This window comes from Lissotriton vulgaris, chromosome 8 (assembly GCF_964263255.1).
Source record: "Lissotriton vulgaris chromosome 8, aLisVul1.2, whole genome shotgun sequence".
Taxonomy (NCBI): domain Eukaryota; kingdom Metazoa; phylum Chordata; class Amphibia; order Caudata; family Salamandridae; genus Lissotriton; species Lissotriton vulgaris.
The window spans coordinates 55,189,006-55,316,805 of record NC_141696.1 but is presented as its reverse complement, the minus strand read 5'-3'; the positions used below and the strand labels follow the sequence as shown (position 1 = coordinate 55,316,805).

The window sequence follows — 127,800 nt, the reverse complement described above, 5'->3', positions numbered from 1 at the left end:
GAGGTGTGAAGTGTTGTCGGAGGTGTGAATTTGTGAGACATCGGACGGTTGATTGAGGACCCTCGATCACCTTCCATGGCGGCGAGGTCGGAGATCGAGAAACCTCCCCCCAAAGGTGGGAGAGGACAGAGAGCGGTCCAGTCCAATAAACTGGACAGATATACGCTTCCTAAGGGATCTCCGAGCGACCAGAGGCAACACCCCGCAATCAGACCGGCCTCCCCAAGTGGCGGCTCCGAGCCTTCTCTGAAAGACATAATGGATGTCGTCACTAGGATTGAGGTGTCTATGGGGACTAGGATGGATGCGCTTAATACCAAACTGGACTCGGTTAAAATCGATGTTAACCTTCTGCACACGGATCACGCTGACTAGTGAAAAAGTGAAGTACCTGGACATCAAAACGACTAGCCTGGTGGACGACGTCGCTGAAGTGCAGAGGTCCAGGCCTTGCAAGCGGCACGGGAGGAGACCCGACGCTGCTTGATGACTAGGAGGGCCAAAATCGTCGCAACAACGTTCGCATCCTAGGTGTACCGCAAAAGGCAGAAGATCGTGCCCCTGATCTTTTTGTGGAAGACCTGATCCTTAAACATCTGAAGCCTAAGGGACTCCGCAAGCTTTTTACAGTGGAGAGGGCGCATAGGGTTCCGGGCAGGCCGCCGAAAGTGGGGGCGCCAGCTAGACCCATGATTGCGAGGGTCCTGACTTTTCGGAACCGTGATGTCATACTTCAGGCCTCACGGACGGATGGCCCGCTACGGTACGAAAATACTACTGTGTCCTTCTTTACGGACTTTACGCAAGCTGTACAGAGGATGCGTCCGAGTTTCCTCCAAGTCAAGCGGAGGATAAGAGACAAAGGGATGAAATACTCAATGCTATATCCTGCCAAGCTACGAGTCGAAGCGAATGGGAAGACTTGGTTTTTTGACAATGCGGAGGTGGCATCGGATTGGTTGGACACTGTGATGGCTGATGGTGCTGAAGACCAGCGACCTGAGGATGAGCGACAGGGACCGGAATGAGAGACTTTTGTACTGAACGATTCAATTGATATTTGAACACGGGGGGGTGGATATAACATTTTCTTATTGTGCAACAGTACTGCTTTGGGCTAATACGTTTGTTCCTTAGGTATGATTCTTGTGGGGAATGGGTTTGGGGCCATGCGACAGGCGCCTCCTCTTCCTACTTTTAGTTACCATTGTTGGGCGGGGCGACAGGCACACTGCGAGTTGGGGATGGGGCTTTGTCCTAATGCAGGGGTGCAGGGAGGGGGGTGGAGCTTTGAGTGAGGGGGGGAGGTGTTTGTTTCTTTTTGGTTTTGGTTTCGTTTTGAATTGCATTAGGTGTTGGCAGATGTGAATGTGCGCATGTGGAGTGGGGTGAATGTCTTGCTCCAATCATGGATCGGGGATCCGGGTGCTGAGTTGGAACGTAAATGGTTTTGGGGACAAAATTAAGAGAGGTATGGTTGGCCAGCTTATCAGGCGTCATTCACCAGATGTGGTACTTCTGCAGGAGACGCATCTTGTGCGTAACCGTTGTATGGCCCTTCTTAGAGGGGGATATAAACTGATCGCGCATGCGGGGTTCTCGACAGGCTCCAGGGGAGTTGGAATCTTGGTGAAGAAGGCCTTTCCATTTGAGGTTCAGGCTACGTGGTCTGATCAGCGGGGCAGATATGTGGGTGTCACTGGGAGGATCGGGGGTAAAGGTGTCACCTTTCTCTCTATCTATGTTCCCCCGGGCCTCCAATCTGACACCTTCAAGAATCTTGCCAAGGTTTTTCTCTCGCTCCCACTTGGTCTTCTAGTTCTTGGTGGTAACTTTAATACCGTCGTTGATGGTAGTTTAGACCGTGCCCCGCCGAGATCGCTCCCTCCATCGCGTCAATGGCTCCCCAAATTTTTGGATTCTTTGAGTCTGATTGATGTGTGGCGTCTCTTGAATCCTGTACTGCGGAGCTATACACATCTCTCGGCGGCGCATGGCTCTATGTCGCGACTTGACTATATTCTGTTGCCTGCGGCTATGACAGACACTATCAGGGAGGCGCGTCATTTGGGTAGGGGTGTCTCCGATCACTCCCCAGTTTGGGTCCGAGTTGAGATTGGACTGCCTACAGTGGGTAGAGTCGAGCCTATTAACGCCTGGCACCTTCGAGACCCCGTCATTAGGAAAGAGATATGTAGGGCCTCGGAACAGTATTTTCAACATAATCAGGGTACGGTGGATTCGGCACAGACACTGTGGGAGGCCTATAAAGTTGTTCTATATCTGGGAACCCACAGATCTAAATCAATACTTAAAGCAATGGGTTACACTGGCCTGTATGATTGCAATGCGCAATATAGCACAGCTCTGGGGAGCAACTCAATCGCCGCAGCACACCAAATGGGCCCAGGATCTGGACTGGTGTATGTTCAGAGAGCGTGCCGTGTATGTTGCGAGGGGCTGCCCTGCAAAGTGGATAAAGGTTTGGGGGGCGTGGAATGCTTACCGGGGCGACATTTGTGCTCCCCCAGCCGGGCGGTCTGATTTGGGCACTCAGGACTCCCCTTGATTCCAAGTTCTATACCATTCTGTGTATCATATTCTGTTTGCGAGACTTCCTCTGCTCCGAGCACTGCAGAAATAATGTCGATGTACCCCCAATGCATTTGTTAATTTTGTTTCATTGTTTATTATATATTAATAAAAAGAAATATAAAAAAAAAGAAAAAATCAAACTTCGCTATTGATTTGGATTTTTAACCATATGGGTGCTCATGACGAGCTCAGCTCGTCATGAGGACGGTGGCCGTGTGCTCATGACGAGCTGCGCTCGTGACAACGGCCACAACACTCGCACGCGGTGCATATTCCCCCACTGTGGTGAGCGTTCTCAGAAACGGGTGTGGCCGTGACAAGCTGAGCTCGTCATGAGAACAGCGCCACCGTGCGGCGTGACGAGCTGAGCTCGTCACGAGCACCGGGGCGCTGTGCGCACCCCCGCCCCCTAGCACAGCGAGGGAATTACCCTCGCTGCGAAGGGCTTAATAACCTAAAACAGTGGCTTAAATATTCTTCTAGCTGGTCCCATTCCTGAAACACAGTATCAGTATTTTAATCTGTTCTCCGATTTTCTACATAGGTCAGCTCAACCTGCCCCAGTGAAAAAGCTTTTAGGGCTATGTCACAGCAGGGGCATGTTAACATTAATTTGCTAAATGTTCCCCTTCTAAATAGCATATACACCCTATCTTGGGGATTACAAGGCCTACATATGGGCCACTTACTAACATTAAGGGAGGTGAAAATTGTCAACATGGGTTATTTTATCAGGTCGCACTGCAGGTTTAAACTGTAGCAGCCAGGCTACAACGGGAGGCCCAAAGCCATGCTTTAATTTTTCCGGATGGCACAATAAATGCTGCAGTCCACAGGTGGCATGTAACTTTCCATGCCATGGGCACAATTACTAGACCATATACTATGAATTTATAGGAGATTCAAATACACCAACCAAGGATTACCCAGTTTATGCACTTGGATTACAACATGGTAAAATTGGTATGCTCCTAATTGGTACATTTAACTTACATAAACGTTAATAGTGTATGGTAGAAAATGAATCCAGGGATCTCTATGGTAAATGTCACTAATGGACTCAGGCACCTATTTTGCCATGCAAAATGACCGTGACCGTGTATAAAACGACAATGGAGCAGATGGGTGCTCTAGACTACAAGGAATATCAGGCCAGAAGGCACACGGAGGTAGATAAATCAGTAGGTTGTTGAGGTAGCTCTTAAGATCGGACTCGCCCAGGTATCCGATCACAGCCATCAGAGACGGGGTGGGTCACACCGTCAACACGCAGGACGAAATTAATAATGCCTTCTACTTGTAACACACCTCCTTTTACAGAGCCCCTCAAGAGCGTGACCCAGTCGAGATACATTCCTTCCTGGATGGCACCACTCTCCCCATGTCCTGCCTACGCGTAAGTGGAATCCCCTATTACTGAAACTGAGATAGCAGTCACCATACAACAGATGGAAAGAGGTAGGTCTCCTTGGGTCGATGATTGGCCCTTAGAGTTTTATACAACCTTTCTCACGCAACTAGTCCCTCGCCTATGTCGGGTATACGCCTATGCGTATGAAAAAGGTGCATTACCCTCCTCCCTCCATGAGGCCGTATTAGTGGTCCTACCCAAACCAGTCAGGGGCCCATTTCTTGGGTGGTACAGCCCACTGTCCCTTCTAAATTCTTATTATAAGATCCATGGCAGAGTTCTGGCTCATAGACTGATAGCGGTTACTCAACTTTTTGTGCGCAGCAACAAGAATGGCTTCATATCTGGCAGGAACACATTCCTTAATCGTAACCGCTTTCTGCTGATAGACTGGGCGCGTACATCACAACTTCAACCCTGGGTCTCCTCACGACATTGAGAAAGCGTCCGACATCTTGGGCTGGTTACTTACATGCAGTACTTTCAGGCTTTGGGATGGGTGCCCGATTCCTAAAATGAACTTTCTTATTATATAATTCACCAACGGCATGAGTGAAGACCGGCTCTGTTATTTCTGACCCCTTTGTCATTGAACAGTGCACCCTACAGGGATGCTCTTTATCACCAATAATTTTTACGTTGGGAATAGAGCCACTCGCCTGCTCGCTCATATTGTGGACGGAGACTGGGGCGTACGGGAGTATAGTCATTGGCACATTGTTTCGCAGTAAGTGGATACGCTTTGATATATATGCGGAGAAAAGCAACGGCCCTACCGGAACTGGGTTGCTGGGCGACTGGACTTTGCCCGAATGCCATACTGGAATGGTTGTGGTGCTCAGAAACTAGAATCTCAAAGAGGCCAGGGAATATCCTAATGTCTACGGCCTGTTCTTGTTGTTTTTTTTACTTATATAAGATACGCCCCCTCCTTTAGTACGCCCCTGAATTACCACTCTAGGTGACACCTGGTTGCATCGCACTGGGCTCTCGACCAGAGGCGACAGAATGGACCAGGGTGGGTGTCACCTCATGGGGTGACTTGTTCTCAGACCCGGTTCTAAGTACATTCGAGAACTTGACAAATAATTTTGAGATCATCCCTGGGTCCTTTTTTCTGTATGCATCCCTCACACACCACCTCCACAAGATATAGGGCAGGACACACAAAGAACTAGCAACATCTAGGCTCCTTAACCGCATGCGCGCTAGCGGAATTCCGCTCGCACGCTGGGTTTTTTAAAAACACACTTTGCGTGACGAGCTGGGCTCGTCATCAGCGTGCGAGGAGGCTACGCGATGACGAGCCCAGCTCGTCATCAGCGTCAAAGGGGTTAAGACACTACTCATACACTGCACTAGCCAACGTGACATAACCATGCTGTACAATTTGTTACGACAGGACAATGTCATGCCTCTCGCGGCGCTTAGAGCTTACTGGGAGGAAGCACTCTCAATTACATTAACCAACAGCCCATGGGTGCAATGTCTGGGTATTCCAAAAGTTATCTCAGTGAATTCCAGACTTAAGTATACCTAATTTAGTTATCTCCATCACACTTGCCTCACCCCCATATACTTGCATGGATGAACCCCTGGTCCCCAGTGAGTTGCCCTCACTGTTTGGACAGTGAGGCTTGCTTCGTGCACATGGCGTGGTCGTGCCCAGAACTGGAGACTTACTGGACAGCAATGGTCGACATCCTAACAGAAGCTACTGGCAGCAATGTTGATCTGGACAGCTCGCACTTCTTGTTAGGGTATCACTACACGTGCGGCAAAACGTAAAACCCACAATAAATTCTTGAATTTGGCCCTGGGGATAGCAAAATGGAAGATTGCAATGTGCTGGAAATTCTATTTAGCTTCTCCTATTCAGTTGTGGCTTGCTGACATACGTAGAGCACTCACAGTAGAACTTAAGATCTCCCATGGCCACATGCTTGGCCATTCGATCATACCCATTCCTGCAGATTGGAAAACATACCTCACGGCAATTGAGGCTAGGTTGGCAGACACTCTCACTGGAATCAGCCGGGGAATGGGCAGATATCACCTGACCAGGAACCGTCTTGTCACCCTGTAATACCACTCATTTTCCCTTTTCCACCCAACATCGCCACCCCCCAACATCGCCCCCACCCAAGACACAACCACAATTAGCCTGCGCCCCTGTGCTGGTCTTCCACATCGGCACGCCGTGCATGCACAACATTGGTCCATATTAACCCACTTGGAACATAACGGACGTACTCTAAGGTCCCCATCCTTCCCTGGTTTTTGTTTGTAGTATTTCTTGATATGCATCGCTGTGATGATATTTTGCACCAGTTGCTCAGATAATCCAAGGTGTGACGCAACACTGCATTATGTAGAATTATTGTATTCACGCTCTTATTACTGTTGTCACAGCCATGTACACTGCACTGTAGCTGTAAGATGTTGCACACTCCCACGGAGCATGGAGTTCCAAATGTTTATCAGAAAATCAATAAAGAAATATTCTCACACAAAAAAAATCTAGGTAATATTACATTTCAATGTATCTGCTCCACCCAAACTCTTTGAGCAACAGTCCTGTGACTGCAATGATCAGGTCAATACAAGGGACCTTTCAGACACTTTGAGGAACACTCCGCTGCCTTTATGCTCTTCTGGTAGCTGGAAGGACCATTAACCTGTCTATAGTTCCAGAAGCCCTAGCTCACTGCAGAAAGTTCATATTGTGCAGTAATGTCTCCATGCGTGCTTTTCTTCTTTAATAATTATCAGCCAACAGACATATTGCCTATTCTGGGCTTTTCCCCAATTCCTGCTAACAACACCTTCCATATGTAGCTGAAATGTACGCTTAATACAAGCTAAATAGCTTTGCTTTCATCATTTCTGTAACTACTTTGTCTTTCTGAGGGGGTTATAAGCATCGCACATCCCTATGCAAGCAGCACAGGGGCTGTCCTGATCTAAACTTTTTCATTAGATTACTAAAAGTCTCTCACTATTCTCTTGAGACTCAATATCTTGGTGCAGTGGTTGTAAGAACACAACACTGATCATTAACTATGTCGGTGTTCTATGCCCTTGACAGTTTTATCAGCTCACACTTGATACTAGTACATCTTACCTTTACAGATATATGTAGATAGGTCATGCATTGTCCTAAACATGCCAGATGTGTATTGCTTTTAGGCCAATGTCAAATAGAAAAGAAGAGGTCTATGAAAAAGCATGTGTAAAACAATTATCAAAATATTTTACTGAATTTTGTGGTTTACATCAAAAAGTAACCAATCCTGATAGTCAAAACCTTTGCAACATAGTATTAACACCTACATGCAGAGAAGGATTAACAAAATCCAGTTGCACATCTGGAGTTTTATGTGAACACATCCCAAAGTGGTGCCTTTCAGGGGAAGAAAGGAAATGATAGAAGATGAGGAAATGTCGCAGCCTGGGGAGACCTCGAGGGTGGGAAGAAACTGAGTTCCCAATCCGTTATCCCTCCTCTTAAGACAATTGTGGAGGAGGCGGTGACGACTGGGAGCTCCTACAGGACTTGAGCACCAACTAAATTGTTGTCATACCTAAACCTGATCGGACACAGGACCAGTGCTCCTCATATCATCCAACATCCCTTACCGACACTGAAGTTAAAAATACTGCCAAAGTGCTAGCTACCAACGCATTCGAGCTGACTGGATCTACAGTACACCCAGACTAATGTGGCTTTATAATCCACATAATATACGACGTCTTCACCATGCCCTAGCCCTCTTCCTAGATGGCCGTCAGCTTCACTAATGGTCAATTTTAAGAAGGCATTCAACTCCATTGTCTATCTTTTGCATTGCCATAAATTCAGTGGCACTATACAATTCCTTTATACCAAATTACTGGTCAAGGTACAAATCAGCGGAGCACATCCTGACACTTGATTAGTGGCACCAGACAGGGAAAGTCATGATGGGCACTGCTAAGTGTTTAGTCAAAGACCTATAGAAGAATTTTGACACGTAAAAGCAACAATTCGTCAAATATCTACAATTAAGGCACAATCTTCAACCACATATTGAAGATCTTGCAGTCCTCCCTGAATTTAATTCTCTTGAAGCAAAAAGGCTCATGTGGGCGGATACAGATTGTAGGAAAGTATACACTGTATACCAATTAATAGTCATACACCTTCATCTTAGACACCCGTCCGTGAGCATAGGAGGGAGATACAGGGCATCTTGCACATAAAGGCTGACAATCTTCTCGAAAGGCCCTTAAGAGAAATTGCCATCGCCAGCCAATTTCACATACTATAGTTCAAATACCTACATAGCATATACCTTACATGATAACTTATTCAACATTTCAAACGAATCAGATCTACAAATGCTTAAAATATGGAGAGCAACAAGATTACGTCTTACAGCCAGGAGCTGTCTATGGATTCAACTTTTTGGTCATGGGTGTGACATATACTTCAAAGCGTGATTAGATGGGAACTGGATGACGACCCCAGATTACGATTGTTACGTATATGTCTTGATTTAGAAAACAACTGATATCAAAATTGCATTGATACATTTAGGACTAGTGGTGGTGAAACTTGATATATCTTGTAAGTGGTGAGACAGCCACCCACCCAGTTGAGCAGGGTGGGTACTGGTGATGGACCAATATCACTGGAGATTCCCCATCTTGGAAGACTGGATGGACTAGGATGGAACTGCAAGGGATTTGAGTACCGAGTAGGAAGGAGAATGCTCCAGTCAAGGGCTGCTTTTAATTCTTTTCACCTCACATAATACCAATAAAATGTTTTAGTTAAAAAAGAAAAACAACATTTATGTAGGATGCATCAGGATGTGAACTGCTAGAGCCGCACCTAGCGATATGGAGTTTCTGAAAAACGATGGACAAGACACCAGGGCCATTAAAAAAGATGCAGAGAGGCCAGACACTGGAGACATCAGAAGGGTTGCAGATGGAAAGCAACATAGCAATTGCATTGGATGTCATGGTGCAATTTTCCACACCACAGCCTTTGGAAAAGATGCTGTCTTACAATCATACAGTCAAACAAACCATTCATTTCCAGAAGTCCAAACGTAGTTCACAGATGGCAACCTCCTTCCATCTCAGAGTACGTAATACTCAATGCCGCGGCCTGGCTTTCAGAACCAGGCTCAGACTCCTATGCCTGGCATGTTGTACCTGCAACATGGGATAGAAAAGTAACTTTTCTATAATCTGGGATTCATTTTATCACACAGAATTAAGCCTTCAGTTGACAGGAGTTGGCCTTTTTACACAATCCTCTTTGATAACCGTAGTCCAGTCGTGTATCCAGTATGCAGGTACCACTTCCCGAAGACTGATTCCATTACCAGGAATGTTGCTTCAGCGCTTCTTGTAGAGACAGGCTTGGAGCTCCAGGCCAGGCAGATTTCCCTTGGATTTAGGTGGGCCGGTCTTGGTGAATTCAAACATATAGAAGTACTTATTCTCGGTGTCCTGCAAGAAGACAGGGCAGTTTCAGCAACAACCTTAATACAAAATAAAATGCACACGGTAACATAACAAAGAACATGTGTTGAATGAAGACAGGAATAGTGACTTTTCTTAATACACCAAACACTCAACCCTATAAAGAGAGGAAGACTTGTGGCTCATACGCACACAGCCAAAAAGCATCACCAAAGGAGGGGTTTTCAGAGCAACAGGTAGTTGATAAGAATAGTGAGTGGGTTGCATTAGGATCCCAGTGGCGTCCCACGATTGACAAAGGGGTTCAGTCATATCCTGGTGAGGTTATCATGAACTGGGAGTGAGTACGGTAAGATCCTTGTGGGGTCCCCTCACTGACACTGAAGTGCAGTTATGTCTCTATGCAGTTTACACGAACTGAGTGGGTGCAGTATGAACCCTATGGTATCCCATCACTGGCACTGGAGTTGTAACCTTTGTGGCTCACCAGACATGAGAGTGCTGTGAAATATGATCCCTATGGGGTCTTCACTTTCAGACTGGAGTGATCGTATCCTTGTGCAGTTCACATGAACCGAGAGTGGGTGCCGTAAGATCCCTAGGACTGTGGTGCGGTTACAGCTCCATGCAGCATAGATGCAGTAGGAGTCCTAGAATGTCCCACTTGGCGCTAGAGCCACGTGGCACCTTTCAAAGCAATCCGGGTGCTGGTACACCTTTCATAGTCACTGAGAGCAGCAGGGTCTTCAGGTGTCTAGTTTCACTAAGCTGATTGTTGCATGCAGTTATTTGGGTAACCTAAGCAGTACTCTTTCAAGAATTTAGGTGAAGTCCTGCCTTGGTGTACTAGCAGAGGCAGGGTGCCGTGCTCCCCTGTATTGTTACTGGGCATAGGGTGTATTTAGCACTGTTTTAAAGTGGTCTTTTCAGATAGTAGCATGCACTTGTGTCTTCTTCCAGTACCTTGGTTGTGTTCTTAAAGCCCATGATAGCCAACGCACTAAGAAACGTTCGAACATCTCCAAAGCGGCTGGCCACTTCTGCAACCTTGAGAACGCCCCTGTGGATAAAGACAGACACCAAAGTTCACTAGAAGGCCAACAACGATAGTTTCTCATCTGTGACACAGACTGGCAGAGAACAGCAGTGGAGGAACAGTCTGGAAGAGAGCAGCATCAGAGGAATACAGTGGAGGCAAAAATCACAGCAGGAAGAGATTGGCAGAGGACACACTGAGGATCTTTTAAGAGAGCGGCACTAGAGTACACTGAGGGAGAAGACCGTATAAGTGCAGTTCACTCACTCACTGAAGCAGTCGAATCTAAATTAGAACACTGGAGTGTAGAGAGCTCCACTGAAGACAGCGGAGCAGCCCCGGGCTTGTAATGGCTGGTATAGACCCGAGCGCCAACATTCCAATGTTTCTTCCTTTTTAATTTAAAACATTCTACCTTTAGTGGGTGGAATGTTCTAATGGACTTATAGCCCATCTGCCTCGAGCTTTACCAGTTGTAAAGTCCCTCTACCTTGTTAAAACTTGGGTTCAGGGCCTTCAACAACCGGTATAGCCCTTGGCAGCGGGTTATAAGGCTACATTAAAGCCTAAGCACATGCCTACATATCCACCTGTCCTCCCTCTCCTGCTCAGTCTAACTTGATGACTTGCACAAGAAGATATGACATGAGGGTAGGGTAGGGTGGGTCAGTCACCGAAGGGAAGTGACAACATCCCAAATACTTACCAGTAAATTTCAGTACTCAGAGTTCTGCTCTTCCTCCGCAAGAGACTCATAATAAAACACAGAAGTTGCCTGCCTCTGACTAACATAAGTCAGGAAACTGGGGCACATGCCACAGCAGTCATGCCTGCGGGATGCGCCTCAGTGGAGCCCTGGCTGACGCGTCCCATAGAAGCATTAGGAGATGTGCATCACACGAGCCCTGGCTGATGGGCCTCATGGGAGACTATGCTAAAGTGCCTCTGGTTAGCACCGAGTGATGCGCCAGAGGAGAGTATTGAGAGATGTACAGTTCAGGAGTGCAGGGCAGCTCTGGTACGGAAGCAGTGCTTTGGGAGCACATTGCGCTGCGTGCTGCACAGGGCAATCCTAGATGAGTCAGAGTGGCAAGAAGGAGGCAGCACAGGGTCTTGTGTAGGGGGATGCACAGGGTCATATGCAGAAGAGGACTAGGGGTGATAGGAGGTGCAGAGTAATGTACAGGAAGAGGCATACTGTGATGTGCAGAAGGAGGTGCAGGGGAAGTGCAGAAGGAGACAGAGTAATGTGCAGGAGATACAAGAGACACAATGGCGGCACATCATGTGCTCCATGACTTGATTGACATCTTCAGTAAATCTAGGACAGCATTCTGCAAACTGAGATTGAACTGCGAGGCCATTTTAAAGTATAAAATGCAAAGTTCTAAGCCTAAAAATCCAGAACTGGCTCAAAATATCACACCTTCTGTAGCAGTACTCACATATCTGTTTGTAGCATTTTAAAATCTTGCTTTTTGCATTCCTGGTGTTTTGCTGGTGTTGTAGGAAGTTTCTGTACAAAGTTGCTGCCACTGGATAGGCTGACAGAACTGACTCACTGCAGTTTGCCTCTTGGCCTACACTTTCCTTGACCTTCCTGTTAGATGAGATTACATTTTAAAGGAAGGACCTGTATATCCCCCATATCCTTGGCAGTCTTGTTTGCTTTCTTCTTTGGTTCAAGGGTTTGGTCTGCCCTATGGCCAAACAAATGGTATCCTTTAATGACCATACCCACAATATTTGCCTGGAACGCTGGTATGAGCCGCGAGATGCACACCCATGCATGCCTTCTCTGGGCTATACCAGTGGTAAGTTGTCTGCTTTCTGTATCTGCCGCCTTCAAGACAGATTTAGGGCAAGATTTGGCTATGTTATTGCTTTAACAATTGCTTTGGACCTCTTTTGGTATTCCTCTGGTAGGTGTGAGATTAAATTCTCTGAGTCCTTTCAGTGAAAGTGTGCCTGTCTATGGAGGAGAGCACTGGAGTGGTCTATCGGCCATTGGGTGGCAACTGCTCTGTCCATCTTCCTACCCACTGCCTTCAACCTCTTACTGTCTTGCCCAGTGGGGACCCCACGGATGCAGGTGACACGACTCATGTTCTCGTTGTGGAAACTGGAAGAGAGTCTGCCTCAAGATGTCCTTTGTGTCCTGAGAAGATGCTCAATTCTTTTTGTCTATGCATGGGGTCACTACCTTAGAAGTTGCTAGCTTTGCAGGATGACACTTGGTAGCAGGGGCAGAAACTGATTGATCTTGTAGACGGGGCTCTGTGTTTCCAGTAGGAAACATGTGTCCTACCTTTCTACCTCCAGCTGGACCCCCAAATGTGCCTACAGCCTTTTCACTTAGCATGTGGTATATAGGAAAGTCAGAGGGCTCGGTCTCTATGGATACATCTCCATCTTTTTTAGTGAAGAATCTGCCTTTACATGTTCCCAGTGTCTCTTCATCGAATGTGTGGAAACCAATTTTTCAGAATCAGATTGCATAAAAAGGTATTCCCCCCACAATCCCGGTCTCGACTTCTTGACTCTCAAAGGCTTAGGGTCTTCTGGGGGAGACATAGGGCCTGATGTATCACACACAGGCGTTCCTCATAAGGTCCATTGGGTCTTTGCAGGCTTTTACTTCAAGTTTTTTATTTCTACATCCACTGTCCTCTTCTTCCTCTCAATGTTGACAATATCAGGGGTTTTTCCTGTCCCCATGGGACTTTTCCTTCGAGTGCATCTGTCCCTCTAACCCTCTTTCCGCTCAATCGCTCTCAGAAATAAACAAAATGCCCTTTTGCAAATCCTTACCAATGGCCTTATCTTGCCCAATAGAATGGGAAGACTAACGCCTGTGACTGCAGGATTGTTCGGCATCGAGGGTTTACTCTTGTGTGACTCAGTGTATTCGCTCAAAGACTAATGCTTTGGCGTCTTAGGTAGTGGCCTGCATGTCTTCTCCTTCTATGGCTCAAAGTGCTTTGATATAGAGCAGTGTAGACTTAGGATCTTGTCTATTTCTAATCATCTCTGACCTGCAGTGACATTTTCTTGAGGTCTGAGCCTCTGTATCCCCTGTGCCTCCTGTCACAACTGCGGAGCACCCATTCTCTGCTTTTCAAACTGCGAGAGCCAAGCCATACATGGCAGCTACCCAGTGTGCTCAAAAACTCTTGTCCCTGTCGACTAAATTATGGGGCTTAAACAATGGACATGCAAAACAATCCTCTGGCATATGGTTTTCTGGGAGGCCGAACGTGCATACTGGATGATTGTTGTTTAGGGCGAACTTTCTAGGGTAGTTCGGAGCAACATTTATAGAACTTGCTTATCATCCAAAATGGTGTTGATAAAAGTCATGGATCCCATATTGACTACCATTCTCTGGCTACACTGAGTCCGCCCTACCCCTAACAAAAAGCCAGAAACCACGATCCAGTACTGAACAAGTATCTCTGCAAAACTCATGACTGTTTTGTATTTCTCTAGACTTGAACGAGTTCTTCAGGAGCTCCATCAATGCACCTCCACAATCGAGGCAGAAAAAAAAAAATCTAAGAAGGTGGGCACGCACAGAGGTACCATCATACTTGAACTCCAAATGATGACGCCCACTCACAATACAACGTTTTTGAACAAAAGAAATGTCTGGGCATAGCCACTAGAAGCTAGGATTGTGCAAAGCATGTGAATCTAGAAGAGATTTCAAGCTGCAAAAATAAAAATACATTTTGTCTTCACCCTGAACAAAAAGTGTCATGTGTAACATTTGTATGCTTTCATTTACCATGCTCCGCTGAATGATTTCCTAGCCAGCATTTACTTTATAATCAAGAAACCAAGGGCTCCATGAAATAATATTTACATCGTTATACAGCAAGACAGAGAGGTATCAGTGCTTTTTACATCTATGAACGATTCAAAAAGTCTCTCTTACAATGAAGAGGATGCTAAATAAGGATAGAGAAGTAGTCCAAGTCTGGGGGACATCTAGATATTATACATCATAAAGAACAAACAGAACATCATTTGGTCAGTGAAAGAGCAGTGAGGATAGAGCTAAAATTGAAGTAATAGATAGACAATTAGCAGAGTGGAGAACATGTTAAAAATGGGTGGTGTTGCAGATGCGGTAAGTAGATTGGGCTACAAGTCACACACTAGATGAGCAGGAATAGGAAAAGTTAGGAGAAAGAGAAGAGTTACAAGTGAGGTGTAAAGTTGGGTTGTATTTGTTTTATTTAGGGAAACAAAGTCACTATATTGTGCTATATTGTTGTAATTTAAGATACTAAGAAGATTGCTAAACCATGTGACTTGAGGATATGCGGTCCCCGACTATAGAAAAGAAAAACAATCCACTCTTTAGTGTGATGCTGGCAGCTCAATCAATCACAAGGTCAGCAATTCCACTAAACATATCACAGCTCATATTAGCTGAACTAGATTTCAGAACATGATTGCTTGTTCTGTCCTCTTTTTGTTCCCGTGGAACAAGGGTATTGTTTGCTCAGACCCTCGTTTTCCCAAATCACAATGAGAAGGACATCAGAGTAGAACCTAGCTACTACTACTTTGGAAAGTTGAAGTTCCGGCCATTTAGACATTAAAGGTCACGTGCCTCAAAATGACCTAGGTTAGCCCTCGTTTAAATGAGACAAATGATACTTGAGAAGATTTCGGAAGGTTTTTCCGATTCACCATCTGGGAGGGGACTTAAACAGAGGGGTTGGTTCAGTCGGATCACCATTGACGGTTCCTCCAAATCTGAAGGGAAACAAGAATTAGCACAGATTGTATTTCATTTTCATGACCAGTTTCTCAAGTGGACTCGCAACTCTCACTGTAGTCCTTAGGGACCATTTGCACACAGGATGTCATGCAACCTATTGTATCTGAAACCACCATGTGATGACTGACTGACATCAAGAGTGACTAGCCTCCTATAGGGTAAACAAACACTTTGGAGCACAAAGGATATCCCGACTGAGGTATCAATCATAGCCTGATGAACGGAGTGAATTGAAAAGGTATGAGGGCGGTCTTGGCCTGGTTTATGGAGGTGCCCAGATTTAACTGTAGTACTGTTTCAAATCGCATATCAACTCAGCTCCCCAGGAAGAGGCAATTCCAAAATCAGTCAGGCATCTTAGTAAAGGAGATGTGGATGAGGGCCGATCCCAAATGGGCGGTCTCCACTTAAGTACAGACACGTTCTAGAGCCCTTTGTAATGAGAAAGTCCCTCAAGACCCAAGCCGGATATTTTACTGTCGCAATGGCAGATCAGGATGAGAAACAATTCCTGTACATCTATGATTGAAAGAAATGCTTGACCATAGTGCAACCATGTTGAAACTCTCTGTTGGAAAATGGCATTCTAGGATTGAAGGGTGGGTTCTCATCCCTGTGAATAATCAGCAGAAAAACTAGAGACGGAACACATTCTGAGCCCGGGAAACATGAGCATGTCATCAAGGTACTACTTAGAGATAGGTGAATGCTGAAGAGAGCCGCAGGTGAGTGATGCGGGCATAGCACAAAGTGTCACTGAATGAGTAAGAGGGTAACTGGTGATTGTTCTCAGTACAGGAGATGAGACAGTAGTTTAGGGCCCATACAGTAGGTTGCATCTATTGATGCCCTGAATTTGGTGTTTGGGTATCCGCCCACCATCACAATACCCTTTTCTCAGCTAGGCTTAATAATACACATCCCATTTCTGCCATCTTCCAGGAGAACACAAACTAAAATCCCATTCTCTTCAAGTGACTTCATCTCTTTGGTATTGAAGCAATCAGGGTGTTGTTCATCAGAGCATAAAAGTGATGGGCATTGCATGACCTTCTTATCCATGCCATTAGCAAATCTGTGGAACCGAGCTAGGTATAAAAAGGGATGATGATGACCCGTGCAACTGAATTAGTCTTGTTCGGGGGATGGAGAATCTGGTCCTACACTCGTGTGGCACCGCTGTCACCAAGATGAGGTAAATGTAGTGGAGTTGATAAAGCCACAATTCTAACAGAAGTAGTGTATAAAGAACGGTTGTGGCTGCACAGCTGAAGGCCAGTGGTTGTCACAGTGGAGTTGGTGGCAATGCAGGAGGTTGTATAGTGGCCAAGCCCTAAGTTCTGTTAACGTGAATGCAACCACAATTTCATCTGAGGTACAGCTCTGATACGTCTGCTTAACACACCTTAAAATATTTATACATTAATAAAACTGTCCCAAACTATCCAGCTGGATAGGCTTCAGGCCTCTTCCATGGTCTCTAGTGAGCAAGGGAAGGGTAGATCTTGGCAGCCATGGTGCTGCAAAACTTCCCATCATCAGCGAACTCAAGATTTTCACCAGCATCCTTACTAGCAGGCCATAGCACCAAGGCCAGGCCAGTGGAGGCCTCACAGGCACCTGAAATTTTACATCAATCATTTCTGTTTATGGAGCACCAAAAGCAGCATGCCCAAAGCTACAGGATCCTGTAATGAAACCCTTTTCTAAAAGAAAACCTTCCGAAGCATGTAAAATAATAATCTTATTACCAAATGTGTCTATTTTGATAACATTGCTATTTATAGTTAGTATATTTTACTGTAATTTCATTTTAGTTAATGTTTCGTAAGCTATGCACCGTAAAAACCTAACGAGTTTCACAACTATGTATACTCACAAACATGAATCAGCAGTTTCTTACTAAATCAAACCTTTTCTATTTGCAAATAAATACATGTATTTCCAAATTGTAAAGGAGAAATTGTATGTAGAGAGGAGGGAGTATTGTGGTGTAGCTAGACTCCCCTCGTCCAACGTCAATTGAAATATGGAAACTTTCATTTGATGAAGGAGCAACAGCTTGCTCTTAGAAGGTACTACACCAGATTTATAAAGAAAGACAACATATAGTTTTATCATCATTCGATTGAAGGTTAACCATGTATAATTAACTAGGTAGAAGTTACATCCTGTCAATGTTACATGGTTATGGTCTGCAGTAAAAATCCAAGGGATGTGCCATTTTTACTGCATTGATCTTGACATTCCATATTGCATGCACTTGATTTCAGTTTCATTAACAACTTACTGAATAATTTTCTAAAGTAGAAAGTCAAATGTTCAAATATACACAGCATTGTAACTTTTTCAGTTTAAGAGTGGTTTTGGCACAAAGCTTTGGTTCTACACGTTTGATGACTGTACCTAGTCACCTGTAGGGAGCAAAGTGAACTATAGAATCCTCACCCTTGTTTTAGGATCCGGTTGGCTTCGCCAAAGAAATCTTGCAAGTTGGTGCCCATAAGTGCCAGGCAGAAGACAGCAATATCCACAGACTCGTCTGCAAGAGGGACCTGGAATAGAGACATCAGAAGCTACTGTGAGGGATGGAGCAGATCAGAGGCAATGGAATCAGAGGAGTAAGAGGGGCGGAGAAAAAGAGACAGAAGAGGAGCGAGGTACTAAGATCAGAGACAATAGAAAAAGGAGTGAGGGAAGAGGGAACTGGGACAGATACAATGGAAACATGCGAGTGAGGGGTGTGGCTCAGATCAGAGACCGTGGAAAAAGAGAGGCGAGGAAGGAGGTGGCAGGAACAGAGAAAATGGAAGTAGTTATAAGTAGTGGTGGGCGGTAAACTCTACTACGCAGCTATTGGTGAGTTTATTTTAACCAAACTTCGCGTTCCAAGCGGAGAGCGCAATAGGAAATCTCTGCAAGCTCTGCCGGTGGAGCGGAGTTTGCCGCCCACCCCTAGTTATAAGGGCTGGGCCAGACCAGAGGCAACGGGAGCAGAATAGCAGGACATGAAAGAGGAACCAGTAATAAGAGTAAACAAGATTCAATACAATGGAATAGTATAAGGACGGGGCACGTATGGGACATATCTGAAGAGAGCCAGGGGGCCAGCAGGTGGGGAGGTTGTACGGCACTGATCTAGGAAACGGCATTAAAAATAATAATGAATTATCTAGGAGCTGCTGCTCAGTTCCTAATGAAACTCTGGATATTGTGCTGAGGCAACTTCTAATATTGGGGAGTGGAGCCAAAATCGGACTGGCTATTTCACAATGGCGCCAACTTGAGAAACATGCAATTTCACTCAAATTGGATGTTGTATTACACACCAGCACTGTTACATAAATTGAATAATATAATCTTTAATAAGTGCCCAAGTGCTGTCATTATATCACAGAAACATTGGTTACATATGGTGTGGGTATGCCCAAAGTTATAAACGTATAGAAGGCTATCTTTACATTTACTTCTGAGGTTGTGTCGGTTTTGGTTAACCCTATCGAGAGACCAGTATGTTGCAGAGTAAAAATATGTGAGCAGTTGTGAAAAAAGTATTTCTAAATTATTTGTTATGGTCATGGTAAAAGTCCGCTTCATAAGAATACAAAGGTGGAAAGAGCTATTGTGCCCGTTTTCATGCATTCTAAGCAAAGTTTGATTTGAATATGTAAACTCAAGTACTGTTATGCCTTGAGAATAATAACTAGACTGATACACACCAACCAGTACACTCCCACCAAACCATGTAAAGACAGTGCATACCTTGGCCATGTCACACACCGTCACATGTTCGTTGAGAGCCACCAGATCAAAGGAGTGCACTGTGTTTCTAACACTGCGAGCGATCTTGCAATCTCCGCACCCAAAATCTGCCACCACCAATGATGCCGGTCTGGAAAAAGAAAATCATTTTAGAAAGGGTATCCAGAAAGACACAATAAGTCACATGCTCAGCTCTGACCAGAAATAACAACACAGGTGTCCCTGTTTTGGAAAACACTAGTAAAGTCCTCGGAAGCAACAAAAATAAGAGTAGAAGACTCCTTGCAGTCATACTGCAACCCAACCAAATAAAGCCCTCTGCCTCTAGAGCACTGCAAAGTGAATACAAAAGTACCGAAGACTAAGAAATGCTGATACCTCCGATATTGGCTGCACTCAAACATTATCTCCGCAAACCCCAAGGTAGGAGCACAGCACAGATGCCATCAGCCTGCAACATTGTGTTGTGAAGTCACCTGTAAGGCAGGATTCAGGGGGGAGTTCTACGCACTCAATATACATACGTGACAAGAGTACAAAACACTGGGAGCTTCACTTCCTTTAGATTCTCTCTGCCAGGGCCAAATGACATGTGTGAGCCCCAACAGAGTTACAAGGAACTTACTAATCGAACCTGGTACAGCCATATAGCACCTTTACATTTACAGCAGCCAACGCCTTCTGGCCAGCTCGGCTTCTAAAGATGGCAACTCAAAATCTTAATATGCGCTCTTCCTCACAACCCTATGCCTCTGACGTCTCCTATCCTTTTACATCAGACGAGGCATATTTTTGCTCAGCCACAATAGTTGTATTGGTCTGAGTAAAATGTTATTTAATTTTTTTACTTACTGCACTGCTTCCCTAATGTTGGTCATTTGGACTTCCAGCCTCAATACCACTACCTCTGACATTTTCTTTGTCATCAAAAGGTGGATTGGCATCTGTAATGGATCTGCTTTTCACAAAAAGGACAGATAATAACTGCAACATCCCCCTTAGGCTGAGGCAAGACCCAGCACTCACCCAAGGCGGGGTACTTTTCATCACTGCACCCTTAAATAATATACACTTTTGACCATGTCTTGCCACCCCCGGCACAGAAAGACTTCAACAAACAGTACCTTTTGAAAAGACTAACACTTTTAGAATAAGGCTTGGGGGTTTATTACATAATAATCTCTAAATAAAGGCTGTCTAAGATACCAAATGCATAAGATTAAAAGATATGTAGCAAACTTATAATCTGAAGGCATGAATCAATAACTGAGCAAACTATAATCTAAATGGCATGAATCAATAATTATACTGACGAATAAACAAGCAATATATGATATAAGATAAGATACACTGGACGTCCTGCAAGAGATCAGAAAGATATATATATATATATATATATATATATATATATATATATATATATATACATACATACATACATACATACATACACACACACACACACAGTAGAGGATTGCTCTGGATGTGCACTTCCCACACCACAAAGAAAACACCTCACAATGGCAATAGCCAAAAAAAAACTCAATACATCCCCTGGCATCTTAGCCCAATTCTGGCCGGGGGAGTCACGTCTGGGGATCAGAGCTAATCAACCAGGGTTCATACTCAGAGACAGACAACTGCCCTCGCTCGGATTCCAAACTCCCAGCTTCCAACCCTAAGCTTTAAACACACTAGAAGATTCGCAAAAGACCTCCTCCCACCGCCAGAAGAATTTTACCAGAACTGGACTAGTTCTAAGGCAAGCATCCCCTAGCAGTAAGGAGCTCTCACGTCTCTTCCTCCATTCTTCCAGCCTCTATCTTAACAAAGCTCTCATAAGGCCTTCCAGAGTACATGAAACCAAAACAATCGCTAGAAAAACAGAAAGAGATTGAATGCAAATAACCCAAGCAACTTGCAAGCACCTCTGTACACGCAGCACCAAAGCAGTCAAACATCAAAAAGACATAAGGCCATGTCAAAGCCAATAGTAAGCACTTATAATTCTGTGCACGCAGAAGCAAGGCAAAGTCAGAAAGCAAGATGGCATGAGACCATGCCAAAGTCAATAGTAAGCACTTATAATATAAGTGTACTGTTCTAATCTATGACAATTCCCACTAAAAGACAATAAGATTAAAGAACAGTAGGGAAGCAGGCATATGCAGGACCATCCTACATTAAGGCTAGGGTAAAATAACACACTAAAGTCAGGGAAAATGGTGGTAGTTGAGGGTCATTATAGGGTGCCAAACCACAAGAGCGGCACTTTCACTACAGCATCTGCAACTTTAGCTACATGCCATCTGTGTTCAGAGCACAAAATATTTTAATATTACCTTCCGCTAATTGACTGGTTACCCCAGCTCAACAACAAGCACATCTTCTAGAGACATTATATTAGAACAGAACATGAACTACTTTTTGCCTTCATTCCTTTCATATTTCACATGTTTTCTAGTTACCCTTTAGTACTGCTCATTGTACAGAATCTGGATTTCTCATATCAAAGAATATAATCTAGCGACAAGGACAATTGTGCAGCTGGTAGGATGCACTTCCCAGCACAAACATGTGCTTTCTCTGGATATGAATATGAACAGAAGGCACTGACTTGAAACTAAAGACAGGAAAAATAGAAACAAAACAGGAATAGAAGCCTTTCGCACTGCTTTTAAAAGAGGAAGTACAACTAGGTACCCTAAGATTCTGGAAGAAGCTAAAAATAAAATTTACGAAGGAATTCCTTAACCTCCAGTAGGTCGCCTAACTTTGGGATTATTTTGGGGTACAGAGTAGCATATTCAGGGTTACTTCATTGCTCACTAACACCACAGATTAAACCCTGCCCTGGCACCTACCGATTCCGGAGATATTTGATTATAACATCAACTGGATTCTCAGGCCACCGCTCCACTTGGGTGCGGAACCCATGGTGGTAAACCTCAAAGGCTGCCGGGTCCTGCTGGAACAGGGCCAGGGCATCGCTGCTGCTGGATGTGTAGAGCTGCTGGTTAATGTAACGGAAGCGTGCTGACTTGAGGCGCTCTTCCATCTTTAATCGCAGTGCTGCTGACCGATCTGCAGCAGCGGGCAGGTTTGGCCCCAATGGATCTACTTCTTCTGCATGTTCTCCTTCTGCGCTCTCTGGAGCATTGCCTGCATCATCTTTGACTGCTGAAAGGGTCTTTTTGGATTGCTTCTGCAGGATCACCTTTAACTTTTCCAGCTTCTTCTTGCTCACCGTTGTTGTGCTTGCATCTGCATCATTCGAGGACGCCTGTGGCTGCCGTCCTGTTGGAGCCTTCACTGCAGTGTTCCTGCTGGGGACAGCCTCTGCCACTTTCTGGTCTGAAGACTCTTGGGATGAGCTGTAAATTTCCTTCACACTAGAGCAGGCATTTTTCAATCTTCCTACTGTCTTTTTGTTAAGTGCTGTAGGTGCCACTTGTTTTTTTATTGGTTTGGGGACTGGGTTCTCTCCTGCCACGAGCTCGATCTGTTTCAATGCTTCCCTGGTCTGCTCCCCTTCTTTAAACTTGTTCTTAGTCCGTCTCTTATTCTTCTGTTTGTTTTTCCACTGTTTTCTGCTGAGCTGAGCTGTAGCTGGGGTCTTGCTCTCAGTGTCTCTAGTGGAATGTTCAGCATCCTCACTCCTTTTGTCCGGCTGGACGTTCTGGGTAGCATCTAGGGAGGAGAGAGAGAGAGGGCGAGAGTTCGCAGAATAAGATTTAGAGTAGTGATCTCTGCAGTGTTGGGTGTACCCCACCCACCCACCCCCCAGGTCAAGAAGGCGCAAGTCTGCAGCATGGATGACCAAAACCATCAGAGAAGATAGTAGTTTACCAATGTACTTCCCAGAAATTTCAGCTCACTCACTCAATATATTTTGTATTTCATATATTGTTTTTATTGTAAGAAAGAAACAACAAAGAACTTTTTTCTTCTTGAGATAACCTCAGCTGTTCTCACTCAGCTGTTCTCACTTAGGTTTTACATGGCATACATCAATTGTTATAATTTAAATCTAAATAAAACGTTTTTATTACATTTCTTAGAGCACTTAATGTCAACCCCCCTAAAATGCTTGAACAGTAAAAGAATGTTTTCAGATTATGGGATCCATACAAAAAGATTTAAAGCTTTGGGGGACTCAGCATAAAAACATTTGAAATCAGACTTTCAAAGGTGAAGAGGAAGGTATAGCCACTACACACAGATAAATCAGTTTTGAACAAAAAATAATGGGTGCAAATTAAAGGCCATGGTTTTAATCATTTACCTACTGCATCCCAGCACACATGTACACATAAAGCTGACCCTACCTTTTTAAAGAAACATCAGAAACATATAAGTCTGACTAATGGGTGAGTTGTAACTATGATCATTCGCTCAGGGTCAAGGAGGTTCAAGTGGAGAAGTCAGCTCTTCTCAGCATGTGGTCGCCTGTTGTGGTCTGTGGGTTTGCCCCTGCTGTCCTGTGAAGGCTTACCAGTTGCCACCATACATGTGGAAGTCTTGTCATTATATGGTTTTCTGCTCCAGGCCTAATGCTTCCCGTGATGAGGAAAGAGAGGCGAACGGTTCATTATAAAAGTCAATCGTCTCTCTAAATGGGGTTGACTCCATAAGAAAGAAAATCCCGATCCTTCGTCTCTCCCACTATGTCCAAAATCAGGGAGCTGATATTGAAAGAGTGACAAGGCCAGCAACCTTGCATAACTGAAATAATCCTGTAAGAACTGGATCATCGCACATGTATTGTTAGACACATTGTCAGTTCTGCCAGAGGGACATGTTTTGTCAATTCCTAAGACAAGAAGGGTCAGCTTCAGGAAAAAAATCCTGAGGAGCCCTTCCCCACCCGCCCCACCCAGACCCACATTCTGGAGAAAGACAAGGGTTCAGAATTCAACTGTTCTCCTTCTCCATCTCTCTCCATCGACCACTCAACTTCTGCCTCTATCTCTTAACCCATCACAACCTCGGTCTCGCTCTCTTACTCACTCTTGACCAGCCTCTTTCTCGCTCTCGACCTCTGTCTGTGTCACTCTCTCCTGATGTGTCTTTTGCCCTCTCCTCTCGTGCTTGGTCTTTCTTCCAATTCATCTCCCTCACTGCCTCTCAATCTCTTTCGCTCTATTGTTACCTGTCCCTGTCGCCATCCCTCTCAAACCCTACCCCGACTGTTTCAATTTCCTCCCCAATCTATTGCAGAGAGGGAGCTAGGGACAGGGAGGTGGCTGCTTCTTCTTTAAGAATGCCCCCCAGTTATAGATGGCCCAAGTATAGATGGCCTGGCCTCTCCATTGGCCTTCAGTTTGATAAGTCAGGACCTAGTGAGTCTCATCTCCTAAAAATTAAAGTATCTTTTCTGTCTTCGTTCTGAAGCGCCCCTCTCCTACATGTAACTGTGCACGATCTTTGCTTATCGCTTTCGGGAACTATATTTTTTCCAAGACTGATGCAGAAAAATGGAACCTGTGATCTTATCTAGAAATTTCTGCAGAGATTGTTGTGATGAAAGGCACAGCACTGAACAGCTTCAAACAAAGTGCTGCACCCCCAGTTTTATGGAGCAGTTCTGGTTGTACTGTATCCTCATTTGAAGGCATGGTCTCACAGTACACTTGAGGGGTGCCTAAGATTGTTGGAGAGACACACGTAATCCCAATTACCACAGTGAACCTAGAGCGAAAGCTGAAGGAATGACGCACCGTGTCTTAGTGGAAAGGTACACAGGTGAATGTGACTGTGTATTTTAGGCTGCTGCGGGTAACCAGGTATTTCTGCAAGGAGTTAGCAGGTCAATGGAATGTTTTTACGCTGTTTGTTCACTTTCATTACAATATGGAGCTGGTCGTCTTATGTCACTCGACAGAAGTGTCTGCCGATGGACTGAAAATAACACAGGGAGTACCAGACAGCTCTAAGCAGCTGATGAGCTGGTCAGTCAAGGGAGCAGTCTTAAATGACCCAGGAAGGGTATGCACAAGAGGAGCCATAGTTAGGCTTACTCACCCTGGAGATCTGAATGTGTGCTTACTCAGTGGCTTCAAAGCGCTCCAATGAAGATATTATTCTCCTTTCCGAGCGGTCATTGGGATCAGGGTGTATTGTTGCCCTTAGACTAAATGGTAAGACCATCACCACTCACCCCCTGCAGGTTTTCTTTTCCATGTCAGGTTGGAAGATTCTAGCTCATCGATTTTCCTCTTCTGTGCATGTTTCTGTGGTTCAGACTCCGAGATGGCGGAGCTTGGAGTCTGCCTCTTTCTTTTGCTCCTCTTCTTCTTACGTTTCGTTTTCACAAGAGTCGTCCCAGTGGAGTCGTCCTCAGACTCTGACGTGTCTTTCAGTGCTGGTGAGGAGTCATCTTTCCTACTCCTGGAGGTGCTCTCCAGCACACGCAGTGTCTCCAGGAGATGTTTGGTTGTCTTCTTACGCCCAGCACCTGGAGAGACCTGCCGGGACACAAAAACCAGAAGCAGTCAGATCAAATCTCTTCGCTATATATTGACATGCCAGAACATCAACGTTCAATGGATTTAAAGACAGGGTCACACATTCATCCAGAATATGGCCTTCCTTAAGGATATACTGGAACTTAGGGCTGGATCTACGAAACAAACCTGTGGTTTGCAAAATCATAGTGTTTGTAAACACAAATTGTATTTACAATGTACTAACCCCAATGTACAGGTCAGTAATGCAATTCTGACTCGAATGACTAGGTCAGCGGCCTACACCAAATTAGTTACGAAGGAGTGTCCCTTCCTAATTGTGAATCAGTATGAGTCAATGGTGTGCGAACATCACTCACCAGTTACAGACACCTGTAAAGCAGGGTACAGATTTGCAAATGGGAAGGTGTATCCTAGGGACTACTTTCGCTTTAAAAATTGTGTTGACCAACCCTGGGGGTCAGGTATGGGGGAGGCAGGTACTGGCTTTATGGAACCACTGCCTGCTCCCACCAAGGTCGTCCCATTTTTTTAAAATTCATTTGAGGAATACGGTCTGCCTCAAAAAAAAAAGTTTTTTAAAGGGGTTCCTTTTTGGTAATACAAACACACGGATGGCGGACTGCTGTTCCCTGCAGAACACCATCCTTTTTTGTAGTCATGTACAGTGGGTCACAAATAGCAACCCGCATAATGAATATTCACTAGCCAGGTTGTTATGTGATCCCCGCCGAGTAGAGATTTTTTGATACAACTTACTAGTACATCGGCCATTTTGCAAAATCAGAGATGGGTCACAAAAAGACTACAATTAGCAATCACTTTCTGCGACCTGCCTAATCGTACATCTTATCCCTGCAGCTGAACACTTCTAAGCCAAATCAGATTTTTTTCTCCCCAGTCGTCTACAGACCCTTACTTAGGAAAACCCAACCCCGAGGTATACTTCAGTTCCTTCCATTGGCCTCAATGATATATGAAACAACCAAGCTGGAACACAGCCTGCCATAACTCTTACTCCACAACCTTTGCTTCTGAAGTCACCTACAATGCAGATATAGGGTAAACAAGCCTTGTCCTACTAAGTTAAAACACCTGTTACAGTTTGATGACAACTTAAGGAATATTTTATCTGGATAAAAGGTTTGCATGAACTTTAAACACTTTTGTGAAGGGAAAGAAAATAGATAAACTACAATAAATATATTTCACTTTATAAAGCTGAGAAATTCCTATATCGATTTGCCAACACTTCATTAATGTGATTAAGGAAAATTATGTAGATCATTCAAATAGGATTCATATCTTTTGCATACATAGCCCATCTCAGTTTTCTTATGTTAGGAAAGTAGAGTGGAAGGCACAGGTGACTCGAACATACAACAAGAGAAGCATTAGAATTGGAACAAAAACATTGATTTGTCTCACACCTTAGCGAGACAAAGCACAATGTTAATCAGCTTCAATTTCAAATTGTGCAACTAGTAACACCAAGGGTGGTGACGCTGAAAACAAACTACTGCAAAGAGAAAATTACTGAATGAATCTTATTTAGATGGTAGTTTAAGTGCTGCAGTTACAGTCAAAGGAGGGTGAACTGCCTAAAATCAATAGAAGCAAAAAGAAATGATTAATAGAAATAACTTCACTTGTTTGTAATTGAAAACTTCTGCAAGAGAAGAATGAAAACAGAATTTTTTGTAGAAATACAAGATTGCATTTTGAAAAAACAAAAGAGTAGACGTACTACCACAGAGAACTAGTCAAAACGCGCCTACACCTCATCACACACACACAAAAGGGGTGAAACTGAAAACCTTGAGGCAAGGTATCTCTCCACCTCAAAGAGCAAATCAGACTCTATTTTCAATTCTGTGGTGCTCTTAGGTGTCAGGAGCTGGCACGGAGAATGACTGCTATGTTTCCTTATTCATTGCTCAAAGAACAAGCATTGGCAGAGCGAACAGATCTCGTCTATGTGAGATCTATTGCATCGGTCTAGGTTTTTTTAGCTATACGGCAGCGATAGTTGAACTCATTCCAATAGGTCCACGAGGGCTTCCACAGGCAAGCACAAATGTGGCGCATGCTTGGAAACATCTTTGGAGTCTTCATCCTTTTTCACTTGAGTGGATTCTCAAGATGTCCACTTGCTAAGATTTATTAATTAAACTGACAAATATGTTATCCATACGTTTCTGTGGGGGAAATTGTCTCAGTTATCATCGGAGTTATCGAGTGATGCAGCCTGTGCACGCAATCGATCGAGAGGCACTAAACATATTACTAGTACATAACATTCATGTTGAAAGCGTAAATATTTAATTTCCAGGCTTTGAAGCGCTTCCTGCACAAATAAGAACACACATGTGAAACGCCAAAAACAAAGATTTCAATGTCAGATGACACAGCCACCTTTTTTATGTGACAATCATGACAATAAGCAATGCCTCCTATAAAAAACAAAAAACAATGTATGTGCATCTTAAAGGTGAATTTGACTGAACATTACCGCATGTAAAACACACACCATCGCTTAAACCAGACTTGTTGAGAAATCATGGGAATCATTGCTCAGAGCCCTGTCGCAAAAATTACGACACACTGTCAACATCCTTACGAATCATGAAGTCTTGGTTAGCCCAGCCTAAACGTCAAGAAATCAGGCAAGGCGCCTCAGCAAAGAGTGTTCTTGCCTTCTAACTGACAATGCCTGAACAATACACGACAAACAAATTAAAGCTTCACCGACACACCAGAGAACGAAAAGGGAATGTTCATGTAATAAGAACAGAACCCACACAAAAAAGTACACACAAACAAACACAAATACAGAAAAGAGAAAGGATACAAGTAATACAGCCATGCTCCGTGGGCGGTAGCAACACACGCTAAAAGGAGGGACATATAAAAAAAAATAACCACTTAGAAGCAAGGATTTACAATGGACACTCGAAGTTACTAACCAAAAGCGATGGGCAGGTTGGAATCCCACAGAGTAGACACAGCATGTCTAGAAGAGAGAGTGCATGTGCTGCATAGGCGCAACCTAAAAAGGGTCTCACCCTGACATTACGGCCAGAGACCACAGCTCTATATCACTGCGGAAACAATGCAACAGTCTAGGCCACACAGATGCATAGCCGTGCACTTAGCACTTCTCCTTACAACACACTGCATGACTGTGATAAACATAACATCTTGCACTGAAGGTGTTCCTCCTCTGGTAAACTTTCATCATAAACATAAAGTGAATAAAAAGGGAACCATGGTCATCAAAAAAAGTCTAAAATAAATAGATTAACAGATAATTGGCATAAGAAGCATTCAGCGTATCGGCTACACGCATATGAAGAAATGAGGCATTCTAATACAGAACAAACTGAGAACTATTGACTTTCAGGTTTGTCTAATGTTGGCATAACTAATTAATTTGACATTATTTGTACCCTGGATTCCAATTCTAGACTCGCTCACTGGAAAAACAATAAGCTGATCACCAGAAAAAGTTAATTTGTGCCCAAAATGCATTAAGACTTATAAGAAATGTGTAGTGTATGATGAATAGATTTCTGTGAATACGTATGGATACTTTTATCAGTGTCAATTTTGAAGAGACTTAAGACACTATATTTTTTTCAAATAACATCAATTCTAAGGGGCCTATTATGAGTCTGGCGGTCCGAGGACTGCCAGACTTGGGGTAGCTAGGCAGTGGCAGTCTTGAGACTGCCCCAAGATGATCCTAGTGGTTGTGCCGCCCTGAGACCGCCGACTCCTCCAGGGAACCACTGTTTCCTGGTGGTGATGCAGCTGTCGACAGGCACCTATATGATTGCCCTGGAACGTGGGAGCCCCAGAGAAATTGGCTGCCCCAGTATTTGCCTGGAGGAAGCTGCACACCGGCCGCAAGGATTCATCTGGAGTGCTGGTCGGGGCACGCCCGGGGCACACTCAGCCCGATTGGTGCGGGCAGGAGCACGGGGACAGCCTTGGGGAGGCCCGAGGAGCGGGCATTGATCATCGCGAGGGCCTGCCCGGGAGATCCTAAGAGTGGTGTTGCCCCAGAGTGAAGAACCGACTGCATTGCCTGGAAGAGGCATACAGGTGACGGAGGCAGTACTTGGACCTCACGGGGGGAACCCTGACATTGCTGCATAGGGGAAGGACCCTGCGATTGGCCCCGTCTGGACAGGAGCCGGTAGTGGTTGCCAGGGTTCTTCTCGGAGTGCGAACTGTGGGACAGACCCTCGGGATACTGAGGTTGCGGCCATATGGAGAAGTGAAGTACTGCTGGTCCTCTTGTCGGGGGTGGCAAGGAGACGCCATCGGAGCGTCTTTAACGCTATTAAAGCCGGCGAGACACTTGCTAAGTAGTGCGGAAGACTCAGCAAAAAGGGAGAACTCACTGCCTCGGCGTTGGTTGTGTGTCGGGACTGGAGGGCACCTTTGGAAGCGATACAGGGCCCTTGGGAGGCCCAACACCTCCCCGGGAGCTGGGCAGTGTGCGAGGAGCGGCTCGGACCGAGTGACTGAGGGCGACCCGGAGGAGGAGAGTTGGACGAGGTTAAAGAAGGCCTGTAATTGACCATCGGAGAGGGGTGAAGGAGCGGAGATCTTGCCTACAGGCGTGGAGAGCAGAAGTCGGGGCTCAGGAGGCGGGATGGCGACTAAAACAGACCTGGATAAGACCCTGCCCGGTCCTCCAAAGGGGCTTGAAATGTCCAATCCAATAAACTGGATCGCTACACCCTGCTCAAGGAGTCTCCGGGGGAAGCGAAAAGGGTCATCACTGGGGGGGGGAGAAATGGCTCTCGCCAGGGACGAGCCAACACTGAAGGATCTCATGGCGGCTATCACTGGAGTTCAGTCATCCCTGGACCAAAAGATGGAGGCCCTAGACAATAAACTCGACACTGTCACAACATGAGATGGGGCTGATAAGAGCGGACCTCGCAAAGGCAAATGAAAAGGACAAGACACTGGAACTCAAAACAGCTAGCCTAATAGACGACGTGAACTCATTGCAGCAGGAGATGGTTGATCTTAAGGCCTCAAGAGTTCTTGCGGATCGCAAGTTGGATGATTATGAAGGTCGGGCAATGCGAAACAACGTTCGAATACTGGGGGTGCCAGAAAAGTCAGAAGGCCAAACACCTGACCTGTTTGTGGAAAATCTCATCCTTAACCACCTGAAACTTAAAGGGCTTAGCAACTTCTTCATGATTGAGCGTGCTCACAGAGTTCCGGGGGGTAGACCCAGACCTGGGGCGCCCCCCCGTCCGATGATCGTGAGGGTTGTAAACTATCGGGACCGAGATGCGATCCTCCAGGCGGCTCGAGCTGGGGCTCCGTTGAGGTTTGAAAACGAGACGCTCTCTCTCTTTCTTCCCGGATTTTACCCAGATGGTTCAAAAACAACGCCAGGGCTTCTTGTCGGTGAAAAAGAAACTGAGAGACAAAGGGATAAAATATGCCATGATATTTCCGGCCCGCCTACGTGTGGAACTCAACGGCAAAGCCAGTTTTTTTTTACAATCCCGAGGTGGCGACAGATTGGTTGGAAGGTATCCACATGCCTGATCCGGAGAGCCAAGACCGAGAAGAGGCGGATGAAAAATGACTTTGGTGAAAATAGTGGCTGCACGGGCCTCAATTATACTCTATTTGTTGCGGGAGTGGGGGCGGGCAAACAATGGATCCCCTGACCTGTAGAGTTCAGCAGATATTTTGGTGGATTTATATGTTTAGGGGCTACGATGGGGTGGCAGTGGGGGAAGGGGGGGGAGGAGCCTGTACGAGGGCCCTCCTCCATTTTCTACTTTTAGTTAGCTGTAGATTAGATTGGGGGCGACAGGCACACTGCTAGTTGGGGATGAGCGTAAGCTACATGCAGGGGTGCAGGGTGGGGGGGTTGCGTGTTTTGGGGTGTTTTGTGTTTTTGTTTTCAGTATGCGCACAAGTATTTGCGACTTATAATGGTTTTATTCTAGTATCAGGTGACCTCGACATGCTTTACCATCATTATGTCTTTAGGTAGACAGGGTCTGGGGATTACAGCGCTTAGTTGGAACATGAATGGTCTAGGTGACAAGATCAAAAGGGGGATGTTTAGTCAGATGATCAGGAGGCATTCCCCGGATGTGGTGCTGTTGCAGGAAACGCACTTGATTGGCAACCGTTGTATGGCCCTACACAGTTGAGGTTATAAGTTGGTGGTGCATGCCAGATTCACGACAGGGTCTCGGGGGGTGGGTATCCTGGTTAGGAACTCCTTCCCGCTGATTGTTCGGGCCACATGGGCAGACAAGGGAGGCAGATACATTGGCATTTCAGGATTGTGGGAAGGTAAAACTGACTTTTCTGTCGGTATATGTTCCGCCGGGTCTGCAGTCCGACACATTTCGGGACTTGTGCAAAAAAAAATGTATCCTTGCCTGTGGGGCTGCTGGTAGTGGGTGGGGACTTTAATGCGGTGATGAATGGCGAAATGGACAGATATCCGGCCCGAACGCTGACCCAGGGGTGGTTGTCGTATTTTGTGGAAACCACCGGTCTCGTTGACGGGTGGAGACTTAGGAACCCATGTGGAGTGCATTATACACACGCCTCTGCTGCACATCACTCCTTCTCCAGAATAGATTGTTTTGGTGCCGGCACTACATGCGGCATGGCTCCGAGAGATACAACACTTGGGTAGAGGGATTTCAAATCACTTCTCGGTCTGGCTCAGTCTGGTAGTGGGACAGAGAGACGTGGGCAGGATCGCTCCTATCAACGCTTGGCATTTAAAAGACCCTGATACTAAGAAGGAAGTGGAACAAATTACGGACCGGTACTTCCAGGAAAATGTAGGAACGGTGGAGTCGGTGCGGTCCCTGTGGGAGGCATACAAGACGGTCATCAGAGGGGAGGTATTGTTGTTGGTCATGGTGAAGAGGAGGAAGGCTCGAGCTGAAGTGGATAGTATGGAGGCTGAACTGATAGCACTGGAGGGGGAGGTCTCGAGGGAGGCCACGCTGGAGGGGGGGGGGGGAGGGGGGGGGAGTTGCATCGACTGAAGCTACTCCGGGATGAATATAGGAGTCTAGCTAGGGACAGGGCCAAAGTTCAGATCGCCGACACACAAATTAGGGTCTGTGAACATGGCGATAAGGCAGGAAATATTAGAGTCTGTGAACATGGCGATAAGGCAGGAAATAATAGCGTGGTTGGAGAAGTGGGAATGGGCATCACGGTTAGTGCCGGAATTGCAGACGGTGGAATCAGGATTGGTGACAGACCCGCAGCAGATTGCAGTTGAGTTCTCAGCGTACTATAAACTAGCGTATCAGTCGGCGGGCACCTATACAGTGGCTGAAAATGCGGCTATGATACACGATATCCCAATGCCCAGCCTCTCGGAGGAGGACATGAAATATCTGGATTCCGCCCTCACGGATGACGAGGTGGCGCAGGCAATCAGGGGTTTCCACTCTGGGAACGCCTCTGGCCTGAACGGAATCCCCATAGAGCTGTATAAACTTAATGCGAACAAACTTGCACCATTTCTCCGTGCCATGTTCCTTGAAAGTAGAGAAACGAGCCAGCTCCCCTACGACCAACGTGTAGCAAACATCGTTGTTATTCAAAAAGAAGGCAAGCCTAAAACGGAGTGCTCTTCCTATCGGCCGATCTCACTACTCAATGCTGAACCTAAAGTGTTGGCTAAATTGTTGGCGACTAGGCTGGTTATGGTCATATCGACTCTGGTCCACCCGGACCAGTCTGGCTTTATGCCACGCCGAAATACAGCCCTCAATCTCAGGAGACTGCATGGGATTCTGGGTGGCGCGTCGAGCATACATGAGCCATTTGATAGGGTCGAATGGCCCTACTTGTTTGCAGTTCTAGCGAAGTTGGGTATAGGCAAGGAGTTTATCGACTGGGTCCTTCTTTTATACACTAGTCCCCTATCCAGGGTTGTGGTGAACACCCACAAATCCGTAGACTTTTCCCCTGGGAAAGGGCACAAGACAGGGATGACCCTTATCCCCACTGCTATCTGCCTTGGCACTTGAGCCACTCGCGGCATGGGCCCGGTGGGACCCGTCGATTCGTGGGCTGCGCTGGACACCCAAGTGGGAGGACGAGATCTCGCTCTACGCAGATGACATCCTGCTCAACCTTACCAACCCCCGGGCTTCTTTGATCACTTTTAAGAACGTCCTGGCCATATTTGGAAGATATTCTGGTTTTGCCATTCACTAGGCGAAATCGGTGCTTTTTGTCATTAGCGGTGACCCTCCGGCCGTCCAGAGTTCCTGTCCATTACGGATTGAAAATGTGGGTTTTCGGTATCTGGGTATATTTGTGACCAAAGATCCGAAACTGAGATACGAAAAGAACCTCGAGCCCCCACTGGCCAAGTTCCGAAGAGATGTGGCGAGGTGGAAATCACTACCGCTCTCCTTGTTGGGCCGTGTGGTGTTATTTAAAATGATGTCTCTCCCCTGCTTTTTGTATGCGCTCCAAAACACAATGGATCCAGTGCCCCCTCGTATTTCAAGGATATAGAGTCCCTCCAGAGACAGCTTCTCTGGGAGGGCAGACCCTGTATTGCTTTCTCCAAGCTTATTCTTCCCTGGTACGACGGAGGGATCGGTTTACCGGACCTCCGTAAGTATTATTGGGCTTCCCAGTTGGCAGCAATAAATCACGCTATTTATGGGTCCCCCTTGGACCCTGGATATGCGATGGACTGTGGGCAGATGCCTGGGGGAGATTTCACTGGGGCACTGTATGCTAGGAATGGGCGGTTTCCCCTCGTCGGGCCAGCGGCCCATGCGATTCACGTATGGCACGCCGCTAATAGATGCCTGAAATGGGAAGGGAGACTACTATGGCGACCCCACTGTGGAGCTCGGAGAGGCTAGGTAGCTTGTGGAAGACGAAGGGGTTTGATAGATGGGACCTCATTGGGATCTCGCAAAAAAAGGACATGTGGGGGAAGGATGGGGTACTTACGTTTACCGCCTACAGGAAAGACATCAGATGCAGGATTGCGAGCGTTTCCGATATCTCCAGGTCAGACACACCCTGCTCGCAAATGTTCCCCGGGACACTGAACTCCCGGAGGCCTCCCCACTAGAGGACCGAGTACTGGATGGTATTCTACTGATCAAAACCATATCATTGATATATAAAAAACTGATCAACCACATGAGTGACCCCCTGGTAACTGTTAGGGAGAAGTGGGGCGCAGATGGCCTAGTTTTGGATGATGAAGACTGGAGAGAGGCGGTTTCCTCCCCGAAAGTAGTAGCCATCCAAATGCGACTCAGACAGGTGCAGTTGAAGATTCTACACAGAACATACATTACAGGTCCACGATTGGTAGATATGGGTTTGGCGGAAAGCGGGGAATGTAGGAGGGGATGTGGGGAGACTGGAATGTTCATGCATGTTTTGTGGCACTGTGCGGCAATACAGGAATACTGGGTCAAGATCCAGAGAGGTAGTATGGGTGGAACTGGCGGTAGAGACCCGACGTTGTATATTGAATGTCTGGGAGCCAACTGATCTGAAGCAATGGGTGACCCTGGCAGCATGATAGCTAAGCGTATTATAGCTCAGTTGTGGGGGGCTAGTCAGGTGCCTCAGATTGGGAAATGGATGGAAGATCTCGATTGGTGCATGTTCAGGGAACGATCGGTATACATTGCTAGGGGCCGGCCCCAGAAATGAGGGAAGATCTGGGGAGCTTGGAACGGCTACAGGGGGTATATATGTACTCCACCAAGTGTTGGCGAGGAAATCAATAGCGTTGGTGCCCCAGTGACCCTTACTGTCATCTTAAATGCATTCCGATATATGGAAATATATAATTAATCACTGTGAAAGAGATGTAGGTCACCTGATGTTTTTCTTTTGTTTACATTAATAAAAAGATTTTTTTTTTTTAAAACAAACTAAATTTATGATTTTCAACCCTCCTAGGCAGACACGCCTGAATCCCCTTCTGGGCGGAATCCCACTGGAGCGAGTAAAGACCTTTGATTACTTGGGCATTACTTTGGGAGAACATCTGGAATGGGATACTCAGTTAGCAAAGGCTGCATTTAAGTTAACCAAAGTGGTGGGGGGGTTCCAGAAAATGTACAGAGTGTCTGAGTTCAAGCCTGCTGCTCCTGCCATCGAAATCTACAAACTACAGGCCAGAGCGACCACTTAGTACGGGGCAGAACTTTGGGGACATCAAACTCCTACCAACCTCATGAAGGTAGAACACGCATTTATGAGAAATTTATTGGGTCTTCCAGTGAGCACTCCATTAGTGCCCCTTCGTATGGACCTAGGGCTACTACCTATTGAGGAGGTAATGGCACTACGCCCTTTAACGTACTGGAGAAGACTATTGTCAGTGCCTGAACTTGTTTGTTACAAAAACGAATTTTGGGAGATCTGGGCTGTATTGAAAAGCAAGAAAATCCCGTGGTTAACCCACATTAAGGCAACTAGCATTAGGATTGGCCTACCTGAGCTCTGGGAAACACCTGATGTAGCTTGCCAAGCGCTAACTAGGGATGATCTGGTTCGCCATTTCAAGTACCACAATTTTTCGTACCTCCATGCAAGTTCCACAGTGGGAAGACTGACTATTGAGTTTCTTCAAGTTAAAGAAGACTACAAAAAGGAAGAATTTTTAGATCTGATTTACCCATCATTAGCTAGGAAACTTTATATGCAATTCAGGATGGGTAGTCTTCCGCTCAATGTGTTTACTTGCAAATGGGACAGTAATAAGAACACTGAGTGCCCAGCTTGTAAACATAACCTTGAAAATGAAATTCATGTCCTTTTTTTCTGCCCAGCTTATCAGGCTGTACGGAAACGTTGGGCGATACCAATTTGCAGAAATCTAGGCTTCGGTCAGTGTGTTCAAGTTTTTAGAGTCCTAAAGTATGACATGCACCCCCCCATTATTTTTGCCGTCTCACGTTTTCTAAAAGGTATGTGGCACAGACGTAGGAAATCCATTAATAATGTAATTGGACAGTAGGAATTATTTTTTACAATGTAATTACCTCCTTCGATAACCAATTCAATGTTTAATCTGATTTTAAGCTTGATGGATTAAGCCATAGTTTTAATTTTGTAAATATGTGTATTTCTACGATTGAGCTCGAATCTGTATTGTTCTATGTTGTAGTGTAGTTCCTATATTCCCAATAGGTTCTGCACATTGGAATAATATAAACAGCAGTGTAGACGTAGGACTGAGGTCGACTAGGTCTCTACTGACTATATTAGACTTAATTAGTTTTGCCAGCTAGCTCAGAGGTCACTAGAAACTTTCTCGAATGTTCAGGAAAGAGTTAACTCTCCGGATTTAGACAAGAAGGGATTAGCTTCTGACAACCATACAAACATGACAACTTTGGCTCCCTCAGAATAGAGTGTATATCTAGAGTCGTGTGAAAACAATAGGCAGCTATTTCACTCAGTCAATCGTGCATACTTAGTTTCACCAGAGTGCAGAGAAATAGAGAGACGGGCGTTTTCAATAAAAATGTGTTATTTTATTGAGTAGTCTTCTTTCTCATGCAAGAGAAATGAATTGCTACAATTGCAATACTTATTATGAAGTAAAAAACGTACAGTAAAAGTAGTATTATGAAATAATACTGTAAAAGCATAGATATGGTTTCAGAGCCATATGATACTTTAAAATAGATAAAATATATACATACATAAAACCATTGACTAACAAACTCAACTGGTGCTTTTAACTACGCCTACCCCGATGTACCTGACCTAAGCCTAATACTTGGGAAGGAGTAAGTAAGTAGCAGTTTAAGTTAAGTTGGTTAAGATTGTTTTTTGCCAAGGATCTGAATCAAGAATTCTCTTAAGGGTTTAGTCAGCTCCGTACCTTGGTAATAGAATGTGGGAGGTCTGGTATCTCTTTCTTCAGGACTCGATCTCCCAGCAACCCGCAAGGGTGACTCGGGAACACAAGAGCTGTATTTTCTCGGCGTGAGAAAAAGTAGCTTCTCCAGCGCGTCAAAGGGGAGGGGCGGCTTCCGTGGGCTCTCGCATCAGCTGGGCTCTCGGGCAAGTAGATAGCCGCTCTGCTCCAAACCACTGTGTGTTTGCTTAAGGCAACTGTTGGTATTTTATACCTGAAAGGTGCCAGGTTTGACGTAAGGTTGGACATAAGACGTCACTAAGAACTAACAGTTATTTCTGGACTCCAGGAGTTCTTGTTCAAATCAAAACAAAAGCAGGGGGGAGTTTCCCGGGCTGCTGGAGGCTTGGTTTGTTTAAAGAACGCGTTGTGCTTTCTAAGAGTCGATGGGAGTAGCCGTGCTGTGCTCTGGACTGCATGGGCTATTACTGAATATGGATATGATTCTTATGCCTTTATAAGGATATTATTAATTATAACCGCATAAGGGCATGAATCAGGAATATCGAATTAGGGTCCTAGATAGAAATACAAGAATGTTATTTATTCTTTTTATCCCTTGCTATGTATGTATTTTATCATGTACTTTTATGGTCCGTTGTGACCGAAATAAAGTTATTGAATGAACTAATCAATATTATTTGGGTTTATATTGGCGATAGGACAACTTAAACACTTATTTCAGACGTGCTTGATTAAAGCCATATTTTTCAAAGTGATTAATTATGGTAGAAAGTCGTTTTCTCCAGAACAGACACCAAGTACTAAACAGGCACAATAATTACATTGAAATTGTAAAACTAGCGTAATATTCTTTGAGGGGGCTAGCTGGTTGTGGATTTTTAGAAGCAAGGTTGCATGATTATGTGAAAAATTGACTTGCATATGCACCTCACTGACAAATAGCGTTCAATGTTTTTTGTGTGCAGATGTATATATTGGGCTAACTTGACATAAAGGTATTGGAGCACTTTACATGAGCACAAGTTACGTTACCCAAAGGCACTTGATTTTTTTTTATTTGGTAGACAAGGGGAGATTAAGGGATTAGCCCAGAATCAAATGATGCTGAGCTGACGCCGAGGCTCGAACCTGGTTCCTCAGCTCCAAAGTTGGCTCTGGTCGTAAGGCCACATCTCTCACCTGTTGTGGAGAGACCATCCAGATTGTCAATCACCACCTTTCTTAAGTAGACTAATTACGTGATTATGTTCTGTTGCCATCTCAAAGTAGCAAATTTACACTCTGCAGATAATATTGCAGGAGAGGTTGTGGTCTAGAGATCATTGTGCCTATCACTTGGGGTGTACATCTGAAGCTAAACATTAAATGCAAAGATACTTCGAGGAAACTGCTAAATGAATCAGACATCATTGGAACTGGTGCCAGTGTAATGACAGAACTTAGCGTCTGCCAAATGCAAGCAGCCCAAAAAAGGGAGCCACTGGAATACACGAGCACTTCCACTTCAATGCATGTCAAAGAATAGTGTGGGATCTGAAATTAAGGATAACATATAGGACAAGCCCTTCAAGATATGGAGGGCTCTTTCTCCGACCCTTGCTGAAACATGTAATATATGTAAAGAGATTGTGAGGCAGTTACATTGCTACCTAGACTGAGAATGCTGGGGCCATCTGTGTGAATCAATGACACTTTGGTAGGGTGGATGCCGAGATGGAGATACATAGCAGATCGTGGTTGGGCCGGGGGTGCAGAGGAAGCAAATGTCCACACGAACTTCAGCCAATGTTAAGAAAATTCAACACTTGTTAGGAATAAGAAGATAATCTGAATAATCAAAGGTGGCAGTGACCTAGAAGGTAAAACCTGAAGAAGTGTGCAACATGTGTCATTCTCTGTCTCACCCAGATGTAGAAGTAAATACATAAATAAAACTCAACCTACCAAGTGGTGAAGAACCTTGTTTTATCGCCCATTATTATGGCAATGCTGCTGTGGATTCTCTCCAATCAAGTCAAGAGGATTTGGTGAAAAGATTACCTAAGGAAGACTGGAAGACACATCCTTGGAAATACTTTAAGAACTTCAGTTGCTACCTATAAATGAACTGACCCATGTTGACCAAGCAACTGAGTAACATACACCGGACTTGTTAGTATTGATATTATAAATGATGAAGAAAAGGTATAACTGTGTTCCAATAACCCCGGATGCAAGTAATTTAAAAAGTTAACTAAAAACTACAACAGACAGAGGTTTCTCTTGATAATGAAAATGTGAAGAACACCCAGTAGCCTGACAGTAAGAATGCGCTTTCCTTCTCTTGAGGCAATTTATGTTAAAAGGACTAGTTAAAAAAACATTAAATTAAAATCTTTCTGACGTCTTTTAATTTCAAGAGCGCACTCCAACTTCTTGTATTGTTTTAACAAGAAAACGATGGAGGTAAAGTCCCCTCTACCTGGCTGCCTCCCTCTCTACCTTCTGCTCTGAGAGCTATTCTTGAGCTCTGAAACAGCGGCAGAGCAGACTACTGGGCATCTTGGCTAATGAAAGATAGTTGGCCTTTGCTCTTTCCAAATGAAACAGAACTTCTAACATCCCAAATTCAGACCAACAGTAGATACATGCGAGTAGTATCATTTAGTATTAACACCTTGAGCCCTTCCACAGTTCAGCTAAGAATCACGAATGCTCGGACAGAGGTTATAGAGTTCAGTGCATTTATGCATAAACCACAAGCGTGAACAAGGGAATAATTCGGCTAGAGAAGAGAAAAACTGTAAAAGAGATATCTACAGTAAGTATGAAATGTTTATGTGAATGTACGGCTCAGCTTTAACTCAACCTTCATATTGGAGTGTTGTACCCTCAAAACAGGTAGAGATCTAAAATGTGTTAGTATGTATCTTCATTAGTGATAATCCTGTGGGATATTAGACGTACCCTCAAGTAACACTCATAATCATGATCAGTTTTACCCCTGCACGTTGAGACACAGACGTTGAGTTCTTAGCGAGACGCAAGGACTTTGTAAGCTCCTGAGCATCTTTGCTGTCGTTCCAGTCCCCCTCTTGAAACATCATGGTGGGCATCGGAGTCTCTTCGTCCCACTGTCTCTCTTCTACAAGCACTGTAACAAAAAGAAAATCATGAATGTGATGCATCAGCCATTTATGAATTAAATCACGGCTGCTTCATGTCTGAAATTACTCTCAACTTAAACAAGAAGGTACACACTAAGTACTCACCTTTGTACCATAAGTATTCACATAATCAAAACAATCAATTCCTTCTCACCCGTCCTATCACTTGAATGTAATTTATCTAATCAAGAAGTAGTAAAGAATGACCTAAAAGCTGAAGAACCTTTTAAGCATTTTTCAGCATAACAAACAAACATAAGAGTCTTGGTTGGTCATTTGTTATTGACCTCAAGTTGTAGTAAACTGCTCCACAGGAAGGGTAGATATAGAGTAGTTTATTTGATAACAGACTACACAGCTCATCATCTGCCGGTCACATCTACCTCCAAGTCAGTTGACTCCCAGCATTGAAACATAACATTTCACAGATGACCAGATGCAGTGACATCATAAATACAGTGACAGCTGTAAGCAAGTGTCTAGGTAAGATGTAGCTGAGAAATATATATGATAACATGGAGCATAGAATATAACATACCTCCCTTTCTTCAAAATAATAAAATTAAAACTTAATTCACAAAACTAGTATCAAACAGATTGCATAACATAGTATGGAATATAGAAAGACATATCATGACATATAGAATGACATAACATAACGCATTGCATAACAAAGAGCAACATATCTTTTCCTTCAACTAAACCAAACTATAAATACATAAGAATTCACAAAAAACAATTTAAATCACAAAGTCTTCTGGGAATGATGAAAATTCTAGAGCTCTTCCTCCTCTGTCCAAGAGAGGAAAACTGGTTACTATCTTGCCCACTCGAACTATGACCATTAGAGGAAGGACAAAATCTAGTTTTAAATACTTTAGAAAGATTCCACCAACAACCGCCCTCTACTTGAACAGCATTATTACCAATTCTGATAACCTTGATAGGTTCACCAGATTTACACTTTCCTTTCTTTGTGTGCACAGGACTCTTGATTCAAACAAAATCACCCACACACAAAGAAACCATTTTGACACCTTTTTTTCCTATAAAACCATTTTTTTGCTTTCCGCTGTTTAACATCAAGATTGGTCTTAACAGTTTCCATAAGTGAATCAACATCAACCAGAGAATCAAACCATTTGCACATCCATCCAGGTAGAAAACTGGTATTAGCCTTTCTTCCCATTAAAACTTCGAACGGAGAAACCTTAGTGGATGAAAGAGGTGTGGTTCTGTAGAACCACAAAATACTTTCAAGAGATGCTTAGACATTATGTCTGCCTTTGACAGCCCACTTGACACACTCACCTAAGATCCTGTTCATTCTTTCCACAAGAGCAGTATGTGGGTAATATAAGAAGTTTTTAAGATGCTTGTCACCCCTGGATTTAAGAAAAAGTTGAAATTCATCACTCAAAAATTGAGTCCCATTATCAGAGAAAAGAAACTGAGGAAACCCTTCTCTTAAAAACACCTCCTTGAGAAATTTGATAACACTAGAAGAAATGGCCTCTCTGACAACCTTAACTTCAGGCCACTTGGATGTGTAAAGCATCAAGACCAAGATAAATCTCATCCCCAACGGTAAGACCTCATATGGACCCATGATATCAACACCAACTTTGACCCATGGTCCAGATGGTCACTCAATAGGAGTCAAGGGCGGGGTAGCAACTTTAAGTGTTTTCTCTGATGAACAACACACCGGACAATTTTCTATAATTGTCCTAATCTCATTGTGAATACTGGGCCACCAAAAATCTTGACGGACCCGCCGTATGGTAAGAGAAATCCCTAAATGTCCTTCATGAGATTCCTTGATAATGGTAGATCTAAGGGAATTAACTTATCACATCTGATAAGTAAACCATCCTCTAATGATATCTCAGATTCGATTTTCCAGTACGGCTGAAGTTGAAAAGACAAAGATTTCTATTTCGGACACTTGCTTACAGCTGTGACTGTATTTATGATGTCACTGCATCTGGTCATCTGTGGAATGTTATTTTTCAATGCTGGGAGTCAACTGACTTGGAGGTAGATGTGACCGGCAGATCACCTGTCATGGCATTGTCTAGCCTGTCATGGTATGGCATGGTGAGGTATGGCCGGTCATTGTATAGTATGATGTGGTGTGGTCTGTGATGGAATGGCATGGCCTGATGTTATATGGCATGGCATGACCTGTCATTGTTTAGTATAGTATGGCCTGCCAGTTTATGGTATGGCCTGGCCTGCCAGTTTATGGTACAGTATTGCTTGTCATTGCATAGTATGGTATGGCCTGCCATAGTATAGTATGGCCTGTCTTTGTATGGCATGGTATGGTCAGTCATTGTATGGTCTGTCATTGAATAGTATAGTATGGCCTGACAATGTATAGTATGGCTTGTCATTGCATGGTATGATATGGTCCGTCATTTTATGGTATGGCATGTCACTGTATGGCACAGCTTTCCAAACTGTGTGGCGCGACACGTTACTGTGTCGCGCCCCATGCGTAGGTGTGTCGCGCTTGTTAGGGCTGCAGGGAAGGGGGGTGGTCTTAGAGCATGAATGCGCTGTTTATCTGCCCATTGACATGCTGATGTTTCCTTTAGCCCGTGTTTGGAGCTCACGCTGCGGTTGTAATTACTGTAATCTCAAGCATTTCACTTGGCCGAGAGGGTGGCGGGGCGATGTCTGCGGCAACACTGGCGATCACCAGCCGAGGTTCACTGTGCCTCTGAAACTGGTAAGTCACAAATTCGTAATCGACTGTCGATATTAAAAAAAATTTTTATAGAAGGGGCCGAGTTGGGAGGGTTGGCTTACAGCTGGGCATAGTGCCATGCAGATGAGGGTGCACTTTTACTCTGTGCACACTGGAAAAAGCTAGGTCCCAGAGAGAAATGCCTGTCAGACACCACCTAGCGGTGAAGCTGAGTTTTGCTCCTTTCCCTACTGAAGGCGTGTGTCCTTTGAAATGCCAGCAGAGGGTCCCAGGGACGCAAGTCCACAACATTGTAAGAAAGCATTTCCCCTCGAAAGGAAGGTCAGGCTCAGTCGCAAATCCGAATCGGGGGACATAATGTGACTTATGCACGCTCTCAAGCGCGTGCTGTAGCTCAGAGTTTGCCATTTATTGAATAGCACGTTTATACAATCCGTTGCATGGTCCTGATCTGTGCTGAGTGCGCTTGGAACAAACCGAGACTATGTGCCTGGTTGCTTCATTACTATCGTGACTCCACTGTGAAAGTTAAGATGCATCTAATGCATTTGAGAATCTCACAAATGAAGGTTGTTTTCATCATGGCAACAAAAAGTCCTTAACTGTGTTTCTGCATCCTGTAGCAGAGTAAAACGTTGTCTGTGCTGGAAACGCAGGGCCTTTTAAGGGTCGGGGTTTTCTCTGATAGCTGTTCTCCCTATGATTTATAAGGGCAAAAGGTTAATATTCTTGCTGCAAATATTGTTTCCTATGCAATGCATATTTTCAAAACTTTGTTTTTCTCACAAGGATTGTTACAGAATCTTCTGCCACACACCACCTGGCGCCGAGGGGTGGGGTACTTTAAATAACATAGGTTTGAAATCACCTGACAGGGGTGGGCTGCATTTCTTGTGACTTAGAGTTTCCAGACTATAATAAAAATGTAAAGATAACTCAGGATATTTGAATTCAATGAACTACAACTTACCAGAGAGTCTAGTAGTTCTTGCAACATTTAGCGACGAGCTTCTGGAGCCTACACCGGCCTAATTTTACCCATCACTGAACCTTCAAAGGATCCAGCTCATGGTGGGTGTGTTTACTGCTGATATCCTGCCGTTGGTGATCAAGGCTTTTTGGCTTATTCCTAAATGAGTGAGTGGCGGCAACTCATTGCTCTGTAGTTTTGTACAAGTATTTTAACCTTCCATTTCAGGGTTTCGAAGCAGTTGAAAGATATTTTAGAAGGCTTCTCAGTGACAAAAGGGTGTAATTTGTAATATTTAATTATTTACATGAACTTCATTGCTTCGTTTTACTCGCAGGACAATGCCACACATTTGGCAGTTGAGTGCCACTCACAAGTGCACTGAAACCATGGTAATGTCACACAATCTTCAAACTTGGCAGCTATGTGTGTGAGGCTCTCTCACACCCTTATACTTCTCTCAAATCCCCTGAAACTGAGGCCTGGCTGCAGTGACACAGTCTCCAGGTATATAATATGTAATATCACAAATGTGCAAATCTCCTGTTCATGCTCTGTTGCGAACCATGTGGGTTTTCTTCAGATCCATACAAAACATACATACATTATCTGGGGGGGGGGTGTGGGGGGGGGGAGGTGTGTGTGTGTGTGTGCGTGTGTGTGTGGGGGAGATGTGTGGAGATGTGTGGGTGTGTGTGCGGGGGGTGGGGTTGTGTGTGCGGGGGGTGGGGTTGTGTGTGTGGGGTTGTGGGTGGTTCGGGCTAGCTCGCTTCGCTCGCTCGCGTTACCGTGTCCCTGAAAAACTTTTCACAAAAAGGTGTGTCACCAACATGAAAAGTTTTGAAAGCTGTGCTGTATGGTATAGCCCAGTGGTTCCCAAACTGGGCGCCGCGGCACCCTGGTGCGCCGTCATGAGTAGCCAGGGGCACCGCATTCACGTTAGGAATATCAAGCTTAGTGTAAAACAAGCAGGCTCCACGGAGCTCGTTAAAGCTGCCAGAGAGTCGGGGAGCCGCTTGGTGTGATTCTGCCTCTAATTTAGCGACATTACCACAGCGTGCCATTCCAGAGAACAAAAGGTTTTAGACTGTTCCTCGCTGGTAAAATAGCAGTTTAAGCACCTGCAAATCTGCTTCCCATTTAATGTAAGCCCTTACCCGGCGCTGAGTGAATGGAGTTGCAATGACAGCGGCGCGGGTTCACACCGACTGAGTTGTGCCATAGTTATTTTATTACTTTAGTCAGTCTGTCAGACACATAGCTGGTCGGGTCAGCTGAATCTCGCAAGGACCGCTGCGGCCGCTGGAACTGTTTCTTAGCAGCAGACAAGCCCCTCTTATGCAGCTGCTGCTGAGCCATGCTCACAATCCTGGCCCGACCGTTGTGCTGTGGTGAGAGTTGTTGCAGCAGCGGCGAGGTGCGACCAGTAAAATTACCGCTCCTTGAGTCGCCTTAGAAAGTACGTTTGGGCCTCAGTGAGTTATCTTTTCTTGAAAATGTGCTTTAAATAATATTAATTGTGCTAGCGCGCCACCAGTGCTGCCGGTCCATTACAATTACTTTCAGCGACAGCAAGGTTAATTCACACAGCTCACGTGGTCAATGCCTGCCCAAAAAAATACCTTTTTTGAAAAGCAGCATGAAAACGGAAAAGAGAGAAATGGCCCTTAAAAATCACACTTCGACTACTTACAGTTCACATATTTCTTAATTACCATGATCGATCGATTATCTGTGTGCAATATGGAATTTTAAAAGACAAGCCTGTTGCTAGCCTGAACTATAAAATGGTCCCTCTTGGATCCCCTTCCTGTAACTGATGGAGCAAGGTGGAGAAACAAAATTGTGTGTACCCTTGCAAAGTCATACTTCCATAATCATAATCTGAATTAACTGAGTTACGCATGAAACTAATCAACTTAGAATAAAAGTTGCACCTACACAAAGGCACGTGGGAAATTAACATTGCTTATGTTGCCATCATAATTAACTAATCTTGTGATTTTGTCATGTCCTAAACTAATGAGCAGCTTTAAGATAACGGAATGCAGCATAAATGTGCTTTTGTTTATGTATTATTGTGGCAAAACGCGAGGATAAGTGAGTATATTACGCTTAAATGTGGCTATTTGCTAGGTAATTACTAATAGGGAAAACCTTAGAAAGGGGGGCGGTAAACAGAAGGGTTAAATTACTTAAAAGTAATGTTCATTTGTGTTTGTTTCTATGATAGTTCCCATTTTTGACTCGTGAGGCCTAAAAGAAAATAGAGTCACTATTATTGTGGTTACAAAAGAAGTACGCATGCGCGAGCAAAGTCCGAGTCTGAATGCGAGCTGCTTGTGCCTGGAGTGACTACGGTTCAAGGACGGAGTGGCCTGGAAGAATAGATGGCTGCCGAAATGATGAGCATAATGGTTCAGAACGTAGGAATACATGGCAAAGTTGCGAGTAGAGAACAGGACTAGGCCGGACTTGGGCCAAAACAAAGGACCCATTAGAAATTTGCAAACGGAAGAAAATGTAATATTATGATGACGAGATGAAGCTCATCCACCCCAAAATTGTCCAATCAGAACTCTAATTTAGGCTGAAAGTTACACTTTTAGATAGAGCTAGAGAAAAGGGTATAAAAAGTGCTGATTTTATTGAAGAAAAAACTTCTCTTCGATTTCCTCCAGAGATGCTGCTGGAATGCTGACTTTTCCTGAGATGTAAGACTCAGACTAATTTTTTATTTCCTTTCACAGGGAGATGTACTTTAGCCGAGGGTTTAGTTAGGGAAGTTAGGAGAATAAATGATTATTTGGGAACTATCTGTCTTTAGCTAATACTTGACTGATAAAATAAATGAAAATGTCTATTTCAGAGTTTTCTTAAATAAATGAATCTAACTGTCTTGAATTTAGAAATTCTTATTCTTTTGAAATGTCATTAAAAAAAATGTATAACATTTTAGACATGCTGAATTTGCTCTTAATAAAAATGAGAAATGGAGAATTAAGCTGGTCTTGAGTTTTCCTACGCCTAATTTTTTACTAGCAGATCAGTCAACCTTAGGGGTGACCTGTCTAATTAAATGTTTTATTAAATGAAAACCATGGTAAGCTCATTTAAACTGCAGGTGTAAATAGTATAAATATCCAGTTTTAGTTTAGACACGCCACCATGATACAACAGCTCTCCTTTGAATGTCACCGATCCATGAAGTAGGATGGAAGTATTATGTGAGTGACTCGCAGTGTCATGGGCCCCACTGTCGAGTACATGTATGATTTTGTACTCCAGAGAAAGGTGTTATGGAACTAGAAATTATTTCAGGAGTAGCGCTGCAAGATAACCGTCTTTTTGGAAAGGGGCAGTAGGTTTGTGACTTTACATTTCAGAAGTTTTGCAGTAGCTGGAAAGTCTTTCAAAGCGAGGTATTATTGTTTTAAGGGCATAATTCCTGATATTTCGCTTTTTCCATGGACTTAAGAGCTAGGTTTTATTCGGGGAGGGTGGGGAGTGGATGTCTGTGATTAAGAGCCGTCATGCAGTTTGTCTTTGGTTAGTGTCCTTCCGTTTCTGGTGCTTTGATGCAATTTTAAGATCCTAGACTTTCTTGTTGCTGAAATGGGTGTAATTTATGATATTAATTTGTTTCCCTCGTCTTCAATGCTTGATTTTACTTGCGTGAAAGAGTCACTCAGTCATTGAAATGTCACTCATAATTACACTGACGTGGAAATGTCACACATAGCAATCTAAAACCTTGGCAGCTATGTGCTAAAACTAATGCAGGTGATAACGGGTGTAAAGCGGAGGTTGGGCAGGAGATCGGCATGGCATTTGATTATCATTAATCATTATTCAAATGCCATGCCGATTTTCTGCCCAACCTCTGTTTTACACCTGTATCACCGGCATTATTTTAGTGTAAAAAGGCAAGCTCCCCGGAGCTCGTTAAAGCTGCCAGAGAGAAGGCCTTGGCTAATTGGCTTTTTTTGACTGATTTCTTTAACGAGCTCAGTGGAGCCTGCCTTTTCACACTAAAACTAATGCAGGTGGGAACGGGTGTAGAACGGAGGTTTACAGAAGATCGGCATGGCATTTGATTATCATTAATTATTCATCATCATCATAACTTTATTCAACTGTTCTGTCATAAAAGCACAACATACACCATTTCATCAATACGATCCTTATACAAAAATATACAACATCAATTATTCAAGCTTATATAAATAAAGAAGAAGATATTAGATTCATTACTAACTGTTGAATACAATATATATGTACAACACCCGAGCACACCATATCATTATTTCAAATATCAGTATTTTTCTAAGAAAGTCAATGTGATTTCAGCGTCCTGTATGTTCTAAATCCAAAGAAAATCTCAAAGGAAAGTCCGAACAAATCTTCTTAGGTTGAGATCTTTAATATCCACAGTTCACATAAGGATAGTCGGCTGCTGTCTATCCTTATGTGAACTGTGGATATTAAAGATCTCAACCTAAGAAGATTTGTTCGGACTTTCCTTTGAGATTTTCTTTGGATTTAGAACATACAGGACGCTGAAATCACATTGACTTTCGTAGAAAAATTCTGATATTTGAAATAATGATATGGTGTGCTCGGGTGTTGTACATATATATGTTTGACCTGGGTTCATTTGAATCCTAGGACTGAATGACACTTTGGTGGGTAGGTGTCGTATAGCTTAGGAGCACCCTGGCCATAGTTGCTTTTCGCTATCTACTTATGTTGGTATTACAATTGGCTTAACTTTGTGATGTGCGGTTCAAAATAAGCAAACCCATTTATTTCACGTGCAACTGTCGAATACAACTAGTTAAAATACGGATACGGTACCCCTTCACCTTCATGTACTATACTAAAAATGCTCAACCTTAATTCCTGATCCCTATCTCATTAAGCCTTAACAACACATGGTATTAAAATCCGATGGCAGCTACCAATTAACAGTTTACTGATGCTAAGTCTGGCTCCTTAGCTCTTATAGACCAGGCCCAACCTAAAAACGTAGCCATAGCAATGGCAATCGGGAGAGCTGGGTCCGAGCATAGAACTCCAAGTGCTTCATCATGCTTTCTAAAGCCCAAAAATTTACAAATAGGAATAACCCACACACGACGGGGTGTGACATATGAAGGACAAAAGAACAATAAGTGACTTGTTGTTTCCTGTTTTTCAGGACACCATGGGCATGCTTCATTAGAAGAACCTGCCTACTTGCTTGTAAAAAACCTTATGGGTAGTGCTCCTACCCTTAGTTGGAAATACAATTTTCGGTCATGAGGTTTCAAGATTGCAACCAAGTATTTTTCTAATGCCGGCCAGGATTTAAGTTCCAAGAAACGACCAGTAAGGTGCTTCGAGGATCCTTTGGAACAAACTGATACCATGACCATTTCCCAATACCTGTCCCTCATGAACTTTTTTGAGGGAAAAACGGCATTAGTAGGGTCATTCCACAGTTCACTCATGCCCAACCTCGTTAGGAGCAATCTAATCTCCTTCAACCAAGGTATCTTGTGAAAAGTATCTGCATCCATTATATCCTTGAGACATTTAGCATAATGCGCTAGTTCGTCGGTACACCACAATCTTCGCCAATATAGTAATGGGCGAAGTTTCGCAAGATCTTCTACTGGTTTCCTGCCTAAATCTAGCAGGAGCGGCTGCATCGGAGTACTCAGCGGGACTCCTGTAACCTGGCGTAAGAAGGAATTCTCAGCAACAGATAATTGCTTTAGGTTCGTAAACCCCCATAACTCTGCTCCATAAAGTGCGGAGCTTAATACCTTAAGCCCATAAATCTCCATCACTGGGCTAATAGGCTTCGTATAAGAGGATTTGAATTTACCTATGAGGACCCCCGCTTGCTGCTTATGCTTTAGGACAGTCAAGTCAAGTTGGTTTTTCCAACCCATGTCCTTCTGCAATGTTACACCCAAATAGGTGAAAGCGTTGACCTGTTCAAATGCGGCTTTGTTCATGTAGATTTTGCCCCGAAAAGAACGGTGTTCATTAAAAGACATGAACTTAGTCTTCCCCGTATTGATTTCAAGACCCCGGATACGGCAAAAATCTCCAAACCGGACAAGGGCTCTTTGAAGGCCACAGGGCGTCTTGGAGATAATTAGGGTATCGTCCGCAAACATGAGGATAGGAATGTGTTCACCAGCCAGCACCGGGGCATCGGAGGGAACCAAGTACAGGTAGTCAGCCACCCCGTTGACAAAGAGTGAGAACAGGGTGGGTGCTAACACGCAAACCTGACGCACTCCCCTGCCAACCGGGAAAGACTCAGTAACCTCGCCCCTAGACCCCCACCGGACCAGAGCATGGTTATCCTCATGTAGGCGGACGATCAGTGACAGCAACTCCTGGGCCATCCCCATCTCCCTCAGGACACACCACAGCTTACAGCGCGGAACTGTGTCGAAAGCTGCCTTTAGATCGACTAACACTGCATACAGTGCACCTTTCCCCAGGACTACGATCTTCCAATAGATTATGATAAATCGGAAGACCTGGTCTATTGTACTTGTGAGGGGTCGGAAGCCCGCCTGCAATGGTGTCAAGATTTATTTTCTTCTATCCAGGACTGAACTTTATAGAAGACCAACCTCCCCACGATCTTTTGGATGGAATCTATGAGGCTGATAGGCCTGTAATTACCTGCAACTGATTTATCACTTTTTAACAACAGGGATTATCTCTGCATCCTTCCACAAGGGCGGGATTGGGCCACCACAAGCAATATCATTCGCAACGTACCCTATATATTGGCGCCAGGAGGTTTTGTTATTTAAAAATACATCCACAGGAACACAGTCCGACCCCGGAGCTCTTCCAGGTGTGACTGTATCCAATGTCCTATCCACCTCTTCTAAGGTAAACACCCTACTGGTATAAAATGTATAGACAAACTGTTCACTATTCTGGTCATCAACTAAGGAAGCGTACTGAAGTTTAAAATGCTCCACCCAGAGATGCTGGGCTACATTATTTTGTGGGGGGTCTGGACGTCCACCCCTATCCCATTTGTATTTATCCCAGAATAACTTCGGGTTTCTATCCTTGCATGCTTCCGTTAGCTCCTGCCATCTCGCCTGATCTCATATCTTTTTAGCTTCCTTGACAGCTTTCCTGTAGCTATCCCTTACCCGTCTTACTCTGGCTCGATCCCCCTTTCCTAGGGCGGATCCTAACTCGGCCCTACCCTGTCGACATTTCTCATTAAACCAGCATTGAGATTTCTTAATTTTAACTATCCTAGTGTTAACAGGCTTATAAAAGTACGACTTCAGACGGTCAAAAAGAGTAATATGTGCCTCCATTGTCTGCGATTTCCAGTCCCGGGTATCTTCACTATTTCCGAGGACTAATAGTGTATTACTAACATCATTGTCTATCGCGATCAGAATATCCAGGTGCTCAATGATATTGTGCCACTTAAGGTGGTGCATATCATTACTAAGTACGAGGTCATGGACCAACTCCGCCTCCCTTCTGAGTATTGGTTCGCCAAGCAGCCCATCCATAATAGAGATAAGGGGATTGTGGTCACTTTCCACATGGGCAACTACAGCCATATCTTTAAGAAATTGCCACAGATGTAAACTGACTAACATGTAGTCAATACGGCTGGACATATAACCGTTGTTGAAAGTACCTACCCCTATCCTGTCAGAAGGTGTACGGCCATTGACGGCTCTCATCTGGAAGCCTATACACAGCCCCTTCAATTGGATGGCCGCCTCTGTCCATCTTTTGATCAATGGGATTTCAAGCATAGGTACACCCCATTTAGAGTCTTCCTCTTCCGTGAGGCACCGGTCCTCGAGCCCTAACGGCTCAAACGTGGTATCGAAATCCCCTGCTACTATCGGCCAAACATTGCTGGGCATCAATTCCAACAGATGCTCCACTGCTGTCTCTACCTCCGATCGACGCCCTCCAGGGAGACCTCGTGCATAGATGTTATATATATATCCAGCCGTGGGCCAGATGCTAGACTGATTCTTACTGACAGGATGTCATTGTTAGGTATGACTAATTGGGATACTTTGCAGTTTAACACCTGCCGAACCAAATCACCAAGCCCCCCACTGACCGACCTTTATCTTTCCTCACTGCTGTAACCTGAAAGTTAAGATAACCCGGTCGGACGACCTGATCCACTGCCCAGGTCTCCTGAAAGAGACATATGTCATGTTCTTCAATAAAATCAGACCACTCAGGCTGGGGTATTTTGGAGCATAACCCTGCAACATTCCAAGACAATACCGAGATGCCATTCAGGTGTTTTGTGGGAAGGTTCACGGTGGGAGGGCTACAATCCAGGTTGGGGGACCGCCCGGAACTCAGATACGCCCCTGTATCAATAGAAGAATCTAATCCTCCTGCTCCTTCAGGTGATGATAAGATAGCAACCGATGGAACTGGGACTGGTGACACTATGTGTGGCGGGGTACTTGCGGTAAGGAGGTCTATTTACTATCTTTGCATGTGCAACCCCGAATATCCCACCCCTACCGGGAATGGGAACGGGCTGCGCGCCTATGGACCTTATGGGTGTATGGGTAATCTGACGTCAATCACAGTCATCAAGGCCTGATAACACGTCATACCTGTTCCTGATGCGAATACCCCCCAAATTCCCAGGGACAAATCTCCCATCTCCTGCTGACCCATAAGCTGGAGCCATGTAATTAACAGGATAGAAATAGGTTAGGGGCATAGTTTTAATTTGGGATTCTGTACGTTCCTGCCCCCACCGACAGATGTGCTCGGCAGTTCTGCTATCCCTGAAATTGATTATAACACAATCGCCCCTAACTGACTTTTTCCTAGCCCCCACCCAGTCCACCCTTCTAGCAAATAGGATCTCGGCAGACACCACAGGAGGGAGAGGCCGGTTAGCATTCAGCCAATATATACACTTGTTCTTAAGATCTGTATAATTCTCCCGTTGGCCCGGTCTCAGTGCTGGGACCCCCACTAATATTGCCACGTAAGGTGCAGATGCCGGGGGAAGATTAATACATGGTAACATGTTTGAGGATACATCAGTGGGCGTACTATCATTTAATCTTGACTGCTGATTTTCCAATGCTGATCCCACCACCCGTTCTGAATAATTCTTTGGAGATCTAGCTCTAGTAGCACCAGTCTCTCTGGTCTGCCCCATGGGTACTATGGTAGTAACAGGCAGTTGGCTAGGTACAATCAAATCTTTTTCAACCCGGATTACAGGGGTCGATCCAACTTCAGACTCATTAGTCAGTCGTCCCTGCCTTTCTATCGGACCGGACCCTGGGACCCCCTGGTCCTGAGCCTTAGCCAGTACCACCTCAAGGTTAGAAAGTCTACTTTCTATGTTATCCAACCTATTATAAATTGGGGCGCATGACTTATAAAATAGATGTTCCAATTTGTCCCATATGTCCTCGCTCCTCTCACTAGGGGACTCCAGTCTGGAGCTTGATACTGAAGTAGCCAATCTCGTTACAGAACGTATTTCTTCAGAACTGGATTTCTGTGATACCCCATTACTCTCTGTGACTAAGTTAAGTTTCTTGACTTTTGCTTTTCTTCCCTTATGTGAGGCACCCTCACGTTTCCTTTTGGATTCCGAAGTTGACTGGCGGGCTTTGTACTTCGGGTGTGTCTTTGGTTAACACTACCCTCAGGAAGCTCAGTCAATTCGCTTCTTCCCGGTAAATCAGATCAAGGATCCGTGCTCTCGCCAGTGATTGAATTAGATAGACCATCCTCGGCTGGTGGGTTTAATAACCCTTGGGTAACCTCGATGGCTGTAGATGAAGATACTGCGGGACCAGGGAGGGGTGGGGGAGACATCACCTGAGCCAGACTGCCCAAAGAAGACCTTTTGTTAAACGCTGGGTCCAATGAAAGTCTTTTTTCGGTCAGGTCTATTTCTCGAGCAAGGGCTGAAGAAGCACGTGTAATGAATTGGTCGAAAGTTCCCAGGATAGACCCACCGTTAGTCATTTTTGCCCCCCTTCCAGTTTTTAAAGCCATTGTTGTAGCGTATACACAGATAACAGTATGCGCAGACGTGAACAAGGGTGACCCTGCACTTAGATAGCAGCAGGTATTCAGTTAGAGAACTTCCAAAGATTAAGGGCACTGACCTTATCAAGCAGGAGTTAAAGGGGGGCCCCGTCCCGTCCTCCAACGGTCACCAAAGGGCACAAACGGGCAGCGAGGCAGGCAGGGCGGGAAGAGGCACTCAGCTGCGCAGAATTACGAGGCTGCTGGTCCTCGCAGTCCCGTCACTGTGCTTCCCCCAAGGCGTCAGTATTCACAGGGCAGAAGCTTTAAGTTTCAATTTAAGAAAGAAACTGGACAGTTCGCAGTGGAGTTGGAATTTACACACACAGAGCAAAAGCCCACAAGTGGGCCCCAGCAACAGCAGGACCTAGTTACAAATCTGGCAATGCGACCTCTCTCTCCAATAGAAGTGAATGTCCTTAACAAAGGGCTGGGATGTCCCAACACCCAAACTGGATAAATTCCAACTCCACTGCGAACTGTCCAATTTCTTTCGTAAATTGAAACTTAAAGCTTTCTTTGAAAGAAAAGGTGCCACTACACCCAGTGAAGACCGAAATGAGACAGGACTTCACTTAAAATCCACATTTGTGCCACCACCACACACCACCCCAGTGGAACTGGCAGCCTCTGAGCAGGCCGTAAAGACATTGAAAATCTACTACCAAACAAACCATTCACTAACCTAAACAGGCAAGAAAGAATTGCTCTGGACAACATGAAAATGTGCAACATCATTATGATAAAACCAGCTGACAAAGGGGGTGGCGTGGTTGTCCAGGATAAACTAATGTACCAAAACGAATGCCTAAGACCACTGTCAGACGAGAATACCTACAAAAAACTCCAGTGCGATCCCACTTTAGATCTAAGAAACGAAATAAAATCTTTGGTTGATCATGGTGAAACAATGGGTTATCTCTCCAAACACGAGGCGGACTTCCTGCGTAGCAGTGAGGGCAAAATACGCTATTTCTATACCCTCCTGAAGATGCATAAAAATAAACATCCACCACCAGGCAGACCCATAGTCTCTGGGATAGGCTCCCTGTTGGAACCACTATCTCGCTCTTGCGATGTTTTCCTGAAACCATTGGTCCAAAAAACGACCTACCTGCAGGATACCAAAACTCTTCTACAACTTCTTGATCAGGGTGGGATTAATGAGGATACACTACTGGTTAGCTTTGACATAGAAAGCCTATATACGAGTATACCCCAAGATGACACCCTGAGAGTTCTGGAAAAAGCACTTGACAAGGAGGAATGGACATCCAGGACCCCTAAAAACGTTATCCTGGAATGTGCAAGACTAGCACTGAATAATAACTTTTTTGAATTCGAGGGGTCTCTGTACCTACAAACAGGGGGCACATCGATGGGTAGTACTTTTGCCCTGAGTGTGGCCGGACTATATGTCTTTGACTTTGAGGAGAAGTTTATCCTTAATGAACAGAACCCTTATGGCCAACACATCCTATTCTGGAGACGTTATATTGACAACGTCCTTGCAATTTGGCAAGGACCAGAAAATACTCCAATTTCCTTTTTTGAATGGATCAACCCCCGTGATGACAATCTTTAAATTCACCTACACTAAAGACCCTACAACTATGGTCTTCCTTGACCTTGTCATTAGCAAAGAGAATGGACGCCTTGAAACTAAAACACACTATAAACCAACGGCCAAGAACAATTTACTGAGATTTGAGAGTTTTCATCCAAGACCTCTGAGGGAAAATATCCCATATGGTCAATACCTGAGAATTCGCAGGAACTGCAGTAAATCCACTGATTACCATGAACAAGCGAGTGACCTCACATCTAAACTCCATGCTAGGGGCTACCCCAATAAAAACCTAAATAAGTGCCAGAAACGAGCATGTAACCAACCCCAAGAAGCACTGCTGGAGAATGTAGAGAGGAACAGTAACGAAATACCGCTAACCTGTGTCACCACATACAGCACGGCATCCAATTGTGTAACAAAATCCATCAACAAACATTGGCCAGTCCTTAATACAGGCAACTTGAAATGGGAAAAGCCGCTGTTCTCTTTCAAAAAAGCGAGGAGCATAAGATATTGTGTAGTCAACACCAGACCCAAAGAAATGTGCACTAAGCCATCAACGGTCCTAAATGCATGGGGCTGGGGCTTACCCAGTATTATAGGCCACTACAAATGCTTCAACTGCAGCGTGTGCCATTTAACGGAGAATACTAAAACCCTTTCCTTAGAACCTGGGAAAATATGGACTATCCGGTGTCACACCAACTGCAATAGCACCAATGGTGTGTACAAAATAACCTGTCCATGCAAACTCCGAATATATAGGGATGGCCAGCAGGAGAGTGAAACAGCGAATATGCGAACACAGAAGCATAATCAGATGCAGAAAATCAATGACGAAACTAACAGAACACTTTCTCACAATGAACCATACCCTGAATGACATGAGCTGGATTGTTATCGAGCAACTTAACTCAGGGGACAGATTACCACAACGACTGTTCGAAAAGGAACAGCGCTGGATTTATAGACTATCCACGCAGAAAACCGGACTCAACGATAACATCCCGTGTAGGTCTGTGCTTTCCAAATAACTGTGCCAGTTTTACTGCTAGACTGGTAACTATTCCTGTGCACCACTTCCTTTGTGTGGAAGTCCCGTTCTCACTAATGGTGGGTTGGTGACCACCATGCTTGATCTGGTCGAAAATCACTAACATACGGGCCGGTCGCCCATATTAAACTAGGGGCGCCTGAAGTTATGCAAGGTATGTAGCACTAATTATATGAGTTGGTTGCACTCTACCTGAATATCTGAACCGAATTGCACCCGTATGTTTGGCACTGTGATTGTTTATCTGGGACTGATCAACCTGCACCCAAGCAGTTAGGGTACATTATGACCCAATGTTTCCCTACCCGAAGTACACCCCGTGCCCGCCTCAACATTCAGACTCGCTCTGTATTCTGAACCTTTTGTTCTTATTCTTATTCTGAACCTTTTGTTCTTATTCTTATTTTAAACCGCATTTGCCTGTTTTATTGCACTCGCGTCTAATCCTTCTTCACACTATATCATGCCGTAAGCCACACTCTTGGTGACGCGCGCCGGCAAAACCCAACGCTACAATGGTCACGTTGACAACAACACATCACGTGGTTCCGAGTGTCATGGCAACTGCGCACTCGTCGGCCCACGGGACATTGCCCCGCCCCCTACCCGGAAGCGCTGAACTCCTTTTAAAGATCAACGGAGCCCGCAGACCGCATCTAAGGGGCTCCGAACTGGTAACCTGCTAGGCTATCCCGCCGTGATAATCATCCCACAAGTAAGTCCGACCGCACTCGATCCCCAAGGCAGAAGGCATACCGCTACACGGAGCGTGTTTCCTCGCTCGACTCACACCCTATTTGCCTTGTTCTCCCTAGATTGTGGCAGTGATTCTAGGCAGGACCGGGGACACCCATGAAGCCAACAATTGTAGCGCTTCTAGTAAGAGCCGACCAGCTCACTCTTTTCTTTTCTTTAATTTTCTTTACACATGTCCATTTCTCTCACTGGGAGTGCTCGTCTTTGACCAGTATATCCACTGTATGTTGAGCGTCTGTGTACCTATATACGGTTTGCAAGTGCTTACTTTCACATTCTAAATATCTAAGCACTACACGATACCCTCAGTGATGAGGAAGACAACACCCACCCTGACTCTGTATGTTTGCACGGCCCAATGATTCGTGAGACGTTGTACGTGTGAACGTAGACAACACTGTTTACGCCAGTACAGTTACAAGTGGGTTGCACTAATCACGATCACAGAACCAGCCTGTTACTTAACAGCACGTAAGTCTGTGGGTTCTATGAATCATAGAGAAAACATTACGTTGGATAACTTCCACTACGTGGTCACCACAAAAGCTGCACACGAGGTGCACCGAAAACGCTATGTATGTTCTATGTGTATGTACAATTTGTTTGTTGCCCCAACCCCATCCCACATTTATTTTCACAGGTTTTTTCCGGATTTCTGGGAGAAGAATATAATTTTGTAACTAACCGCAAGTTTGTGGTTATTGTTTTTCACGTAGTCGAGGGCAGGGTACGCCTTAGCGAGTGTACACCACCCTGACTACAAACACTGGTCCTGATAAAAACCTTATAATCACACTATGGTTGAAAAATGTAGACCAATATATTTGTAAAATCACCACACATCTTTGTAGACACCAACAGCCTACCTAACCAGGCATAAGTGTCCCACATTATTTTTAACCGTTGCCCAATCATTCCGGAATAAATTCTACAAGTGAGTAGTATTGGACAACTTTTAATAAATCACTCACTTTACTCCTTTGCACATATAAAAAAATTCAAAAAAACCCTCTCCACTGTAGTCAGGTGTCGAAGCACACCCAGATGGCACTCAGCTGTCTGGGTGGGACCCCAATGATGAAGCATGTCACCAACTAGGTTGGTGAGTGAGGGGTCTTCTAAGGACACACTCTGTCCTTTGTTGGGTGGCACTCCATGCACCGCATTATCTTTCTAAATTAGAGTTAGTTAAACAGCCTCTAGGTGGTACTCCTCCATTTGTTGTAAAATATTGATTCAAGGGGACCAGGAGTTTCCTCCCTACACATATGTGATTACCCTTTCTTTCTCATTTTGTTGTGTAATAAATGCTTCCACAAGGCCCTGCTGCCTCAGCTTTGAGATCCCACTGACCTCTGTCTGTGGCCTCCTTCGTACTTGTCATACTCCCAACAAAGCCCGGAGTCTCAATTTTGAGGACAAACTGTCCTCTGTTTAACTGCTCCTCAGGTCTGAGAAGCCACTGACCTCTGTCTGAGGCCAACTGAGGCCTACTCAGTGCATGTCATGCTTCCACGTGGCCCTGCTGCCTCATCGCTGAGGACATGCTGTCCTCTGTCTCGTGCACCTAAAGATCTTCAAATGGTTGCCTCAGAACACCAGACGGACCTTCATGCAAGCACTCATCACGAGCAGGCTGGACCACTGCAGCACTCTCTGGCGGAATCTCTAAACAACTCCTTCACATACTCCAGACCATCCAGACTGCTGCAAGACTCAAACTCAATTTCCCACGCCGCACCCAGTTCACACTGCACCTCAAGAAGCTTCACTGGCTCCCTATTTACAAACACAGCCAATTCAAATATTTTACAAACACATACAAAGCCTTACACAACTGATTATTAGAATATGTATTGTTTCTCACTGAAACAAGTTTTTATTAGGTCGTGTTATACTCGAACCTATTACTACTGAACCAAAGTCTCTCAAAACCAGCCGGATTTCCAACAATGCGTGTTAATTGTTCATCCGTGACTTCTCGAGCGCGCGCTTGGCCCGTTCCCTCCCACTCGCTGGCATCCCGCCCCCCCACCAGGCTCACGCTTCTCCAGCGCGCCGAGAGCTTCACTTCAAAGGGATCCGCTCTTCCGCCCCCTGCTTCACACTTCGCAGTTAAAGTGGCTTCTGCTTTTATATGCGTGTTGGTGGCAGTTTATATTTTTGTGCTGCTATAAATTACCTGCAGGAAACTACATGGACTGCGCTACTTTTATTACAACAGTTTTGCGTATGGTGAGTTACATTTCCCTTGCTTTTCTTCCTGGAAACGTGTAATTTTCTTTCTATTATGATTCAATTACAAACTTTAATAGCTGTGTTTACAGACAAGTTGAGAACAGAGAAAGTTAAATAAGTTGAAAGCATGTGTGTAGCTGCGAAACGTTAACGTGAAAACATTCCAAAAAGACGATATTTGTAAGTTCACCAAACCTCTTTGGTCTAGAGTCTCATTTTCTGCTTATCGTTCATGTAAAACAAAACGAGACTCCATGCCAGGCACCGACCTGCAATCAGCTGATCGCGCTGCAGTAAAAAAGATAACACTCGGTTGACACTGAGTCTCACAGTGGCACTGTCACTTGCGAGGCTTGCAGCAATTCAATGGCTAGCCGCCCGCCTGTCGCCTCAGACTCCTGGCCGCTAAAACAATCACTCCCTCAGCAAACGTGCACAGTACGCCTCCCACATCATCAGGCACAGCAGCTGGCGCCACTGTTGCAATTAATTGAGGTGCAACATAAACGTATTACACTAAAACTGTTATATTTTTGTTTTGTTACAAATATGATTATAATACTTTCATTCTTCGTTGCATCCCAATTAATTTACGGAAGACAACAGGGAGCCACGGCCAACTGCCAATTAGGTCAAGGGAGCCACAGGTCAAAAAAGTTTGGGAACCACTGGTATAGCCTGTCACTGTATGGTCTGTCATTGAATAGTATAGTTGGGCCTGTCATTGTATAGTATGGCTCGTCATAGTATAGTATGGTATTACTTGTCATTGTGTAGTATAGTATGGCCTGTCATTGTATAGTATGGTACGGCCTATCATTGTGTAGTATGGTATGGCTTTTCATTGTATATTACGGTATCACTTGTCATTGAATAGCAGGATATGGCTTGTCATCGTATAGTATGGTATGGTAATCTCTGTTAGAAAGTACACATTGAGCTGCGGAAGGAAGCACAATTGGAGTGGCCAAACAAGTAAAACAGTCATTTACAATATAACGTTATTTTCACGCTAGAATGTTCTATCCAACCCGTAATCGTGCAAACATAAATCAATTTAAAATACGCCCTGTGTTTTTTGCATAAAACATTTTAATCAGGTCCAAGACATTCTATAAATCTTAGACATGTATCAAAAAAGCCCTTTGTTAAAAACTAAACTAGTGATCACCTAACTGCTATAGTGCAAAGTCATTAATGTATTTAGAAATAATTGTTAAAAGCAACATTAACAACCTGTGGCCTACTGCAACAAAAAGTAGATGGTGAGAATGAAAAGTAAAAGCAAACCAATACAGTAAATGAGGGTGAAAGCAACAGCATGGACCAGCAGCAAGCCAACCTACAGGGGCCAAGAAAAAAGCAAAAGCCACAGCAGGGCACTCCCCCAAAAAAGATATGGTAAAAAAAGAAGGCAGTATTTGGTCCATGCTCCAGGGATGTGGGTAACACACAAACAGGAAGTGAAGCTAGCATGTGCTGACCAAACAGGAGCCAGCAAATAAGACTGGCAGTGAAGCCAATGGATGGTAAGCAATGATTGTGCTCTAAATGCCCTGTATGTAAACAAAATATCTTGCACGCACCAGATTCATGTGCTGTCTCAGGCAAGACCTAAAAAGGAATGCTCAGCAGTTTCCAAACGCTAGTTAAGTGAAACAAGGGTGTCTGCTCAATACACTCCTTTTTTCACTCCACACACATGAAATCTACAAAGATGTTTTGCAAGCCTCTCAAGAAAAAAGGTCCTCTATTGACGGCTGTCAGGTGTCAATTACTATATGCCAATGATTCCTGTCTCACAGCTGGCACTCTAAAAAATACAAGATTAAGAAAAATGCATGGCAAAACAATGTGAAACAAATGGCCTGCTAATAAACACAAAAATAATGATCTTCACAACAAAACAAACAAATCCACATCACAACAGAACCTTGACCCTCAGGGGCTATATAGCTTGAAGAAAACAGCATCTTCACCTAAATGGGCCTAAGGCTGACCAGCAACATAAACTGGGACGCACATTTTAGAAAAGTAAGTGAAAAATAAAGTGTATCATTAAATACCATCTTCTGACTTGCCCATTCACATGGAAACAGATTTTCTTAGCTTATCAACGATAAGCCCTAGCAACCATGAGGGGTAAGATAGCCTCCGTAGCCTGGACAAATGGCCATCTAAAGTGGAACCTGATGTATCGCTGGAAACAGAAAAGTCGACAAACCATGGAAGGAGTGTTGTGACGTAGGATACAACAAGAAGGAAGGAATTGGCTAAGATAGTCTTTAATCCATCAAAAGACATGTAGCCAAGGAGCCACCACTGTGCTCTCGTCCAGATGTGCCCCAAGTGACCACCAGTGGAACATACCAGATACAGAAATAGAACATGGAACTAACATTCTACTACAACAATCTAAAATCAGCTCAAACATATACAGAGCATAACATATCTCCTTTTTTAAACAAACCAAATCAAATGCTATACAACATAAAAATAAAGAAAGAATATAAACTAAACCAATAAAAAAAAATGAAACAGGTTTAAAACATTACAAAACAATAAATTTATGAAAATGCAATTACTACAAGTTCAGATAAATATTTTGTACAATGCCTATACTGTAGATGAACTCTTATCTTAACTACCATGGCACATATTTTTCACAAGTAGACCTACACAGTCCCACCTCAGTGGGAACACCATCAGACCTACCAAATACGCGTCTTGTTGACACACCTGCTTTCCAACGTTTCTCTAGTGTATCGTCACAACTTTACCAACATTCCACCAATGTCCACCCTCCATCTTTACAGCATTACCACAGATTTTCTTTTTTTTTTTTTTACCATCACTGGATCACCATAGCTGGCACTAACTTTTGTCATTGAATTTTTAAAAATGTTTACACGTACTACATCACCAGGATGAACAGTTTGCGACTTTATGATGTTATATCGGTCTTTCATTTTATTCTGTCCATATACCACTTTACTCATCATAGCCGTTCCATCCACACTACTTCTACATTTATTCTGTAAAGACTTAGATAACCATGCCGGACAAAGAACTGAAGTGGATTTATGTCCCCTAAGTAACAAACAGGGACATCTTGAGAGAATGTGGTGCTGTGCAATAAAACCAGAACACGGATGTCATGGCTTTTTGTGTGTCATAATTATTGTTTTTGGCCCATTTTACACAATCAACTACCACCCTAGTTATCCCCTCCACCAAACCATTGGTTTGAGGATGGTAAAGTGAGCTCCTTAATGTTTCACGGCAGACGCATTCAAGAAAAATTACATTTCATGATTAACACATTATGCTCAGTTGTCTGAGATTTTGGACTCTGGGAAATACCTCATGAATATATCTTTCAAAAATCTAACCGCATTACCAGCGGAAGGGGTGGAACAAAGACGATCTTCAGGCCACTTGCTATGGTATGGTAGTCTATTCGCACAAAGGCGTAGCGTAAATCATGAGGAAGAAAATTGAACAGCACTACCATGCCCCTTCCTGCTTTAATCGAAGGTTTCTCAGGTATAACTACAGGTTGTAGAGGAGGTGTCACAACTTTAAGTTCAGTTTTGGCTTTGATGCATGCCCCACATTCTTTTACAACCAGATCTACAGACCTGTCCGTGGAGGGCCATCAATAATGAGCCCTAATCCTCCTGTTCGTTATGGTGGAACCTAGATGTCCATCATGGGCTTTGTTAACTAACAAGACACATTTATCACATCTCATTACCACACCATCTTCTAAGGAGAGTTAATCTGCAATCTTACAATAAGGTTGAAACTGAGTGCATACATTTCTTTATTTTGGCCATCCATTAACAATGAACTATTTCACTTTCCTCAACACCACATCTTCATATTTCGTTTTCTTCCATCTAACCTCAGTACATGCTTTGATTCAAACCGCATCCACTAGTGCTATAAAACAATCATTTCTATTGCGTTCTGGGACTGGTAATCTCAACAATAAGTCTGCCATGACATTTTATTTACAAGGAATGTACTTGACCTCAAAATCATAGTGGGGTACTTTAAATTTAGTGTTAAGTCGGGCTATGCGAGGAGTGGTGTATTTAACTTTGTCGTTGCTCAATATGTACATAAGCTGCTTGTGATCTCCTCCATCACCACACAACTCCTGAATTTCTCACTCACACAGTAACAAGCCAACAACTCTTTTTCAATTGCAGAGTAATTCAGCTCTGGTTCACGAAGTACCCCGGACACATAGCTAATTGTAACCTCTCCTTCAGTATTATTTTCAGTCAAAACAGTCCCAATCCACACTTACTAGCATCCACTGTAATGGCGCAAGGTATGCTCGGTTCATAAGCACACAAATCCCTGGTAATTGTAATTTCCGACTTAACCATGTAAATGTATTTTGGTAATCTTTATCCCAAATAAACTGAACTTTGTTCTTCAATATGTTAGTCAAACGTTTTATCTTCAAGGCATATATATTTAGGAATAAACCTGAAGTAAAACTTGCACAGCCCTATAAATAAGCCTAGTTTGTCCTTGTTCTTGGGACAGGGACACTCAACCACTGCTCTGACTAATTCCGGTACAGGACAAATGCCCTCACTTGAAATACTATGTCCCAGAAACTCAATGTTCCTCTTTCGGAATTCACTTGGTTTTTTTTCCACCAGCCATTTTTTCAGAGATGCGAAGCACCGACCTAAGAACCTTATGTTCTTTCAAATGTTTTTCAAAAATCAAGACATCGTCCTGAAAAACTAGGCCCCCTTGAACGTTCTTTAAACAGTTACTGCATGATTCGCTGAACCATAGAAGAAGCTGATGCCAGACTAAACGGCATGCTGCAGAAATAAAAAAATTCAAAAGGGGAGTTATTTATTTATAGAGTTTTGTATAGCGCGGACAAGACCCGTGGGTATCAGAGCGCTTCACATGTAAGATAAGTTACAGACATTATGGAGGCAATTGTAGCAACAGATATACAGGAGTATAAGGTCTAAGGCGATAAGCTGTAAGGAGGATTATAAGTAAGAGTTCTTCAGCCTATCCAATTAGTATTAGGAGGTGAGTGAGGTAGGGTTGTATAGCATAACAGTGCAAATAACGTGTGTAAATAGCATTACGGAGTAAAAAGTGTTGCCATGTATCCGGGATCCTAGGCAATAAAACAAAGTGAGGAAGAGGGTATATCGTATTGTCTGAGAGTTACAGATATCGGAACCCCTTGATTTAAGGTAGTAGTAACGTGTGTGGCCAATGTATAAACATGAAATCAATCTGTTAACAGATAATTGATCTTCAAGAAGTTCCAGTCGAGGCCGTCTCTCTTTGGTGAGGATATTCTCATCCGTAATCAGTACTCTTCCCTAAGAGAGGTATTTGCTCATCATGTGGTTCTTCAGTTCGCGTTTGAATGTTATCGAGTTTTTAATCTTCCTGATGTTCGGAGGTAATGAATTCCAGACTCTGGGGGCGGCTCCTGAGAACGCTCGGTTGTAGGTCTTTTTCTTACGGAAAAAGGCTGGCCTCAGTAGCAGTTCTTTAGCGCTTCTCGTTGGTCTGTTGCTTCCCGATAGCTTAATTTTCTTGGCAAGGTATCTCGGCATGTTGTAGTGAACTGCTCTGTGGGTAATACAAGCAATCTTCATTTGAATTCTGGCTTCATAGGGTAGCCAGTTTAGTGTCTTCAGGTGAGGAGATATGTGGTCGAATTTCCTCGATCCCGTGATCAATCTTGCCGCTGCATTGAGACAGGCTTTTAGCGGTGCTATGGATGTTTTGGGTAGACCCGCTAACGTAGTGCAACCGTATTCAATCCTCGAAATAACTAGGGATTGTACAGCCAGTTTTAGGTCCGTCTTTGAGATGTACGGTTTCAATTTTCTTAGATAGTTCAGATGGAAGCGGGCACCCTTGGCCATTGAGTTTATGTGGTCTGTCATGTCAAGGTTCTCATCCAAGGTAATTCCAAGTGATTTAGCTGACTTAACTAGGGTCGGGGTGCAGTTCAGTGCTGTCACCAGTTTCGTCAATTCCTTTACCTCGGGACGGTTCTTAGTCGGTGAGATTAACAGGAATTCTGTTTTATGGGCATTTAGTTTCAAATGGTTCGTGGTTAACCACTGTAGGGCTCTCTTTAGTGTCTTGTTCATTAGGTCTATGTCAGCACGGGAGGCGATCTTTATGTATATTTGCGTGTCATCTGCATACATGTGATAGGGTATCTGTGATCCCCGAAGGATCTCCGTGAGAGGTTCAACATACAGGTTGAATAGATCTGGGGATAATGTTGAACCTTGTGGGACCCCGACGGCAGTAGGACAAGGGGAAGAGGTCGCTTGATTGACCAGGAAACGTTGAGTCATATTCTGCAAGAAAGATCTAAACCAATTCAGCACATTTCCCGACAAGCCCATCCTTTCTTGTAGCCTGGTCATCAGCATTTCATGATTTACCGTGTCAAATGCAGATGACAGGTCTAGGAGAATCAGTAGGCATGCTTGATTTCTGTCTATGGGCTTGTAGGGCGTCGTCCACAATATGCAGGATCGCAGTTTCAGTACTATGCCCGGCTCTGAATCCAGATTGGCAATCATCTAGTAATGAGAACTTAGCGATGTGTTGACTCAGTTGGCCTTGTACGCATTTCTCAATAATTTTGGCCAATAAAGGTATGTTGGTCACTGGTCGATAGTTGTTCGGGTCGGTTGCATCCGCTGTCGGTTTTTTGATGATGGGCACAACCTGACCTGTTTTTAGGCAGTCGGGCAGGGTCCCTTGGGTAAGTGAGGCATTTATTATCTCAGTCCAGATCGGAACTAGGGTATGGCTAATTACTCTTACGCACTTTGCCGGTAGAGGGTCTTGATAGTGGTTGTTCGGTCTGATTTCCATTAGCGTTTTGGTGATCTTATCTTGGTCATAAAGTTCAAATGTGTCCCACTTTGCCTTATTTTTTGTTTGGGGACTCTCTGTTGGCTCATTGGCCTCTTTTGTAGGTGAGGTAAGGGTCGAGATGTTAATTGCGGCAGTTGAGAGTTCCACTTCAAGCAGTTTGGTTTTCTCCGTGAAAAATGTAGAGAATTCCTCACAACTTAGGGGAGTTTTTGGATTCTCGTGAACTGTTTTAGCTAGCTTATTCGACTGTTGTTTAAAAATCTCAAAGAGTTTCCGAGGTCTGTTTGAGGCATTGTCAAGTTCGGCTTTTATAAAATCTTTTTTGGATTTAATTATCTTCTTATTATATTGGCTTCTGGTATTCCTGAGGGCTATCAGCTCGGGAGAGGAGGGATGTTGCCTCCATTTCCTTTCGACCATTCTCAATTTGCGCCTGTCCTCATTTAGTGACTCACTGAACCAAGGATTTTTAGGTTTCTCAGATACTCTTTTCAGTGTCTGTGGCATGGTGTCATTGACAATATTTCCTATTGAGGTTCAGTAGTGCTCCGTTAACTCGCTGACATTCAGTCTGTTTGGTGGCTTCAAGACTTTCTCACATCTTTCCACCAATAGTTCAATATTAGCCTCTTTTGTGTCTCGGACCAGTTTTTTGACCTTGCGGGGTTGTATGGTCCTGCCCTTTTTCATTGTGGTTATCGCAAAAGTTATGGCGTGATGGTCGGACCAATCACACGGGTCAATAGCGAGAATTGAAGTCTCTTTATTCCTTGAAATAATCCAGTCTAAGGTCCCTCCCTGTGAGTGAGTGCGATGTGTGCAAGCTTGTGTAAGGTTTAGCTCGATGAGGAAGTCTTTAAGTGAGTTAACTAGTTTGTCATTGTCGTCCTCCCAGTGGAGGTTAAAGTCACCAAGGAATATATTGTGGGCATCAGGGTTAGAGTTGGTTGTTATGATCTCCATGAGTTGCTCTGAGAACTTTGCGTTATCTCCAGGAGGGTGGTAGAACGCATGCATGTTGCATCTTTGGTTGTTTGCTGATCTTATATTAAGACCAAGGTATTCACAAGACTCTAGGGCAGGGTTCTTCAAACTGTGGGGCGCGCCCCCCTGGGGGGGCGCGGCACCATCCCAGGGGGGGGCGCAGCTCCACTCCGATCTTCCCTTTGTAGAGACTCTGTGAGGGCAGGCGATTTCCGTCCGAGTGGGGCTGCAGGGGCCTAAGAGCTGAACAAAGCTCATTAGCATGCGAATGGTCTCTTAAAGAGGTGTGAAGTGCTCGGGTGCGGCTTCCTGGCAGAGTGTGTGCGTGCCCAGAAGCTGTGTCAGCCCGGGCACACACAGGCATGGTGAGATGAAGAGGGAGAGGGAGGGAGGAAGGAGACAGAGACAGACAGACAGAGCTGCAATTAGAAGTTCATTTGGACCCATATCAAAGGATTCTTTATAATAATCACTAACATATGAAATGTTCACTTTGGCGGCTTTAAAAACAATGGTAGAATGGCGGAGTATATGTATATAACTCTAGAGTTAGCTTGTGCGTGTTACCAGTTGAACACTGGTTTCATTACAAGTGGCTGCTTTATAAGTCCATGATATTTTTTATTTTCACGCCTTCACTCTCCTGGATATGTATTTGTCTTTAGATGCACCTAAACATGAATGGCCACAATCATGCTTTGATTTGTATTTCCAAAATAATTTAGTAAAAAAAACATAAAAAATTGCTATGTAACATGATTTTGTTCTCAAAAAAGAATTACAACACAAAAAAATGTGCTAAGTATTGGCAATAGAGTATGATACATTGCGTGTGAAGCAGGTTGGAATGGAAGAGCACTACATATCCTATAAGTGTTGGCCATTGGCTGCTGAGGAGGGAGACAGGCAGACAGAGGGAGAGCGAGTGAGGCAGAGCGAGGGAGAGCGAGGGAGAGCGAGGGAGAGCGAGGGAGACAGAGAGCGAGGGAGACAGGGAGAGCGAGGGAGACAGAGGGAGAGCGATGGAGACAGAGGGAGAGCGATGGAGACAGAGGGAGAGCGAGGGAGACAGAGGGAGAGCGAGGGAGACAGAGGGAGAGCGAGGGAGACAGAGGGAGAGCGAGGGAGACAGAGGGAGAGCGATGGAGACAGAGGGAGAGCGAGGGAGACAGAGGGAGAGCGAGGGAGGCATAGAGGGAGAGCGAGGGAGAGCGAGGGAGACAGAGTGAGAGAGAGCGAGGGAGACAGAGTGAGAGAGAGCGAGGGAGACAGAGTGAGAGAGAGCGAGAGAGACAGAGTGAGAGAGAGCGAGGGAGACAGAGGGAGAGCGAGGGAGACAGAGGGAGAGCGAGGGAGACAGAGGCAGTTAGAGGGAGAGCGAGGGAGGGAGACAGGCAGACAGAGGGAGAGCGAGGGAGGGAGACAGAGGCAGACAGAGGGAGAGCAAGGGAGACAGAGGCAGAAAGGGAGAGCGAGGGAGTTAGGGAGGGAGACATGCAGACAGAGGGAGAGCGAGGGAGGGAGACAATCAGACAGAGGGAGAGTGAGGGAGGGAGACAGGCAGACAGAGGGAGAGCGAGGGAGGCAGAGTGAGGGAGAGCGAGGTAGACAGAGCGAGAGCGAGGGAGGCAGAGTGAGAGAGAGCGAGGGAGACAGAGGGAGAGCGAGGGAAACAGAGGGAGAGCGAGGGAGGCATAGCGAGGGAGACATAAGGAGAGCGAGGGAGACAGAGGCAGCTAGAGAGAGAGCGAGGGATGTCGGGTGGAGCCGGCCACCAGACGTCCGTTATGTTGCCATGTGGGTGAATAGATGTATGGGTGGAGTGGTGGATGTATGGGTGGAGTGATGGGTGGAATGGTGGATGTGTGGGTGACATGGTGGATGTATGGGTGGGGGGTGGATGGATGAGTGAGGGGATGGATGGATAGGTGAAGGGGTGGATGGATGGTGGGAGAGAGGATGGATGCATGAGTGGAGGGATGGATGGGAATGGATGGATGTGTGTATGGTTGGAAGGGTAGATGGATGGGTGGAGGGATGGATGGATCAGTGAAATGGTGGATGGATCAATGGGGGGGTGGATGGTGGACGAGTCGGTGGGTGGATGGATGAAAGAGGTGATGTATTGATGTATTGATGGGTGAAGGGGTGAATGAATGGATGGATGGATGAGTGAAGGGGTGGATGTGGGGATGGATGGGTGATTGAGGAGGGTGGATGGACGGGGGGATGGATGGAGGAGTGAAGGGGTGAGTGAGAGGTCAATGGATGGATTCATGAGTGGATGAGTGGATGGATGAGTGGGTGGATGGGTGAAGGGTGGATGGAGGGATGGGTGGCTGGGTGAGGGGGGAATGGAGAGAAAGGGGGAGGATGGATGAATGGATGAGTGAGGACATGGATGAATGATTGGCAGAGTGGATGGGCAGGTGTGTGCATAGATAGGCGAGGAGAGGAGCATGGAGATGGATGGGTCAGAGAGTGCATGCATGAGTGGAGGGAGGGTGGAGAGCGGGAGGGATGGATGGGTGGGTGGATGGATGAGTGGGGGGTTGAGTGGGTGGACGGATGAGTGACTGGGTGGATGGATGAGTGGGTGGGGGATGGCTGGATGGGTGAGAGGGTGGGTGGTTGGATGGATGAGTGAGTGAGTGGATGGGTGGAAGAGTGGATGGATGAATAGAGGAGTGGATGGATGGATGAATGGGGGAGTGGATGGATGAATGAATGGAGGAGTGGATGGATGAGTGGGAGGATAGCTTGGGTGAAGGGGTGAGTGGTTGGATCGATGAGTGGGTGGATGGATGGGTGGAAGAGTGGATGGATTGGTGAGGGGATGGATTGGGTGAAGGGATGGATGGATGATGGATGGATGGGTGAGGGGGTGGATGGGTGAGATGATGGATGGAGGGATGGATGGTGGATGGGTTTGCAAGTGGTTGAAGGGGTTTGAATGTGGATGGGGCACAGATGGAGGGAAGGAATGAATGGTGGGGAAGTTGGTGGATGACAAGGTGTACATGATGGATGGGGAGGGTTGTGATGACTTCCTTTGCCATGGAGGATTGTGTTTAGAGCTGTGTGGTACGCCTCTGTCGTTTCGCCACACCCACTCACAGGCCTGCAGTTTGCTAGGCACTCTTGTTGTGTTCAGCATTGTTTGCCGGATATGGCCCGTGATGTGCGCGTTGCAGTCGATCATGTGGTGTGCCGGATTCCCGAGGTTTCGGTTGGGTGGTGGGGGGGCCCAACATCTAGGGGAATTCAGCTGGGGGGGCTCAACCTGGAAAAGTTTGAATACCTCTGCTCTAGGGGGTCAGATTGGAATTGGCTGACCTCAATCTCAGACCTGTGGATGCAAGCTATACCTCCTCCCACTTTCTTAGGTCTGTCTAATCTGACAATGTTATATTGTGGAGGAACTAGGAGATCTAAATTAGGTGAGGATGATTCACTGAGCCAAGTTTCAGTAAAGAAGGCCAGGTCGATTTGCTTGTTAATGATGAGAGCAGCTATGTCAGATGCATGTTTCGTTGCCGAACGACAGTTTAGTAACAGGCATTTCAGGGGTTCGTGTGAGTTCGGGACGTTGCCATAATCAGATTCAGTTGCCGTTACCTGGATGTGTCGTAGGGTGTTGTGGATAGCTTTCCTGTCATTCTTTCTGGACGATCTATTGGAGTCAATAGGTACTAATTTGATGCTCTCCTCTCTTCCATGGACCGGTTGTTCATAAGATCTGAGCAAGGCCAAGGCTTCTTTATTTGATAAAGGATCGGTTCTGTTTGGTCTGTTGAGCCTGAGTACAACATTCTGGATGTGTGAGACTTTAGTGTGGGTCCCTAACGTCATCTCCCATATTTTTTCAATTGTCTGTGAGAATTTCGACGAGACTTGTACCAAGTTACCTACTAGTTTCTGGAGCTCCTTAACTTCATTCTGAATTCGTGATGTTATCTTTATTGCAGTAGCCCTGCTTGTCTGTGTTCTACTTTTAGTTTTTCTCCATGATTGGTTCGTTCTCCTTTCCACAGATCTTTCTTTTTTGTCTTTCATTTCGTTGGCATTACTGACTATTACAGGTGTGCTCATTATTCCCTAGGTTGAGTGGTGTAGGGGGTGAATATATGGGTAAGGAACTGTGATATTCAAGACTCACATTCCCAGGTTGTTGAGGAAGGGCGTGGTTATCTTCATCAGGGGTTTTCCTTGGAGCTGAGGTAGTCACTTCAGGCGTGGGGGCGTTTAGAGCTGGCACCATCTGCTCTTCGCTTAGGGCCAGATTCTTCACTCTGTTTCCAATGTTAGTAGGCTTCATGATCCCTTCTATCATAATCTCTGGTAATGCACTTTCAAATCTAGTGACATCTCTGGGATTGGAGGTTAGATTGTCCTGGTCGCCCGATTGGTTCGAGTTACTGGTGATAGGGTCGTTGGGGTCGGGAGTGACAACTGGTGGGGTCATGTGTTGTTGGTGGCTTGTGCCTTCAATGGATTCCTTCAGGGTTTTGAAAGTTATCTTAAATTTCTCGAGTTCTCTGTTAGCTGCTTGTATCAGAACTATTCCCGTTTTATATAGAGTAATGTAAAGTTCAGTATTGCTTCTTTTAGTTAGTGAGGTTGTTATTTTAGTGCCATGTGGTATGTTTTTTATAGCTTTCGTGAATAGCGTTTTAGTCAAGGCATTACGCCATTTAGCAGTTTTGTCAGTGTAGAATATCAGATCATTCATCATAGCGCCCTTAACTCTATCAAAATAAGGGTCAACGAATAGGGTGTCCGGATTTTTTCTTAAGGTGTTATGTTTGAATTTTTTTGCAGCATTTTTGGATAGGGTAGATGGGTATTCAATACTCCTTGCATTGGGTCTGGTCACGCTTCGGTATCTTCCATCCATGTCGGCCTATCGTTGTGGGTCTTCCGACTTCTTTGTCTATCTGTTCTGAATAGTTCCCTGCTAAAGTATACTTCTTATATTGTATGGTCATGGAGGGTCCAGGCGTTGAGGTTATTCCAGGTCTACAGTTTCAGAAGTATAGGTATGGTTTTCCTGTAGAAGGTATCTTCTAATTAGACCTAGCAGTTAAGCTATCGTATATCACAATTGAACCTTTGTGGTTGTGATGCCATGCGTGGTAATTAATTAATTAAATAACTTTGGTAATCAAAGGGGTTATCAGATGAAAAATAGTCCATGAGGAAAGTTAATCATAGTGAGATCGTGTTCGCCGAAATCCATTGAAATTTTGATGGCATCATCAGTAATCAATTAAATAGATGGCATTGAATATCAAAAAGGGGTTGTCTGCTGAAAGTTACTCAGTATAAGATGTCCGGTGATTCTGATCAGCTAGTTTATTGTGGAGAGAAAACTCCAAATCCTTAGTCCTTTTCACCTTTCCTCCTCCCTTCTCTCTTTCCACTCTCTTGAGGAGAGAAGACTTTCTTTCTTTCCACTACTCCTGTTCTTTAGTCTCTTTCTGCTTTTTCTCGGCCCTTCTCTCTTTCCACTACCAAGGCTCGGTGGTCCTTTTTTAGGTCTCGCCTGTCGATGCGCATGCGCATCGAGCAAGCGAGACTATGGGGGCTTATCCACTCTTTATCCACTGCAAGGAATCGTGGCGATTCCTTGCAGTGCCCGTGACTTTTAAGCTCAATGCGCATGCGCATTGAGCTTAAAAGCGCGTGCACGTCCGTCTTGTTTTACCCGCTCCGCCCCCTTCCCTTCCCGCCGTGTCGCATTTCTCCTCCCACCTCCCCTCTCTTCCCTCCCCCCTCCCCTCTCTTCCCTCCCCCTTCCCCTCTCTTCCCTCCCCTCTCTTCCATCCAGTATCCTCACACTGCCTACTGCAGCTCCCAAACAACATCCAGCACCACCCGCTCCGCCCCCTCCCCTTCCCGCCGTGTCGCATTTCTCCTCCCCCCTCCCCTCTCTTCCCTCCCCCCTCCCCTCTCTTCCCTCCCCTCTCTTCCATCCAGTATCCTCACACCGCCTACTGCAGCTCCCAAACAACATCCAGTACCACCCGATAAGACGGCTGGCCCCATAATACCAGCATTCAGCTTGTTTTGGGACCCGGGAGATCGTCCCGCGCTAACCCCAGGAAAGCTGATACACGGCATTGATTGTTGTGAATTATAAATAATTATGAGAATGTTTTACACAAATGTAACCGGCACATGAAATTGTATGTAGGGGCATGATACTGCCATAACTGCACATTTAAGGACTGTTTTCTAACAGAAGGATTATGTTATTTAAAGAGTAAGCATTGTGATGCAATGAAAAGTACCATGCTAAGATGGCCGCCATTATCGATGCATTGTGAGAGTGTTCCCTACCGTCATCGAGTTTGTTACTCGGGTGACGTCAATTAGTTTAAATAGCTTCCTCGCAGTGATCATAGTTGACACTGACGAAGGATTTTCCGAAACGCGTCTGTTTGGTGGAGTTGTTTGCTTCCATCCAGTATCCTCACACCGCCTACTGCAGCTCCCAAACAACATCCAGCACCACCCGCTCCGCCCCCTCCCCTTCCCGCCGTGTCGCATTTATCCTCCCCCTCCCCTCTCTTCCCTCCCCCCTCCCCTCTCTTCCCTCCCCTCTCTTCCATCCAGTATCCTCACACCGCCTACTGCAGCTCCCAAACAACATCCAGTACCACCCGATAAGACGGCTGGCCCCATAATACCAGCATTCAGCTTGTTTTGGGACCCGGGAGATCGTCCCGCGCTAACCCCAGGAAAGCTGATACACAGCATTGATTGTTGTGAATTATAAATAATTATGAGAATGTTTTACACAAATGTAACCGGCACATGAAATTGTATGTAGGGGCATGATACTGCCATAACTGCACATTTAAGGACTGTTTTCTAACAGAAGGATTATGTTATTTAAAGAGTAAGCATTGTGATGCAATGAAAAGTACCATGCTAAGATGGCCGCCATTATCGATGCATTGTGAGAGTGTTCCCTACCGTCATCGAGTTTGTTACTCGGGTGACGTCATTTAGTTTAAATAGCTTCCTCGCAGTGATCATAGTTGACACTGACTAAGGATTTTCCGAAACGCGTCTGTTTGGTGGAGTTGTTTGCTAAATAAAGATCCACTACGCTACCCCCTTGGAGTGCTTGACTCTTTTGCAAAAAACGAAGGAAGTCGTGGCAGTATATATATATATATTTTACACACATCTAATTGGCACATGTACTCCTAATAGTCACATTTTCGCTTCCATCTCCAAAACAGCTGAAAAAGAATTAATTGCATCAAAAAGAGGCATTGGATGACGAAAAGACTGCTGTGCCATTAGAATTTGGCGTATTTCTGTTCAATTGTTTCAGGGATGAGTGCAGAGAATGTTTCCTTTGGGAAAACCAATGTCAGTTACAAATTTCACCCTCACTCACCCTCAACCCCTCACCCTCACTCACCCTCACTCACCCTCAACCCCTCACCCTCACTCACACTCACTCACCCTCACTCACCCTCACCCACCCTCAACACCTCATCCTCACTCACCCTCAACCCCTCACCCTCACTCACCCTCACTCACCCTCAATCCCTCACTCACCCTCACTCACCCTCAACCCCTCACCCTCACTCACCCTCAACCGCTCACCCACCTTCACCCTCACTCACCCTCACTCTCACTCACCCTCACTCACCCTCAACACCTCACTCACCCTCACTCACCCTCAACACCTCACTCACCCTCACCCTCACTCACCCTCACCCTCACTCACCCTCACCCTCACTCACCCTCACCCTCACCCTCACTCACCCTCACTCTCACTCACCCTCAACCCCTCACCCTCACTCACCCTCAACCCCTCACCCTCACTCACCCTCACTCGCCCTCAACCCCTCACCCTCACCCACCCTCACCCTCACTCACTCACCCTCAACCCCTCACCCTCACACAGTGCAATAGGTCTCAGACCATTTCAGTTAGAGCTTTAAGAAATGTTTATGGCTTTTTTTATTTGTAATTCTTTAGCATTGGCTACAGGAAACAAAAATGCTAAACATTTACAAAAAAAAAAAAAAACAATTCTAAAAGCACTAACTCTAATGGTGCGAGACCTATTGCATTTCCAATGCTTGTCTCTTTTTAGGACAGATATGGCTCTGTAGACTTCGTTTTCGAGGCCCCAGTCCTCTTTCGCTGTCCGTGCTCTTGTGTTGTTTATCCTTGTGATTAGGTGGGAGCAGTCGCTCGCGGTAAGAGGCACTCACTGAGGCAGTAGTTGTGTCTCACGCGGCCGCCATTTTAAGGTCAGGCGCGCCGCTCCACCGTCTCGCTTCACCGTCTACGCTGTCGCACGCCTCCCCCCTGTGCGAGCTAGCGAGGGCAAGGTCCGGGGCTAGGGATGGACGCACCCTCTCCGACGGTCCCGAAGATCTCTCCGCCCCTCACCTCCGCAGCGGCCAGCCCGTGTCCACAGGCACCGGGGGCTGCCGCAGATGGCTCCTCCGATTCTCCCGACTCACCGGCTTGCCTTGTGCTGCAGCACAGATGTCGCCTGTCCTACGAATACTCCACAGCTGTTGCCCCCCATCGGGATGTTCATCACGGGATGGCTCTGAGGGAGGACGCGTCCAGTTCACCGACCAGGTAACCTAGTTCTCGTCGGCTTCTTTCTTCTGTGCTCTTTCTGGCTTGGTTTCGTCTTGGATCGGCTCAGATCGGCTGGCTGTGGTTCCGCTCGGTATGGAGACACAATTTGGGGTTGTTCGGGGATTTAGTCCAAATTTGGAGATCCCTAGCCCCGGAGCTCCACACTAGGGCTCCCTTTCAGCGGCCATCTTCCAACACCATCTGATGGTATGTGGATGCCAGATCAATTCCAGAGAACCATTTAGCAGAACTTAGCTCATCCAAAAGATCAGTAATCCTGCGTAGAGGGTGGGAATCTACCCAGATTTCCTTATTAAGACTCCTCAAATCAATGCACAAACACATTTCTACATTACGCTTACCAGCCACGACTATAGGTGATAACCATAGGATTGAGACTGTTGATCAATCACTCCTTTCTTTTGTAAGTTATCTAGTTCTCATTTGATGTCCTCCCTAAGACTAAATGGAACAGATTTAATCTTGTACTCGACCAGGATTGCTCCTTGTTTTACCTTTACTTTACAAAGGCAAATTTTTGATGACCATAATGTGTTCACTAGCCCCCAGTTTGAGCACCATCCCACAGAAAACCTGGTGGAAGCATCCAAAATATTGAGGCCTCTAACTGCAACGTAGAATTTCCCTTGAATTTAGCGCCCTTCGAACTCTAAAATATCCTCAATAAATACTTCCTTCTTTCATAGGACATTGGTGCTCTATCAGGTGAGAACAACAGCCTGTTACCCCAGGTCTTGAGGAATAACTCAGACGTTACCATTGTTATGAGCGCTCCTGAATCTACTAACTAATGCAAAATGTTATCGCCCACCACAATGTCAATATAGGGTCTCCACATTTGCTCGGGTTGCCACTGACCACTCCTTCATCAGTGACAACCACTATCCAGTCATGAAATTCCTTTACCATGAGTTGATCACTTGCCTCATCATCTTCCACCACACTACTGACTTTTGTACCCTCTGTTTTGACCACTCTGACACACTTTAGCAAAGTGCTCTACTTTTTCACATTTATGACATGCTACATTTTTGACAGGAAACTTTTTGCCTTCCCTGCCATGTAGAAGGTTGCCACATCTAAAACAAAAGCTTGTACGTTTAAAAAAACTCTTTCCTGTGTTTTTGGTATCTCTACGTATAGAATGGATGTTGGATACAGCATTAACACTCTTTTACTGTAGGCTGTACATTGAACTCTTTAAAGGATACTTGTGCTAATTCCACACTTACAGCCAACATAATTACAGCTTCAAAAAAAAGGAACACCTAAGGTTAATAGTTTTTGTTGAATGTGCTTGTCTGAGCAGTGGCCAATGAACGGGACCTAACCAGTTGATCATTAAATACTCCAAAGTGACATTCTGAACATCCTTTTCTTAGAGCGCTAATGTAAACATCAACATTTTCATTCTGCATTTGTGCTTGTTTGAAAAACTTATGACGCAGGACAACTAAACTGGGTTGTATGTAGATTCGTGCAATTAATCTTTTTACCACTTTTTTGTAGTGATCTAACTTCTCCCTCAGCCAGTACCAAATCTAGTTGATGCTTAAAAAATTCTCTACCTTCAAACCCCAAGGACTATAGTAGTGCATAAGGCATCATGGACTCTGTATTGTGGCTCCTGCTCTTCGGATACACCAAGCAGAGAGGATTTGGCTAAGATAGTCTTTAATTCATTAAAAGAAATGCATCTGGGGCGTGGCCAAGATGGCGACGGAGTGAGACCTGGTTTTGTATCCCTCCGGCGCCTCGAATTACCCAGCATTGAGTAGCTATCTCATGGGGCGGATTTCAGGCTCGAACCTGTGCCTGCCGTTGCCCGTTACCTGGGGGGAGCGAGCGGTGTCGCTTTCCTGCTGCCGGAGCGGATAGAGCGGCGATCCACAGAGGTGCGGACGGGGCCTGGCTCTGCGGCCTTCGCTGCTCCTGCCGGATCAGACTACGGCTGGCACCCGCGCCCGTCTTGACCGGGGCGACTTGCTCGAGCTACTGGAGACTGCGCGCAGAAGGCTTGGAGCCCTGCGGTGAGGCTGCCTCGAGCTTCGTCCGGAACCGGGTTTCACAGACCCCTGGAGTGGTGCTGCGTCTGGAGATCGGGAGGCTCGCAGGTGCGGGCGCCCACTAATTGAGGCCGGTGCTTTGGGCCTGTCCGGGCCGGGCGCCCTGCTGTGCTTCTGGGTCCCCCCGTGCCTCCGGACCGGTGCAGGGAGCGGCGGAGTTGGTGTTGCGGAGGCCTGAGACAGGAGCTGCCTGGAGGGCTGCTTGAGACCCCCATTTGGAGCGCAGGGCCTTGGCGCCGGTGAGACCGCAGCTCCGCGTGGTGCGGGGGGCCATCCGTTGGTGAAGTGGAGGCGGACTGAGAGCTGGGGGTGAGCCCGCGGATTGGCGACTGACCAAAGGCAGATCGGTCAGTAGAGGACCGGAGCAGAGCTTCCTCCGCGTAGGGTGGTGTGGCCTTGGCACTGAGGCCTGGACTGTTTCTGTGGGGCCCTGATCCCTACCGGTCTGTCCGGGGAGAGGAGAGGCGGCTGCAGCCGGGACCGTCCACCTGTGGTCGCGCTGTGGGCCCCTTGCCCGGGATTTCCACCCATACCTGGCAGTGTGATTGGAGGAGCGGGCGGTATTGACCGGGTCCCGCAGCGCGGCGGTCCTACGCCTTGTGGAGCCAATTGGTGGGGGAGACCGACGGTGCCTATAGATTTCTTACTCCGGTGGTACGGACATCTGAGTGATTCCCCACCAAGAGACCCAGGCTGCTGATCTAGGGGGACACAAGTGGTGTTGCATAGCCTCGGTAGGGGACACCTGAGTTGCTCTCCGTGTTGTGTGGTCGGGCCAACCCTTCTGTACTCAAGTGGCCCTTTGGATTGGGGATACGATGACCAGACCCCGTAAGGACAAGCCCGGCAAGGATGGAGTGCCGAAGGGCCCACCATCTGCATCATCCCCGGGGACCCGCAAGACGCCCCCACGCGGGGACGGCGACACGCCTGCCACCAAGGCCTTTATGGTAGAACTCTTTACGTCTATCAAGGATGACATTTCAGAGCTCCGCTCCCAGCTCACTTCGGACCTGCGTGAGGTGAGAAGGGATGTGGACGGCATTGGTGAGCGGGTGGCAACCCTGGAAGAGCACGATCTGGGACTAACGGGCGATGTGCACCAGCTCCAGCAGGATGTGCTTCGTCTGACAGAGCAAAATTTGGACCTCCAGGCCCATGCAGAGGATTTAGAGAACAGGTTGCTCCGGAATAATATCAGGATCCGAGCAGTGCCCTGGGAAGGAGAGGGGGGGGGGGGGACCTGCGAGGCTATGTGGAAGCCCTCTTCCTGCATATCCTGGCGGAAGACGACCTCAAAGAAATTCGGATGGACAGGGTCCACCGGGTGGGCTTGTCTCGGGGCCAGAGATCACCACCCCCTGATATATTGGTCTGTGTCCATGTTTTTCATGGGTTGTTCCTAGCATGATGTGGTGCGATATTGGGTGTCAACGGTCGTGCCCTGCTTGCCCCTGCGATTGGGGGAGGGTTGAGAGGCTCTGGTCCTGGCTGGGGAGGGGGGGGGTCTGATAGCATACTACTGATTGCAGAGCAGGGAGGGGCGTTAACTTTGTGATGCCTCTCACATTAGGTACTTGGAATGTGAAAGGGTTGAACTCCCCCCAGAAACGCCAGAAGGTCTGGAAGTATATCCTTGATCATCAGTTAGACGTGGTGGGCCTTCAGGAAACTCACCTGGCTCCAAAGGATGAAACCTGCCTTAAGCATAAGCAATTCCCCATCGTTTATAGGTCCTCAGCCCCCACGAAGCATAGGGGAGTGACCCTTTTTTTCCGCTCGTCCTTACACTTCCAACCTATGGGAGTGCGAAGCGACAGAGAGGGCCGCTGGCTAATGGTTAAGGGGTTGCTCCTCGGTACGTTGTGCACTATTTTGGTCTTGTACGCTCCCAATGTAGGTCAGAATGGGTTTATACAGGGTCTGCTGAGGATTGTGGAGGACTTCGTTGAGGGTGCCTTGATAGTGATGGGGGATTTTAACCTGGTATGGCATAAAGACATGGACAGCTCTCATCACCAGAGATCCGACACACGGCCTTTTCTCCACAGAAACTCAGAGTAGGATGGGGGACTTGGGTCTTATCGATAGTTGGCGCTTTCTCCACCCCCAGTCTATAGACTTTACTTTCTTCTCCCATGTTCATCACTCTTACTCTCGCTTAGACCACATTTTTTTGAGCCAATCCCTGCGGGAGAACCTGCGCGGAGCCCACATTTTTCCCCTATCTGTCTCTGATCATAGTCTATTCACGGTTTGCTTACACTGGGCAGCGGGAGGCAACGTTCATCGCAAGTGGTACTTTCCGGCCTCCCTCGCCCGGGATGACACATCCTGTAAAGAGGTGCGGAAGGCTATTTGCGAATTTTTTTACCTTAATCACGAGTCTGATACTTTGATTTTAATTAGGTGGGACGCCTTCAAGGCATCGATACGGGGCAGCTGTTTGTCACTTAATGCCGCCCTTAACAAGCCGAGACGGACGGAATGGGAGGAGCTGGAGAGGGAACTCTCCTCTCTTGAACGGACACACAAACAAAACCCCTCCAGACAGACGCTGAGGCCACTGACGGCTGTCGGGGGCAAACTCAGGGCACACTACAATAACAGAGTGGAATATACCTTGCTGAAACTGCGACGCCTCTCCTATTCACAGGGGAATAAGGTGGGAAAACACCTGACCCGTCAACTCAGGGACAAGAGGGAGAGGGAATACGTGGGGGGGTCCGAAATGCAGCAGGGACTTTAACTCATAGTGATGAGGCCAAGGCTGGCATCTTCGGAGATTTTTACGCAGCACTGTACTCGGGAGAAGCCCTTGACCCAGGGAGACAAAGATTACTTAGACGCACTCCCGCTCCCCCGGGTATCCGCGGAGTGGAACGAACTGCTCATGGCTCCCTTTACCAAGGAGGAGGTCTTGTATGCCATTAAAGCACTGAAGCCCCAAAAAGCCCCAGGAGCGGATGGGTTTAAGGCTCTTTTCTATCAAACCTATGCCTTTGAATTGACTGACTTTTTGGTGCAACTTTTTTATACCATGGCTGAGACAGGCACGACTTTGGGCTCCATGGCGGAGGCAATCATTTCGATCATCCCCAAACCAGGGAAAGACCCGTCTAAGTGTTCCTCATATAGACCAATAGCTCTCCTTAATGTGGATGCCAAGTTATATTCTTCCATCATCGCTCACAGACTCCAGGATTTGATGCCGGCGCTTATCCACCCGAACCAATCGGGGTTCATTAAAGGACGCCAAACTCATGATAACACCAGAAGAGTGATCCATCTGATAGAGAAGGCCAATAGATTCAAGATTCCGGAGGATCTCATAGGCCTTGATGCCGAGAAGGCCTTAGACCGGGTGGATTGGAGCTTCTTATTCCACACTTTGACGGCGTTTGGCTTCTCGACAAATTCCTGGCGATGCTCAAGGCAAACTACAGTACCCCCCGGTCTAGGGTGACCGTTAATGGTCATCTGTCGGCGTTCTTTTCGCACTCGTGTGGTACTAGGCAGGGCTGCCCCCTCTCCCCTCTGCTTTTTGCTTTGAGCATCGAACCCCTGGCACTCGCTGTGAGGGAGAACCCAGACATTCGGGGACTGCCCTTCACTGGGGAACAACACAAGATCACCCTGTTCACCGATGACGGCCTGCATTCTCTTTCGGACCCCGCTTCCTCCCTTCCCCACGTTCAGGACGCCTTGTCGCGCTTTGAGGAAGTGGCGGGCTTTAAGATTAACCACGATAAATCCTATAACCTCAACCTCACGCTCTCTTCAGCGGAGGTGGACCGTCTTCGGCCACTTACGCCTCTGCCTTGGACACTCTCCTCCATATTGTACCTGGGGTTCCATCTGACTCCCACGATTGGGAAACTGTATTCTGCCAACTTTCCTACCCTATTAGAGAGGTTGCAGGGAGACCTGGCCCGTTGGCGACAACTGTACATCTCTTGGCTGGGGCGGATCCACGCGCTTAAAATGACCCTGCTTCCCAAACTCTTATACCTCTTCCAGGCGCTACCTATTGTTCTTGAGAGGGACTTCTTCCGCCGTATCAAAACACTGATGCTCCGCTTTATCTGGCAGGGGGGTCGCGCACGCTTTTCATTTAACATTCTTAGACGCCCGCGGAAGGAGAGAGGGGTGGGCCTTCCCGATATGCAATTATACTACAAGGCGGCACAATTGCGGGTATTGGAGGAGTGGTCCCAGCCTACCTCGGAGAAGCATTGGTTGCACATGGACAGGAGTGTAGCGGGGAGAACAATATGGGATTCGATTTGGAAACCTAAATGTGATAGGCCCCTGAATGTCTACATTAGTACCCCCACCAGCACTACTTTGAAGGTATAGGACTCGGTCTCCGGTGATGAACGTTGGACGACATTCTCTTCCCCTTTCACACCTATACACTTTAATCCTGCCTTTCCACCTGCTACACGCGAGGGTCCCTTTGATGCCTGGAGGGAGGGGGGCTGCCTAGCTCTCACGCATTTGTTCCACGAATACGCCCCACTCACTTTTGACAACTGTAGACGGGATTACGAGGTCCACCAGTCGGAGCGGTTCCACCATGTCCAATTACTCCACTGGGCGCTGTCCCCCTCGGTCAGAGACGCGGCCATGAGGCCGCTTACCCCCTTCGAAACCTTCCTTTCTAAGACTTCCACCATGCGGGGGGTCATTTCCTTCCTTTACGGCCTCCTGCTTTCTACGACTATCTCCCCCAGACCACGATACATGTCCCTTTGGGAAGAACTTCTTGGACGTAATATCTCAGATGAGGAGTGGTCCCACCTATGGCATGATATAGCTAAACACAACTACTCGGTGGAGCTTAGAGAGGCCCATCTTAAAACGATGATGGACTGGTACCTCTATCCTGCTAAGTTGAGCCGAATTTTTCCGGGCTCCTCGGACAGATGTTGGCGGGGCTGTGGCCTGTTGAGAGACTTCAAGCACATCTGGTGGGACTGCCCTGTCATCCGTCCCTACTTGGAGGAGATCCTATCCCATATTAAGGAGATTCTGGGCTACCCGCTTGCGGACTCTATGGTCCACATTTTGCTGGGTCTTCGAGATCCGAATCTTGAACATCAAACCAGGGCTGATAAAAAGATACTTTGGCTGTGTATTGGCGCGGCCAAACTGACCCTGGCGGCGGCATGGAAGAAGGAGGACGCTCCGGCGCTCTCAATGTGGCATGCGAGATTATGGAAGTTATTAAGCATGGAACGCATGGCTGAGGTCTTTCTGGGCAACTTTCGGAACTTCACGTTCCGCTGGGGCCCCCTGGTTCGCTTTCTCTCTAAAGGCTTGCCGTCTGCGGTGTGCCCACCCACGGTGCGTGCCCTGCATTTATTCCAAGTGTAAATGTTGTCCACCCAAGTGACTGTGTATGAATGAATATAGCTACCACCACTGGGGAGGGGGGAGGGAATAAGGGTGGTGTAGGGGGGGTTTTCGTTCAGGTTTCGGCAAAGCCCCGACCTACGGCTGAGGCGGTGGGATGGTCGGAGTGGAGGGAAACACTGGCCTCTTTCACTGTTTTGACTATGCACTAGGACCTACTCCAGCTGATGGCCCTGACTTTGTGCTATTCCATCCTGGTAATGAGCTAGGCTTCCTGTCTTCCTGGACTCGTGGCCTTCCGAACTTGGTTGTACATGCTCCTTTGGTCCATGCCATCTCTACCGCCTGAATTTACGTTTCCAAATGCCCCCTGTGTGGAAAGTTGTGCGAATTGTCGCATATTTTCTTTTTTTTTCTTTCTTTCTGTTCTTCAACTATTAATAAAAACAGATTTGACAAAAAGACATGCATTGCCAAGGAGCCAGTACTGTGCTCTTGTCCAGATGTTCGCCAAATGACCACCAGTGGAGCGTACCTTCAACCAGTTATAGAAATGGAACCACAAACTAACATTCTACGACAACACTCTAATATCAGCTGAAACATACAGAGCATAACAAGGAACAGTTTGCCTTGAGCAAGAATCCAAATACACACTGACATGGAAAAGCATCACTCTGCCTCGGAACAGAAACTATAGTGCTAGGTCTGGGATCTTCTTAACTAAAAGCAAACATGGTGGTGAAAAAGCAATTCAAACTTGAAATGTACTTGTATATGCTGTTAAAAATCAATTAAAAGAGAGGAAAAAGCACTTCATTAGATATTCAGACAAACGTAAAAATTGCACTCTGTTGATTCTTTTAAAGCTGAAGTTTTAAATAAAACATTCTATGTCATAACTTTGATTTACGCTAAACCACGCATACCAGGGGTTCTGGTGTACCTCCCAGCCCGCCTTCTCACCTGCATAGGTAATCCTCAAGCACAGATCCTTAGTAGTGCGGCAGAGGGGAGGTTACATCGCTAGCATTCTGTTCACCTCACAGTTCACATCCACCTGTTTTCTAGAAAACCCAACCCCCTCGAGAATCACAAGTCAATGTTGCCCACAGACATACCCCTTTTGTGGCTTCCCGTGGCCTGACCATCAATACTTCTATGCATTGGGCTGTCACTGCAGGCGCATTCGTCCTAATGCTAAAATACTGGCATGCATTATTAAAGATTTTTCCACCACCCCTCCCTGCAGCCCCCGTGTGTGTTTATCCTGTTGTCCCTGACCCCCTCTGCCTGTATACTTCTTCCTAGCACTTGTACCAGTGCTGCTGTCCCCTCCCTTACCCACAAACCAGGGATGCCAGCCAGAGACCACGGACAGTGCTGCTCGCCCCTGGACCCGTCAGCATATGGCTGGTATGCTTTGGACTGTCCCTGGTCCACTGTGCCCCCTCTCTGCCTTGCCCCTGGCGTCCCCTGCACTCTTCCTGGTGAGCCCCTCTGTCCCCAGCTGCCTGTCCACAGACTCTCCAGCATGGGCAGCATGGACAGGAACCATAGAGCGCGGCGGCGGATAGAGCAGAACCGAACCAGTAGAGGGTTCACTGGATGGAGAGCGCAGCGCCACCCGGAGGACTGCTGTGCCATAACAGAAGCATCGCCCACATTCAGAGCAAGTAACGCGGCCGCCATGTTGGAATGGGATACTCGCTCCTTTCAACACCAATGTTGGAGAACGAGCGCGATTTTTCAAGCCAACAACTTAAAGTCGTGTAAATATTTCTTTAACTTACTCTCGCCTCAATTTTCCCTCACTCTTATTAAATGGACAATCTATTTCTTCAATTTCTTTTTTTAAATAATATTAAATATACCTAGAGCATAAATGTAGTCATAGATATTATACAGACCAACTTTTTGAACTTGGTAACAGCTCTGCCAAATGCCATGCATCAAGGGTTAGACTAACACATTTTAGTGTGGCGGTTCACATCACTGCTCTAAAATACAAAGTAATACATTTATAGTGCTTCCTTGCAGTAACAGGAGTCAAGTCAAGTCAAGTCAAAAGATTTGTATAGCGCGCTACATACCCGGAGGGTCTCAAGGCGCTTGAAGAAGGGGGGAATTACTTGTCAAATATCCAAGTTTTAAGTTGCTTTCTGAATGCAAGGTGGTTCTGAGTGAGACGAAGGTGAGTGGGGAGTGAGTTCCAGGTTTTAGCTGCGAGGTAGGAGAAGGATGTACCTCCCATGGTGGTTTTATTGATGCGAGGTACGGTAGCAAGGGCTTGGTTGGAAGATCGTAACTTGCGAGAGGGGGTGTAGAAGGAAAGTCGTGTGTTGAGGCATTCGGGTCCAAGTTCGTAAAGTGCTTTGTGTGCGTGGGTTAGGAGGCGGAAAGTAATCCTCTTATTGACGGGAAGCCAGTGGAGGTTTTTCAGGTGACTAGAGATGTGGTCTTTACGCGGGATGTCTAGTATGAGTCTGGCTGATGCGTTCTGGATGCGTTGGAGTTTTTTCTGGAGTTTTGCGGTGATACCGGCGTATAGGGTGTTTCCGTAGTCCAGGCGGCTTGTAACCAGTGCATGGGTGACTGTTTTTCTGGTTTCGATGGGGATCCAGCGAAATGTTTTTTTGAGCATGCGAAGAATGTTGAAGCATGATGATGAAACGGCGTTGACTTGTCTGTTCATAGAGAGTGAGGAGTCCAGGATGACGCCCAGGTTCCGTGCGTGGTCCGTTGGGATGGGTGCTTTTCCAAGGGCCTCTGGCCACCAAGAGTCATCCCAAGCGGAGGGGGAGGTACCTAAGATAAGGACTTCTGTTTTGTCTGAGTTCAATTTCAGACGGCTGTGCTTTATCCACTCGGCTACTTCTTTCATTCCTTCATGTAGGTTGGTTTTGGCGGTGTTAGGGTCTTTGGTGAGTGATAGGATCAGTTGAGTGTCATCCGCGTAGGAGATGATGTTGAGGTTGTGTTGGCGTGCGATGGCCGCGAGGGGGCTCATGTAAACGTTGAAGAGGGTGGGACTGAGTGAGGACCCTTGGGGTACGCCGCAGATGACTTCAGAGGCCTCTGAGTTGAATGGTGGGAGGCGGACTCTCTGGGTTCTTCCGGTGAGGAACGAGGTGATCCATTCCAGTGCTTTTCCTTGGATTCCGATGTTTCTGAGGCGCTGTAGAAGGGTGCTATGGCAGACTGTGTCGAAGGCTGCGGAGAGGTCGAGGAGGATGAGGGCGACTGTGTCTCCATTGTCCAGTAGAGTTCGAATGTCGTCTGTTGCTGCGATGAGGGCGGTCTCCGTGCTGTGTTTGGCTCGGAAGCCAGACTGTGAGGAGTCGAGGGATTTGTTGCTTTCGAGGAAGGCGGCGAGCTGGCTGTTGACGGCTTTCTCGATGACTTTGGAAGGGAATGGAAGGAGCGAGATGGGGCGGTAGTTTTTGAGTTCGGTGGGGTCCGCTGTGGGTTTTTTCAGAAGGGCGCTAAGTTCTGCGTGTTTCCAGCTTTCTGGGAAGGTGGCGGAGCTGAGTGAGCAGTTGATGACGTCTCGGAGGTGTGGTGCTATGATGGAGTCTGCTTTGTTGAAGATGTGGTGAGGGCAGGGGTCTGTGGGGGATCCTGAGTGGATGGAGTTCATCAGGTGGATGGTGTCCTCACTGGAGATTGGGTTCCAGTCATTAAGGATGTTCAAGGGGGGGTGAAGGTCCTGCAGAAGGTTGGGTGGGTTGGTCTCCGGGTCGGTTGTCGAAGCTGTTGTGGATGTCTGCGATTTTGTTGTGGAAGAACGAAGCTAGGGGGTCGCAGAGGGCTTGAGAGGGGGTGATATCATTGGAGTTGGCTGAGGGGTTTGTAAATTCTTTGACGATGTTGAATAATTCCTTGCTGTTGTGGGCGTTGTTGTCTAGTCGGTCTTTGAATGCGGCTTTCTTGGCAGCTCGGATTAGTTGGTGGTGTATGCGGGTGGCGTTTTTGAAGGCGTCCCTGGTGCTGGTGTTTGGGTCTTTTTTCCAGGCCTTCTCGAGGGAGCGACAGAGTTTCTTCGATTTCTTAAGATCATCGTTGAACCAGGAGGCGTTTTGGCTGCCTAGTTTGATTTTACGTTTTTTCAGCGGTGCTAGGATGTCGGCGCTGTTGGATAGCCATTGGGTGAGGTTAATGGCTGCTTGGTCGGGGTTTGAGGAGTGGGCAGGGGGGTTTAGAAGAAGCGATGAGGAGATCTGGTCGATGGTGATTTTGTTCCAGTTTCTTCGCAGAGTAGGTTGAGGATGGTTGTGAGTTATGGTCTTATTGTAGATAAAGTGTACGCAGCTGTGGTCCGTCCAATGGAGAGTAGTGGTGTGACTGAAGGAGACATGTTTGCTGGAGGTGAAGATAGGGTCGAGTGTGTGACCTGCGATGTGGGTGGGCGTAGTGACAAGTTGTTTGAGTCCGAGGTTGGCGAGATTGTCCAGAAGGGAGGTGGCGTTGCTGTCATTGCTCTTTTCCAGGTGAAAGTTGAGGTCTCCCAGTAGAATGTATTCCTTGGAGGGGAGGGCGTGTGGGGTGATAAAGTCAGTGATAACGTCGCTGAATTATGCACGGGGTCCTGGAGGTCGGTAGAGGAGTGTGCCTCTGATTGTGGTCTTGGGGTCGGTGTGGATCTGGAAGTGAAGGTGTTCGGCGCTAGCAAGGTTGACGTCTGAGCTGGTTGAGATGCGGATGGAGTTCTTATGGACGATAGCGATGCCTCCTCCTGTTTGGTCGGTGCGGTCCTTACGGATGATCTTGTATCCTTCCGGGATGGCAATGGTGATGTCTGGGGCTGATGAGGCATTCATCCATGTTTCTGTAAGGAAGGCGACGTCGGGAGAAATGGTGTCTAGCAGGTTCCAGAGGTCGATGGCGTGTCTGTGGACCGAGCGGGTGTTGAGCAGGATGCATTTTAGGTGGTTGGAGTCAGTTATCTGTTGTGTGTTCGTGGATGAGGAGATGTACTTGGTGCCGTCGAACTTGCAGGAGTTGCAGGAGAAGGGTCCATGGGTGTGTCCAGGAGCGGCATGGGCGCAGTTGGGGAGTCGGCCGGGGTTAAGGGCTAGGAGGGTGGTGGCATCGTAAGTGATGCGGGAGGGGTGGGAGGGACGGGGACCAGGGGGTCTGGCGCTGGGCGCGGTCCAGACGCGGACGGGCGTAGACGAGCTTACCTTTGGCGCACCTTCGGCGCGGCCGTAGCGCGTGGACGCTGCGCGTTGGGACATTTGGCATAAATGGAGAGTGGAGGGGGCGGAGCGTGGGAGGGTCAGCTGGGAGGCGGGATCTAGGTGCAGGGAGGGTCTGGGACGGGCCAAGGGGTTAATACAAAATGGCTGCAGGGTAAACAAAAGCACAAAAGTTATTTATTCAAAGCGCTACACACCTCGAGGTGCACCACCATGAAAGCGCTAGCGGAGTTTAATGAGAGGCAAGTAGCGTTATACCCAGAGCTATCTGTTATCAATGTCAGTTGTCTACTAACACGAGCGCTGCACAGAAAGCCCAAATACAACTGTTAAATTTCTATATGAGGCGCGTAGGTCACGAGCGCTGCACAATGTTATCAGAATGAGATACAGACAGAAGTCACGAGCGCTGGGCAATGCTATCAAAATGAAATATAAACAGAAGTCACGAGCGCTGCACAATGCTATGCTAATGAGATACAGACAGAAGTCACGAGCGCTGGGCAATGCTATCAAAATGAAATATAAACAGAACAGCTAGTGGATTAGCAGTAATGTATACTATACCACCAGGAGAGGGAGGTGAGGGGAGCAACCGTTTCTGCGTGGAGCAGGGTGGTAGCACTCATTGAGCAAGCAGTGTGAACCGCGGGCTGCTCTGGCAGAGTGTGACAGACTGCACTACTGCAGACTGTGCAGTGCTGCCCTGGTGTTGAATTAAAAGTTTACAGCAATCTACCAGGTCACAGTATGGGTCTGGTCGTGCTGACCAGGCCTCGAGGTTCAGCTGCGCTCGCTGGCTGCAGCATTCACGTGATATGGCTTCACATGGCTGCAACAATGTGTGTCCATCAAGATAGGAACTGAAATCACTAGAAAGGCAGGCCGCAGTTTTGTTTCTTTAGTTTGGAAGACACTACTCGCACCGATGTCGCCAGTAAATGGTGCCTCTCATTATGCCGCGCAACCGGACCAGCTGCCGGTAGACTCGTTGCTGCCGCAGGCGCTCACAGTCAGGTCTGTAATATATTATCTTCTTGACAATATAATTTAATTTACTGCATCAACTGAAGGCTGCTGCCTGTAGCTCACTGGTGTCCTTAGGCTGTGCTGGTTCCGCAACGGGCTGGCCAGTGCTCCCTCCCCTCCGCTCAGCTGATAGTGACTCAGTAAAATGATTGATTTTAACATTTAAAATAACACTGAACTCAAAAATATAATTTAATTGATAGCCTGACTGAGCCTGTAGCTCACTGCACTCCTCAGGCTGGTGCGTAGCGGGCTTGGCAGCGCTCCTCTGACTTAGAGATGTGCACAGAACTTTAATAAAGTACTGCCTCTGAAAGACTTGTTTAATGTTACATTTCATAGTTAAATAAAGAAAATCTTACAGCGAGTAAGAAAAACTTGTAGTACTCTTGAGCATAGAATATGCTAAATGTTGGTTCACAAATGTATTCCAAATGTATTCCAAATAAAAGGTGGGTATTTACTCCAGGATGTTTGTAGAAGTTTCAACCATTTATTTATTTGACATCATATTGACTTCATATGATTGAACAGTCACGACGTATTTTTCAAGCATCAATCATACATATACAGCATGTATAAGATCCACATAGGTTTTAGATTCCCCAATGCATTTCGCACAACAGTGCGCTTCCTCAGGGGGTCTGTAAGATGAAAGGAAATAGGACTTCTAAGTGATGGTAAAATGAGAGGAGCACGGAAATACAAGGTGATGAGTGATGTGACTTCAAAAACTTGCTTGTCACCCAAATGAAACGTAGAATATTCCACGTGCAAGTGTGTTTTGTGAATGAAATGAATAATGTGAATACGAGAACAACTTAGGTGTGGTGACAGAGGACTCGCCTTAAAAAGGTGCCAAACTTCGAAAACTAAAAGTACTAGAGAATACCAACATAACATCCCAAGTGAGTACGTATAAAAAATAAATGAATGGAAACAGAACACACAAACTATTAAAGTGCCCAAAAGATCCCGACCTTAAGCCTGGTAAATAAAAGTCGCCGCTACACTGGTGTAAGTAAGAGTCTTACCGCGTTAGTAAAGCAGTGGAGGAGTCTAACGGCAAAGCGCCGTGTGTAGGTGAAAGCCAGGCTCCGTACACAGGAGGAACCCGGAAGACGCCACGCATGCGCGCGTGAGTGTATAAAAATGGTTGGGGAGAGTAAACATAAAAGACGAACGTACAAGCCAGTAACACAGTGAAACGTAAACAAAAGAAAGCATACTGAATACACTAAGGTCCACGAAAGCCGAATAATGAGAGAAAGTCAAGAACAAAGGGTGGGATTAGATAAAATTAGGAAAAAAACCATATAGATAGAGTAAGCTCAAGTCAAACACAGAGTATATAATTATTAAAGAAAAAAGAATGAGGCTGCCCATAAAAAACAAATGGTCAACTGTAGAGAATGAATGGCAGCATATGACAATATATCTAAGCATGCAAGAATCTGGGTAAACATGTATGGCAACTATATCACAGCTTACTAAAAAGACCAATCAGTACCAAATAACGGGTATAAACTGTCAAACAACACGTTAATGGATCATAAATGACAACTGAATTCCAAACGGTCATTAAGTCCTTTCGGTTGGACCGCCCGAAGGCGGTAAATCCAGTATAATTCACGTTGTAATACGTTTTTGTTATTGTCTTGATGTGGTAGTTTATCGACAGTTTCCAGAATTAGAAATCTTATTTGACTGGGATTGTGTGAATGTTGGATGAAGTGAGAAGCAATACAGGATTTGAGGTTTCTAATGCGGATGTTACTGCGATGTTCATTCAACCTGGTCTTAATTTTGCGTTCAGTTTTGCCGACGTATGGGAGGCCACATGGGCATTTGATCATGTAAATCACATTAGTTGTATCACATGTCGCATTCACACGAAGGTTGATGGTGGTACCTTGAGTAGGGTGAGTCATAGTGGATCCGGGAATTATGCTGTTGCAGTGACTGCAGTTATGGCATGGAATAGTACCTTTGTGGATAATGTCACTGGTAATTGACGGTTGTTTGATAAGCTGTTGTATTGTTTTGGTGCGTTTGTATGCAAAAATGGGTAGTTTTTCAAAAATTTGATTGAAATCTGTTTCTGATTGTAGGAGTGGCCAGTGTTTACGAATAACCTCTTTGATTTGACGAGAATGGGTAGAATATTTTGTTGTGAACACAGATCGTGTATCCTGTTGTTGAACCTTAGGTTTGGGTTTAAGTAATTCATCTCGAATCTTGAGCTTAACCCTGTTTTCAGCACAAACTGTGGTGTTTTTAGGATATCCACGCTGGTGGAATTTTTCCAATATTTTGGAGCTGTTAGTTCTGAATGCTTCCTCTGTGGATGCAATCCGTTTAGCTCTCAATAACTGAGAGTATGGTAGGTGCCGCTTTAGACTTGGTTGATGGAAACTTTTGTGGTGAAGATAATTATTGCGATCCGTAACTTTGGTGTAAACGGAGGTTCTGAATTTAGTGTCATGTAATTGAACAAGTACATCCAGAAATGGGATTTCAGTCTTGTTGAGTGTATGGGTAAATTGAATCCGTTCATTAACAGTGTTGAGATGATTGATTGCAACTCTAAGTTGAGACTCCGTACCTTGCCAAACAAGGAAAATATCGTCAATGTATCTGTAGTACGCACATATAAAAGGTTGCCAAAGTGCGTTATGGAGTATATGTTGAAGTTCAAAAGTGTACATAAACAGATTGGCATATGCCGGAGCAGCACAGTTGCCCATTGCTACTCCAGACAGTTGTAGGTAGTAATGGTGATCAGGAGTCTTAAAATAACTGTGTTGTAGAATGAATTGCATGAGTTCCAATATGAACACCTGAAGTTCCAATGGTTTGTCAGTTTGTACTAAAGCTCTCTCTAGTGCTTCTAATCCCAGGTTGTGCGGGATTGAGGTGTACAAAGCGTTTACATCAATAGTACATAAGATGATGGGTTGGTCACTAGGAATCACAATTTGTTCTAATTTGTTCAGTAAGTCCGTAGTATCCTGAATGTATGTTGTCATACCTTTGACGCTAGCTTGTAGATGTTTATCAATATAAGCACCAGTGGGAGCGTGTATTGAATTGGTAGTACTTACAATTGGTCTAAAAGGCGGTTGTCTTAAGTTCTTGTGAATTTTAGGTGCTAGGTAGATGTATGGTACCTGAGGATAGTCCTTGATAAGGTATCTTTTGTCTCTGTCAGATATGGTGTTAGATGATACAGCTTTGTTGATTATCTTGAGTAGTATCTCTTTGAAAGCAAAGGTGGGATCAGAATTCAACAACATGTATAGATCAGTATTGTGTAGATGTTCTTTGAGGCTTTCTGAGTAGAACGTTGACTCCATAACAACAATCGGACCACCCTTGTCAGCTTTACATATGGTCAATGTTTGGTTGTTAGCAAGTTGTTGTATAGCTTGTCTTTCAGGGATCGTCAAATTACTCCGATGACTCTTTTGAGTATCAAACATTGTGTGTAGATCTTGTTGCACTGCTTTTTCAAAAACATCCAGAACCTTGTGGCTGGTGGGGGCAATAAAGTTGCTGGGGGGGCGTAAACCCATAAGAGTGTCTTTGTCTTGGGTATTGGAAGGTACACAAATGTTCTCAAAGAAATGTCTTAGCCGTAGTGTTCTCATAAATTTGTAGAATGAGATGGAAATTTCAAGTTCATTAGTTTGATACGTAAGAACAAAGTTCAACCCTTTTTGTAAGACTTGTTGTTGCGTGTGGCTGAGTGAACTTTGAGAGATATTGACAACTAGATTCTGTGGCTTCTGGTCGATTTCGCCGGTGGTAGTAAGTTGTCTGTGGTTTTTGAACCTCCTCGATTGTCGATTGGTTCGGGGCCTACATCTAAAAAAGGATCCGCAGTTGTGGTAGAGGTTGAATCTTTGGCATTTGTAGAGGTGGTTGGTTGTTCAGTTCTTGTACTCTCCGTTGTAGGTTGTTGTCTTGGTTTGCCTCGTGGGGGCATCCTGCGTGTAGAATCATCGGAAGATGATGTCTCTCCATCTGTAGATCTGTTGGTAGGATTACGGTTTTGTCTCCTGGCCGCATAGATCTCGGCCCAATTGTACACCTCTCCCAATTTGTAATCAACCGTATCACGTTTGAACTTCCGAAGTTTTCTTTCGTTGATTTCTTTAATATATGTATCAAGTTTGCTATTGATGTCTTCCAAGATAGTAGAAAATTCCTCTGATGTGATTTTTTGACTGAGTTCTTGTTTCAGTTGCTTGACCTCATTTTCAAGTTCCTCTAACAGTTTAGAAAGTTCTTCGACAATCAAAAGTATCAAGTCTAGTGAACATTTATTGAGTATACCAAACCACTTTTCCGTGAAACGTGGATTATTTTTGCACAATGTTGACTTAAGAGGTATTCGCAGACCTCTGGGGATGCGTTGAACACGGTGGTATCTGATAAGTGTTGAGGCATGAAGCCTTTGATTGATCTCTCGTTTGGCTGTGAATAGTAGTTGACGCACATTAGCTTGAATTGACCCTGTACTTGATGCAATATATTCCGGCTCCTGAATTAATGAGTAGATCCTGTCAGTATCATTGGTATTGAATTCAAAAGTGTCAGCTTTGTTGCTGGTTTAGCCAGCTATGTCTGCGTACGACATGGTTTTGGGTGCAGTTGCGGATTGAGCCAGTAGGGAAATAATGAAAATGTGAAAAACCGCTGCACTCCCTTGTAAAGAAGTTCAAAACAATAGTAGTAATCACTTTTTAGTTCTTGTAGGTACTACAGGTGTTCACCTCCTGGGTCCCGAGGTGCTGGCAATTGAAAAATAAAGAAAATCTTACAGCGAGTAAGAAAAACTTGTAGTACTCTTGAGCATAGAATATGCTAAATGTTGGTTCACAAATGTATTCCAAATGTATTCCAAATAAAAGGTGGGTATTTACTCCAGGATGTTTGTAGAAGTTTCAACCATTTATTTATTTGACATCATATTGACTTCATATGATTGAACAGTCACGACGTATTTTTCAAGCATCAATCATACATATACAGCATGTATAAGATCCACATAGGTTTTAGATTCCCCAATGCATTTCGCACAACAGTGCGCTTCCTCAGGGGGTCTGTAAGATGAAAGGAAATAGGACTTCTAAGTGATGGTAAAATGAGAGGAGCACGGAAATACAAGGTGATGAGTGATGTGACTTCAAAAACTTGCTTGTCACCCAAATGAAACGTAGAATATTCCACGTGCAAGTGTGTTTTGTGAATGAAATGAATAATGTGAATACGAGAACAACTTAGGTGTGGTGACAGAGGACTCGCCTTAAAAAGGTGCCAAACTTCGAAAACTAAAAGTACTAGAGAATACCAACATAACATCCCAAGTGAGTACGTATAAAAAATAAATGAATGGAAACAGAACACACGAACTATTAAAGTGCCCAAAAGATCCCGACCTTAAGCCTGGTAAATAAAAGTCGCCGCTACACTGGTGTAAGTAAGAGTCTTACCGCGTTAGTAAAGCAGTGGAGGAGTCTAACGGCAAAGCGCCGTGTGTAGGTGAAAGCCAGGCTCCGTATACAGGAGGAACCCGGAAGACGCCACGCATGCGCGCGTGAGTGTATAAAAATGGTTGGGGAGAGTAAACATAAAAGACGAACGTACAAGCCAGTAACACAGTGAAACGTAAACAAAAGAAAGCATACTGAATACACTAAGGTCCACGAAAGCCGAATAATGAGAGAAAGTCAAGAACAAAGGGTGGGATTAGATAAAATTAGGAAAAAAACCATATAGATAGAGTAAGCTCAAGTCAAACACAGAGTATATAATTATTAAAGAAAAAGAATGAGGCTGCCCATAAAAAACAAATGGTCCACTGTAGAGAATGAATGGCAGCATATGACAATATATCTAAGCATGCAAGAATCTGGGTAAACATGTATGGCAACTATATCACAGCTTACTAAAAAGACCAATCAGTACCAAATAACGGGTATAAACTGGCAAACAACACGTTAATGAATCATAAATGACAACTGAATTCCAAACGGTCATTAAGTCCTTTCGGTTGGACCGCCCGAAGGCGGTAAATCCAGTATAATTCACGTTGTAATAAGTTTTTGTTATTGTCTTGATGTGGTAGTTTATCGACAGTTTCCAGAATTAGAAATCTTATTTGACTGGGATTGTGTGAATGTTGGATGAAGTGAGAAGCAATACAGGATTTGAGGTTTCTAGTGCGGATGTTACTGCGATGTTCATTCAACCTGGTCTTAATTTTGCGTTCAGTTTTGCCGACGTATGGGAGGCCACACGGGCATTTGATCATGTAAATCACATTAGTTGTATCACATGTCGCATTCACACGAAGGTTGATGGTGGTACCTTGAGTAGGGTGAGTCATAGTGGATCCGGAAATTATGCTGTTGCAGTGACTGCAGTTATGGCATGGAATAGTACCTTTGTGGATAATGTCACTGGTAATTGACGGTTGTTTGATAAGCTGTTGTATTGTTTTGGTGCGTTTGTATGCAAAAATGGGTAGTTTTTCAAAAATTTGATTGAAATCTGTTTCTGATTGTAGGAGTGGCCAGTGTTTACGAATAACCTCTTTGATTTGACGAGAATGGGTAGAATATTTTGTTGTGAACACAGATCGTGTATCCTGTTGTTGAACCTTAGGTTTGGGTTTAAGTAATTCATCTCGAATCTTGAGCTTAACCCTGTTTTCAGCACAAACTGTGGTGTTTTTAGGATATCCACGCTGGTGGAATTTTTCCAATATTTTGGAGCTGTTAGTTCTGAATGCTTCCTCTGTGGATGCAATCCGTTTAGCTCTCAATAACTGAGAGTATGGTAGGTGCCGCTTTAGACTTGGTTGATGGAAACTTTTGTGGTGAAGATAATTATTGCGATCCGTAACTTTGGTGTAAACGGAGGTTCTGAATTTAGTGTCATGTAATTGAACAAGTACATCCAGAAATGGGATTCAGTCTTGTTGAGTGTATGGGTAAATTGAATCCGTTCATTAACAGTGTTGAGATGATTGATTGCAACTCTAAGTTGAGACTCCGTACCTTGCCAAACAAGGAAAATATCGTCAATGTATCTGTAGTACGCACATATAAAAGGTTGCCAAAGTGCGTTATGGAGTATATGTTGAAGTTCAAAAGTGTACATAAACAGATTGGCATATGCCGGAGCAGCACAGTTGCCCATTGCTACTCCAGACAGTTGTAGGTAGTAATGGTGATCAGGAGTCTTAAAATAACTGTGTTGTAGAATGAATTGCATGAGTTCCAATATGAACACCTGAAGTTCCAATGGTTTGTCAGTTTGTACTAAAGCTCTCTCTAGTGCTTCTAATCCCAGGTTGTGCGGGATTGAGGTGTACAAAGCGTTTACATCAATAGTACATAAGATGATGGGTTGGTCACTAGGAATCACAATTTGTTCTAATTTGTTCAGGAAGTCCGTAGTATCCTGAATGTATGTTGTCATACCTTTGACGCTAGCTTGTAGATGTTTATCAATATAAGCACCAGTGGGAGCGTGTATTGAATTCGTAGTACTTACAATTGGTCTAAAAGGCGGTTGTCTTAAGTTCTTGTGAATTTTAGGTGCTAGGTAGATGTATGGTACCTGAGGATAGTCCTTGATAAGGTATCTGTTGTCTCTGTCAGATATGGTGTTAGATGATACAGCTTTGTTGATTATCTTGAGTAGTATCTCTTTGAAAGCAAAGGTGGGATCAGAATTCAACAACATGTATAGATCAGTATTGTGTAGATGTTCTTTGAGGCTTTCTGAGTAGAACGTTGACTCCATAACAACAATTGCACCACCCTTGTCAGCTTTACGTATGGTCAATGTTTGGTTGTTAGCAAGTTGTTGTATAGCTTGTCTTTCAGGGATCGTCAAATTACTCCGATGACTCTTTTGAGTATCAAACATTGTGTGTAGATCTTGTTGCACTGCTTTTTCAAAAACATCCAGAACCTTGTGGCTGGTGGGGGCCATAAAGTTGCTGGGGGGGCGTAAACCCATAAGAGTGTCTTTGTCTTGGGTATTGGAAGGTACACAAATGTTCTCAAAGAAATGTCTTAGCCGTAGTGTTCTCATAAATTTGTAGAATGAGATGGAAATTTCAAGTTCATTAGTTTGATACGTAAGAACAAAGTTCAACCCTTTTTGTAAGACTTGTTGTTGCGTGTTGCCAGCACCTCGGGACCCAGGAGGTGAACACCTCTAGTACCTACAAGAACTAAAAACAATACTGATCTATACATGTTGTTGAATTCTGATCCCACCTTTGCTTTCAAAGAGATACTACTCAAGATAATCAACAAAGCTGTATCATCTAACACCATATCTGACAGAGACAAAAGATACCTTATCAAGGACTATCCTCAGGTACCATACATCTACCTAGCACCTAAAATTCACAAGAACTTAAGACAACCGCCTTTTAGACCAATTGTAAGTACTACCAATTCAATACACGCTCCCACTGGTGCTTATATTGATAAACATCTACAAGCTAGCGTCAAAGGTATGACAACATACATTCAGGATACTACGGACTTACTGAACAAATTAGAACAAATTGTGATTCCTAGTGACCAACCCATCATCTTATGTACTATTGATGTAAACGCTTTGTACACCTCAATCCCGCACAACCTGGGATTAGAAGCACTAGAGAGAGCTTTAGTACAAACTGACAAACCATTGGAACTTCAGGTGTTCATATTGGAACTCATGCAATTCATTCTACAACACAGTTATTTTAAGACTCCTGATCACCATTACTACCTACAACTGTCTGGAGTAGCAATGGGCAACTGTGCTGCTCCGGCATATGCCAATCTGTTTATGTACACTTTTGAACTTCAACATATACTCCATAACGCACTTTGGCAACCTTTTATATGTGCGTACTACAGATACATTGACGATATTTTCCTTGTTTGGCAAGGTACGGAGTCTCAACTTAGAGTTGCAATCAATCATCTCAACACTGTTAATGAACGGATTCAATTTACCTATACACTCAACAAGACTGAAATCCCATTTCTGGATGTACTTGTTCAATTACATGACACTAAATTCAGAACCTCCGTTTACACCAAAGTTACGGATCGCAATAATTATCTTCACCACAAAAGTTTCCATCAACCAAGTCTAAAGCGGCACCTACCATACTCTCAGGTATTGAGAGCTAAACGGATTGCATCCACAGAGGAAGCATTCAGAACTAACAGCTCCAAAATATTGGAAAAATTCCACCAGCGTGGATATCCTAAAAACACCACAGTTTGTGCTGAAAACAGGGTTAAGCTCAAGATTCAAGATGAATTACTTAAACCCAAACCTAAGGTTCAACAACAGGATACACGATCTGTGTTCACAACAAAATATTCTACCCATTCTCGTCAAATCAAAGAGGTTATTCGTAAACACTGGCCACTCCTACAATCAGAAACAGATTTCAATCAAATTTTTGAAAAACTACCCATTTTTGCATACAAACGCACCAAAACAATACAACAGCTTATCAAACAACCGTCAATTACCAGTGACATTATCCACAAAGGTACTATTCCATGCCATAACTGCAGTCACTGCAACAGCATAATTCCCGGATCCACTATGACTCACCCTACTCAAGGTACCACCATCAACCTTCGTGTGAATGCGACATGTGATACAACTAATGTGATTTACATGATCAAATGCCCGTGTGGCCTCCCATACGTCGGCAAAACTGAACGCAAAATTAAGACCAGGTGGAATGAACATCGCAGTAACATCCGCACTAGAAACCTCAAATCCTGTATTGCTTCTCACTTCATCCAACATTCACACAATCCCAGTCAAATAAGATTTCTAATTCTGGAAACTGTCGATAAACTACCACATCAAGACAATAACAAAAACTTATTACAACGTGAATTATACTGGATTTACCGCCTTCGGGCGGTCCAACCGAAAGGACTTAATGACCGTTTGGAATTCAGTTGTCATTTATGATCCATTAAGGTGTTGTTTGACAGTTTATACCCGTTATTTGGTACTGATTGGTCTTTTTAGTAAGCTGTGATATAGTTGCCATACATGTTTACCCAGATTCTTGCATGCTTAGATATATTGTCATATGCTGCCATTCATTCTCTACAGTTGACCATTTGTTTTTTATGGGCAGCCTCATTCTTTTTTCTTTAATAATTATATACTCTGTGTTTGACTTGAGCTTACTCTATCTATATGGTTTTTTTCCTAATTTTATCTAATCCCACCCTTTGTTCTTGACTTTCTCTCATTATTCGGCTTTCGTGGACCTTAGTGTATTCAGTATGCTTTCTTTTGTTTACGTTTCACTGTGTTACTGGCTTGTACGTTCGTCTTTTATGTTTACTCTCCCCAACCATTTTTATACACTCACGCGCGCATGCGTGGCGTCTTCCGGGTTCCTCCTGTGTACGGAGCCTGGCTTTCACCTACACACGGTGCTTTGCCGTTAGACTCCTCCACTGCTTTACTAACGCGGTAAGACTCTTACTTACACCAGTGTAGCGGCGACTTTTATTTACCAGGCTTAAGGTCGGGATCTTTTGGGCACTTTAATAGTTTGTGTGTTCTGTTTCCATTCATTTATTTTTTATACGTACTCACTTGGGATGTTATGTTGGTATTCTCTAGTACTTTTAGGATTCGAAGTTTGGCACCTTTTTAAGGCGAGTCCTCTGTCACCACACCTAAGTTGTTCTCGTATTCACATTATTCATTTCATTCACAAAACACACTTGCACGTGGAATATTCTACGTTTCATTTGGGTGACAAGCATGTTTTTGAAGTCACATCACTCATCACCTTGTATTTCCGTGCTCCTCTCATTTTACCATCACTTAGTAGTCCTATTTCCTTTCATCTTACAGACCCCCTGAGGAAGCGCACTGTTGTGCGAAATGCATTGGGGAATCTAAAACCTATGTGGATCTTATACATGCTGTATATGTATGATTGATGCTTGAAAAATACGTCGTGACTGTTCAATCATATGAAGTCAATATGATGTCAAATAAATAAATGGTTGAAACTTCTACAAACATCCTGGAGTAAATACCCACCTTTTATTTGGAATACATTTGGAATACATTTGTGAACCAACATTTAGCATATTCTATGCTCAAGAGTACTACAAGTTTTTCTTACTCGCTGTAAGATTTTCTTTATTTTTCAATTGCCAGCACCTCGGGACCCAGGAGGTGAACACCTGTAGTACCTACAAGAACTAAAAAGTGATTACTACTATTGTTTTGAACTTCTTTACAAGGGAGTGCAGCGGTTTTTCACATTTCATAGTTATACATTTGTTTTACAGTACATTCAGGCTACTTCTATTTCTGGTGCTTTGCAGCAGCTAGCAGATCGTCCCAGAGTTTCTCGTTGTTCAGATGGGTGGAATTTATGATATTTATATGTTTCCCTGGTCTTCATTGCTTGATTGTGTTCATGAGAAAGTGTCACACTTTTAGTCGTTGAATGTCACTCATATTTACACTAAACATAAGAAAGTGTCACACTACAGCAATCTGAAACTCTGGCAGTTATGTGGTAAGAGGTAGATTTTGAAATAAATCGGCTAAATTGATTTTTCCCATTGACGTACATTGAAGCAAAGGATATTTTAGGAAGAAGACCCCTAAAATGAACTCATTTTGGGCATAAAAAATCAAGAGTCTTCAGCCTGAATCGGGTCTCTTGGCATATATGTTTACATGGTCTAGTAGGATGGACAAGTTTTCATTATCACTTTCTGTTATCACTTCAAATAACAATTTATGCATGTGTAGACACTTTGCATGCAGAGCCTTCAGAAGATGTTTATTTAGGGAGGTGATTATAAATCGCTGAGTTCATTGTGGTGTCATTTCATTCCATAACACTGTCATGCCACTTTACTAAATGATAAACACTGCCTTAAAAATCTGGGCGGTGGGGCGTGGCCAGCCATCATGGCCGCGAGGACCTGATCCTGCTTGGCTCCTGCACCAAAGTCCATGTTAATATCTCCATCAGCATAACTAGCTCACTAACGACGCTTCAACGGCACAAGAAATGACGGGTGACCACTCAGCCAATGTTTTTAGGTCTCGACCTCTGCCAATGCCTCTGGCATTGCAGATGTCGAGACATATAGAGGTGAAACAGGAAAGCTGAACCAGGCGGATTACGCCAAGTTCATGTGCCCGTGCACGCGCTTGCCGTTTGCTGCCACAGCAATGACGAGAGCTTCACACTTCAAAGGAATGCTCTCCCCCGCCCCATTCTGTGCATTGCCTCTTCTCTCCCCCTTTCGCTCTCTCCTTCGCCCTCCCACCTTCAGCCTCTTCCTTTGCAGTGCACTCTCTCCCCCTCCCTCCTCCTCACCCCAACATTTGTCTCTCACACCATAGGCTGCTGCTATGTAATTTGGGGCATAGCTTTAAACCTTTTAACTAAAATCTAGTGCATCAAACGTGCCACTTGCGCTGTATTTGAATGCTCCTTTGAGCTGTCTGTTGTATCTAGACGTATCACATAACTAAAACATATGCGTAAATTAAAACAGGCAGACCTATTGTCTTTGCCAGTCCTTGTTAGTAGTGTCTGCCTTTCTGATTGGGCCTGGGATGAGGCATTTTTTGCTGAACACTTAAGATATTCTGCAGCTTTAACAAGTTCATTGTATTTTTCTGGATCATTAAATTAACTGACGTCCCACGTTTAGGCAATTCATTTTACTCTCCTGTACCCCCTAGCCTGTGCTCGGCAGTAGCCTAAGATGACCGTAAAACCAATTGTGCCATATTTGGCAGAAACATTATCTGCACTGTATTTTATTGACAAACTGAACAGTGAAAGGACTACCCTAAGAGTAAGGTTCCAGGATCAGCACTTGTACTTGAACTGCGGTTTACAGACCTAAAACTACTGTGGTAGAAATTGCTCTTGTGGAACATTGCTGGGAAGCAGAGGCAAAGGTGGTAGATGAATCACTTCTTAGCTTTTGCAATTTAATTTGTTTGCAGGAAACCTTTACAACTTAATTAATTTCGAGCTTTCAAAGATTTTGCATTATTTTCAGCTAAAGGAAGTGTAAAAGGTGGCATAATGACAGAGTTCACTAAACATGGGCTACTGGAACACAGCATAGTAGTGTCCAAGGACTAGGCATCCACAAGCATCACCCATCAGACATCCACAAGCGTCAGGCATCCAAAAAGATTCTGGCATGCACAAGCATCAGGCATTCACAAGCTTCAGGCATCCACAAGCATCAGCCATCCACAAGCGTCAGCCATCCACAAGCGTCAGCCATCCACAAGCATCAGCCATCTACAAGCGTCAGACATCCACAAACATCAGGCATCAGCCATCCACAAGTGTCAGTGTAAGAACTGGGACCACCAGCTCTCCGGGGGGTAGCATGGCTCGAGCAGGAAGGCAGCCAGGGGCTTGCGTGTAAAGCAGCCACTTAACACACACATCCAATGAAACACACAGTGGCGCAATAATGGAGACCACACCAGTAGTTGTATTTGAAAAATCAAGATCTTTTATATAGGCTTTCAATCAGAGCAATGCATTGGTAATTCATTAGCATTTCAGGTAAGCATTTCCTTAGGCAGTTGCAGAAAGACTTATCCTTAAAATAATAATCAGCTCATTTAAGCCGTGCAACATTAAATAACCTGGAGGATCCTACAAGAAGCGACTATAGTATTGCATTAAAGTACCACATAGTAATAAAACATTTCAGCAAGTACTTTTCGGTATAACAAAGAACTTCGAAGAACACAGCCTTTAGTCATCAACCACAAGCCTTTCTTCTTGTGAATATTGATCGTTTTGCGACCCAGATCAGATCATCAGAATACTATAGAAGTCCACCCCTGTAAGAAAATTCAGTACAGTGAAGTGAATCTCCCTCTCATTTCAGGCTTGTAAATATGGTGCACTATGAACATTTCAGGCTTGTAAATATGGTGCACTATGAACATTTCAGGCTTGTAAATAGGGTGCACTATGGACATTTCAGGCTTGTAAATATGGTGCAGAGGGGAAAGTGTTTAATCCTCCAACCTCCAAACTCTTGAGGCACATTAGAATGGGGCCAACAGGGCCCAGTCTCAGTTAACCCCGGGGGAGGGGCGACCTCGGGCCAACTCGGCCTACCGCCCTCCTCCCCAGGGGGTTACCCCTCTTCTTCGGCCCTCCGGGGCCCTTGCGGAGATGCTGCTGCAGGCGGGTGGGGCTTCGTCCCTCCCGTGGCCTCACTCGGCCCGGCGCTGGGAAAGCGGACAGCTGTGGGGCAGCGGCGCTCGGGGCGGCCGGTCGGAGGGGGGCTCCAGGGCTCCACGGCCCCCTCCGGGAAGAGTCGGCGCTTCCCCGGGTGCCGGGCCTCGAGGCAGAAGGCTCGTTCTGGGCAGCCAATGGCTGCGCGGCTTGGCGGGGGCGTGGCCAATGACGAGGCCGGAGTCCCCCGTCACGTGCTGCAGGCAGGGGAAGGCTTCAGGCCAAGTGCGGCCTGGTGATTACGAATCGGCGGCCCTCTATTGACACCGGGGGCCGCCGAGGGGGGATCAATGGTGCGTCCCTTCACCAGAGCGCCGGGACAGTCGAAGGAGGATAATTTCCGGCCCAGCGCGGCCTCTCAGGGTTTCCGGCGGCCCTCTCCTGGCATATGGGGGCCGCTGAGCGGGGAGTTCCCGCGACCTCTGAGGAGATTCCTTGATGCCTCAGGAGGGCGCAGACGGCTCCGGGCCGTGGCGGTGAGTGGGGGCATGCTAGCGCCTCGTGGAGGCAGGGCCCAGGCACCGCAGCGCTCGCTCGGGGGGCAAATCAGACGGCTCAGGAGAGCGCTTGGTGCAGGGAAGCCCAGCGCTTTGGGGGAGATGCTTCTCAGCGCTGTGCAGGGCCATAGTATACAGCGCGTGGCCAAATAAACAGCAGACAGTGTTGGCAGGAGGGTAGGCAAACAGTTCAGTCATGGGGGGAGACCAGTGAGGCAAGGAGGGCCCACTGCAGGCAGGGGGGTGCGCAGGGCAGCACAGTCCAGTATTGGTCGATCCCCCAGCAGTCTCTGGTCACAGGAAAGCAGTTTTCTTGGCGCTTGGATGGTTCTGCGCTCTTAGATGGTTGTTTCTTGAAGTGGAAGAGGGGGGGTTTGAGTTGAAGGCTTGAAGAGTTTCTCCTCAGTCACTGCAGATGGACCCTGGGGTTCCCTACCACTGGGCCAGATCAGGGGGCTAGCTTGGGACACCTCACCCAGCTTAAGAGGCAGCACCTAAATCCTGTCACTCCCAGTAGCATAGGTTCCTCACTTGGCCCTCCCGCCTAAAACTCCTGCGTGGGTTCCCCAGGTCAGTGATGCCCCAACTGACTAGAAAGTTTCCCTCCCTTTCCTTATATAGCGTCAGTTGGCAGTTGGCAGTGGTTGTTGGAGTCACCTCCCCTGTTCTGGAAGGTTCCAGGAGCTTCCCTCATTCTAGCTATGGGCAGGCTGGTATGGCAACATTGTTTAACACCTTGGCTGCTAGGCGTTTTCCCCCTCCTGTGCTGAAAATTGCCATTTTGCTGGTGTCATGACGAGCTCAGCTCGTCATCAGCACAGCTCAACTGTGCATCATGACGAGCTGAGCTCGTCATGAGCATCGAAAGGGTTAAGGGTTCCAGCCAGCTCCTGGCTACTAGAGCGCGCCTACACAGACAACGCTGCAGTAGCAGGGGTCAGTGGCAGCCATGTTGGGGGAAGAGAGCACCTGCACCCTGGCATTGATTAGCAATGGGAGGGTGCCCAGCCTAAAGCCAACAAAAAGTAGGTGGGAAAAATGAGGTAAGGGCAAAAAAATCACAGGGAAAGACCACCCTAGGGCTGACAGGTCTAACAGTCAGCCATCCACAAGCATCAGACATCCAAAGGCATCAGGCATCCACAAGCGTCAGGCATCCACAAGCGTCAGGTATGCACAAGCTTCAAGCATTCACAAACATCAGACATCCACAAGCATCAGACATCCACAAGCGTCAGACATCCACAAGCATCCACAAGCATCAGGCATCAACAAGCAACAGACATCCACAAGCAACAGACATCCACAAGCAACAGACATCCAAAAACATCAGACATCCACAAGCATCAGACATCCATTGCGTCAGACATCCACAAGCGTCAGTCATCCACAAGCGTCAGACATCCACAAACATAAGGCATCAGAAACCCACAAGCGTCAGACATCCACAAGCGTCAGACATCCACAAGTGTCACACATTCACAAGCAACAGACATCCACAAGCATCAGACATCCACAAGCATCAGACATCCACAAGCATCAGACATCCACAAGCATCAGGCATCAGACATCCAGAAGCATCAGACATCCAGAAGCATCAGACATGCACAAACATCCAGATGCATCAGACGTCCACAAGAATCAGACATACACAAGCCTCAGACATCAGACAACCAGGAGCATCAGACAACCAGGAGCATCAGACATCCACAAGCATCAGGCGTCCACAAGCATCAGACATCCACAAGCATCAGGCATCAGACATCCAGATGCATCAGACGTCCACAAGAATCAGACATACACAAGCATCAGACATCACACAACCAGGAGCATCAGACAACCAGGAGCATCAGGCGTCCCCAAGCATTAGGCATCCACAAGCATCAGGCATCCACAAGCATCAGACATCCACAAGCATCAGACATCCACAAGCAACAGACATCCACAAGCGTCAGACATCCAAAAGCGTCAGGCATCCAAAAGCATCAAGCATCCACAAGCATCAAACATCCACAAGCAACAGACATCCACAAGCATCAGACATCCACAAGCATCAGACATCCACTAGCATCAGACATCCACAAGCGTCAGACATCCACAAGCGTCAGACATCCACAAACATCAGGCATCAGACATCCACAAGCGTCAGCCATCCACAAGCATCAGACATCCAAAGGCATCAGGCATCCACAAGCGTCAGGCATCCACAAGTGTCAGGCATCCACAAGCGTCAGGTATGCACAAGCGTAAGGCATGCACAAGCATCAGGCATCCACAAGCGTCAGACATCCACAAGCGCCACACATCCACAAGCATCAGGCATCAACAAGCAACAGACATCCACAAGCATCAGACATCCACAAGCATCAGACATCCACAAACATCAGACATCCACAAGCATCAGGCATCCACAGGCGTCAGGCATCCACAGGCGTCAGGCATCCACAAGCGTCAGACATCCGCAAGCATCAGGCATCAGACATCCACAAGCGTCAGGCATCCGCAAGTGTCAGGCATCCGCAAGCGTCAGGCATCCACAGGCGTCAGGCATCCACAAGCGTCAGACATCCACAAGCATCAGGCATCAGACATCCACAAGCGTCAGGCATCCGCAAGTGTCAGGCATCCGCAAGCGTCAGGCATCCACAAGCGTCAGACATCCACAAACATCAGGCATGAGACATCCACAAACGTCAGGCATCCAAAGGCATCAGACATCCAAAGTCATCAGGCATCCACAAGCGACAGGCATCCACAAGCGTCAAGCATCCACAAAAGTCAGGCATCCAAAGGCATCAGACATCCAAAGTCATCAGGCATCCACAAGCGTCAGGCATCCACAAGTGTCAGGCATCCACAAGCGTCAGGTATGCACAAGCGTAAGGCATGCACAAGCATCAGGCATCCACAAGCGTCAGACATCCACAAGCGCCAGACATCCACAAGCATCCACAAGCAACAGACATCCACAAGCAACAGACATCCACAAGCATCAGACATCCACAAGCATCAGACATCCACAAACATCAGACATCCACAAGCATCAGGCATCAGACATCCACAAGCGTCAGGCATCCACAGGCGTCAGGCATCCACAAGCGTCAGACATCCACAAGCATCAGGCATCAGACATCCACAAGCGTCAGGCATCCGCAAGCGTCAGGCATCCGCAAGCGTCAGGCATCCACAAGCGTCAGACATCCACAAACATCAGGCATGAGACATCCACAAACGTCAGGCATCCAAAGGCATCAGACATCCAAAGTCATCAGGCATCCACAAGCGACAGGCATCCACAAGCGTCAAGCATCCACAAAAGTCAGGCATCCAAAGGCATCAGACATCCAAAGTCATCAGGCATCCACAAGCGACAAGCATTCACAAATGTCAGACATCCACAAGCTCCGTTGATGCCTTCAATGTGAAGGTCTATCCTTTTAGAATAAAAGCTGGAAACATTTGTGTTGATTCACAGTATGTTGTTTATTTCGGGATCTCATTGTATTTCACAAGATTTCTTATACTGCATGTAATGGTTCATACATATTTCTGATATCTACTTTATAATTCCCAATGCATTTCGGCATAAAACATGCCTTCATGCCGAAATGCATTGGGAATTATAAAGTGGATATCAGAAATATGTATGAACCATTACATGCAGTATAAGAAATCTTGTGAAATACAACGAGATCCCGAAATAAACAACATACTGTGAATCAACACAAATGTTTCCAGCTTTTATTCTAAAAGGATAGACCTTCACATTGAAGGCATCAACGGAGCCTGGGGGACCTATCCCACGTTGATGGGTATGCAACCTACCTTGTTATTCATTACACTCCCTGTCAGAGAGTGATACTCCAGAGCACCGAACAACGGATCAATCATATATTAACACGAGTAGTGCGCCCTACCAATACCTTTTAGACATCCACAAGCGTCACACATGCACAAGCAACAGACATCCACTAGCATCAGACATCCACAAGCATCAGGCATCAGACATCCAGAAGCATCAGACATCCACAAGCAACAGACATCCACAAGCAACAGACATCCACAGGCGTCAGACACCCACAAGCATCAGACATCCACAAGCATCAGACATCCACAAGCATCAGACATACACAAGCATCAAACATCCACAAGCATCAGACATGGTATGCAACAGTTACCACACATTTTTTACAACGCGGTACCGTTAGCACGCTACTTTTACCACGCAGGTCGTTACAACGAAATGCGCTGGGGGGCGCTCCAGGATAGTAAATAATTTAATTTACTATCCAACTCCTTTCCCTAGAGTCCACGGGGACTGGAGTTGGAATAGTAAATTAAATAATTTACTATCCAGCGCCCCTCCACGCAAGTCGTTGTAACGACTTGCGTGGTAAAAGTAGCGTGGTAACGGTACGCGTTGTAAAAGTACGCGTGGTACAGTCATACATCCATCAGACATCCACAAGCGTCAGGCATCCAAAAGAATCAAGCATCCTCAAGCATCAAACATCCACAAGCAACAGACATCCACAAGGATCAGACATCCACAAGCATCAGACATCCATAAGCATCAGACATCCACAAGCGTCAGACATCCACAAGTGTCAGACATCCACAAACATCAGGCATCCAAAGGCATCAGGCATCCACAAGCGTCAGGCATCCACAAGTGTCAGGCATCCACAAGCGTCAGGTATGCACAAGCATCCACAAGCATCAGGCATCAACAAGCAACAGACATCCACAAGCATCAGACATCCACAAGCATCAGACATCCACAAGCATCAGACATCCACACGCATCAGACATCCACAAGCATCAGACATCCACAAACATCAGACATCCACAAGCATCAACAAGGAACAGACCTCCACAAGCATCAGACATCCACAAGCATCAGACATCCACAAGCATCAGACATCCACAAGCATCAGACATCCACAAACATCAGACATTCACAAGCATCAACAAGGAACAGGCATCCACAAGCATCAGACATCCACAAGCATCAGACATCCACAAGCATCAGACATCCACAAACATCAGACATGCACAAGCATCAGGCATCAGACATCCACAAGCGTCAGGCATCCGCAAGCGTCAGGCATCCACAAGCATCAGGCATCCACAAGCGTCAGACATCCACAAGTGTCAGACATCCACAAACATCAGGCATGAGACATCTACAAACGTCAGGCATCCAAAGGCATCAGGCATCCAAAGGCATCAGACATCCAAAGGCATCAGGCATCCACAAGCGTCAGGCATACACAAGCGTCAGGCATGCACAAGTGTCAAGCATTCACAAGCGTCAAGCATGCACAAGCAACAGACATCCACAAGCAACAGACATCCACAAGCAACAGACATCCACAAGCAACAGACATCAACAAGCATCAGACATCCACAAGCATCAGACATCCACAAGCATCCAGAAGCCTCAGACGTCCACAAGCATCAGACATACACAAGCATCAGGCATCCACAAGAATCAGACATCAGACAACCAGGAGCATCAGACAACCAGGAGCATGAGACATCCACAAACATCCAGAAGCCTCAGACGTCCACAACCAACAGACATCCACAAGCAACAGACATCCACAAGCAACAGACATCAACAAGCATCAGACATCCACAAGCATCAGACATCCACAAGCATCCAGAAGCCTCAGACGTCCACAAGCATCAGACATACACAAGCATCAGGCATCCACAAGAATCAGACATCAGACAACCAGGAGCATCAGACAACCAGGAGCATCAGACATCCACAAGCATCAGGCGTCCACAAACATCAGGCATCTACAAGCATCAGACACCCACAAGCATCAGACATCCACAAGCATCAGACATCTACAAGCATCAGATATCCGCAAGCATCAGACATCCGCAAGCGTCAGACATCCACAAGCATCAGACATCCACAAGCATCAGACATCTACAAGCATCAGATATCCACAAGCATCAGACATCCACAAGCGTCAGACATCCACAAGCATCAGACATCCACAAGCATCAGACATCTACAAGCATCAGATATCCACAAGCATCAGACATCTACAAGCATCAGATATCCACAAGCATCAGACATCCACAAGCGTCAGACATCCACAAGCAACAGATATCCATAAGCATCAGACATCCACAAGCGTCAGACATCCACAAGCGTCAGACATCCACAAACATCAGGCATCCAAAGGCATCAGGCATCCACAAGCATCAGGCATCCACAAGTGTCAGGCATCCACAAGCGTCAGGTATGCACAAGCGTAAGGCATGCACAAGCGTCAGGCATCCACAAGCGTCAGATATCCACAAGCGCCAGACATCCACAAGCATCCACAAGCATCAGGCATCAACAAGCAACAGACATCCACAAGCATCAGACATCCACAAGCATCAGACATCCACAAGCATCAGACATCCACAATCATCAGACATCCACAATCATCAGACATCCACAAGCATCAACAAGGAACAGACATCCACAAGCATCAGACATCCACAAGCATCAGACATCCACAAGCATCAGACATCCACAAACATCAGACATCCACAAGCATCAGGCATCAGACATCCACAAGCGTCAGGCATCCGCAAGCGTCAGGCATCCACAAGCATCAGGCATCCACAAGCGTCAGACATCCACAAGTGTCAGACATCCACAAACATCAGGCATGAGACATCTACAAACGTCAGGCATCCAAAGGCATCAGACATCCAAAGGCATCAGGCATCCACAAGCGTCAGGCATCCACAAGCGTCAGGCATGCACAAGTGTCAAGCATTCACAAGCGTCAAGCATGCACAAGAAACAGACATCCGCAAGCAACAGACATCCACAAGCAATAGACATCCACAAGCAACAGACATCAACAAGCATCAGACATCCACAAGCATCAGACATCCACAAGCATCCAGAAGCCTCAGACGTCCACAAGCATCAGACATACACAAGCATCAGGCATCCACAAGAATCAGACATCAGACAACCAGGAGCATCAGACAACCAGGAGCATCAGACATCCACAAACATCCAGAAGCCTCAGACGTCCACAAGCAACAGACATCCACAAGCAACAGACATCCACAAGCAACAGACATCAACAAGCATCAGACATCCACAAGCATCAGACATCCACAAGCATCCAGAAGCCTCAGACGTCCACAAGCATCAGACATACACAAGCATCAGGCATCCACAAGAATCAGACATCAGACAACCAGGAGCATCAGACAACCAGGAGCATCAGACATCCACAAGCATCAGGCGTCCACAAACATCAGACATCCACAAGCATCAGACATCCACAAGTATCAGACATCTACAAGCATCAGATATCCACAAGCATCAGACATCCACAAGCGTCAGACATCCACAAGCATCAGACATCCACAAGCATCAGACATCTACAAGCATCAGATATCCACAAGCATCAGACATCCACAAGCATCAGACATCCACAAGCATCAGACATCTACAAGCATCAGATATCCACAAGCATCAGACATCCACAAGCGTCAGACATCCACAAGCATCAGACATCCACAAGCATCAGACATCTACAAGCATCAGATATCCACAAGCATCAGACATCTACAAGCATCAGATATCCACAAGCATCAGACATCCACAAGCGTCAGACATCCACAAGCAACAGATATCCATAAGCATCAGACATCCACAAGCATCAGACATCCAGAAGCATCAGGCATCCAGAAGCATCAGACATCCAGAAGCATCAGACATCCAGAAGCATCAGACATCCACAAGCATCAGGCTTCCACAAGCATCAGGCATCCACAAGCATCAGGCATCCACAAGCATCACGCATCAGACATCCACAAGCATCAGGCATCCACAAGCATCACCCATCAGACATCCACAAGCGTCAGGCATCCAAAACGGGTCTGTAATGCACAAGCATCAGGCATTCACAAGCTTCAGGCATCCACAAGCGTCACCCATCCACAAGCGGCAGACATAACAGCTCTTCTGCCTGGCCTTCCTTCCCTGTCCATTCTCGTCTCTGAGCCCACAGCAGAAGGCGTGCACAAGCGTCAGGCATACACAAGCTTCAAGCATCCACAAACATCAGACATCCACAAGCGTCAGACATCCACAAGCGCCAGACATCCACAAGCATCAGGCATCAACAAGCAATAGGCATCCACAAGCATCAGACATCCACAAGCATCAGACATCCACAAACATCAGACATCCACAAGCATCAGGCATCAACAAGCAACAGACATCCACAAGCATCAGACATCCACAAGCATCAGACATCCACAAGCATCAGACATCCACAAACATCAGACATCCACAAGCATCAGGCATCAGACATCCACAAGCGTCAGCCATCCACAAGCATCAGACATAACAGCTCTTCTGCCTGGCCTTCCTTCCCTGTCCATTCTCGTCTCTGAGCCCACAGCAGAAGGCGTGCACAAGCGTCAGGCATACACAAGCTTCAAGCATCCACAAACATCAGACATCCACAAGCGTCAGACATCCACAAGCGCCAGACATCCACAAGCATCAGGCATCAACAAGCAACAGACATCCACAAGCATCAGACAACCACAAGCATCAGACATCCACAAACATCAGACATCTACAAGCATCAGGCATCAACAAGCAACAGACATCCACAAGCATCAGACATCCACAAGCATCAGACATCCACAAGCATCAGACATCCACAAGCATCAGACATCCACAAACATCAGACATCCACAAGCATCAGGCATCAGACATCCACAAGCGTCAGGCATCCGCAAGCATCAGGCATCCAAAAGCGTCAGGCATCCACAAGCGTCAGACATCCACAAGCGTCAGACATCCACAAACATCATGCATGAGACATCCACAAACGTCAGGCATCCAAAGGCATCAGACATCCAAAGGCATCAGGCATCCACAAGCGTCAGGCATCCACAAGCGTCAGGCATGCACAAGCGTCAGGCATGCACAAGCATCAAGCATTCGCAAGCGTCAAGCATACACAAGTGTCAGGCATCCACAAGCGTCAGGCATCCACAAGCGTCAGGCATGCACAAGCGTCAAGCATTCACAAGCGTCAAGCATTCACAAATGTCAGACATCCACAAGCGTCACACATGCACTAGCAACAGACATCCACAAGCAACAGACATTCACAAGCATCAGACATCCACAAGCATCAGACATCCACAAGCATCAGACATCCACAAACATCAGACATCCACACGCATCAGGCATCAGACATCCACAAGCGTCAGGCATCCGCAAGCATCAGGCATCCACAAGCGCCAGGCATCCACAAGCGTCAGACATCCACAAGCGTCAGACATCCACAAACATCAGGCATGAGACATCCACAAACGTCAGGCATCCAAAGGCATCAGCCATCCAAAGGCATCAGGCATCCACAAGCGCCAGGCATCCACAAGCGTCAGGCATCCACAAGCGTCAGGCATCCACAAGCGTCAGGCATGCACAAGCGTCAGGCATGCACAAGCATCAAGCATTCGCAAGCGTCAAGCATACACAAGTGTCAGGCATCCACAAGCGTCAGGCATCCACAAGCGTCAAGCATTCACAAGCGTCAAGCATTCACAAATGTCAGACATCCACAAGCGTCACACATGCACTAGCAACAGACATCCACAAGCAACAGACATCCACAAGCATCAGACATCCACAAGCATCAGACATCCACAAGCGTCAGACAGCCACAAACATCAGGCATCCAAAGGCATCAGGCATCCACAAGCGTCAGGCATCCACAAACATCCAGAAGCCTCAGACGTCCAGAAGCCTCAGACGTCCACAAGCATCAGACATCCACAAGCATCAGACATCCACAAACATCCAGAAGCCTCAGACGTCCAGAAGCCTCAGACGTCCACAAGCATCAGACATACACAAGCATCAGGCATCCACAAGAATCAGACTTCAGACAACCAGGAGCATCAGACAACCAGGAGCATCAGACATCCACAAGCATTAGGCGTCCACAAGCATCAGGTATCTACAAGCATCAGACATCCACAAGTATCAGACATCCACAAGCATCAGACATCTACAAGCATCAGACATCCACAAGCATCAGACATCCACAAGTGTCAAGCATCCAAAAGCATCAGACATTCACAAGTGTCAAGCATCCACAAGCATCAGACATCCACAAGTGTCAAGCATCCAAAAGCATCAGACATCCACAAGTGTCAAGCATCCACAAGCAACAGACATCCAAAAGCATCAGGCATCCACAAGCAACAGGCATCCACAAGCATCAGACATCCATAAGCATCAGACATCCACAAGCATCATAGTAAAAGGGGGAAGATGGCGGCCGGCTGAAGACGCTGGTCGTGAGCTCCGTAGGAAATTTCCAGGTAAACGCTATATATCACGGGTACTCATAGTACGGCCCGCGGGCCAGGGGCGGCCCGGCAAGCCTTCCCTGGTGGCCCGCGGACCTTGCAGACATGTACCAGTTTTTTTTTTTTTTTACAGTGTCAGCAAAAACCCCTGTGGCAGCGCGACTCGGACTGCTGCTCTGTGGGGGCCGGGCGATTCCCTTCGTAGTCAGAGTGGGGCTGCAGGGGGGCTAAGAGGTGACAAAGCCTCATTAACGCACAAAGTGTCTTTTGAAGACGTGTGAAGTGCTCCGGTGAGGCTGTGTTTGTGTGTGTGCCTGCCCGGAAGCTGTCTCAGCCCGGGCACACACGGGCAAGGTGGAGGGAGGGAGACAGGGAGGAAAAGGGAGGGCGAGAGACAGGGATGGAGAGGGAGGGAAGGAGAGTGAGGGAGAGTGATGGCAGGAGAGTGATGGCAGGAGAGTGAGGGCAGGAGAGTGAGGGCGAGGGAGAGGTAGAGCGAGGGAAGGAGAGAGTGAGGACGAGGGAGAGGGAGGGAGAGCAAGGGAAGGAGAGAGTGAGGGAAGGAGAGAGTGAGGGAAGGAGAGTGAGGGAAGGAGAGTGAGGGAGGGAGAGGGAAGGAGAATGAGGGAAGGAGAGAGCGAGGGAAGGAGAGAGTGAGGGAGAGGGAGGGAGAGGGAAGACGAGGGAGATGGAGGGAGAGCAAGGGAAGGAGAGAGCGAGGGAAGGAGAGAACGAGGGAAGGAGAGAGCGAGGAAGGGAGAGAGCGAGGGAGGGAGAGAGCGAGGGAAGGAGAGAGTGAGGGAGAGGGAGGTCGAGGGAGAGGGAGGACGAGGGAGAGGGAGGGAGACCAAGGGAAGGAGAGAGCGAGGGAAGGAGAGAGCGAGGGAAGGAGAAAGCGAGGAAGGGAGAGAGCGAGGAAGGGAGAGAGCGAGGAAGGGAGAGAGTGAGGGAGGGAGAGAGCGAGGGAGGGAGAGAGAGTGAGGGAGGGAGAGAGAGTGAGTGAGGGAGGGAGAGTGAGGGAGGGAGAGAGAGAGAGTGAGGGAGGGAGAGAGAGAGAGTGAGGGAGGGAGAGTGAGGGAGGGAGGGAGAGGGAAGGAGTGAGGGAAGGAGAGAGCGAGGGAAGGAGAGCGAGGGAAGGAGAGCGAGGGAGGGAGAGTGAGGGAAGGAGCGAGTGAGGGAGAGTGAGGGAAGGAGGGAGAGGGAAGGAGGGGGAGGGAAGGAGGGGGAGGGAAGGAGGGGGATGGAAGGAGGGGGAGGAAGGAGAGAGCGAGGGAAGGAGAGAGCGAGGGAAGGAGAGCGCGAGGGAAGGAGAGCGTGGGAGGGAGAGGGAGGGAGAGTAAGGGAGGAGAGAGTGAGGGAAGAGAGAGTGAGGGCGAGGAGAGAGTGAGGGCGAGGGAAGGAGAGAGTGAGTGAGGGAAGGAGAGAGTGAGTGAGGGAAGGAGAGAGGGAGGGAAGGAGAGAGGGAGCGAAGGAGAGAGAGAGGGAGAGTGAAGGAGGGAGAGGGAAGGAGAGTGAGGGAAGGAGAGAGTGAGGGAGGGAGAGAGTGTGGGAAGGAGAGAGTGAGGGAAGGAGAGTGAGGGCGGGAGGGAGGGAGAGGGAAGGAGGGAGAGGGAAGGAGAGTAAGGGAGCCCGACAAGAGTGAGGGAGCCCGCTAAGAGTGAGGGAGGGAGACAGAGTGAGGGAGGGAGACATAGTGAGGGAGGGAGACAGAGTGAGGGAGGGAGACAGAGTGAGGGAGGGAGACAGAGTGAGGGAGGGAGACAGAGTGAGGAGGGAGAGAGAGGGAGACCGAGGGGAAAGAGGGAAAGGGAATGAGGGAAAGGGAAGGAGGGAGAGGGAAGGAGAGAGGGAGACAGAGGGAAGGAAGGAGAGAGGGAGACATAGTGAGGGAGAGGGAAACTGAGGGAGAGGGAAACAGAGTGAGGGAGAGGGAAACTGAGGGAGAGGGAAACAGAGTGAGAGAGAGGGAAACTGAGGGAGAGGGACACAGAGAGAGAGAGGGAAACTGAGGGAGAAGGAAACAGAGTGTGAGAGAGGGAAACTGAGGGAGAGGTAAACAGAGTGAGGGAGAGGAAAACTGAGGGAGAGGGAAACAGAGTGAGGGAGAGGAAGACAAAGATGGAGAGGTAGACAGATGGAGAGGTAGACAGAGATGGAGAGGGAGATATAGAGAGTGAGACATTCAGAGTGAGTGAGACAGAGGGAGAGAGGGAGTGAGCAAGACAGAGGGAGAGAAAGAGTGAGACAGAGGGAGAGAGGGAGTGAGACAGAGGGAGAGAGGGAGTGAGACAGAGGGAGAGAGGGAGCGATACAGTCAGAGTGAGGGAGACAGATGGAGACAGAGAGACAGAGGGAGAGAGAGGGAGGGAGAGAGAGTGAGGGAGAGAAAGAACGAGACAGAGAGAGAGAGAGAGATGTGTGTATGCCGGGTCTGGTGGCTCAGTGGACGAAGGCGTCCGCTGCGGGGACCTGTGATCAACCTCATGGTCACAGTTTTTTTCTTGTTGCTCTAGCCCCGCCCCTTTCCCCACTGACCCCGCCCCCACACGTGCAGCCCTCGGACATAAACCACACTGTAAATTTGGCCCCCTAGAGAAAGTTTGTGAGTACCCATGCTATATATGCTATATATGCTTCCCGATCAACGGAGCCCCCGCGGAAGCAATGCGATTAGAATGTGTCCCTGACTAAATGTTTAAATGTTTAAAGACTAACGAGCAACCTCGTTTGGTGGCATCCCGCTAACTCCTCTACTCACCATCCGCTACCCGCCTCCCGACACCTGACTCCCGTCATCTGCTCAGACAATCCTCAGACAATCCCCCGTTACCTGGCCTAAGAGAGTGAAGAGAGCGCCCTGGTGTGTGGCCGCGGAGTCGCCGAGGTGAGGAAACGCGCTGCAGGTGTTTGCTCTGCGGGATTACTCTTGGAGCCGTGTATGCAGAGAGGAGGAGGGGGAAATCTCATGACGGGTTGGCGCTCGGACTTAGCGCGAACCCTGGTCCCGGCCCCGGTCCCGGTAGCATTTCAGTTTCAGTCACCCCAAGCAGCTGATCTGCTAGGCGGGCTCTGGAATAGAGCTCGTGAAGCCGCCGGGGAGAGCAGAAGGAAAATCTTCAAAACAGGCTTCTTCTTCCGGGGCAAGAGTGGAAGAGGCGGCGGCAGCTGTAGAGAGCAGAGTCGCGCTGTCCCAGTTTCAGTTTCAGTGGTGATCGGCTGCACGAACATAACAGAGGGGAGAGGAGCTGGTATAAAGTTTACTGAGGCAGAACTACGAGAGAATAAACAAGTGTCTTCCGGCAAGGAGGATAGGGTGTTTAACTTAGGAATCCTTATTCAAAGGTCTGCATCTGGCGTATTATGCAACAAAGGATACTGTTGTAGAAAGAATAAAGTAAAGGCAGAAAAGTCAATACATGTTTGCTGGATGAGTAAAAAAGCAAACGAAAGTCTTTGCCCCTTCCTAGTGGAAAAAAAAGGAGAGTACAGTTGCACGGGCGAAGCTGAACCAGTCATTCTAGAACCAGAAACTCAAGAAAATACGGCCCTACTAGTTAAAAACTCTGAGAATACTCACAAATATTACACTACCTCAACACTAGGAGTAAGCGAAAATAATAAAGGCAAAAAAGAGGAGCCCCCACCTAACATCAATTATTTTACTAGATCCAGAGCAAGGAAGGGAACAGGAACCCTCTCAGGGCCTCTTTTTCCTGTGCAAGAAGGATCGGAAGAGGGAGTAAGAAAATCAGCATACTGTCTCAGGAATCAAAGCTTAAGTAAACAGAGTCTATTATAGCCAATTAAGAAGAAGTGCATGACCCCCAAGAACACCAAAAAATCTGTGAAAATCCCCCCACGATTAGAGGAATTAACGGAGAGTATAAAAAGTAGAGGATCAAAAAAACTCAAAGAGAAGAGAATAAAGATCACTCCTTCATTGAGGTCATATTTTAAAGTACAACAAGTGGTGCAAGTGAGAGGAGGAAACCACGATCAGGTCAATAACACGACGGACACAACGAATACAAAAGGCACATCAGAAATATCGCCTGTACAGTTTTCAAGTATAACAGCAGGTACTCTGAGTACTAATCACAAGTTTGGAAAAGAAGTGGAAGAGCCTGCAGTTAAGGAGGTGTCGAAAGGAGGAAATATGCAGTCGGCATCTCCTCCAGATTCTTGTATAAATATGACCTCCTCAATGGAACAACCTTTATTACTAACTCAGTCATCACAGCTAGTCTCGTTAATTCAATCAAGCACGAGTGCTTCACCACAAATTGAAATCGCAAATGACAAAGAGTCCCAAGAGCTCCAAGAGACTTACGAAGATGAGCAAGAAACCGCAGACAAAGGTGCGACAGGAAACCTTTTAGAACTGTGTTTGGGTAAAATGATGGATAAAATAATGGGGGAAATGCGAGAAAAATTTGCAATCTCTGAGACTAATCAGAACAGAATACAAGAAGCAGTAGAAAGTCTAGATCAAAAAATAAATGACTTAGGGGTCAGAGTCACAGCAGTAGAGAGCGAGTTAAGCTCCCTAAGTAAAAGAGTAGACAACACCCAAAGAGAGATAAGACATTTGAAGGATAACGATAAAATAGTTAAGGATAAACTTGAATCTCTGGAAAATCAAGGAAGAAGAAACAATATTCGCGTTTTGAACGTCCCTGAGAACTCAGAGGGAACAGACATTAAGGCTTACGTAATTTCTTTACTAGAAGAATTCCTTCCATGGACAAAAGATTGCAACTTAGCGGAGGACATCCAGAGAGTCCATAGAGACCCTTTTAGGAAGAGCAAAGAGAGGAAAACTCCAAGAAAAATCTTGGTAAACCTCAGAACATATACTCTGAAAGAAAAAATACTGAGTGAGGGTCTAAAAATTGGGAGTTTCAACAAAATGAACTGGTCATTTCGCATCAGATCAGATATCTGCAAAATTACACAAGACCGGCAATGGGAATTGGGGCAATATATGCAGGAGTTAAAAACACTTGGAGCAAGCGTACAGCTAAAATTCCCTGCCTCACTCAGAATAATGTGGCGAAACAAAATGCATAACCTAAGGGACCCAAAGGAGGTAGAGAATCTTATTCAATTAATAAGAGATCAAATCGAAATTGACAAACTAAACAAGGAATAAACTACCAAATCAATGGCTGAAGGAACAAAACCGGACACATTCGATATATTATAAACAAGAATGAATCAAAAGTTCTCAAAGGCGCAGAAAAAGACAACTAGAAAATATATGGGGAAAAGCAATCACTAATTTAAACCCAAAGAAAAAACTACCTGGAGAAAACGGAGCACGAAACCGGGTGAAATAACACCTGGAAGAAGAAAAAAGGAGGCTTCCCCGGGGAGGGAAACCAAAAGACATCACAAAATGCAGGATTGTAAATACACATGGGTGGGGAGCAAAGTAGGGAAAAAAAAAATCCTCAAAATTGGAATATAAAAAGAGTGGCAAGGGAGTTAAATGCTGCCTCAAATGCAAAATCAACTTAAAATGGCAAAAGAGAAATCTATAAAAATCCTAACATGGAATGTTAACGGGCTTAGAACACCGTCACGAAGAAGAAGAATTATGGAATACCTCAAAGAAATAGAGAGTGAAATTATTATCTTACAAGAAACTCATTTAACAAATGTAGAATGGTCTCAATTAGCAAAAAACCTAAACTGGATTGGAGCAAGCATACATACTACGCAAGAGTGTAATATAAAGGGGGTAGTAATTATTATAAGGAGATCTCTCAAAGCCAAAATAGAAGGTGACAAGGCGGACAGCAAAGGCAGATGGGCAATTGCCAAAGTCAGAATTGAAGATCATATTCTTACTATTGTGGGGTACTATGGCCCCAATAGGGACGATGCTGAGCCACTCAAAAAACTTTATTCTGAACTCTTAACATACCCAGTTCCAATCATAATGGGAGGGGATTTCAATCTCATAGGAGATCCTAAAAATGATAGATCCCCACCAACAAAACAATGGAACTTACCGAAGATGAGGGAGTGGTTAGGGATCTATAAAAAAGATTTATTGCTAGAAGACATGTGGAAATCAAAAGGAATAAAAAACTACCCATATACTTTTCACAATAAAAAATTAGGGCATAAATCAAGAATAGATTTCTTTCTATTAAACAAAAATTTGCGAGATAAAGTTAAAAGTATTGAACACTTACCCGCACACCTATCGAACCATTCTGCCAATATAATTAAAATGTCAATCATTCCAAAATTCACTTATCTTTTTAACAATATTCCATTAGAATTCAAAAAGGAAGCCCTAAAAAAGATACAAGGAGAAATATCTAGCTTTATTTGGTCATCAAAGAGTACAAGAATCTCATGGAATAAACTTAGGAGAAAGAAGGAACAAGGGGGTATTGCAAGTCCGTATATATATGAATATTGCAGATCCTTTCAATTCAAAAACATCAGAGTCTTACTAAAAACACATCAAGCATATCCAACACATTTACATTACTTGACAAATGGTGAAGATCACTTCCTCTTCAAATTCGGCCATCCGAAATTTTTAAAAAAAGTCAAACTAAAGGTTCTGAACAATGCTGTTAAGATCTGGAACCAAATAAGATCAATCACACATATTCCATATTATAGTAACTTGGCGCCAATATGGGATTCCCCAGGCACCCCTGACTGTTTAAAAGACTCTTTATCAAAACCAATTAGGCAAGCTGGAATTGAAAAATGGGGACAACTTCTATCTGGGAACTCCTTGTTATCATGGGACCACTTGCAAATAATTACAGATCGTAAAATCTCGAGGTTTAAATATTACCAATTGAGCAGCTGGGCAAATACCATTCCAAAAGGAGCATTAGACCCGGAGAATCTAGAATCAGAGATGATTAGCGAAACGGTATTAAAGAAAGAAGTATCAAAATGGTATTGGGCACTAATTGAAACAGAAAAAGAAGACCCAACAACTGTTGAAAAAACATGGAAGAAAGACTTACAAAACGAAGTCTCAGATCTCTGTCAACTCTGGAATAAATCAGTAGAAAAATGTTGGTCATGTGTAAAGGCCGCTCCATTAAAAAGGAACCACCTTTTCCCCATACATAGAGCGTACTGGACTCCTAAAAAGTTGTCAAAATTTAAAGGAGCTACAGTAAAATCGTGCAGTAAATGTGGAGAGGAAAAAGCGGATGATGTACATATGTTCGGTGGGTGCCCTTCGCTTATACAATATTGGCAAGAAATTGGTAAGACTCTAACTGCAATACTGGCAACTCCAATAACTGTGAGTATTATTTTAATTATTTTTGGGATACACTGCAATACTCAACTTAACCAGACAAAGTTAGACAAACATCAAGAAAACTTACTATTTGTTATGATTCTCCTAGCACGTAGAGAGATATGTATTAATTGGATAAAACCATTTCCTCCAACACATGAAAGCTGGTTAAACACTGCAATAAGAATTAGTAGCTTAGATAGAAAAGGGAAACAAAGTAAAAATATGAAATACTGGGAGATCTTGGAAAAGTATATTGAATCTAGACAATAACTTATAATCTCTCTTTGCCAGAGGCCCCTTTGCTGTTTTTTATTTCTTTTTCTTTCTTTTTTCTTTTTCTTTTGATTCCAATGATTAAGCGGACAATAATTCCTGGCATGACTTGAAGTCTGTCAATTACTCAATGGGTCAAAGATCTCTCGAAACGATGGAATTATTGAATAAGATGGAGGCGTGCAGTGGAGAACGGATCAGACCAAGAACGAGGCTTACCCCTTGCACCTCTCGATAGACGATCAGGGGCAGCCCTCGTAAAACACTTTGCTCGTTTGATGTTGGTCTCCCAAACGCCTGTCATTCTTTTTTCTCAACCCGCAAAATGAGGATAAAAAAAAAAAAAAAGCATCAGACATCCATAAGCATCAGACATCCACAAGGATCAGACATCCAGAAGCATCAGACATCCACAAGTGTCAAGCATCCACAAGCACCAGACATCCATAAGCATCAGACATCCACAAGCATCAGACATCCACAAGCGTCAGACATCCACAAACATCAGACATCCATAAGCATCAGATATCCACAAGCGTCAGACATCCACAAGCGTCAGACAGCCACAAACATCAGGCATCCAAAGGCATCAGGCATCCACAAGCGTCAGGCATCCACAAGTGTCAAGCATCCACAAGCATCAAGCATCCACAAGCACCAGACATCCATAAGCATCAGACATCCACAAGCATCAGACATCCAGAAGCATCCGACATCCAGAAGCATCAGGCATCCAGAAGCATCAGACATCCAGAAGCATCAGACATCCACAAGCATCAGGCATCCACAAGCATCAGGCATCCACAAGCATCAGGCATCCACAAGCATCACGCATCAGACATCCACAAGCATCAGGCATCCACAAGCATCACCCATCAGACATCCACAAGCGTCAGGCATCCAAAAAGGGTATGGCATGCACAAGCATCAGGCATTCACAAGCTTCAGGTATCCACAATCGTCAGCCATCCACAAGCGTCAGACATCCACAAGCGTGCGGGGAATGAGATTTTGATATCAATTTATGATCAATTTACTAACTTATCTCATTCATCTGTTTGGACCGCTAGTATCTGTCATTGAGTAAAAGACAACCCCTGTATCGGTTTAGACAAACCCCATTAACGGACGCCACTCGGAAGAACCACTTACAACTGATAAAGTTTAAAAGTTTTATATAAAAGTCAAAGTTAAATGCAAATACAATCCTCTCGGGATCAAAGTATACAAAAGAATACAAAATCAAATCCTCATTCAGCAATTTAAAGCTTCGATGTGAAGTGGTTCCTTGGCGTCTTCTACAGAAAGAGAAAAAATATCACGTTAAATCTGTCCCTACTCTATGCTATGTGACATCCCTACTTCGTTAGTTTCTTCCCTAAAAAGGTGTCAGCAGTTTGACTTTCAAAGAAGTTCAAACTCTCTTAGCCTCTAAAGGTAACTTAAGTCTAAGAAGCAGTACCCTTTCTGCCTACCCATCCGTTCTTCTTAAGGGTCCTCGGCCTACTGCTCTCTTGCGCTCTGATCTCTCTCAACGCATCTGCTCAAGGCATCTACCCTTTGCCCTCTCTCTTGAGCAATTACCTCGCTGTTCCTAATCTCCAATTGCTAACTTATCCCCGGGGTGCTGTCCCTAAAATACACAATCCTAGTGTGGGTGGAACGCCCCTTGACGCCCACCTCGGACTTTCCCCGATGATGTCAGCTTCTAGCTTTGTCCATTGCTTCATCTCTTTCGCCGTCCGTTAAGTTGACCTTTCTTCTTTAGATGTCATCTTCATCTTCTTATTGGCAATTTCAATTGACACTTCCAGATCAGAAATCATATGAACTTAAACAAGACTTTAACTTACGACTGCTATTCCTTGACCTTCTAGGTCCTGTGAATGGTCATTCAAAAACAAGTCTCAAATTCTTAGCGCTTCTCATCACGTTCAGGCCATAAACCTTGTCCAGCGTTGTCACCTTAAATCTAACAAGTGCTAGACTTCTTGGCTCTCACCTCCACATCAAACTATTTACGACTCCTGTAAGTCCGCTAAATTATATACATTGGACTGTGTTCCTGCTAACCCTTGGTCAGTCAGGTTAGAATCACAAATGACCTAAACCCCTCTAGCGTTCTCACAGAAAGCCTTCTACACAATATAACCTTTAACACACATTATATATTCGTATTTAGCAAAAGTCTGTTACACATATATGAATACATTGTACATAGAATATAAACTACGTAAGCATAACTTCATATCATCATTCGCTATATCGTTTTATATATGTTCTACATATTTCTTCACGTTTCATTTCTCGCTGTTTCTTCGTTTAAAGTTACACACGTACATGAATTCTACTTTGCACGTTTTTACATTTCGTAAGCATTTCTACACCGTCTCTACATCAGCCCACTACATATACGGGCCTTCTAAATCTAATACATGTTCCAAAGTGAATATAGTCACATTTCCTATATTTACGTTGATTACATCGGTTATCTATATGCTATAAGTGTCAACTTCACGTTACGATATACGTTTCATTCCTACGTTATACAAAGTGCTTGTAAATACGGCCTATACATAATTTCTATTCAAATTTGTGCTCTCTCAGTCCCCCCTTTGATGACTTCTAGGAGTCATCACTAAATGTAATTTGAATAACATCTCTAAACAGAACTAGTTACAATATTCCCTCTTTTCATAGTTTCGAGTGCTCTTAAGCTTTTGTACTGTTGATCTTGTAAAGCAGCTAATCTCCTTTCTTGCTCTCTCATTGTTCGTTGTAACTGGTTCGATCTATACCATTTATATAATTTTACTAAACCTAACAATGTGATTATACAAATTAATACTATCAATACAGGCTTTAATATGTACCATACTATACTTTTCCCAAGGTTGGCAAACCAACTCCCAACCTTTCCTACTCCATGACCAACCTTTTCCCAAACATTTGTTTTGGATAAATCTTCGATCTCTTGATGAATCTGCGTAATGTTCCGTATGACTTTCTCAAGTGGTTTTGAATTATCAGGAATATAAGTACAACATTCCTGGACCTTCAAAGCCTTACAAACTCCGCCTTCTTTTGCTAGCAGTACATCTAAAGCAAGTCGGTTCTGAAGAACCATTGCTCTAATCGACTGCATCTCACCTTCTACCAGCATTAATGACCTTGCAGTACTTGCAGATAATCTATCTACAACTGTAGCCAGTCTCCTGATCTTAACATCGTTAAGTATTAAACCTAACATAGGAAACATTGCTCCAAATACATCTCCTACTACTTCTGCGTCTCCTACTTCCCTTTTCGTTCTCCTCGAAGCCTTTCCTTCTATTATCGCTACATCTTTTGCATGATATATTTTGGGGAAGACAATTGCCAAATAACACGAACCATACCAATTGTCAGGTAGTTTTACATAGGCATTTCTTCCACATACAAAATACACATTCGGAATAGCTTGCATTCCTTTCATAAAATCTTTCGTATAGTACTCTAAACGAAAAGCATGTTCGCAATTCACTTCACCTACAAATACACTCTCATAATATGTCTTGCTTCGAGTTAAACATAACTTTCCTTTCTGCGTTCTATCCAATGCTATTGGACCATTGCTACCTTTCTTTTTATGCGCCTTCTCTTCTTCGGTCCAATCCGTTTTCCATTGTCCTGACATTTTTAGAATCTTCTGCCTTCTGTATCTATCGTCTACTTGTCCTATGAACTTCTTCTCTACCTCTGATACCTTGCAAGTTAGATTATTTCTGCGTGCATATGATGTATCTAGTGTATCCCATGGAAGAAAGAATTTGGCTAATCTATCCTCCTTTTTGTAATAGTCCCACTTATTCATTTGCTTATAATTCGGAACTTCAGGCAGTACCGAATCATAATTTGAAAAGTAGTACTCAAACCCTTCTCTACCATAAAATATACTAAGCAGTAAACTACATGTTATCCCATAAGTCAATGGGAGATGATGATATCTAATGCCTTCGTCTACAGAAGCCGGCAATTGCATACAAACATAGCAATCTTTGGCCTCCATGGCATCGATATATTCATATAATAGTTTAGCATATGCGTTTGACCTAAAGTTTCCCTGTGACTCGTCTATGTGTAATCTACGAGCTTCATCTGTCAATAACGCCTTTTCACGTATAACATTGCTCTCCTCCTTTTTCCCCATAAGAGCAGGTCTCAAAGTTGTTATAGGCTTTACATTTGCTATTTCTTTATCGCTTTCATGTCCTATTATGTATGATATTGTCACTACTGTAATTATGAGAAAAATTACTAATGCTATTAGTGTACCTACTATACATCTAGCCTTTCGGTTTGGGTTGCCGTTCTCCATGTTATCAAAACAGCGTAGCTCCTTCTTTTGCGAAAAGTTTTCCTTCTGCAGTCTTTGTTTGCTTTATTTGCTTTCTCAGTCTATAAAGTTCTTTTTATCAACAAAGTCTCTTTTTCGCAACAATGTCTTTTCTCTTTTAGCAACAGACAACCCTAACCCTTCTCCGTCCTCTAAATGTAATCCCTAATTTTATTCTTCTTTCCACTCGGCGCTAGGTTATCTTCTTCTTTATAGCTTATATACAAAAGTCTCTTATGCATCAACAATTATTTTCGGACCTGCAGCTTTCACAACAATTTCTAATAATTCAAAACGAATAACTTTTTCTTCTTCTTCTGGCATTTGCTGGCCAAAAGTTGGAAATTGTAATCTTTTTAGCACTAGATCTTGAATTTGACTCAAATATGGGGGTATGGGAAGTGTGAAAGTCAGTAACCCCTCAGTCTCGAGTCCAGGCGTCAACATCCATATCTCCACTGCCACAAA

At 45.5% G+C, this 127,800-nt stretch overlaps 1 protein-coding gene across 1 annotated transcript; it reads right to left on the bottom strand.

Annotated features, from left to right (window-relative positions):
- Window positions 1-7,237: 7,237 nt before the first annotated feature.
- Window positions 7,238-85,572, bottom strand: RRP8 (ribosomal RNA processing 8). The gene is made up of 8 exons (XM_086933688.1): window positions 84,927-85,572; window positions 40,437-40,588; window positions 25,235-25,541; window positions 21,939-22,764; window positions 19,075-19,204; window positions 17,761-17,867; window positions 10,448-10,544; window positions 7,238-9,511 (listed from the first exon to the last, which is right to left on the bottom strand). Exons 2-8 carry the CDS (start codon window positions 40,548-40,550, stop codon window positions 9,398-9,400), a joined length of 1,695 nt encoding a protein of 564 aa, XP_086789814.1. The 5' UTR covers window positions 40,551-40,588; window positions 84,927-85,572; the 3' UTR covers window positions 7,238-9,397.
- Window positions 85,573-127,800: the final 42,228 nt, after the last annotated feature.

Excerpts from the sequence above, each read along its gene's own strand:
- RRP8 (XM_086933688.1), bottom strand. The coding sequence starts at position 40,550 with ATGCCCACCATGATGTTTCAAGAGGGGGACTGGAACGACAGCAAAGAT. Across the intron at positions 25,542-40,436 it reads CTGTGTCTCAACGTGCAGGG|GTCTCTCCAGGTGCTGGGCG; the intron begins GTAAAACTGATC and ends GTGTCCCGGCAG. Across the intron at positions 19,205-21,938 it reads ATCAAATATCTCCGGAATCG|ACCGGCATCATTGGTGGTGG; the intron begins GTAGGTGCCAGG and ends TTCTTTTTCCAG.